General features: G+C 36.1%; 4 protein-coding genes and 1 non-coding gene across 10 annotated transcripts; 1 reads left to right on the plus strand and 4 right to left on the minus strand.

The window, feature by feature from the left end:
• Nucleotides 1–27,508: 27,508 nt before the first annotated feature.
• On the minus strand, nucleotides 27,509–29,609 carry LOC125229925 (esterase FE4-like). The gene is made up of 3 exons (XM_048134875.1): nucleotides 29,430–29,609; nucleotides 27,975–29,245; nucleotides 27,509–27,748 (listed from the first exon to the last, which is right to left on the minus strand). The coding sequence occupies exons 1-3, from the start codon at nucleotides 29,607–29,609 to the stop codon at nucleotides 27,577–27,579; spliced, it is 1,623 nt and encodes a 540-aa protein (XP_047990832.1). The 3' UTR covers nucleotides 27,509–27,576.
• An 8,099-nt stretch (nucleotides 29,610–37,708) lies between these two features.
• LOC125229924 (prominin-1-A) lies at nucleotides 37,709–97,353 on the minus strand. Of its 5 annotated transcripts, none has more exons than XM_048134870.1 (17): nucleotides 97,173–97,353; nucleotides 59,185–59,408; nucleotides 53,111–53,298; nucleotides 52,503–52,598; nucleotides 50,483–50,685; nucleotides 48,799–48,934; nucleotides 47,976–48,146; nucleotides 47,424–47,523; nucleotides 46,794–46,875; nucleotides 46,089–46,252; nucleotides 44,585–44,806; nucleotides 43,843–43,958; nucleotides 42,586–42,776; nucleotides 41,698–41,856; nucleotides 40,305–40,444; nucleotides 38,942–38,998; nucleotides 37,709–38,406 (listed from the first exon to the last, which is right to left on the minus strand). In XM_048134870.1, exons 1-17 carry the CDS (start codon nucleotides 97,224–97,226, stop codon nucleotides 38,379–38,381), a joined length of 2,331 nt encoding a protein of 776 aa, XP_047990827.1. In that variant the 5' UTR covers nucleotides 97,227–97,353; the 3' UTR covers nucleotides 37,709–38,378. The 5 variants fall into 5 exon arrangements, with proteins under 5 accessions (XP_047990827.1, XP_047990828.1, XP_047990829.1 ...); XM_048134871.1 differs by lacking the exon at nucleotides 97,173–97,353 and adding an exon at nucleotides 63,988–64,122; XM_048134872.1 differs by lacking the exon at nucleotides 52,503–52,598.
• A 3,592-nt stretch (nucleotides 97,354–100,945) lies between these two features.
• On the plus strand, nucleotides 100,946–127,687 carry LOC125229930 (circadian clock-controlled protein daywake-like). Of its 2 annotated transcripts, XM_048134881.1 has the most exons (6): nucleotides 100,946–101,109; nucleotides 103,618–103,837; nucleotides 106,452–106,582; nucleotides 107,432–107,587; nucleotides 108,857–109,053; nucleotides 127,672–127,687. In XM_048134881.1, the coding sequence occupies exons 1-5, from the start codon at nucleotides 101,040–101,042 to the stop codon at nucleotides 109,024–109,026; spliced, it is 747 nt and encodes a 248-aa protein (XP_047990838.1). In that variant the 5' UTR covers nucleotides 100,946–101,039; the 3' UTR covers nucleotides 109,027–109,053; nucleotides 127,672–127,687. The 2 variants fall into 2 exon arrangements, with proteins under 2 accessions (XP_047990838.1, XP_047990837.1); XM_048134880.1 differs by lacking the exon at nucleotides 127,672–127,687 and having other exon boundaries at nucleotides 108,857–109,512.
• Nucleotides 112,886–141,070, minus strand: LOC125229929 (circadian clock-controlled protein daywake-like). Its single transcript, XM_048134878.1, has 5 exons — nucleotides 140,773–141,070; nucleotides 124,067–124,286; nucleotides 116,954–117,084; nucleotides 115,567–115,722; nucleotides 112,886–113,509 (listed from the first exon to the last, which is right to left on the minus strand). The coding sequence occupies exons 1-5, from the start codon at nucleotides 140,846–140,848 to the stop codon at nucleotides 113,343–113,345; spliced, it is 750 nt and encodes a 249-aa protein (XP_047990835.1). The 5' UTR covers nucleotides 140,849–141,070; the 3' UTR covers nucleotides 112,886–113,342.
• Trnat-cgu lies at nucleotides 124,839–124,910 on the minus strand. Its single transcript has one exon. It is a non-coding gene; the product is annotated as a tRNA-Thr (tRNA).
• Nucleotides 141,071–144,179: the final 3,109 nt, after the last annotated feature.

The raw sequence follows: 144,179 nt of genomic DNA on the forward strand, positions 1-144,179 counted from the left end.
ATTTTTGCACAAAATATTTTGCATTCCAGTTGAATTTTCGAAGCTTGTTTTGACATGATATTCCGGAGTGAGCCAACACATCCGGCCCTATTTCTCTCTAGGTAACCTGAAAATGTTATACAATGACGGCGAAAGACATGCGAAATCTAAGCAGATATATATATCTATGCTTATTTTATAGTGAAATATTGATGTATATCAGTTTCAATATCGATGTCTGAGATGGCAGTAGTTGATGTTTGGTGGCCTTGCGTTCGAACTTCGAATGGTTCATTTTTCGTAGAACCAATTAGCAATTTGCCTCTGGTAGAGAAGTACCTACAGGTTCGCGAAAAGAAAAAATAAATAATAGAGTACAAATTAAACAATAAACTCTGGAATACGAATATATTGGATACACGCATAAACTCACGCCTATATTACCAAAGTGGTAGTCAGAGGACATGAAACTCCATCCTACAGACTCCTACCAGTCTTAGAATTTCAAGGAATAGTATCACAGTCGACTTCTAGGACACCTACCGTACGGGAGGAAAGGTGTTATCCCACTTTGTATATACTCGTATTACGAATGCATATGATTAATCGGCTTAATAATTTCCCGTTAGTCGGAAGTCGTAATAAACGAATATCGGTATAAGAAGCTTCAGAAACTGTATCAGAATTAAGGAAGTTCCGGAAAGCGGTTTTAAGTTTTAAGCTGTTTAATGGGTTCACACTTACATATTAGTTTGTAGTTTGTTGGTTCTCTCTCACGGTTAGGAGTAGGCAAATTACATTACAGTCAGCCGATGAGAAAATCGTTCACGCTCCTTAGAGTATAGTTATTTCTCTCTATCTAATAATAAGTAATTTTATAGATTTTATACGCAATATTAGGTATTTTTAGTGTTCCGTACCTCTAAGAGAAAAAACGGAACGCTTATAAGATCACTCGGTGTCTGTCTGTCCGTCTGTCACAGCCAATTTTCTCCGAAACTACTGGACCGATTTAATTGAAATTTGGTACACATATGTAAACCTGTGACCCAAAGACGGACATAAAATTTAATTAAATGATATAATCATAGAGGCCACTTTTTTAAACTATTGTACTTACTGTGCTATTGTGATATACCAAAATTTTTTAACAAAAAATAAAACCGCCTTCAAAAAAAAGCGCATTACAAAACACGTAGAAACTAAAAAGCAAAAAATAATAAACCTATGAATTCAGATTTCTTATCGTATTGCAATAATCTAAACATCCAAATTATAAACAAATCAATTATTTTTGTAGTCGGTGCCAGACCTGTTCGTCGCCTTGCTATATTGCCTGTTTGGCCCCACCCAACCATACTCAGGCTGGCCCCGACTCCAAAAATAATTGATTTGTTTATAATTTGGATGTTTAGATTATTGCAATACGATAAGAAATCTGAATTCATAGGTTTATTATTTTTTGCTTTTTAGTTTCTACGTGTTTTGTAATGCGCTTTTTTTTGAAGGCGGTTTTATTTTTTGTTAAAAAGTTTATTTATTTGTTGATTTTTAGTGGTTCCTATTGATATTATATGTATCAATCCGAACATATGTACAGTAGTGAAAGAATTATCCTTTAACTCCTAACCATTGAGGAGTTGACCTCCCATCATCAGCTCAGCCACATAAAATTATTACCATCAGGCGTAAATACTGGTGTACCTTTGAAAAATACGTTAAAAACATTACATGTGCCTATAACATCTGAAGAGTTCCCTCGATTTCTCCAAGATCCCATCATCAGACCCCGACTTGATGCCAATGGGACCATCTCGGGGTTATACCCGTTCGATCAAAAAAAAAAATTTTGAAAATCGGTCCACAATTCTCGGAGATATCGAGTAACATACATACAAAAAAAAAAAAAAAAAAAACATTCAGTCGAATTGAGAACCTCCTCCTTTTTTGAAGTCGGTTAAAAATACATATATGTAGTACCTACTTACCTAGTAGTTTTAGGCTCATATGGACGAAAATATTAAATAAAGTTAAGTAAATACTAGTATAATTTTGAAGTTAAAGTAGATACTTAATTATAATTATAGTCTGACACGGGCGTATCTGTCGACGCAAAATATAAATTTGTCTACCGTCTGCAAAAAAGCCCTTCAATCATAAGGCTCTTTTTATATAGGTACCTGACATGTTGTGTTATAATTAGGGATGTACCGACTAGTCGCCGACTAGTCGGGAAAGCCGACTATCCGGCCACATTTGTAGTCGGCGATTAGTCGGCGACTAGTCGGCAAAAAGGGCCGATTAGTCGGCACTTCATTAGTGATAGAAAAACAGTACAAAATTAAATTACCATCTGAAAATTATGGTTGTATTATGTAACTATTCGTAATTCCTGTTTTTTGTCAAAATAACAAATATCTGTATTTATCACAGAAATAAATATCCTACCTAGGATTATCAACTTCATAGGCAGGATCACTACCCACTAAGCCAAGCCGGTTGTCAAAAATGGAAAATGTATATAAATATTGTCATGAACCTTTGAACTTGTAAAAAAACAATGAAAAGCGCGTTCGAAGGACCAAAAATGACATTCAAAATGTGAATTTAGTCGAAAATTATTTTTTGGCCGACTAGCCGACTAGTCGGCCGACTAATCGGCCACCCAAGCGCCGACTAGTCGCCGGCGTCGGTAGTCGGGTCGGGGAACGAATGCACCCGTATGTGGTTAGTGTTCCATTTATCCGCACAAAGCGATTTGCCTCATCCTTTGTAATGCGGACTGCAAAGGAGTGGAATGCGCTCCCAGCATCGGTGTTCCCAGAGAAATACGACCTCGGTCTCTTTAAACGTAGAGTGAATAGGCTATTACTGAATCGGTGAGCTCCATCTTAGACTCTGTCTTCACTTCCCATCAGGTGTGACTAGGGTCAATCGCCAATCAGTCCATAATAAAAAAAAAAAAAAAGAAGTCGGCCTAGTCGGCCAAATCAATAGTCGGTACATCCCTAGTTATAATTTAAGTTCTTACTAAGTACGTTGTTGAGATTCACCATAATTGGCTGAAAATATAGACAGCGGGTAAACAAATGATACAAATCTATTAGTCATGTATTTTTTAGGTATAATAGGTATTATAGGTACGTCAAAAAAATCATACAGCTCATCTGGTGTTAAGCAGTCCCCGTACTTTTGAAATCCTGCAACTCCACAGGTGACATTCTTAGGCCGTTTACACATTATCCGATCCGATATCGGATGTCGGAAGGGTTTCAATAGAAAAAATCCAAGATGGCGCCTGTAATGTATGGGATATCTGTCCGACATCCGATATCGGATCGGATAATGTGAAAACGCACTTACGGTGCTACAACACGGGCAACACAATTGCCAGCAATTCGCACACCATTACCGCGTTTGCTCCATGGTTAGTTGGTTCGTTTTGAACAAACGCGGCAATTGTATGTGAATTGCTGACAATAGGCTAGTTTCCTACTAGTCAAATCAGCTTCTTTTTAAGAACTGTCAAAACGATTTGCTAATATGAAATTACTATAAAATACTGAGGAGTGACGTCACGGCCAATTCGTTTACCTTATATCTTTCTCTTTGACTTATTAAATATTAATTATGGAAACGGATTAAATCGCGTATAATGAATTTAAAATTCATCCCGACGTTTCGACGTTTAATCCGTTTCCATAGTTTTATTTCATGAGTAACTATCGCGGTAACCGAAGACAATATTAAATATAAATTATGTTTAAACATAACTACTGTCCCTTTTTTCTTCTAATTATGTGGTGCTTTATTTCGTCCACTACAAAAAATAATTTATTTTAAGTACCTATAGGAATCTAGCCTTAGGCTAGTCAAATCGGCTTCTTTTTAAGAACTGTCAAAACGATTTGCTAGTATGGAATTACTAAATATGAAGTACTGAGGAGTGACGTCACGGTCAATCCATTTACTGTTTATCTTTCTCTTTGACTTATGGAATATAAATTTTGTTTAAATACATATAACTACTCTCCATATATTTTTTCTAATTTTGTGGTGCTTTATTTCGTGCACTGCATAAAATATTTTATTTTAAGCATATATACTTAACTAGCCTATTGTGTTACCCGTGTAACAGCACTGTTATGCGTGTTGCCGATTCTAATAAGTAGGTACTCCATTCCATACCCTCGTTGAGTTCTAGCAACCTTACTCTCCGACAAGAACAAACCACTTGAAGTAGTGTTTGGATGAGGGTTTTTGTAACGGTGGAGGTACTTCCCCAGTACAGTGAGTATCAATTAATAGTAGCGGATGAAACGAGATCTTGTTTAGTATTTATATAATGATATTTACTTCTTAACGTCAACATTTGATCCGCTACTTCTGTTGATGACTGTACCTGTTAATGGTAGCTCATCTTGGACGTAAGAAATATATTAAATGTATATTTAAACTTTATTTGCCAACCGTACGCGTAGCATATGTTCCGTTTTCCCAGCTGACTAGTTTATTCACTCAGCAGCATACATATTATAAATGTTATAATGCTAGCAGTCGCAATTTTCTTAAGTAGGCAATCAACTCCTACCACATTTGATTATTTGCATTAGACCTTGAGAGAACTAGGACATACGAAAACGGTAATTGAAATAGTTCACAATTATAATAATAACTTAATATAATTTTTATAGTCTAATGATGTTTTGTGTATGTGGCATCCGTTGGCTCGTTGGGTGGACGACGTTCGAAAAACTGCGGGGCACCGCTGGATGAGACTAGCCCAGGACCGCCATAAGTGGGCCATTTTTAGGGTTCCGTAGTCAACTAGGAACCCTTATAGTTTCGCCATGTCTGTCTGTCCGTCCGTCCGTCCGTCCGTCCATCCGTCCGTCCGTCCGTCCGTCCGTCCGTCCGCGGATAATCTCAATAACCGTTAGCACTAGAAAGCTGAAATTTGGTACCAATATGTATATCAATCACGCCAACAAAGTGCAAAAATAAAAAATGGAAAAAAATGTTTTATTAGGGTACCCCCCCTACATGTAAAGTGGGGTCTGATATTTTTTTTCATTCCAACCCCAACGTGTGATATATTGTTGGATAGGTATTTAAAAATGAATAAGGGTTTATTAAGATCGTTTTTTGATAATATTTATATTTTCGGAAATAATCGCTCCTAAAGGAAAAAAAAACCGGCCAAGAGCGTGTCGGGCCACGCTCAGTGTAGGGTTCCGTAGTTTTCCGTATTTTTCTCAAAAACTACTGAACCTATCCCGTTCAAAACAATTTTCCTAGAAAGTATTCATAAAGTTCTACTTTTGTGATTTTTTTCATATTTTTTAAACATATGGTTCAAAAGTTAGAGGGGGGGGGACGCACTTTTTTTTCCTTTAGGAGCGATTATTTCCGAAACTATTAATATTATCAAAAAACGATATTAGTAAACCCTTATTCATTTTTTAATACCTATCCAACGATATATCACACGTTGGGGTTGGAATGAAAAAAAATATCAGCCCCCACTTTACATGTAGGGGGTGCCCTAACGAAACATTTTTTTCCACTTTTTATTTTTGCACTTTGTTGGCGTGATTGATATACATATTGGTACCAAATTTCAGCTTTCTAGTGCTAACGGTTACTGAGATTATCCGCGGACGGACGGACGGACGGACGGACGGACGGACGGACGGACGGACGGACGGACGGACGGACGGACAGACAGACATGGCGAAACTATAAGGGTTCCTAGTTGACTACGGAACCCTAAAAAAGTGCGTCCCCCTCCCTCTAACTTTTGAACCATAAGTTTAAAAAATATGAAAAAAATCACAAAAGTAGAACTTTATAAAGACTTTCTAGGAAAATTGTTTTGAACTTGATAGGTTCAGTAGTTTTTGAGAAAAATACGGAAAACTACGGAACCCTACACTGAGCGTGGCCCGACACGCTCTTGGCCGGTTTTTTTTTCAAAGTTGTCCACCCCACTTTTTTTCTAACATGGGTATTTTTTACGCGTTTCGTACTCAGAATCGCGAGGTCTTTCGATCCTGATAGGAGAAAAAAATGTCCCAAGATTTCCATAGGTACATTTTTCAGACCTTCCATTCCGTTACCGCCATACAAAATGTATGAAAAAATGGTAACGGAATGGGAAAAAGCCTTGGGACACTTTTTTTCTCCTATCAGGATTGTAAGAGCTCGCGATTCTGAGTGGAAACCACATAAAGATTTCCAAATCCAATAAAGTGGAGTGGACAACTTTGAAAAAAAAAATGGTCCAAGTAGCATACACGAAAGGAGGCTTATGCTCGGTAGTGGGCGATCAACGACAGAAATTATATTGATGATCTTTTTCAGCGGCTTAGTTTGACATTAGGAACTAGGTAGCTTACGGTCTACTCGAACTTATTTTTTGTGATTTTGTCAGCACTGCGTTTGAAAGCATAGAATTTGACCGTTTTGACAGCAGTTACTGCTGGGTATGCGTAGCCACACTCACAATCGCTTACGCTAATATCGTGGTCTTTTTTTAGGGTTCCGTAGTCAACTAGGAACCCTTATAGTTTCGCCATGTCTGTCTGTCCGTCCGTCCGTCCGTCCGTCCGTCCGTCCGTCCGTCCGTCCGTCCGTCCGTCCGTCCGTCCGCGGATAATCTCAGTAACCATTAGCACTAGAAAGCTGAAATTTGGTACCAATATGTATATCAATCACGCCAACAAAGTGCAAGAATAAAAAATGGAAAAAAATGTTTTATTAGGGTACCCCCCCCTACATGTAAAGTGGGGGCTGATATTTTTTTTTCATTCCAACCCCAACGTGTGATATATTGTTGGATAGGTATTTAAAAATTAATAAGGGTTTACTAAGATCGTTTTTTGATAATATTAATATTTTCGGAAATAATCGCTCCTAAAGGAAAAAAAAGTGCGTCCCTCCCCCTCTAACTTTTGAACCCTATGTTTAAAAATTATGAAAAAAATCACAAAAGTAGAACTTTATAAAGACTTTCCAGGAAAATTGTTTTGAACTTGATAGGTTCAGTAGTTTTTGAGAAAAATACGGAAAACTACGGAACCCTACACTGAGCGTGGCCCGACACGCTCTTGGCCGGTTTTTTATTATTAGAATAGAATAGAATAGAATATCTTTATTGCGAACCATGGTACACGTAGAGTTGTTACATTTCATTAAAATAGAGCGACATGGCGCCCTGAGAGGGCATTGCAAAGCAGTCTTATATCTAGTTATCGTAAAACAAAACAAATACTTAAAAGTAGTGTTTACATATTAGCGAATTATTTTGTCCTAGCCTATTTTTGTATTCAGTAAGTAGGAATACTTACTAATATTTAGGTATACTCAAGAGAGCACATAGGTTAGGAAAATAATAGTTATTAGTAGTATCTTAAGTATATCTAGTTATAAACATTTGTCCTCCATATACTCTTGGACGGAATAATATGCCTTTGATATTAAAAGTGTTTTTAATTTTGATGAGAATGAGTTAAGGTTTTTTATATTTCTAATATTATTTGGCAGTTTATTATAAATCTGTATCGCTCTGAAATATGGGCCGTTTTTATAGATATCTAAAATTGGTTCCGGGGGAGAGAGCTTATCATTACGACGTGCACTTTTACAAAATTCAAATAAATGTATGTTCTTTCTGACAAAGTTTGAAATTTCGAAGATGTAGAGAGATGGGAGAGTTAAAATTTTAAGGTTAGTGAAAAGTTTTTTGCAGCTGTCAGTTTGTTTTTTATTGGTTAGGATGCGGACACATTTTTTTTGGGCTACAAGGAGATCGTGGGCATCACTGCCATGGCCCCATAGAATGATACCATAACGTAACCAGGCTTGTGCGTAAGAATGGTATGCGGACAGAGCGCACTCTGTATGTGTGTTTGACTTTAGAATGCTCAAAGCGTATAAAAGGGTGGACAGCTTAGATTTTATTTTTGAAATGTGTTTTTTCCAGTCGATATGAGTGTCAATATTTATCCCTAATAAGGTGTTTTCAGTGTCTTCTTTTATATTTAAATCTTTTAATAACGGGGTTAAATCGGTAGGTTTTTTCTGATAGGGCCTGAATTGCATAAGTCTTGTCTTAGTAGTATTTATTATTAGGTTGTGATCTTGTAACCAGCCAGTGACATTTGAGAATGTTTCTTTAATATGGGTATAGTTGTTTGAGTTATTGTCATGTTTAAACAGAAGGGTGATATCGTCAGCAAATATGATACATTTATGTTCGGTTATTTTAGGGAGATCGTTGATATATATAAGGAACAGCAAGCATCCTAAAACGCTGCCTTGCGGGATAGAGTTGTTAATAGTGTGCCACTTAGATTGCAGTTTTATTAATTTGTTTGAATCTTTATGGTGATGGTCTATTTGTACGTACTGTTTTCTATTGTAAAGATATGATTTTAACCAGTTATAAGCATTCCCACGTATCCCAATTTCATATAATTTTTTGAGCAATATAGGATGAGAAACCCTATCGTAGGCCTTGGACATGTCTAAAAAGAGACCGATCGCATAGCTTTTACTTTTGAGGTGTTCCAGTATTCCTTGAATAAATGTATAAACGGCTAGTGTGGTTGATTTATTTTTACGAAAAGCGAATTGGTTTTCTTCTAATAGGTTAAACTTTTCTAAAAAGTTATATATTCTGTCAGCCATGCATCTTTCGAATAGTTTTGAAATTGTGGGTAGGAGAGCAATCGGTCTGTAGTCGGCCAGATTGCTTCGTTTTCCACCTTTTTTCAGAATTGGTTTTATAGCTGCTATTTTTAATTTATCTGGAAAATTACATTCATGGAAGGACTGGTTAATTAGTAATGTAAGCGGTGGTGTTAGCTCGTCTTTACATGCCTTTATTAGAACTGGAGGTATCTCATCAAAGCCGCAGGTGTATTTGTTTGGGAGGTTCTCTATGACTTTAAGTACTTCTTGTTGAGTCACAGGCTGAAGAAACATTGATTTGACATTTGGAGACGGGCAAGAGCGGCCGCGGGGCTGATTTGCATCAGTGTTATGCCCCACAGAGATAAAATAATCGTTAAATGTGTTAGCAATTGTTTGGGGATTTTCAATTATAGTGTTTTGGACATTTAGTTCTATATTTTTCTGTTGTTTACACGTATCTTTATGGACTGATCGGCGATTGACCCTAGTCACACCTGATGGGAAGTGAAGACAGAGTCTAAGATGGAGCTCACCGATTCAGTAATAGCCTATTCACTCTACGTTTAAAGAGACCGAGGTCGTATTTTTCTGGGAACACCGATGCTGGGAGCGCATTCCATTCCTTTGCAGTCCGCATTACAAAGGATGAGGCAAATCGTATCGTATCGCACGCGAGTCCATACATTCTTGAAGTCGCGCTAGATGCATACTTGCCGCGCTCGAGAACGCAGGCTGTGCTAGACCGCCAGGAAAATTTTAAGTAGAGATGGGCTGAATACGGACTTTGCCGAATACGAATATTCGGCCGAACATTCGGTTCAGCTGTTGCCGAACCGAACATTCAGCCGAATATTCGGTTAAGCCATATTTTAAATCCTGGCTTAGAGTTAAAAACGTTTCAATGATTAGTAATGGGTACACATTTATTTATCTTAATGTTCCTATAATTTAGTTCATACGAACATTTTGGTTTTTGTTTCTTAAGATACGTTACTTTTATACAAAATTATTGTATTTTATATGTTAACGCATTTTTAACTCTCTTTGGTAGTTCCTTAAAATGCAGAAATAGGATGTAATTATGTGATGAATTACGAAACAACTTATGCTATTTATTTACTTTGTTTATTTGGTAAATATTCGGCAATGTAACCCAACTATTCGGCCGAATACGAACATTGAAAATCTTGCCGAATTTGCCGAATACCGAATATTCGGCCCATCTCTAATTTTAAGTGGCCCTTATATTATACAACCAGTTTCAAAATTAATAACAGCAAGTAACACTCTAAAACACAGAGTAATAACAGTAACAGAGCATTGGCGCGGCGCCTAACCCGCGCAACGTGTCTGCCAATACGGCGTAATACAGATTACCATGTAATTGCACCCTCTGTCTCAGATGCGCTGGACGATGGCCAACAATCATTTTTGTACTGATATGATAGTTTTTTTATTTATATTACAAGCTTTTATTTACTTTAACCTGTCCCGTTTGTGTGTCTGTAATCAAATCTTGCAAGTTAAATCTGACCCACATCCCGAGCTGAAATTGTGCACACATGTAAATCACGTGACAATGCAATATTATCATATCATGGAGCTAATTATGATGGAGGAGAAAGGTCATAGGAACTCTGTAATGAAATGTATTTCCATCGAGTAAGGGGCTTAGAAACGTCTCGGAAAAGTCGGAAAGCAGTAGATGACTGTTGAAAGAAAAGTACAGTCAGCGATAAAAGCTTGCGCTAAAAATGAAATTTTTGCCAAAAAATAATATTTTAAATGCATTTGGGCATCGAATCGTAAAAATGCCATTGTTTATCGAACTCAATAGTAACGTCCATCAGATGATTTGATAGACCAATATATATACATGATAATTGAGAGATGAAGATATAGATGGATAGTTGAGATGAGATAGATAGTTGGACGTTCAGTCATATAATTATTACCTTCGAAGTAATTGTCTGAGTTCAAGAACATGACAGTTAAGCGGCCTTGTCGACTACAGTTCGTATTCAGGGCCGTTAAGTGCAAAAAGCGTATCTTATGTATATGTAGGTATCATAATACTCGTCCATTTTTAGTTCACTGTTGTTCGGTTCTTACAGAAATATTGTGTCGCTTAACTTCAAACTCGGCTTGATTATCTTTCAGATTTTTTTTTAATCAAGCTTAAAGTAGAATGGATTTATCTGGATGTGAAGTTAAGCGACACAATCATGGAAATACACTCAAACCAATCGTAATCCAGGTAGGCAAAAAACATGGATCTGCTTACTTTTCAGTGCCCCTCTTACAAGGGGATGGAAAAATAACGAAATTGTATTAATGCAGTGACAAGTTGCCAGCCCTTCACACACACTACAAATATGGTAACACATAGAAGCACGCGCAATAGTTTTTTAGATGTGGTTATAGGTACTTATGTGTGAGTATAGTTTGCGGTCACAATTTCTACGAGGCTTGACATCTTCTACTGCAACGTATATGGATATGCGCATTCATAGTTGATCTACAGAATCATCATACGGGGAAACAATGTAATCCATACTAATATTATAAATGGGAAAGTGTATGTGTCTGTTTGTTTGTCCGTTTTTACGGCAAAACGGTGCGACGAATTGACGTGATTTTTTAAGTGGAGATAGTTGAAGGGATGGAGAGTGACATACGCTAACATTTCGTCTAATCACAGAGAATTGTTAACACTGAGCTATGCTAACGGATTTTAATTCGTATATAATTATATAATGTAGATAACAGGAACCAGCATGCAGCAATTGTAATAATATGTAGATACATCTGATTATTACAGGATTGTGCTGATAAATGATTGGTTATTCTCGTACATTCAAACTTTACATCCATACTAATGAACACAAGTTAAATTATAATCTATTGAAAATATTTCACCAATATTAATATCAATATTTTTTTATATTTTTTTTTTATATTTTTATTGACTTGGTCACTTTTTCTTTCATATGTGTAATTTATTTCGATTTTAATTTACATCCATATTATAGAGGTACATATTTCTTTAATATTGCAAATGGGAAAGTGTGTATCTGTTTGTTTTGTCCGTCTTTCACGGCAAAATGGAGCAACGAATTGACGTGATTTTTTATGTGGACATAGTTGAAGGGATGGAGAGTGACATAGGCTACTTTTTGTCTCTTTTTAAACGTCCCACCTAAAATGGGGGGGTGGAATTTGTATGGAGTATACCGCAATGAACGCATTGTGATTTAACGCGAGCGGAGTCCCGGGCAAAAGCTAGTACAAATACCTAAGCCTTGGGCTGTTTTAGAAAATTAGAAAGATGTAAATACGTTAAACATCGCAGTATAACGACATATTGTTCAAAATTGCATAATTAGCAAGTTGGCTGTGAACAGGTGGTCTGCTTCCCATCGCAAAGGTCCTGCCATTTGTTTGGCCTTCGCATCTGGGTCAATGTGAGTTGTCGTCATCTTAAAAATTGGACTACAGATGGTTAAAACAGTATTGACACTTCAGACATGTTCTTGTCAACATAGTTGTAGGTTTCTGATTGGTCCAGTGGTTGAATGGCAAAGAGTCCGCCATTTGTAATTTGTAATGAATACTTTTTTGTATGAAACAATAAATATAAAAGTATATTTTTCCAAGACAGAGATTAAACCCCTTGCAATTACGTATTATGCTTTTAAAATTAAACAAAAACCGCATGAATAGGTTTATTTTTTTTTATTGAGGAGCTCTATTTGCATTATATCTTCGTAAATTCTCCTTGTGCTATGACATGGGGTTCTTCAAGAAGCAGGTTTTAGGGCTCTCAAAGGCGACTGCTGCCCATCAGGCGGTTCGTCTGCTCGTTTGCTGCATATGTCATAAAATACTTAAAAGACTGATTTTAAATAAAATTAGATATTTGAAAAGCTCTGTAACTGAAGCAATTAATTTATTATTTTTATTTTTTCATAATTGGGTGAATCACTTTTTTCTTGGTTGTTATTGCCATGGTTACGGTCCACTGGGTCACCCTGGTTTTATGCAAAATTATGCTAATTTAATTATGCAAACATGCATGTAGTCCATGTTTGTAGATGGCCCATTAAGAAAGGGGTGTATTAACAACAGAAAAATGCTTGTTTGCATAGTTTAAATAGCATAATTTTGCATAAAACCTGGGTGACCCAGGGGACCGTAACCATGGCAATAACAAGCAAGAAAAAGGTGATTCACCCAATTAACAATTTCCCAAAAGGGGTAGGCAGAGCATATGGCAGAGCTCGACTTCTAGTGGCAGTGGCAGTAATGTCAAGTTAATATACATGTTTGAATATTTTAACTGTGTAAAGATAAATTAATGTAACTCGTCAGCACTTTCATGAGTTCCGGTGATCAGTAAATTATTTTTATGGATCGCTTTAAACGAGTTCAATCGATGTTCGCAGATTTTAATACGGTGTTTATTTTTGATATACCAATTAAGTATGATGTAATAAATTAACATATTGGTATTGCTGACCGATTTTAAAAAATAATCACCAAATAAATGTGTTGATAGGAGATTGTCAGATAATAAACGAAATTACAGTTGGTAAAATTAACGGTGACTATTTCGATGTATGAAGATAACAGTTTTAGGGAATTTTAGGTATAAATGATGATGTTTCTCTCAACAGTACCTAAATATATTTTTACCATTGTAGGATTCTGGCTATTTGCAAAACTCAATGGTATGTTTGTATGGACACTTGGTTCTTGGTTTTAGTTCACAAATCGAAAATATTTATACCTACAATACTAGCTTTATTTAAAGTCACACACAGGTCGAACGCGATTAATTAACATTATTTTTACCTTTTTTCAAAAAGAAAAAAAAAAAAAATGTTAATTAATCGCGTTCGACCTGTGTGTGACTTTAAATATGTGTACAAAGCGCGAGAACTTAAAGTGTTATAATACTAGCTTTTGCCCGTGGCTTCGCCCGCGTACTAAAGTCTAACCTTGGATCCCTATTTCACCCCCTTAGGAGGTGAATTTTTAAAAATCCTATCTTAGTGCTCCTTATAAGAATTTTATAAGGAACCTAATTGCCAAAGGAATCTTTGACGACCGGTCTGGCTCAGTCGGTAGTGACCCTGCCTGCTAAGCCGCGGTCCTGGGTTCGAATCCCGGTAAGGGCATTTATTTGTGTGATGAGCACAGATATTTGTTCCTGAGTCATGGATGTTTTCTATGTATATAAAGTATGTATTTATCTATTTAAGTATGTATATTGTCGCTTAGCACCCATAGTACAAGCTTTGCTTAGTTTGGGGCTAAGTTGATCTGTGTAAGGTGTCCCCGATATTTATTTATTTATTGTTTATTTATCTCTAGAACCAGTGGTTTCGGCTATATGTTGATAAGTCAGTCAGTCATTTTATTATTTTATATAAATATTAGATAGAGTATGTTACAAGCAAGTGGGGTTTTTAATAAAGCGTAATTGGATATGGTTATGAGAGTGATTTAAATTAAATTATTTATGTAAATTATCCGTACTACATGAAAATTTGTTACTAATAAATGCTGTAATGTGTTTCACATGTGTAGTATACAATTGAATATGCTAAAGAGCATCTAGTATACAACTGAATGTCGATAGTACAATTTGACACAGTTGTAAACTATCAATGCCATGAAATATGTTTTAGAATGTAGCATTTATTTCGCGACAAATATTTCGTCATGGCTTTTGTCATTTTGGACCGTTTTGTTTATGGAGTCGTTTGCTTCGGTCTTCAACACATTTTTTTTTAAATAATAGATCGGTGTGACTTCCTCGTCAATTTAAATGGTGGTTACTTATAATATTCTACCTGCGGCGATGGCCTACCGCATACCACGTTTGACGGGTGGCCTCCTTGTCACACTCATATGAATTAGAGCGACAGAGACGTAACACTTGGAACGTAGTTCGCGATAGACCATGTTAATATGAACCAATTTATCGTATTTCACACGCCAGTTTGGCACACCCTCTTGGCCTAGATTAAGTCATAAATCGTTGAAATGATATGTATATAGTAGCTACTTACCTACTTCAAATACAGATGCAGTAGGTATCTAAGTTTTTTTTAAATAAAGCTATAACTTTGTAGCTGTAAACCTGTTTGTACAAAGCACTGGTCCAATAGCAAACCCCGGACCGCAATGGCGTATATCAAACTTTAACGATCGGTCTTTGTTTTGTCCACCATCACCGGCCATTGAAAATACAGGCAGTTACAATATTGTACATAGTAGCCAAAACGGATAATTACTACATTTATAGCTCTCTCGCGCTCAGAAGAAGCCTATGATTAGCAGTGGAAACTATAGAAGGTTGAATTCTTCTTCTACGTGTGAAAAAGTTCCGGGTCCGTATTTCTACATTATTTCCTCCACTTTATAAATTATGAGGGCCTCTTTTGGCTGAATTAATTTCGTAAAAGTAAACTAAATAAAATAGCCCCAATAAAATGGATTAATAAGCGCGTTACAAAACACGGAGAAACTAAAAAGCAAAAAATAATAAACCTTTGAATTCAGATTTCTTATCGTATTGCAATAATCTAAACATCCAAATTATAAACAAATCAATTATTTTTGCAGTCGGTACCAGACCTGTTCGTCGCCTTGCTATTGCCTGTTTGCCCCACCCAACTCATACGCAGGCTGGCACCGACTCCAAAAATAATTGATTTGTTTATAATTTGGATGTTTAGATTATTGCAATACGATAAGAAATCTGAATTCAAAGGTTTATTATTTTTTGCTTTTTAGTTTCTCCGTGTTTTGTAACGCGCTTATTTTTGAAGGCGGTTTTATTTTTTGTTAAAAAAGTTTATTTATTTGTTGATTTTTAGTGGTTCCTATTGATATTATATGTATCAGTCCGAATACATGTACACTAGTGAAAGAATTATCCTTTAACTCCTAACCATTGAGGAGTTGACCTTCCATCATCAGCTCAGCCACATAAAATTATTACCATCAGGCGTAAATACTGGTTTACCTTTGAAAAATACACTGAAAACATTACATGAACCTATAACATTTGAAGAGTTCCCTCGATTTCTCCAGGATCCCATCATCAGACCCTGACTTGGTGCCAATGGGACCATCTCGGGGTTATACCCGTTCGGTCAAAAAAAAAATTTTGAAAATCGGTCCACAATTCTCGGAGATATCGAGGAACATACATACCAAAAAATAAATAAAATAAAAAAAAAAATTCAGTCGAATTGAGAACCTCCTCCTTTTTTGAAGTCGGTTAAAAAGTAAGTATTCTTATAATATTTTAGCCCTAGCTCCCCTGTCATGAATGAGGTATATATGAATTCATCCGCATCATCCTCCTTGCTTTATCCCGGCATTTGCCCGGCATTTGCCACGAGCCTAGGGTCCGCTTTGACAACTAATCCCAAGATTTACGAAAGCGACTGCCATTTGACCTTCCAACCCGAAGGGTAAACTAGACCTATTGGAATTAGTCCGGTTTCCTCAGGATGTTTTCCTTTACCGAAAAGCGACTGGCAAATATCAAATGACATTTCGCACATAAATTCCGAAAAACTCATTGGTGCGAGCCAGGGTTCGAACCCGCGATTGACTGTAAATATATGAATTTGTGACATAAAAGAGTAAGGATAACGACATGGATTTATGAATACGAGCATACATGGCATACACACATGTATCACCTTGAACCAGTTTTAAAGTAAAAATTACACTGTCATTGTAGGCGTAAGTATAATAAATGGTGTATTGTTCTGTTGTCTCTGAATGACGGTCCGTCTGTTATGACCAATATCATAATTTTACATGGATACCATTTCTATCTACTCTACAACGAAAATATTTAAACTAGAAATCAAATCAAATTCAAATCAAGAGTGAACAGGCATCTTCTGGGCGAGCTCACTCCATCGTAGGTCACGTTTTTGCCTTTGGCTAGTCTGTGGTCAAGAGTAAACCCATTTACATAAAAATAAAGAGTGACATCAAAATATTTTAGTATGAATTCATAATAGTAATTATAGGCGGCATCGAATTTACTACGTGAAATAATGTTTGAAACTAAAAAAAATCAAAATCGCCAACTTTCCTATTATAATATAATAGGAAAGTTGGCGAAACATTTACATCTAAACCAGCAGTATTTAATTATTATTTTATAATTACAATTAGTAGCCATCATCTTCTTAGCATTTGTCTCGACTACTTTCCTCGGCTCGCTAAAGGAAGTTTTTAATTATCAATATCAAAATTTAATTCATAGAAATATCGCAATAACTCTGATTAATTAGTTATTTTAATACAAATCCGAAACGTCTCAAAAGTTCAATGGACGTATTCGCAGCTTCGTTAAAACTTTGGTAAAGGGGGGAATGAGAATTGTGAATTTTTCCGCTAGAATTGATGCTAAGAAATTAATCTGCCGTCAGAAACAGCCATGTTTTCACTGTTTCCTTTCATTCATGATGCTGTTGCTTGTTAAATTTAGTTATTTGCGACGCTTAGATCATTGTTCAATTTCTTTTTTAAATTATCCGCAATTTGTTTCCTTAAGGTACTTATTTATTTCAGAAGCAAATGAAACTGTTTTACCTAATCTGTTTACTGATTCTTCTATTCGTTAAAAATCTTAGTTGTAAGAGTTCGTACCTACTCGTACCACAGATTATTAATAACTTACTAGTTAACGTCTGTTACGTTCCTTGCCCGCAAAACGACAAATACCTACGATTTTTTTTACTAATACTAATAAGTTACTACGTAAACCTCAGAAGAATAGTAGGTACGTGCCACGCGGCTACACAGGCGGGCGCGTGGCGCCCTCAGTCACTTGTTCATTCGAATGAACGGCTAGCGTGTAGGTACCTACTTAACGCGCGACCGCGAGCGAGTGACGTAAGCCTGCCCGTACAGCTTTGCTTATATTTTTAGTACAGACTAAAATAAGTTCAAGTTTGGCTGAGGCCAGATGCTCATAATCGTTTTACTAAACGACGATCTTACTTTTTAGTTCGAAATATTTACTTTTATGCGACTAAAGGCCCATTAATATACATTCTGAGTGCTCTGGGGTATTTCGGGGCCTGTGTAAATAATAATTGGGTACCTAGCTAACCCTTTTTGCGAGTTAGTTTGTAGTTTCACCTTCATAATAGTCCCTTTTCGATCTTTTTAGAGGTTGGATGGCGAGCATAACGCGCATGTTAATGGTATGCGTTACGTTGATAGAATTATAAGTAGTTCAACTAAATAACGTAATAGTTGAGATTCCAATAATAATAAATGCGTTTACTGAACTTGATATATATTTTTACAGGGTTTTAAACATTTCTTAAATCGTGAACTTGTAGGCATTTTAATTGAAAAGTGTTTGGGCTAGGTGCGATATTACTGAGTGATTTGAGATCATGTTTCTGAATGTCAAAAATAACCTATTGAACTTATACTATAAAACGTGATTCTTTATCACTTGATGATTAGGTACCTACCTACATCAAAAGTACAGCGATGCATGGAAGTCACCAAAAAATTATGTGTGTATTTGTTTGTGTATTTATTTAATTATTTGTCTTTCTGGTACGTATACCTTGTTGTACATGTTGCTGCATTTGTCACCCTCATCTCTTGTTATCCTCTCATTCACTCAAAGGTTAACTGGAAGAAATCCCTCAAAGGGATAAGTTCGCCTTTGTACTGTTCTTTACTGTAATTACTGTGTTTTTAGGGTTCCGTAGTCAACTAGGAACCCTTATAGTTCCGCCATGTCTGTCTGTCCGTCCGTCCGTCCGTCCGTCCGTCCGTCCGTCCGTCCGTCCGTCCGTCCGTCCGTCCGTCCGTCCGTCCGTCCGCGGATAATCTCAGTAACCGTTAGCACTAGAAAGCTGAAATTTGGTACCAATATGCATATCAATCACGCCAACAAAGTGCAAAAATAAAAAATTGAAAAAAATGTTTTATTAGGGTACCCCCCCTACATGTAAAGTGGGGGCTGATATTTTTTTTCATACCGACCCCAACGTGTGATATATTGTTGGATAGGTATTTAAAAATGAATAAGGGTTTATTAAGATTGTTTTTTGATAATATTAATATTTTCGGAAATAATCGCTCCTAAAAGAAAAAAAAGTGCGTCCCCGCCCTCTAACTTTTGAACCATATGTTTAAAAAACATGAAAAAAATCACAAAAGTAGAACTTTATAAGGACTTTCTAGGAAAATTGTTTTGAACTTGATAGGTTCAGTAGTTTTTAAGAAAAATACGGAAAACTACGGAACCCTACACTGAGCGTAGCCCGACACGCTCTTGGCCGGTTTTTTTGTTATTAATTGTACAATAAAGAGTTTACTACTACTACTACTACTACATGGTGATATGAGGCCATTTAGTGTAGCCAAATGGGAAAGTGTGTGTGTCTGTTTGTTTGTCCCTCTTTCACGGCAAAACGGAGCTATGAATTGTCGTGATTTTTGAAGTGGAGATAGTTGAAGGGATGGAGAGTGACATGGGCTACTTTTTGTCTGTTTCTAAACCCCCCCACTTCTAGCATGGGGGGTGGAAGTTTGATTGGAGCATTTCGAAATTTTGGAATTAAACGCGAGCGAAGCCGCGGGTAAAAGCTAGTATTAGGTATTTAAATAAATTATTTTACAATCTAAACTGCAATAAAAATATTATTGTAGCTAGGTTGATTCCAAAGCAGACAAATACCATATCGACGTTTTCTTTATTATAATAAATTCTTCAGGAGTAAGGTTTAATTATTATACGTTTTTCAAATCAGTTCCATAGATAATAAAACATCCGAGTAAACCGATTTACTTTATTTAAATCCAAAGAATTTAAAAACATCGTCTACAGAATACATAAAACTTATTAACTTATTAAAGCTCTAATTAGTTGCACAGCTATAAAAGTAATTGTGAGGTTGTCCTTTGTGCTGCTCCTTGCTTCACTTACGTTATAATTCTTGCTAAATTTGCACAGTAATTAGCAAGAAGAATTACAGCAATTAACACCGTGACTCACCGAGCAAGGATTTTCTTGTGAAATTATTATTCGCGGTAAAAGCCACTGACTCAGAATGTTAGATTGTTTTCGGTATTAATTAACTTTATTCGCTTTTGCAAATTTAATGCTTTCCTACAAGTCTTTTCCTTGTCTGCCTCTAGCGTTTAGCGGAAAATTATTAAAGTATTTTTTGTGAAATAACTTAGATTAAAATGATGCTGAGAATTAAATAAAATTAAAAGTAAGTAAGCAGTCGTTTTCAAATCATTCTTATTATAATGATATCGGTCTCTCGGTGATATAAGTACCTATGTGACACGTCTGCTACAAAAAACGTAACTTTTGTCACTGATATCGCTGTGATATAAACAATGATTGAATGCAGCCAAAAACATTTTTTCTTAAGCACTTCCTTATATTTCAGCTTTCTAGTTTTGTCTATGTTATACGATTTTCTAGTCAACCCGCAACCGTTTCTCTAATATGTTATTACAATTCTCCACACGTTTCGGTTCTCAGGACTATGACAACCTAAAGAAGAATACTGTGGCCCTAGTGAAAAAGGGTTAAAGTCTTGCAGACTACACTAGTAAGATTAGTGTTATGTGGAACTTACACCCTTTTAAATCTGAGCTTCGCAACTTCGCAAGACGTACCCTTTTTACCAGGGCCACAAATTGTACTTTTGAAGTTGACCGTTTTTGGAAATTCTTTGACCGCCCTCAAATCATGTAGGTTTGTAGGTACACATTGGTCTTATTTATAGGAAAAACGTCTTGGCAAGGTCTAACTCACTCTTCGTCATCATCATCATCATCATGTCAGCCCTTTATCGCCCACTGCTGAGCATAGGCTTCTCTTCTAGTACGCCATGTATCCCGTATCGTCGTCGTACACTTCCTCCTTATTTTTAACCCCCGACGCAAAAACGACGGGGTGTTATAAGTTTGACGTGTCTGTCTGTGTCTGTGTCTGTCTGTCTGTGTGTGTGTCTGTCTGTGGCATCGTAGCTCTCGAACGGATGAACCGATTTAGATTTAGTTTTTTTTTGTCTGAAAGCTGAGTTAGTCGGGAGTGTTCTTAGCCACGTTTCATGAAAATCGGACCACTATCTCGCGGTCGGGGGTTTTTTCAAAATTTTAATTTTGTGGTTAGGTTATACTTCACTTTCTCATTTTAGCCTTTATCAAATCCAAGATCAAAGTGCAACATTGTACTATTCTAAAGACTCCATGTAAATCGATACACAGTCATAATTACGAACATGCGACCCACATATTAATAATTTCATAGAACCTATCGATCACAACATGACTACCTATTTATCCATGTTGCATTCGATATAGGTGCAACTTGCCTTTAAATCATTTGTGACTTTCCTCTACAAAAGTGTCTTCATGCTCGCATGATTGCAATAACTAACCTAACTACAAAATTAAAATTTTAAAAACCTTCGACCGCGACATACTTAGTGGACCTATTTTCATGAAACATGGCTAAGAACACACCCGACTAACTCAGCTTTAGGCCTGATTTAGACGGCGTGCGAACTCGCATACAATTTTAGTTACATTGCGGGCTGTTGAGGTTACATACAATTTTGCACAGCCATCATATACCGCAGTGTAATAAAACTCGTATGCGAGGACTCGTACCGACTAGTTAAATGGGCTTAGGGGGGTTACATAGGGACAGACAGCGGGATGAGACTTTGTTTAATGCTATGTAGTGATGAAGCATAAGGACTCTTTAGACAAAGAATGCCACATTTTATAAACTTTAGATCTAGGTCTGTAATATATGCATTTCGCAAGACCAGGTGGAGCTTAAGGATATGTGAAATTGAATGTGTTTAATTATAACGGTGTGGAATGGTGCGTATGGGCGAGCCTAATTCAGATGGACTGCAGGTTTGTTACTATTCTAGAATATAGCCAAATAGTGTGTTGGTAGTGACCCTGCCTGCTAAACCGATGGTCCTGGGTTCGAATCCCTGTATGGGCATTGTTTGTGTGATGAACTGATAAACACAATTTGTTCCTGTCATGGGTATTTTCTATGTACTTAGTATTTGTAGATTGTACCTATATATATCATTGTCCAATGAGGTAATAAGTACCTACACACAACACAACGCGCGTATAGAAATTGTAAATTTTGTACCTAAATAGTTAAAAGTATAAGTTACTTATTATAAAATATAATTATAAATTATTATTGTTTTAAGCCTATAAGGCCCATACAAAAAAAGATGTTTAACTTATTTTAATATTATAACTACGTACAGAATTAGAAACAGTTAAAATACATGTAATTGTAGCTATATGTGTCCTACAAGTAACTTATTTGCATACGGAGATACGGTCCATGTTCATTATGTCGGCCAAGTGGCCGGACCATAATATATTATATCGATTTAATTTGCAACATATTATTTTAGTAATCATGCACAAGCTTGTGTGCGACCTATGAATAAATAATAGGTAGAACCATAAGTACGGATAAGTTCGGATATGAAATTCGCAACTTAATCATGCATTAGGTACTTTAAGCTCACTTGAATAGGGTGCCGATTTTTGAATTTCGTCTTCGAGCGCTCGACATCGTCATTTAAGTGCATCGCATACCGCATTTAAGTGCTAAATTTTGAATTGAAATTTGTCTGGCAGAAAAGTGGTGGCTACAGTGATTAACAATTGAAACGCAACAAACTTATTTTCTCTGGTAACTTCTGCATTGGTTTAGTTTCACGTACGAAACCAGGGTCTAACAAACAATCTCGATCCTTTGGGAATCCGCATGCTTTACAGCTTAAATATGGCTTCTAGCGCGGGTGCCACAAACAAGCTGATGTAACAATGAAAATTATAAGCTTTACCTAACGAGAAAACAACATAAGCACGCTATAAGCTCCTAAACATTACGTATAACATATCCCGTCTACGAAAGCTGGTTGCATGCAGGTTTCGCAACGAGCCCAGCCCAGACGTGTGTATACGTCGCTCACCAACTCAATGTAGTATGTTCTCTATGTCAACCAGTATATCATCGTCTTCAGTTTTGACTGTTTTAGTTTCACTATAATATATTGACCGGGATATAGATCAAATAGATCGTGATTTCCTTTTTATTTTTTGTTGAGCTGCAGATATTTCGACGCAGTTGATGCATCATGGTCACGGATAACTGAAGACGTCGGGCGAATGTCAAGGTGACGTAGACAGCGCGTGGTCAGACATAATACATATATCTTCGTATATAATTCATTTAAATTATTCCATATAACCTAACCTTCTAAGAACAAATTAAATTATTTTCATGGAAAATCACACTATAGGTTTTTAAACTGAAATAAATGTCTTATAAGTACTTACAAAGAAAAAGTGACTAAAGCCTGCAAGTGACCCGAGGTGGATTAAAACCAGGCCGGTCCTCCATTTACTGGACGGATACCTAAACCAAACTGGCAATCCTCCTCCTAATTCAGCTAGACAACTTGGAAGACTTGGTCACTTTTTTTTTGTTTGTATGACATTTATTTCAGTCCAATATGACCTAAATTTAGGCTTTATTGAATTTATTACAGTCGCAATCAGACTATATTGGCTATATTTCGCCAGTACTCTGCAAGCGGCTAGAACGTTACAGCAGACTCATGCGTAAACCTATCTGACTAACGGATCTAGATCGGCTCTTTTGCGGCGAAAGGTCACTCGAACCGACGGTATTGTGTAAGCGGCTACTTTGTAAATGATCTATACTTGCAGAGATAACTTGGTGACGCATCGAGATGTTCTTTGCTTTTCGATTGTCACGGTATCATTGACACATTACAATCTGGGCTGTAAGATTTAAAAATTACTTTGAATTCATTACAAAAAGTAAACTAAAAATCCGTGAAATACAGACATATTAAATACATTGCATAAAAAGTATCAAAACAGGCCACTCAGGTATTTTACTTCAAAATTTCTAAACATATTTTGCTCCGTCCGTCTACCGGATTTCGGGATAACGCAAGGAAGAAGATGTATGATAACACTGAACACCTGTATCATAGAATACATCCCATAGTTCAGACGATTCGAGGGTATAAAAAATATATAAACCCACAGATGTTATATACTGATACCATAGATCAAGCAAACGTATCTACTTAGCGTGTCAAATGAACTCGGTAAAATCCACTGAGTTGTCCGTCTTTATTCGCAGCTTGCAGCTTTCGGGCGTCAATTTTTATAAGTTGGTCAACAAAAACATATTAAATTGCAACAACACAAAAATTATGAACACACAAGGGCCTGAGACATATTAAAAATCACAGGCAAGTAACAACTTCAGTACCAAATCTGACACGCTTGGCCCCTATACAATTAGATCTACTTGTTTCTTCTATGTAAATCTAGTTCTGTGTATAAACCCTTTGCAGTTATCTACATATATTTACGTTACTATTAAAACCTCTACCGTGAATAATATGACTGTTTGTAGGTAGGGTCAATACGGGTAAGTTTGTCATAAGGAGTAGTGTATCTGGCGTGTCTGACCTTCACATTTGGCCTGTTTAAACAATGATCAGTGCTAATATTGATAGTTTATGTTTACGACTTATCGAGAGTTGCAAGTATAAACTCGCAAAACCACCTGTGACAATGAGTGAAAACGCCAAATGTGAAGGCCAGACACACTTATCCTTAAGACACACTTATCCGTACCTACACCTAACCGTTTTGGGTACTGTGATTCCTCCATACAATTGATGACAGATACCGACACATTTAATAGTAGTAGGAAGAGTTTCAGTGCTCTTAGCTCAAAAGAGTTACCTCTATAAAAAAGTTCTTAGATAATAAAGATTTTTGAATATTTAGAATATAATTATGTAATTTTTAATTTATATTTTGACATGCATGCTCTCAAATTTGTAAACCGTACTGAACTGAAATGTAACAACTTATGTACATCTATGTTGGACAAATAAATGACTGTGTATTCTTTATACACCTAGCAATTCATAAACTCGAACGAATCATAATAAATAGTCGGAACTATAATTGTAAAGTTCAATGACCGCTGGATGATGCAACGAAGATGTTCCGGAGTAGGTCAGTCACTGACACGCGGGTCAAGGCTGCTCATCTTCCATACATTTACACTTTAATTCACTGCCAGTGTGACTTCAAACTGTGAGAGCGTATGTTAGCTGGCTTTTCAATCGGTGCCCAAGTGATATCGTTAAAACTAAGTATTAAAAAAATTACGCGTGAAAATGTAGATACATATTGAAACTATTTAAGACTTATCCTGAAACTTAAAAGTTAACTTAAATTGGAAAAAAGTACTCGAGGCATGTACGAGGTGTACATGCCTCGAATGAGGAATGCCTGTAACGAGGACGCTGGCGGCATTTTCTCGCTATATGACATTGTGCGGAGAAGTCGCCAGGTACGTCAACCAGAGATTTGTGTACAAAACTTGTGGGCGCTGGGACCACATGGACCTAGAGTTCCAACAAAAATGTTAATTATAAAGCAGAGGTCCACAGCTTTTCAGTAACAAAAATGAATAAACTTGAAAAAATCGACCTTTGTCACTGTGACCCATGTGGTTCAGGCACCTACCGCGATAGCAGTGGACGCCGGTTCGATTCCAGACGTGAGTAATTGGAGGCCTTGGTCATTTTTTTTTTAGTATATTGCGCCTATTGCAGTTTATAAATTTATAATCCTTAAACTGTCACTGAACCCTTGGTGCGTAAGTAAAATGAACTCTAAATTGACCGATTATATGTTCGAGTTATCTTGCTTGCTAAATTGAAAATTTCAATGTCAAACTAACTTATCTCGTCTACGCTTTGAAGTATTTTCATTAAATTCTCAGTTTACTCCCCGAGGCTAAAAAGGGTATCAATATTTTAAACTATATTGTTATAACTTTATATATTGATATGTAAATGTTTGAAACACCAAAATTGTCTTAAATTGTCTGCCAAAAATACCTTTAACTAGTTAAAAGATAAAAGTAGGTGTGATAATAACGTATTTACACAATGCCTCGTTTAAAGCTAATCTACATAAAGTACAAAATATATTGACATAATAACAATGTAAAGAGCTCGCCACTCGACTTTTTTGTTAATTATACCGTAAAAATTCTATGCCAAGGTGTTTTCCGTGCTACTTAATGCCATACTAACCTTTTAGATTACATCAAAACAGTGAAGTTCTAAAGGGTAACTGATTAACCTTTCTGATAATTCTTGGCGATTCATAATGTTGTCATAATATGAGCCTAAAGTATCAATTGCCCGTCAAATGTTTGGCTATTTGTAATTCGTACGTAGCGTAAAAATAGCCATGTCAAATAATCGTCAGTCCATACAATGTACAGATGTAGTTCGTAATCGTTTTTCATCGTATTTTTTCGGAAATGTTTTCATTTATCGTGCTATTTCAGACAATGTCAGTACGTTACGTTTTGTACTACACGCATAGCATGACACGTTCGTATATTTAACAAGAATATTCGGCTTTCGATCTACTTCCATCTACTTATCTTTACTTTTGAAATCTTTGGGCGTCTTGCGTTAGATTGGATCACTTTACACATTCGACTAAGATCCCCTCTAATGCCACATGTGCCAGAAACCCAAAACTCTTGGGACAGCCACATTGTACTCACCTACTAGTGTACTAAAAATACGAGCCAGCTTAAGAGATAAGAAGCTTTTGCGAGTCAACGGCCCTTTCAACCTTTTGAATACATTAATTGGAATACGTTTCGAGTGGGTGAGAGCCCTTGAATAAATTGTAGTGATTCAATTGAATTTTCTTAAAGAATTTTTGCTTTCTTCATGGGTGTTGATTTTGTGAAAATATTTGAAAGTGTTCTTTGAAAAGATATCTCACTCATTATGCATTCAGATTTGTGACGCGAAAGTCTTCAAATAGAAAATTTATGTTTAGTAGCAATGAAAGCAAATTGGAGCAAAGAGAATTCTAGAGTTTATATTCTCTAAGGAGAACACTAATTACTAACAACATCGGGCGTACAATTTTATAAATACAGTTATCGAATTCGTGTATCTCGGTAATCCGTCAATCATAACACAGCATCCTACAAATGATAGCGGACAGGGTTGATTGTCCCTATTTAGCGCACTGCGAGGGATTGCATTCCCCAATGAGTGTTGTGTTGTTTTAAATTTAAGATTGTATGCACTAACCCCTTAGTTTGTAAGTCCTACTAATAACATGTGTCCATGGTTACACCAAATAAAAATATTCATTCATTCATTCATAACAAAACCAGAATGTATAAATTGTAAATGGTTCTCGTTAGACAATTTAATACCATTGTTGAATGAAACGATATCTCTTATAATAAAACTGTAGTAGATTAAATAAAATTGGATACTGTTTTATTAAGTTTGGCGTCCGGTTATTTACCCCATTTCCCAATATTTACTCTATCACCTTCATGGCTTTCATTCAATAGCCTAATTCATTTTAGACTTCATCAACTCTCTCTATATTTACTTAGTCCTTGCACTTTGGCGGGTGCTGCCTCTACGTGCGTTCCATGACATGGGCAAAAGCAGCTTCCGCTCGATGCTGAAGCTGCGAAAGTGCACGGCGACTTTATCAATGCATTCATTCATAATTTCTCCATGCAATTTTGTAGCTCAGCCTATCCCTTACATTTTATTATACTGTCAAAGGGGACTCTACGTGTAGTCCAGAATACCCAATGGTTTTCGTAATGGAAAATAAATTGTATTCTGTATACGAGTATTTAATTATTTTTAATTATTTCATACTTATATTTATATCTAATCTTTCTGTATTTCATCATTATCTAGTCTTTCTATATTTCTGGTATATATTTTTCCATATTTTGTACGCTTCTGGACTAGGCATACTCGCCATCTCAAAATTTTTATCTATGTAAAGAAATCGCAGGTTTTCTTTGTTGCTCGGAAGCCAGCGTATAGGAAGCTCTCTTGTGGCAGTGGGTGTTGGGTCCCTGCAATGTAATTAATTATATTAGTATTATATTATAACATACCATATTCATTTAACCATTATGATGGTTGGTATCATTTAAATAAAATAACGCTTTTCCTTACTTTATTTACTAAAAACTGATAGAAACTCCGAACGACTATGTAATCCACCCGGTTCGTATCGTATTCGTCCTAATCATCTGCCAATCACTGTAAAATTTAAGTTTGCTATGTCAATCCACTTACCCGTATTTGGCGAAATTTGTCCACATTGTAGTCATTCTTCTGATCATAAGATTGTCTTCTTCATTTATTTTAAAAGGCCATAATAAAGAATCAAAGATATACAAAAGGTCATCTCCATGACATGCTCCATCTATTTCATTATATCCCAGAGCAAATTTTAAGTAATTTCTATTCCCGGAGTATTTGAAATAATAATTGTACAATGTAGCGTTGCTTGTTTCGACCAAAATTTGTGACTCAATAATACTCGGAATTTCAAAATGTAAGTGCTTATACAACTCCGACAAATTCATTGCAGTTTTCATGCTAATAGGTTCTTCAAGAAAATATAAATCTTGTATTTCTTTTGACACTTTTTCAGCTTCTTCATTAGTTTCAAATACTAGATCGCTAGCCATTAAGTACTTTCCATTTCTGAAATTAATCGTATCAATTGTATCGTACGAAATGAAAAACAAACCCTCTTGGTCAGTCGTTCCATGAATAACTGATATATTTGATGGATTTCTTTTTAGAAGATTGTAAGGATAGTCAGTTATAATAGCTTCAGTTCCAGGAAATGTCTTTTCAATACATGGTAAATGAATTAGTTGAGTATCCAGATATTGTTCTACAGGTTTGTCATAAGGTAGTGCAGCTAGTCGTTTATATGTCATGCTATTCAAAATACTGTATAATTCGTACGGGTCTTCTGTGTCATAACCTAATGGTTTCAGAACATAATTGGCGACCGATAAAGGTTTCCGGCTGATTGCCCAATGTGCAAGAGCGGACCCGCTTTGAATGATAGCTTTCTGGACCAGGCCATCGAGTTTGCCGCTTGCTATCAGTAGCGACACAGATGCTGCTCCAGCACTTACGCCAAAAACAGTTACGTTGTCATTATCACCTCCAAAAGCCTTTATATTCCTCTTCACCCATCGCAAGGCTGCTAATTGGTCTTTTAGCCCTGCATTACCTGGAGCTTCCTCGATACCCAGGCATAAAAACCCTAAAACCCCAATTCTGTAGTTGAATGTAACCAGTATAACATCTTGTTTGAGTAAAAACTTTGGTCCTTGAAAGATTTTTCCACCGTCACCGAGGAAGAATGCCCCTCCGTGAATAAATACCATGACTGGTAAAGGTTTCGTGGCAAAAGCTGGGACGTAAACGTTAATCTTGAGACAGTCCTCTACACCCCTGATAGCGATCAAGTTATTCTGGGGACATGCTGTGGAGTCATCTGTGGCTTTGAAAATTCCTTTCCATGTTGGTGGAGGGAGTGGAGCCTGGAAAAGTGACAATTGTGACAAAACAACAGCCGTAGCCAATTTAGTTGAGAACACAAATATGATTTCAAATCTCGAATAATGTTTTAAATAAAATAATAGAAATGATTACCTACTTATATTACGAGGATTAGGAGGTAGTAATCTCAATATGTCTTACTAAAAAAACTAACAGTAAATTTACCTTGAACCGTGCACTCTCATTAGTAGTCGCATAAGGTATCCCCAGGTACTCAAATATAAGTCCATCTTCGCTTATCCTCCCACTCAAAGTCCCTTGTTCGATAGTGACTTCCGGTGCCGGCTGTTCGATAAAGTTCATCGCGACTAGCGTAAACAAAACTACATGTTTCCCTGACCGCATTGCACAGACGGTTTAGCTAGACTAATCATTAATTAGGACGTACTTAAGTATAGTTACTTGATAAGTTATCTTTTATGAAAGAGTTTTTAAGGTCGTTTTTACACGGTCATTTTTTGGGTTAACATGCTTCAATTGCTTCATCCTAGACAGAATCGACACTTTCCATTAAATGAGATTGCGGTCAAACGATTTACTTACCTGTTTTATATTAAAAAAAATAAAGCTTTTGCGAGACGTCAAAGTATCTTCAGTAAACAGGACGTTCACGAGGAACTCGAAATATTAACGTGTAGTTGTTTTGGCCGTTTTAGAATACGTTACTTGATGGCATAAAAATCACGGAACATGACATTTATTGTACGGGGAAAGGGAATCATTCACTATACGTACATATTTTTAGGGTTCCGTAGTCAACTAGGAACCCTTATAGTTTCGCCATGTCTGTCTGTCCGTCCGTCCGTCCGTCCGTCCGTCCGTCCGCGGATAATCTCAGTAACCGTTAGCACTAGAAATCTGAAATTTGGTACCAATATGTTTATCAATCACGCCAACAAAGTGCAAAAATAAAAAATGGAAAAAAATGTTTTATTAGGGTACCCCCCCTACATGTAAAGTGGGGGCTGATATTTTTTTTCATTCCAACCCCAACGTGTGATATATTGTTGGATAGGTATTTACAAATGAATAAGGGTTTACTAAGATCGTTTTTTGATAATATTAATATTCTCGGAAATAATCGCTCCTAAAAGAAAATAAAGTGCGTCCCCCCCCCTCTAACTTTTAAACCATATGTTTAAAAAATATGAAAAAAATCACAAAAGTAGAACTTTATAAAGACTTTCTAGGAAAACTGTTTTGAACTTGATAGGTTCAGTACTTTTTGAGAAAAATACGGAAAACTACGGAACCCTACACTGAGCGTGGCCCGACACGCTCTTGGCCGGTTTTATTTATGACGTTTACGATGTCAAGTGCCGTACAGTGAACGATTTTATATATAAGTAGGTACATATACGATTCTGAATTTGTCTCTCCTTTGATATTTTGCTATCTTATTCCCATATCATATCATATCATATAAATCATTGAATTTGTTTACTAATTTGTAGGTCGCCTTATTAATAAATATAGATAAATAAACATTAAAGTACGATATGATAATACGAGTAATTGCCCTTTTGGGGTCACGAGGTCAGATAACATAATCAAAGCTATTCAGTATACGAGTATAACACGTTTAGAAAATTATTTATTTACATTTTTCTAGAATCTAGGGGCCAATTTTTGAATCTCGGCTATTCGATTTCGTGAAATTCGTTCAATAATATCTCCACTACTAGCGATTTAAATTCTATACTAACAGAATAGAAAACGAGTGGTCATTACCATCACTAGTTTTAAAATTACTAGCCGTCCTTTTTCTAAAATAGCATTACGTCGTTTTCCACAGACTTTCGAACGGCGAATTCGTGCGCTCGAAATTTAAAAATCGAAACAATCCCCTGGGTGCGTAGCCGAATGGCACAAACGCTCACGAAACGAAACGCTAGTAGATATCTATCTCTATGGCTATTGCGTATTGGCGCGAGTGGCGCGACAGAGCCAGACTTCCTTTCGCGGCGTTTCGTTTTCGTTTCGCGTCGGAACAATACCATTCGGCTACGGGGCCTGTTCGGAAAGAGAAGAGTCGTGGAATGTATTGGACTCTTCGCTTCCCGAACAGACTCTAGACAATTTAACAATACCAATACCATACCATGTTTGTGAGGTATAATTATAGAGATATAGCTTATCAACATACAAATATTTTATACTCACAGAATAAATGAAATCTTATTTATGTTGTTAATGGAATTATACTAATACCTCCATTGTCTTTTTTTCACATGAGAGGAAAATTTTCAAGAAATTAGCGTTAATTAAGGTCTTTATTGCAAATGAAACATATTATGAACTTTTCACTGTGGAAATCAACAAAGTCATAAACCTACAAATGCGCAATTAAACTACAAATATCTGGGCAACCGAGCTTCGCTCGTTTCTGTCGTATCCTTGACATGTGTCGCCATCTAGTTCAAAAATGAATAGTACCTACATCGAGCGAAAGAATTCTCAGCCTTAACAACACAACTACTCCACACGAGATGGCGCGCATTTCGCCACAAAAACTCAAATAGTGTATTTTCTATTCGTTTTAGCCTTGACCTGTGTCGCCATCTAGTGTTTGCAATAAATAGTACTTACATCGACCGAAAGAATTCTGTCTTAACAGTACAACTACTGCACACGAGATGGCGCGCGAAGAAAAACGCATGAAAACTCGAAAATTCGCGTTTTCCGGGACCTAAGGATAAGTTAGACCGATTTTTCACCCCCAAAAACCCCCACATAACAAATTTCTGCGAAATCGTTAGAGCGGTTTCCGATATCGTCAGTGTAAATAAATATATAATATCTGGGCAACCGAGCTTCGCTCGGTTCTGTTTCGTATCCTTGACATGTGTCGCCATCTAGTTCAAAAATGAATAGTACCTACATCGAGCGAAAGAATTCTCAGCCGTAACAACACAACTACTCCACACGAGATGGCGCGCATTTCGCCACAAAAACTCAAATAGTGTATTTTCTATTCGTTTTAGCCTTGACCTGTGTCGCCATCTAGTGTTTGCAATAAATAGTACTTACATCGACCGAAAGAATTCTGTCTTAACAGTACAACTACTGTACACGAGATGGCGCGCGAAGAAAAACGCATGAAAACTCGAAAATTCGCGTTTTCCGGGACCTAAGGATAAGTTAGACCGATTTTTCACCCCCAAAAACCCCCACATAACAAATTTCTGCGAAATCGTTAGAGCGGTTTCCGAGATCGTCAGTGTAAATAAATATATATATATAAATAAATAAATAAATAAATATACAAGAATTGCTCGTTTAAAAGTATAAGATTATATCTGCGTATTCTATGGAGTGTATATTAGAGGTAGAATATAATAGTATTTTATACAATCGTGATTTTATACAAAGCTTTTCAGTCGAGTAATTGTTTAGGCCACGAAGCTTGCTGAGTGGCCTAATAGTACGGTACGAGAGTGAAAAGCTTAATTATATCACTATTGTATACAATACTTTTTCTATTAGTCATCATTTTCATCATAAATGGGCGAAAAATATCATCATTCAAGTTAAAATTAATGTTAATAGCGTCGATCACCGTTGTATCAACATCGAATTACCTAGCAACCAATTGTTTATAATACCCGTCTCTGATTGGTCGATACGCGATAGATTAATAAAAATGTATTTCAGATGCAGAAAAAATTGCCAGGTATCGCAAATTAGTATAGAACTTGTATGAAGTTCTATTTTTGAATTTATTTCAGTTAACTAAAGTGAAGTGTAATGAAATATTATAGTTGACTAAGTGTCAAAGACTATCCAACACTGAAAAGTTAGCACTTATAGTTTAGTCTGTGGTGTCCTAATTGACAGATTAAAGTCGACAAGTAGAAAAAGGGTTTAATAGTGTTTATGTTTTGACGACCGGTCTGGCATAGCGCGTTGACCCTGCCTGCTACGCCGCGGTCCCGGGTTCGAATCCCGGTAAGGGCATTTATTTGTGTGATGGGCACAGATATTTGTTCCTGAGTCATGGATGTTTTCTATGTATATAAGTATTTGTATATTGTTTGAGTACCTGCAACACAAGCCTTCTTGAACTTTCCGTGGGACTCAGTCAATCTGTGTAAGATGTCCTATAATATTTATTTATTTATTATTTGTTTTAAATTTACATTATTAGAATTAACGGATATACACCCCAATTTTTTTCTTGTTAATTGGAAAATAAGCCTAAGTACAGGACCCAAATCACTTATTCCATTTTATAAAAATACAATGGACCACTTTCATCGCATCAGAAATGAAAAACACGTTGTTATCGCAATCAATCGCATCATTTGCATAGTACTTACAATAAGGCGATCTACATCGGATGGCGTAACATATTTTAGCATCTAAGGCCACACAAATGTTAACCGGTCGGTCACAGATGGATGGCTCATATTGAATGTGGCGTAACTTATGCTACCTTATTCATGAACATGTTTGACTCGGCTGGAGGCTGGTGGCTAATATAACTTTGCCGTGCAGTGTCAGTACTGCACGATTTTAAAACTAATACGAATTATTTGATCTCATAGAACTACCTTTTGGGTAACCTCATCATCATCATATCAGCCCTTTATCGCCGACTGCTGAGCATAGGCCTCTCTTTTAGTACGCCACTTTTCCCGGTCCTGGGCTTGTCTCATCCAGTTGTGACCCGTTGGGTAACCTACTAAGCGGCTATAAATTTTTATAAATTCGTTTTTCTCTAATTTTAAAAACGACATTCGAACACGGGCACTTAATGTTTTTTTTTTTTTATAAAACTCACTTATGCAATGTGTTACATGTCCAAGATAGTTAGATTATGTCCCATAACAAATGGCATCTCCATAAAAATAAACCATTTTTAACTCAACTCTGAAACTGAAAAGATTGACAGTATAATAACCTAAAGCTTCCTAGTTTATGACATTTTTGTCTTCAAATGTGTTCAGGAAGATACGCTGTTACCATTATTTAGTTTTACTCATGTTACAGCGTGTTTATTTCCAGGCAGTAAGATGCTGCTATGCAAAGTCCCTTCCCTTAATTCCATAATTACTGCAGATAATTATGTAGGTAGTTTGGCGTATACATATTTAAAAAAACATATCTATAGGTTGCAAGAAACTGGTAATGAGTTTCATGTCTGTCGGTAGGTAGAAGTAGCTTAAATAGTTTCCTAGTTGCCAAGATACGGTAATATACCTACTAGTAACCCACAAATAAAAATATCCATCCATTTGCGGTGCAGAAATCGAAAAATTAGCTTCACAGATTTTTTATCTTAAATAAAAAATGGTAACATTTGTTTGCATAAAATACAGAAAATAAAACTAATCCATGTTAGTTACTCAAATATTTAAAACTAAGCAATGTTTAAAGGTCTTTAATCATAAATACTCAAAATAATCATAAATACTAAAGTGAAGATGTAGGTCTAGTTATAAAGGTTTGCAGAGATGACACGCACGACGAGCATTACGAATAACATCTTGGGTAATTGTCACTATCTGCATACTACTATGACAAATCAACTGTCACTTGCATGTTTTTGGGCTGCTAAGTAGTCTGGGTTGTAAAGTTATTCTTACTTTAACCTAGTTTACATATTTAAACTACTTAGGGCCACTTGCACCAACAAAATTGGAGGGTTAACCCGAGAGTTAACCCACCATTTTATATGGAATTTGACAGATGACAGCCCACTAACCCTGAGTTAAGACATTGGTGCAAGTGGGCCTTAAGAAGTTTATCAATGTAGGTACCCGTTTAAAACAAGAAAATTGAGGTTTGATAACTAGCTATGTAGTCTGACCAAAAAGAGTAGAATTTAAAAAGCAGCAACATCGTAGTGTCATCCTTTTCAAATCAATATGCGTGAGAAAACGTGATACAGGGTTTAGGGATTTTATCAAATCCCTAAACAAATCTAGTGAAATGACAAAACGTGGCGTGTCTATTGGCCGATTTTGTGATTTCACTAAACAGAGTCAGGGATTTAGTCAAATGACTGAAATTTTCTAGAGAAATGATGAAATGGATTCGTAATTTTGACATCCTGCGTGATTTGATCATATCCCTTAGAGATTTGATCAAATCTCTGTTTTGGCCATTTCCCTGCGACATACTTATACATAATTAATTAATTAATTTTATTGACATTTAAATGTAAGGACTGCGACCGGGTAGAAAAGGCTACACTACCCTTATAATTCCGACAAGGGAAAGCAGGGAAGAGTGGCTGTCTCTAATGTTGCAGAGTGTAGGTAATCTTCTTTGGGTCACTTAGCCGACTTAATTATTTAATACCACTAGAATGAGAATGAGAAATACAATGTTTTTTGTATACTTGTCCAGGCACTTTTGGTGTCTACCAAGGTTTTTAAGTTAGCTTTTGTACTTATGTAAAATGCGTAGATAAACATGATTTTTAAAAGACGATTAGCGCGCGCGCGATACTCTGACGAGAGATGAGAATATAATAAATTAACGACAGTCAATGAACACAAAATAGTGCAAGTAAAAATGTTACCCACGCAGACGCTTCATGCGCGGATCCAGGACCTGAGAACCTGGAGCCTAGGTTGGCCATACAAATAGAACACGTAACCCCCCCCCCCTCTGGGGCCTGGGCCTTTACCACGTGACCCCCCAACCCCTGGGTACGAAGCTGGATCCGCGCTTGAGACGCTTGCGAATACGTAAATGTTTATAAATGAAACATCAGGATGACGGTTGAATTGCATTTAATTCTGTTGCAGAATATAAGGTACAATAATCATTATATAAAAATCAAATCTAAATCAATGTCAAAACAAGTAGGTACAGTCAGCATTAAAAGTAGCGAATCAAACAACGCTTTAGAAGTAACTACCTAGTACCTAGTATTCAGTAACGAACTAATAATTAAACTTATACTTCTGACCTATTTCAAACTATTTAATTCAGAAAAGTTATTCAGTATGCTCAAAGAGGATCGAGTATGTCTAGTTACTGTCAAAGTAAAATGTGTAATCACAGTACATAGACTGCCATCTCTCGACACAAGCTTAGAACTTTTGAACGTCAGTTTTGACAATTTGGCCCATATTCTTAGCTTGATATGTATTAAAATGTCAAATATTAATATTAGCGCCATCTAGCCGAGCGTTCCCCAAAGGTGTAACGCCATCTATGCCACCGTACCTTTTTCTCTATGGCTTTGAGGTACGTTTTTTTCTTAGACTTTATCCGTCTATACGGAGTTACATATAATATATGTCTGGTATGCTGAATTTACGTATTATATACTCGTATAATATTATCATATAAATAAGAAGCTGCACTGTAATAGTACATTACATCAGAGGCCGGGAAAATGAGGATTTCCGGCCGTGGGTATATACGGCCGAGCGAGCGTGCGAGCGAGGCCGGATAGGGATACGAGGCCGGGAATCCGTTTTCACGCCGAGGCATGTATAGTGCTTTTCTCAAACATACAATGAAATAAAAAAAAATGCTCTAAAGGACAATATTTTATAAAAAAAAGTTACTTTGCAGACCTAGGCCTAAAAAATAATATGAAATCCCTTTACAGTCCTCTCGAGTTGTTGCGCCCAAAAAGCGATACTTCCCAGCCCATTTTAAGGAACGTAAAGACAATATTTCATTGCATGTTTGAGAAAATGTACATTATAAACTAAAATTATACACATAAATATTATTTGGCACAACGCATTACTATACGAGTAATAATCATAAATTAATAACCAAAAAATAAAATAAATAACCAAATTAAACAAGTAAAATAAACAACTTCAGAATCATAACATTTTATATAATGTATGAATCAGTTAATTAAAAGTTCTATATTGTATCGTATAATGCTTAGCTCAAACTTTAAATAACAAATATGAAATCTTTTTTCAAATCACTCTCAACTTCAATTCAAAACACATTTGACACTGATAACTCGATGTCTGAAATCTTATTTCTAAAAATGCGAATCAGGCCGCAAATCAGTATCGCGGCCTATTTAAAAATTGGACTAAATATAATAACATAGAGTTCAATGTTGAATGAAATAAATGCAAGAGCAAGTAAAGAAAAAGTACCAGTGCTCGATACGTCAAAACCCATAGATTACACCGTTATTCTGTCACATACACCGTGTTTTTTTTGTTTTCCGTTAAATTCGACACGTAGCTAGGTTCATTATCAGGAACCACCCTGTATATCAGTTTTAGTTAAATTCGCAAAAAAATTTTTTTTCATTTTCATACATAATAAATGAATTTATTAGTCTGTCATTAAGTTAATGTCAAGTGATTGACGGCACATGTCAAAATAAATAACATTAGGAATTGGTAAAGACTGTCACACACGTGTTCAGTAATTAACTTTATATTTTTAATAACTCGATAACCGTAAGAGTTAAGCCGCTAGTTTCTTAGAGAAAATAATTGTATTTGATCTAAATAACCTTCCCTTAAAGTTAACGGAATTCAATAAAAATAGGGTGTATAATCGTAAAACTAGAATTGTTTGTGCAGCATGGTGGAATAACACTATAAAGGACTTTATAGTGTTTATACAAATATTTTCTAGGTAGATGATCAATGGAGATTTTTATTACTGTTGTTATTCCTAATTAACTATACAAACGGACATACAAATGTCCTTCAAGCACAGTGGGTCTTGTGAATAAGGGCGAGTTATGCCCTAATAAATTGACTCGGTAAAAAAGGGCAGAAGTCCCACCTCGGATTTATGACCTTATGCACCGATTATTTTGAGTTATGCCCTTATTCACAGGACATGCCCCTTTAGCACAACTTGCCTTGTCGCGCGCGAGTCCATACATCAAGCGCGACTTCAAGTCGCGCACGACATGGCAAGTTGTGCTAAGGGGGCTGCTATATAATACTGCACCTGTCTGACAATGACTTACGATTGAAAGTGGCATCTACTGGGTCACTATCAAGCACACTGGTACTTTTATTTAAACCTTCGATGTAATCTTTCAGAGGCTAGGTATCAGTTTGGCAGTTATTAGGGAACCTTTGGCTATAAGTGTCACCATTGGAATTGTGCATCTATATCTTACGTTCTGTTGGTATGACATGTTTTCACATCCCATCACCAGCTGTCATTTCTTGGGGGTGGTCTGAAAAAAAGTTAGTACCAGATATATTATACATAGACATATTTTTATTGCTTACTTTTGCAAATAGTATAGTGTTCTTTTTACTTATGAATTTTACCTGGCAAACAAGTTTTTGGACAAATAATTATGTTCTATTTAGAAATATTTAATAATACTTTTGTACCTCCAATAAATTCATTTAAAATTTGCTTCAAGTGGCGCTCGCGAAAACGGGTAAAGTAGTAGTCTAATGGTATAGCCTCGATGGGTGCTTCCGCTTACCCCGATTTAATCGATTTTACAAATAATCGAAAGTAGAAAATCGCTAAGCGCAAAGTAAGGAATCGCTAGAAGAGCGTGACTATAATAAGAAGCGTAATTTCACTCACACGTTGCAAGTCATTTGAAGTGTTAGAGGTAACTATGCCTTCGATCAATAACGGTTTGTTAGTTAAAACAAGGTAATAAGTGTGAAGCGCTGAATAACTAGCAGGCTGTTGTCGCCCGTTAAAATTATAGTCGGTGGTTTTTTTTAAGACAATATTTAGGTGTTTACCCTGGTGTATTCCAATTGCTGGCCTCGCACAGTGCCGTTGTTGGTGTCTCTTGTTGACTGAAACAATTACCAAACATATTTCGTGAACGCATGGATGCGCTGTGTCTATCGCGTCAAAAACGAAACTTTTTATAACATTCCATTAGAGCCGATTATTTACATATTTAATATGTCAATGCTTTACACAAAGTATATAATTGTAATTTATGAAATTGCAGCAAAATTATATTCAATATGTAAACAACGCTCAGTAAATAATATCAGTGTCCATTTTATGTTCTATCCCGAATAAATATAGTATTAAAGATTTATTTTATTGTACCTAATTATATGTGGCTTAGGTATTTAGATTTTATTTCACTTATTTTAGAGTAGCAATCATTTGAAAGTCAAACAAAGTACGAAAACATGAGTATACTCAACGAAACACTAACTGTGAAATTCTCGTTCGGGCAAATTTTAACGATGGTAAATTGAGCATTTATAAAAAATATATCTACATCAATTAAAATATTTTCATTTTTTAATGACGTTTTGTTTCTAAATTGTCTACAAGTTTATAACAACCTTACTCTATAACTATTTTGATCGCGATGCTTTTAAGATGCAAAGTATTTTTTTATTTATAGTTCAATTTATTTCTAGTGAAATATTGGGAAAAGTGCTTGGCGATCACTGCCATCAGCTTCTTTAGAGTTAATCAGATATAACTCGAAACATTGTTTTCTTAGCCTTTAAAAACGTACACCCAGATACAAAAGTGCATGGTCGCTTTGTGACTGAGTTCCATATTGACCCACTCCTGTCAATATAATTTTGAAAGGTTTATAGCTTGATGTACAACACCCTGTTCCTAAGCTGGTAAGATTAAGAGAGATTCTTACCGAGCGTTCAAAAAGGTACTCCCAGTTACGTCAGCTACCATTAATGAATTTATTCTATTTTTACATGTCGCTTTTTGTGGGGGCCCATCTTGTGGGGACGAATCACCGTCTGCCGGAAATAAAATTAGATACTGTTTTATTAGACAGGCGTCCGGTTTTTTATTCATAGCTCAGTATTTAGTCCATCACTTTCATCAAAATAGCCCAGTTCATTTTAGATTCCATTAACTCTCAAGTAGTCCTTACACCCTGGCGGGTGCTGCCTCTGCCGTGTGTCCCATGATACGGGCAAGGGCAACATACGCGCGGTGTACCCCTTACATTTCATTAAAGTGTCAAAAGGGCCTTTACGCGTTGGCTTCGGCCCCGCGCACGCCTCCCAAAAGCCCGGAACACCATTGTTCCGTGATGGGAAAGACATACAAATAAATAAACAAACACAAATGAACTTCCATGTAGTTAAAAATTTGTGTACATACCCTGAACCTAATGTAGAAAGGTGCAGAGCGTCTCGGGCCCTAATCTTTCGCCCATAGGCTCGCCACAGCTTCACGCTGAGTGGAGTCAGCATGGTGCACCAAGTCACACCTAGAAGGAAACCGCAGAACCACCAGCCGTGCTGTAAAAATGTAAGAACCTCAGCTTTTAAGACCAACCAGTAAGATTTCGTTTGTATAATTGCGTAATTATCGTCGGGTTCGAATCAGCTCGTGATTCTGAGAAGAATGAGCCCAAACACGTCCAGATCTGGGGAAATTCGATATTCGGGATTTATTTTGTAAAACGCCCAGGGGCCCGTTTCTCGAAAGGTACAAGCCTTGTATTACAAGTGCGCGAACTGTCAAATCGTATGGGTTGTCAAGGAAACACACTTGTAATACAAGGCTTGTACCTTTCGAGAAACGGGCCCCAGGTATTGTATTTTTTTAATTTTGAATGTAGGTTAAAACGATAAAATTCAACTAAATGTGGTCTTTAAACAAATAACCTACTTTCCGACATTTCATACCGTTCAGCGTTTGCTCAGTTGCAGTTTGCACCAAAGAGAAATAAGTTAGACAGATTAAGCTAAAATCCGCTAAGCAAGCTTTCCTACGAGTTTTAATGAGATCAGCTAAACGAACAGATTCTATGAAATTGTAATGCTATTGGATTGGGAAAACATTATTACAGGTTTAGATAGGAGAGGTGCCTATATTTTGAATCCTAACTATTTTACATAGGTATCGTGAGATTAAAACCCCCCCATTTAGTAGTCATATTTTTACACTTAACTGTATAAAGGTGTAGGTACTAGGGTACACACATACACATATATACATACACTCACGCTAATATTTCCAAAATGTCTGAAAGTCAAAATGACTTGAGAGAAAGCGAAATTGTAGCAGTGTTAGTGAAAGTTTACTAGCCCACGGCATACACCATAGATTAAATATAAGAAGAACATACCATCCCATACATTAAAATGCGGCCGCCTAAGAATGCGCATACACTAGGTACACCACACATAGATGGCGCCACAAAAAAAATGTCTTGTAGCTTTTGACATAGATTTAAAGCTCGAAAGTAACACTTAACGCCAATTTACAAGTAATCGATGGCAACAAGGCATTTTTTTGTGGCGCCATCTAGAGGTATGTGTGGTGTACCTAATGTATGCGCGTTCTTAGACGGTCGCATTATAATGTATGGGATGGTATGATCTTCTTGTATTTAATCTATACACACACTCCTATCCCATAGGCGACTTCTGCGACACCCACAGGAACAAAAGAGGGTGGTAAAATTCTTAGCCCGTCATCACATGGGCTTAGTATAAAAAGGCATAGCAAGTGGTAAGATATACAATCAAATATTTACAGCTCTTACCAAAGACCCGATGTATCTAGTGCAGAGCAGAGACCTGACAGCCTCGTAGACGGTGAAAAGTGGTCGGCACCGTGCCGCGTGCTTTCCCGCCGCTGTTAGGGCGTGGGTTCGCCAGCCAGCCACGTGGGATACCAACCGAGACACGTACATTGCTACTTTCTGGAAAATATAGCAGTTTTTTCAGCCACTCAGTTAGGTGGTTTAGGTGGTTAGGTTTCATTTTCGACAATATATTAAAATACATAGCATTAGGTATACGAAATTTTTAGACTGCCTTGTCAGAAAAATTATCAGTTTCTTCTTCTTCTTCCTAGATTTATCCTGATTTTTTTTGACGACTGGTCTGGCGCAGTCGGTAGTAACCTAGTGACCCTGCCTGCTGCGCCCCGGTCCCGGGTTCGAATCCCGGTAAGGGCATTTATTTGTGTGATGAGCACAGATATTTGTTCCCGGGTCATGGATGTTTTTCTATGTATATAAGTATTTATACATTATATATATCGTTGTCTGATAACCCACAACACAAGCCTTCTTGAGCTTACCGTGGGCCTCAGTAAATCTGTGTAAGAATGTCCTATAATATTTATTTATTTATTATTTATCCTGGCATTTAGTTACGACTCATGAGAGCTTGGAGTCTGCTTTGGCGACTAATTTCAGGATTTGGTGACAGTAGTTTTTACGACAGCGACTGTCATCTGACCTAGATCCAGAGGGTAAACTAGGCCCTGTTGGGGGTTAGTCCGGTGTGGTCCGGTTTCCTCACTATGTTTACCTTCACCGAAAAGCAACTGGCGAATATCCAATGACACCCCGTACATAAGTTCCGAAAAACTCATTGGTACATGCCGGGGTTTAAACCCCTACCCAATCCGCAACATTAACTACCTTATGAGCAATAGTTTCCCCCTGATTATCGATGTAGTACTGCGCAGTATAGATGTGGCTGAGCGAAATGTTCAGCTTTCTTCTGAACGGCAGCAGCTGAAGCTCCAGCTCTGTCAGTTTGTACACCACGTCGGCTCGGAGCTGTTCCAGTGGCTTTATATGCGTGGTGTGGAGTCTTTTGGTTCTTGTTGCTGTAATAAAGAAGTTACTTATATTAATTTTGACGACCGGTCTGGCGCAGTCGGTAGGTACTGACCCTGCCTGCTACGCGACGGTCCCGGGTCCTAATCCCGGTATGGACATTTATTTGTGTGATGATCACAGATATTTGTGCATGAGTCATGAATGTTTTCTATGTATATAAGTATTTATATATTATATATATCGGTGTCTGAGCTTACCGTGGTCAATCTGTGTAAGAATGTCGTATAATATTATTTATTTATTTATTAATAAACAACTAATTTTCTAAAAACTAAATTGCAAGGTGGGTCAATCCGTGGCAAGAGTAACATCAATCACGTATTTATGACACGTTCCATTTATTCACGATGCAAGTTCCAGTGATAATCTATCTCTAAATAAGTGTTACTTTCCCGATATGTGCATAGATCCTTTCATTTGCAGCTGTAGATCAAAGAAACACTCAATGAAATCGTGACTCACGTTACTTTTACGTGGATTCACCCATATGTCTATTTACAAAAAAAATATGGGGACCATGTTTGTAAATAGGATCGGTCGTCCCTTTCTCTCCTAAGATTTCGTCGTCCATCCAATGAGAGAGCATAAGCCAGATTAACCTGTCTAACAAACATATCACACGTTGGGCAACCAGTAGTTACTAACATAATAAACTGATTTTTGAATGAGGTATTTCATTGTTTTTTTATGAAACACAGTTCTCCCAATGATGGCGCCACTCGATGGGCGATAGCCTATTTAATTATTTATTAATTACAAGAAATTGACATGACCATGGCAAAGATTTACTTATCACAAAATGATCACAACTCGAGTAAGTACATATAAATTATTACGCATGTGTACTTTACGGATGAAAGTTTCACTAGAGGTGGCGCTCGGGACTGTCCACGTACTTGGGACCTCCACCGTTCCTGATAAACTTGTTAACATTAAGCAATATGCAGTTACCCAAATGGCTGACTGCTCTTAGTCTAGATATTTAAGTAAAATTTCACGTTCTATGTTTCTATTTTCTAACATGTATGCCATACGATTAAATAAATAAGTTACCCAAAGTTTCCAATCTGCCAGCTGTCGTCAAGTCCGATATCTGTGCTCCAATGTTCTCCAACTGGTCCACCAAAGAGGGCAAATCTTTGCCAACAACCGCCCCGTTGTATTCCATCCTAAAATTAAAACAAATTTAATTTGAAAACTCATTACTCAAAACAAAATTTTGTATCTCACGGCAGTCACGGCCTCTTGGGTAATCAATTCAAAGTTTTCTTTGGGTATTTGCATCTCAATATTTGAAGTGAAAGTTAAAGATTCTCTTACTGTTAAGCAAATTCGGTGAAAATGTATATCTTAAAAAGTAACAAAATATAAATAACATTAAATTGCGGGATAATTATTTCAACTTAGTTGAAATTACTTTTGAGTAAAAATCCCAGGACTTTGGTCAGGATGTAATAATTAATTCTCAGAAATGTTTCCATATTTGCTGTTTCTAGGTAGGTTTGAAGTTGAAAATATAGCTATTGATTTACCTACTACTCTGAAATGTTTTTTTTTTTAATAAATGTTTACATTAATGAGTATTTATGTTATTTGTCTTTGATGGCTCTCGACGCAGGTACGTGAAGATACAATATATAAAAGTTATAACTTTTTCACTTGAAAAATGAGTACAAAATTGAAATCCACATCAATTTTAAACTTTGATAGAGTATGACAGTCTCATATTGACGTCATCTTGATGTTTAATTGTGTCATTTCGATAGTATCGTTTCTGATAAGGGTTACACCTTACCTGTACTTTGATAAGTTCACGTCAGACACCTGCAAAATCCTATTCAGCAATTTGTTAAAATTGACGGAGATTGTTTTCAAAAATGTGACGTCAATAGATGACGTCAGACCTTCTAAGTCCATCTGGAGTTGGTTCCATTCGAAGTATGACGTCTCTTTATTGACGTCCAGAACTTTGTCCAATTGAAATACTATGTATGCCGGCCGGTCCTTTTCACAATCCCTATAATCAAACAAATATTATACCTATTTAGGGTAAACTCGCCTCATTCGGTGACACGCCTAATTCGGTGAAATAACCAAAAATCGTCTTTCGGAATGATAGTGCTTCAAAGCTTGTATTACCGAATTAGGCGTGTCACCGAATAAGGCGAGTTTACCACAATATAACTTTGCTGGTATATTTAATGCTAAAAGTAGTATTACTTCCATTCCATTTTTTTCTTTTGGCGCTAAGGTTCTGTCGATAAATTATTAACAGAACTGGATAATTTATCGACAGAACCTTAGCGCCAAAAGAAAAAAAAATGGAAGGCTTCTTTATTTATTATCTCCTTGCAAAAAACAAGTACCTAAGTAAGATTTTACAGCATATTCCTAAAATACCATTCACCCACAGAATATGCAGGTAGGTAGGCAAACCTTAGGTGCTTAAATATAATTTATTTCCAAGCTGACACAGGTTGACAATAACATGTACCTACGTCTAGAATATTAATACCTGTCTAGTAAATTTTACCTCTAGGGCTAAAGTTTGGCGGAATATATTGAATTCACAAGATACAACTAACAGCAGTGCCACTCACTGTCGTGTAGGTACTTAGTGTATTATCTGAGAGTGACGTTACTGTCACTGTCACGATTAAAGTGACGTTCGGACTTTTGTGGCATCATTGTCAATACTACTGCGTTGATGAAATAGTGCATGCAGTGATATGGCATTGGATTTAGCGAATGTCCCATCAAAGGTTCGTAGTGACAACATTGAGGTAGCTTCTGTTGACATCCGGATTTCACCTAAAGGATGACCCACGTAAAACTGTCTCTAGGCCGGAGGAGCTTTCCTCTTCCTATGGCACTGGTCCCACCGCGAGCTAGAAAGCTATGGCTATAAAAACGAATAAAAGATAAGCACTCCCGTGCAAATACAAGAGACACGGCGATATTGATCGCTCACCGCTGGGCGCGAGTAACTATAAACATCGCCGTGTCTCTTTTATTTACACGGGAGTGATTATCTTTTGTTCGTTTTTATAGCCGATAGCTCAAAGTTTACTAGCTCGCGGTGGGACCAGTGCCTAAGTTATTTATTACTACCTCTACGCTCACGACTTGTATAAAAGTAAACGCCAATCCTCCGGCAAAGACGGTCTATCAAAGTCCTTCCCAAACTTTGATTAAAGTTCACAAATACTGTTTGTTACTTAAATAATGAAATTAAGGACTTAACTTTTTTCTTAAGAGTACTACTTACTATCGAGTAAGATAACAATATCACTACATACCTAAGGACATCCTTGACAGACACATCAATAGTAATATTCTCGAGATCCGAGAATAACGCGTCGAAGATCCCCTTTTTATCAGTAAGTAAGGGCGAGGGACGGTCCAGGAGTGCTGATAAAGTTTGATACTGCGGGGTGTCCCAGAGACCGCGGCATACGAAAACCTGGAAATTGAACGTGTGTGCAGTTTCATGAAATCCATGAATAATCTAAACTTGGTATATGCTTAATCGCATACTATATGTAATAGGTAGGTACAGTTTTAGTACCTATATTGAAAATTGTCTTCGTCCAACAGAGCCCGTTTTAATTATGTAATTTACAATAATATTCCGATTAGTTTGACTGAGAAAAGTTTTTAACGGTTTGAAAAAAAAAATTTGGGCGAATAAGCTAAAGTGAGCAGTTTCCACATAATACAAAATGTGAAAGATTTCGTTATGGGTAGGTACTTTGGATTTCATAAATGCAAGGTTAGTTTTCTTTTTTTTGGTTATTTTGTTATATATTAGGAATTAAGCTCAACATACAATATGACATAAAGTTCACTTTACATGCGACATAAAATTGCAAAAAATAAATAAGAGAGCGTTTCCTTTGTAACTGTCTCATTTTTGACGTAAACAATTTTTATTCCTTAAACTTTGAACCCACAAAAAGAGACCCTAAAAGCAAGCATGCGCTTACGACGATGTCGGGTCTTACCTCAGCATGTCCCGCAATAACAAAGGTGGCGGATATCACGCCCCATAAAACAAGGGACACGGCGCACATCCAGACAGCCGATCTGAAACATTCATTACAACTGGGAAAGGGCAAGTTGTCGCGGTAATAAAAAACGTATTCGCAGGCAGATTTACATAATTATATTCTTTTCTTAACTTATTCGAAATAGTTTTTTTTTGTCAAAAAATAAATATTAAAAAGTGATGCGAATGGAGTAGATGGTAAATGTCACATTTATATTGGTAAAATTATTTCCACCCAGCCGGCGTATCATGCTTCCAATTGTATCACTTTTCTATGTGGATAAAGTATCCGTCACGCTTTGGCAAGTATCATGGAAGTGTGAGAGTGACAGATGTCGTGGATAAGTGTTAAAATTGGAAGCATACGAGTAATACGCCGGCTGGGCGTTAACAGAAATCAGTTTCAGTGTTGAGTGAGCGCCCTCGTCATATATATATATAGTTTGGCTCTATTTTGATACAATCTACTATTTTGTAGGAATTTTTAAATTTGTTTCTATTCCAGATAGGTTAGGTATTTTCGCAACGTCGATCAAGTTTAAAAAAATATTGAATGAAAAGTATTGTCAAAAGTCTCAAAACTTACACTTGTAAAGTTCGTCTAGCAAGCTCCTTACTGTTGCTGCAGCCGCACATCAGAGCCAGCAGCACAAGAATCATCACGAAGCCTACGGCTACCACGCACGCTAAAATGCAGAAAGTTATCATTGCTATTTTTTATTTTTAGGCGTCAGATCTTTTTTTAGTTAGCCTGTGATATGCCGTCACGTCACAGATACGTTTGAAAATTTTATGAGTTTTATTCATTTGGCTCGTTTTATTTGAAAAATATTTTAGGCTTAATATTGTATCATCTAAAGCTTGTGACAGCACACGTGAAAAATAAATGTTCTTTCATATACTGGCAATTTTCACTTGCTACGATCCTGACATACCAACACTTACTTTCATTCTTTTTGTCATACCTACACGCTTGCCGGTTTAAGATTCCTTTGAAAGTACCTACTGATGATGTATTTTATTTGACATGTTCCACTTCGTTATAAATATTAATTATTTTTTAAGACATGGCAGACAAGGCTTATTATTACAAAATTATTGCACTAAAGTATTTAAATTTTGAATCAAGTATGCTCACCCAACAAAATAGTCCATCTCCAGAACTCATACTTTTGTATCCTCGCGAGAGCGGAATCAAACAGCCTCACGGCGCTATGGAGACCCGCCGTTAGATGGCGCACCATGTCACTTAGAATCCGTACGGCGCTTTGCAATGTCTGCCTCTTTGCTTCTATGTCGCGAAGAATTGCTGGAATTCAGTTTATTAACTCAATCAAAATTAAAAGCTAACTAAGTCAGACCTGAGTAAAAACTTTCACGACGAACTATAGCAAACTTCATTAGTCCACCAGTCGGAGGTCAGTTTTAAAACTAAGTGAAACGCGATTAAGTTCTGTTCACAAGCCATTTTGAATTTTTACCAAGGGTCTATTATACTATTTTTTACCTTAGATGAGTTCGGTGACACTACTGAATTACGCACGCTGAAATTCTGAATTACATACATACAATCACGCCTGTATCCCATGAAGAGGTAGGCAGAGCACATGAAACTACTCAAGTTTCAGTGCCAATCTTGGGAAGGTTGACAGAGAACGAAACTGTGACATTGCAGTGACAGGTTGCCAGCCTCTCGCCTACGCCACAATTTAACCCATATCCCACAGACACCTACGGGAAGAAAGGGGGTGGTGAAATTCTTAACCCGTCACCACACGGGCAACTCTCAATTACGCACTTTTAATTTACGCAGTAGTATAAGATATATAGATGGATCGGATGAGACTAGCTCACGACTGGGACAAGTGGCGTACCAGAAGAGAGGCATATGCTCAGCAGTGGACGATAAAAGGCTGATACTTACGATGATGATGACGAGATAATATACTTGTTACACTAACCTTCCCTGACTAGAGTTGTTTGCGTCGATATGGCATGTGGCAGAGTTTTGAACTCCTGTCGAGCGTTAGATATGGCACGGGTCAGATTCTCCACTCCTAAAGTCCGCAGCTCGAGGAGCTGCTGCTCACGAAGTATCTAAAATACAGAGGAACAGCGTCTGAATATTATAAGCGCTTGGTCCAAACATTGCTCCCAAAATTATTTTTAAAATCGGGACTTAATCGCGTATAACTACATATTAAACTGACCTCCAACGTTTCAAGGACGGCGTTGTCCCCGTGGTCTCGGAGAAGACTGGCTTGAAATGACATCAACACCTTCTGACAGCCGCGCGAGTTTTCGAACTACCCGCACTTGGTTTTGATTATCAACTTGAACTGTATCGTCAGTGTTGTATGTCGACAGAGTAACATCCCTAGTGCGCAAACAGTTCAAGTTGATAATCAAAACCATGTGCGGGTAGTTCGAAAAACTTGCGCGGCTGTCAGAAGGTGTTGATGTCATTTCAAGCCAGTCTTCTCCGAGACCACGGGGACAACGCCGTCCTTGAAACGTTAGAGGTCATTTTAATATGTAGTTATACGCGATTAAGTCCCGATTTTAAAAATAATTATGTGTAATAATCGTGAAAGTTTAAATCAGTGTATTGCTCCCAAAATCGATTCGTCACTATAATACAATAACAAGTGAACTTTTAATACTACCCCACAGGAAAAATTTAATTAAATAAAACCATCCTGAAAACAGTGAAAACAATTTGCGCGCTAATACTTTACAATATTTTATAAACAAAATACCTGTGTATATTTTTCAGTAGATATTTTATGATCTTCATTAATTTTATACGGGATATAATGTTGCAATTTTTTTTCCGTGAAATTAAAATTTAAATAAACAGATACAAACCAAGTTGAATTTTAGTAACGAGTTTGAGTATAATACCTATAGTATGAAAGAGTGAACATAGTTAATGAATCTACGGTTGTACTCACAGCCCCTCTTCTAGGAGTTCACGCGGCGGCTGAACTCCGTGGCCGTGGTGGTGGTTTAGCCGCCGCGTGAACTTCTATGTGCCTGAAGAGGGGCCTCCGAATTGGCCCAAAACATGTCGCAGCAATAGCGATATAATAACGTGAGTACGACCGTAGATTCATTCATTATTTGAATATGTCTCACGAAACTTTAACATCAACATAACATATTTAGAAGTGCCGTGATTTTACATTCTTGTTATGATCCTGATTGAGACAAGATAATTATAATCTTGATATTTAGGTATTTTCCATTTTAAAAAATCTTTTTAAATCCATACTAATATTATAAATGGGAAAGTGTGTGTGTGCCTGTTTGTTTGTCCGTCTTTCACGGCAAAACGGAGCGACGAATTGACGTGATTTTTTTAAGTGGAGATAGTTGAAGGGATGGAGAGTGACATAGTAGGTAAGTAAGTAAGTAATTTATTTATAGGCTACCATTTGTCTCATTCTAACGCGAGCGAAGCCGCGGGCAAATGCTAGTAGGTAACAGTGGCGGGGCGTCGATACAACTCGATTCTCTACGGGTTCCCTAGAATTCTCCAGTATCTGTAGAAGTTCATAAAAATCAGATCCCGAAAACCCCTCCGGCTTTATCAACGAAACGCCACGCCACGCCACTGGTAGGTAATAATCAAAAGAAACTTACCAAGTCAAATTTCAATTGTATCTCTAAAGAATTCGTGTTTATAGTATCACAGAGCGGAGCGTCCTTAGTAGTACAATGCTTCTTCAGGTTGTCCAGCTGTTTGGTCAAGTCTCGTATTCGGTCTGATGCGGTCGATGCCAGCGCCCCTGCCCTGATGCTTACGTCACGGAGAGACGCAATTTTTGAAGCGATATCTTCACTTTCTGAAAATGTTGGTTTTGTATACTTATCAAGAGATGAATTAGATATGCATATGGACATGCATCTGATCTGTTGACGTTACTTTTGACACTAATCAGAAATCAGAATAGACCCATTCTAATCCTTTTACTAAAATTAGCAATTACAACTATTGGGTTGGTAAGAAAGTAATGAGCGAATCATTACCAATATTGTAATTTTTATTTAATTTATTATTTTAATCATTTATCAAAAATATAACGGCCTTCGTTATCTACTACTTGTCTCCATCGTTCTGGTAAAGAATGAATAGCATCGGCGAAGAAGTTCTTAGGTTTAGATTCAAAAAACTCAGCTATGTACTGTCGTAGATGGGCTTGATCATCGAACTTTTTTTCATTCAAGGCATTGCTTAGCGATCTGAACAATGCGTAATCCGTAGGTGCCAAGTCTGGAGAGTACGGTGGATGAGGTATCACTTTCCAACCTAGCTCCAATAGCTTTAGCCGAGTCACTTTTGCAATGTGTGGGCGAGCATTGTCGTGTAAGAAAAAACTTTAGCATGCTGTGGACGATTCTGAGAGATTTTTTGGTTTAAATTTTCAAGCTGATTACAGTATACTGATGCGGTAACAGTCATTCCACTTGGTAGGAGTTCCCAGTGAATAATACCATGAATATGCCACCAAACGGACAGCATAACTTTTTTCGGGTGAGGCTCTGTTTTTGGTGCCTCTATTCCTTTTTCGTTTGGAGCTAGCCACTGACGTTTGCGTGTGTGATTTATATATAAGACCCATTTTTCATCTCCAGTGATAAGATGGTCCAACCAGTTGAATGTGCGGTGAAAAGACAGAAGTTGTATGCAGATATCGGCACGGAGGTTTAGTTGATCTCTATCAAGTTCGTGCGGTATCCAAACACTGTATTTGTAGTTTTTTCCCAACTCGTGTAAATGTGTTTCTATGGTGACATGAGAGCAGCCTAACTCGGTAGCAAGAGTACAACTCGTTAGCCTCGGATCTCCTTCAATTAAGGTTTTTGATTTGGCTACATCAATCTTCACCGGTCGACCAGACTTAGGTTGATCTGATAATGAAAAGTCGCCACTACGAAACCGCTGGAACCATCGTTTCGCCGTGGCCTCAGACACAACTTCAGGAGCAACACGCTGACATATATTACGCACTGCTTCGGCGGCTGAATGGCCAGACTGAAATTCATATAGGAAGCAATGCCTTACATGCACTTTTAATTCGTCCATTTTCTTCCTTATATTAGCTCGGCGACAGCTAGTGAATGACTGACGAGCAACTGTGCGACTCGCCCTTTATATACTTTCGACCATAGAAGATTCTAGAACTCTCTCAAAAATTTTATGTGGAATTCAATCGATCGCTCATTACTTTCTTACCAACCCAATATTTAAGTAGGTATATGTTGTCTACAATTTTTGGTTTATAGAAAATTATACGCTTTTGTATTTATTTTTGGTTTATAGTTCACATTTCAATACGTTCAAGGATAAATCATTTAGAATACTTTTGGAGTTATGTCAATTCACGTCAGTTTAAAAAAATACTTTAAAAAACGACGGTTAATACGAATTTATAACTAGTTCCAAACACAATATGGGCGATTAGTAAGCACAGTAGGAACACAGTTACTAAAAACTAGCGGACAAAAGCAAAAAGTAAAAGTTTCAAATAAAATAATCAAATCAACTAACGCAAACCATATCGTAGCCACTCCAAATTCACAAATCAGCCGCCGAAAGCAAATCAGACTACATTTCTTTTCAACCCCTTTCAAAAGCACACTCTAGCGATCAAAGCCCAACCTGAGACGATATCGGCCAACGAGTCGAACACCAAGTCGATGCCGCTCTCAGAGGCGATGGCTTGTTGAACAGGCTCCCCCAAGAGAGGGCCCACATCTGAAATTAATGAATCCAGTTACGAAACTTGTTGATGTTTACGCTTCCATTCCCAATTTTTATTGACGCTGTCCGATTCCGGATTGGTTTGTAAATCGTTACAGGAATATTTAAAAGTGAGAGAGATTTGGATTATTACAGTTTTATGGATGTTGTGTTTAAATTTAAGTACTGAAATATTGCATCAAGAGATCTTTAAATGGGATGCGAGATTTATTTATAGGTCGACGAGTAGGTACTTCTACTTTAGTAAGTACTTACCACAATTCTCCCTTCAGATTTTTCTAGGCATGTATCTTAAAAGCTCACGCAGGTTTCAATGCATAGGAGCTATTTAATACTTACTTCTCAAATCCTAGACAGGCATGTACTACGATTTCCATTGGCGTCACCAAAGTATATGATGTAGCTCGCGCGCTGACGCAGCTAGCCAGGATTCTATGTCAGCACATTTAGATTACATTACGTTCTACATCATGTAGGTACATCCGGTTTCATCAGCATGAACTTACTTCTCAAGTCCTGTCTATAAGCATGTACTACTATTTCCATAGGCGGCACCAGTGTGTGGTGTAGCTCGCGCGCTGACGCGGCCAACCACGTCGCTATGTCTGCGCATGCACAGCTCACTATGTTCCTGCTGTCGGTCGCAGCGTCAGCAGCCTGCTCGTTACTTAGTGCCATGCCTGATATGAATACGCTGGAATTATAAGAGATCGTATGATCATGATGCATTTTGAAACAATATACCAATGAAGTAAAATTAATAATATAACAGCTTTTAAAACCTGCGTTTTGGACATCATCCACTACACACCTAATATATAATATTATTTGTATGTCTTTCCCATCACGGAACAATGGGAATTATTATTATTAAAGTGTGTAATGTTTGTACGTTGACTTGCCACGTCACGCTTAAGCCGCTGAACCGATTATGTTGAAGTGATTTAGAAGAGTTGAGACAATTAAGAAGGTTTGGTATGGATATAGCTTGAGGACCGTACGACAGCACTCTTTATTATATGTATATAAGTATTTATATATTATATATATATCGTTGTCTGAGTTCCCACAACACAAGCCTTCTTGAGCTTACCGTGGGACTCAGTCAATGTGTAAGAATGTCCTATAATATTTAATATCTGGGCAACCGAGCTTCGCTCGGTTCTGTTTCGTATCCTTGACATGTGTCGCCATCTAGTTCAAAAATGAATAGTACCTACATCGAGCGAAAGAATTCTCAGCCTTAACAACACAACTACTCCACACGAGATGGCGCGCATTTCGCCACAAAAACTCAAATAGTGTATTTTCTATTCGTTTTAGCCTTGACCTGTGTCGCCATCTAGTGTTTGCAATAAATAGTACTTACATCGACCGAAATAATTCTGTCTTAACAGTACAACTACTGCACACGAGATGGCGCGCGAAGAAAAACGCATGAAAACTCGAAAATTCGCGTTTTCCGGGACCTAAGGATAAGTTAGACCGATTTTTCACCCCCAAAAACCCCCACATAACAAATTTCTGCGAAATCGTTAGAGCGGTTTCCGAGATCGTCAGTGTAAATAAATAAATATATAAATAAATAAATAAATAAATAAATAAATATACAAGAATTGCTCGTTTAAAAGTATAAGATTTATTTTATTTATTATACTGTGGTACAGGGGCATACATATGGCAGTTTTCTTTCACTATCCTTAATCATCATCTATTACCTACATTCCCCGCAAACGACACCTGCAGGAAGAACTGATGAACCAAGTAAATATTTGACTTGAGTAAAATAAATAATAAATATAGGCATAATTGCTTACAACTAAATAGATCAACAAAAAAAACGATGACTCAGAACCAATTACAAAATTCCAATGGTTTTCAGGGTACGTAGCCGAATGGCACAAACGCTTACGAAACGAAACGCTCGTAGATATCTATTTCTATCACTCTTCCGTATTGGCGCGACAGAGCCAGGCTACCTTTCGCGGCGTTTCGTTTTCGTTTTGCGTCGCAGAAATGCCATTCGGCTACGGCACCTGTAGTTATTGCTCACAGTAAATCAAGTTAAAATATTGATAATGGGTTCCTTTTCATTTTACACTAGTAATATCCGCTAGTATTCACGAGCTATGAAAAAACACGATTCGCTACCGGTTCATTAATATTTATCCATGATATTTTTATCGATTTTTTATAGCCCCACGTTGGGCGCCAGTGCTACGGTTGACGGCGAGATAGAATAAAACAAACGAGTTTAAATAAAGAACTGGTTTATTCTCACCTTACTTACTCAAAATACTTCACTCCCCATTGCCCTGTAACTCGGAGCTATTCATTTATTTTCCACTTGAAAAAAGATCTATTAGACTACATTTATCGGATGCTTGTTTACATCTGATTTTTGTAACAGAATTAAAAATACAATAGTAAGATATCTTCATAATCTTCAAATGTAAACATTTTGAATGTGTTGAAACTGTATCTTGCCATGTGTTATTACATTATCTGCCACAACGTAGAACATAAAATTTAATAAAGTTTATTATCGTTAAGTTTTTTTTATACCACGTCGGTGGCAAACAGGTATACGGTCCGGCTGATGGGAAATGGTCACTGTAACCTATGGACGCCTGCAACTCAGGGGGGGAGTCAAATGCGAGTTGCGAACCAATAGAAACTTGTACACTCCTTTTCCATCCATCAGTTTCCATAAGGTGAGATTGTGGTCGAATGATTTACCTGTTTGTCATTAAAAAGAATATGATGAGAATATAATTTATTAAAATTAAATTTGAAAAATTGATATAAATAAATTTCCAAGATGCTACAGTCTCCAAAGGCACGGAAATCGTAAATAATAAATTGTGTGCTAGTTGTGAAGTTATGCGTAAGTAATTTTTGTTGTCCATTGTGTATCTGTAATTTTTTACATGCAGTTAGGTATGTCATTTATTTCTTGTTGTATTTGTTACGAATACCTAAACTTTTCCTATTTCGATTAAAATAGGTGGAAAATCTTAAATTGTCATCATTTTTATGATGTACTACTTTCCTCAAATGTTTACTTTGCAAAGAGTATTTTTTACAACGTTCCTGCTGAAATGGATTTTAATATTTCGGTACAACTTTTTCATTGCAGATTGGTGTTTGATGGGTCTTGCGAGTTTTTAAATTATAAAAGCGTGAAAGGCAATTCTCGATTTGAGCTGCGCACTTGCGCAGAGGGCGTTTATAATTTATTAAAACAGTCGGTTTAACTTTTAAACGGTGAGGTGTACTTGATAGAATTTACAAAGATTTCTCAGTGTTATGAGTTACAGTATCATCATCATTATCATCATCCTCCTTGCTTTATCCCGGCATTTGCCACGGCTCATGGGAGCTTGGGGTCCGCATTGACAACTAATCCGAAGATTTGGCGGAGGCAATAGTTTTTACGAAAGCGACTGCCATCTGACCTTACAACCCGAAGGGTAAACTAGACCTTATTGGAATTAGTCCGGTTTCACCGAAAAGCGACTGGCAAATATCAAATGACATTTCGCACATAAATTCCGAAAAACTCATTGGTGCGAGCCGGGGTTCGAACCCGCGACCTCCGGAACGAAAGTCGCACGTACTTACCGCTAGGCTACCAGCGCTTATGAGTTACAGTACTAGTAATAAAATTGTTGCAACAGGTTTTTTTTCACTTGACTAGCAATAGAGGACTTGTATTGCAATAAAAAAGTGGATAACGAGTGGAGAATAAGTGATCACATTAATATATCGCAATTGGCGACATGTTTAGAGTCATATATTATCGTGAGTATCCGTGTTTTTAACCGACTTCTTTACTAAAAATAAAGAAGAAAGAGGATATATATTTTATGTATGTTACCTGATTACTCCGAGAGTCGTGGTCCGATTTCATTTAAACTATCGTGAGACATATGCAAATATTTAGAATATGTCTCACGATAGTTTAACATCAGGCGGCTCGTCTGCTCGTTTGCTGCTTATTTAAAAAAAAACATCTAGACTATCTAGAGTTAGAAAGCTTTTCCGAAACCTAAAGTTTAAGATTTCATCCTCTGATTTATTTACATTTACAAACCTGCCCATTCGTTGGTGTAACGTTAGGCCCACCTGCACCAAACATTTAACTCGGTAACTTGAGGCTTAATCCACCATTTTATATGGAATTTGACAGATGACAGCCCCTTAACCCCGAGTTAAATGTTTGGTGCAATTGGGCCTTACATACATTGAAATCAGAATACCTACTTTTCGAGATAGGATCAGGCTTACCTACATAAATGTATTTTAGGTATGCTCCGTATTAGAACTTGCCACTTGCCATCAATAAGGTAAATTGATCATCAATTACATGTTTTCAACAAATAAAGAATTCTTTAAACCTACTTTGAATTAGGTGTAGGTATAGGTTGTGCGCTTTGTGCCAATACATTTATCTGGGCACGGAAAAGTACCAACTGAAATACGCAATGACTAAGAATCATTGTTTAGACAACGTCCTGATGACAGTGTACTTTAGAATTAGATCGGGAATATTTTCCGAATTTAACTGTTCATTTACAAACTTTCCATTAGGTATCTTCTTAGCTGCCAACTAAAACGATGACTTTGTTAATGAGGAAATCAAATTCTGGTGTCATCTCAAAGTGCCTAACTTTTAGCGGAGGTACATTCTGCTTATATTCAAATAAATTGATTTGACATTTCAATCAGTCCATCTCTTGTTCCAAAACACAAACCAGAGTGACTTACGGTAAGATTAATATCAAATTATTGTCAAATTTTAATAATATCTGAATGCCTCCCCTAGAGAAAATTGGTAACTGTGTCGGCACTTCATTTAAGTTTTCTCAACTTTACATTTTAGCCGTTTAAAAGTAAAAACTCGTATTTATATTATACCAGTTCTTTAAAAAGAGATTTTGTGATATGCGTCATAAAGTAGCTTTTAAAACGGGCTTTTTAGTTTGTTGCGTCATTGAGAAAATAAATGTTGGAGTAAAGTAACGCCAACGAGGCGAGTATTTCATTAAATTGTCGTGAATATGACGCGCTTTGAATGCGGATTGGGCAGAAATGGGTAAATAAATGTCATAATTTATAGTTTAATAAAATAACTTACTTAGCTCAAAACTATGGTTACATTAAATTACATTATTTCGTTTTAGTTATCTAAATACATGCTGTAAAATACTGTACATTCACTAAATGAGTAGCGCCCCTAAACGGTTATTAAATTTATTCACGTATCAGGGTGTACGAATGGCACAAACGCTCACGGAATGCTCACGAAACGAAACGCTAGTAGATATCTATCTCTATCGCTCTTGCGTATTGGCGCGAGGCGCAGAGCCAGACTACCTTTCGCGGCGTTTTGTTTTCGTTTCGCGTCGGAGAAATGCCATTCGGCTACGGGGCCAGGACAAACTGAGCTTCGAATGAGAATGTTTCGTCTTCGTATTTTCATGGAAATGCACGAACTATTTCAGTTAGTGATGCTATTTCAGCCAGACTCAGTTTAAGAAGTAGCTACGGCGTTGACCGAACTAGCATCTGTAAATGACCGAAACTAACTTAAAACATGCGTTTATCTTCACTGCAGTCCTCACCAAGATATTTCTTACTTACTAGAACCAAAAGTTACACTCATACTCCTCGACGTTCTCGCCATCGAGTAACGTATTAAAAATTTCATCATCATCATCATCATCATTTCAGCCATTATTCGCCCACTGCTGAGCATAGGCCTCCCTTCATGTACGCCACTTATCCCGGTCCTGGGCTAATCTCATCCAGAAGTGCCCCTCAGTTTTTCGAATGTCGTCGATCCAACGAGCCATCGGATGCCACGCGCTTCTTACATCCGATAGCGGCCACCATTCGGTCAACATTAAAAACTTATGGTAGCCATACTCGTTTCAATGCCGTTAGACAGGTATGTGACTTTACATTCCATCAACCCTTTCGCTGTGAACCACCGTCCACTCCCTTCCCTTAAAATAACTGAAAAAACCGGCCAAGAGCGTGTCGGGCCACGCTCAGTGTAGGGTTCCGTAGTTTTCCTTATTTTTCTCAAAAACTACTGAACCTATCAAGTTCAAAATAATTTTCCTAGAAAGTCTTTATAATGTTCTACTTTTGTGATTTTTTTCATATTTTTTAAATATATGGTTCAAAAGTTAGAGGGGGACCCCTTTTGCCTTTTGGAGCGATTATTTCCGAAAATATTAATATTATCAAAAAACTATCTTAGTAAACCCTTATTCATTTTTAAATGCCTATCGAACAATATATCACACGTTGGAGTTGGAATGAAAAAAAAGTCAGTCCCCTCTTTACATGTAGGGGGGGGGGACCCTAACAAAACATTTTTTTCCACTTTTTATTTTACCACTTTGTCGGCATGATTGATATACACATTGGTACCAAATTTCAGCTTTCTAGTGCTAACGGTTACTGAGATTATCCGCGGACGGACGGACAGACAGACATGTCGAAACTATAAGGGTTCCTAGTTGACTACGGAACCCTAAAAAGTAACATGTACTTTTCAATTACTTACCAACAAAATAATGCCAAAAATAAAATAACCACCACCAAGACGCGGCCATTGTAATCCGAGTCATCATCCTCAGGAAACAGGGCTCCAGTTTCTGTCTCGTCATCGCAGCCAGATTTGGAGAACAGTGATAGTATCGCTAGTATCAGCATGTATGCTGGTATGATGAAGGCTATGCAAGCGAATATCACAATTACTGCTAGGAATGTTGATTCCACTTTGATTGACTGGAAAGTATGGAAAAAAAAAAGAATGTTTAACAAAAAACTAACTCCCTTATTCATAAACGTACACTAAAGTTATCAAGCCGATAAAGTTCGTTTGTCCCTTTCGGATGTATTGGTGTTAAGAAAAGGACAAACGAACTTTATCGGCTTGATAACTTTAGGAACGTTCATGAATAAGGGGTAAGTGTCTAGCCTTTAAACAAAACAAGTTCGGTATTTTGTTCCTTAACTTAATACTTATTGCATTTTATTCCAATTTGTAAACTACTAACTCTGATTATATGAAATATTATGAGTATCCTTTAAATGTAGGTAATTATCTTTAAATAGTTGTGTCTTCAGACTCAGACGAAAACTTCTTGTGATAATATAAATAACAATAACAAAATACACATTCTATCTCTTTATAAACAGTAGAAAAATTAGTGCACCGCCGATACAATAGTTTTAAATACAGTTTAGTTCGTACTTATGTTCTAAGAAATACTGGCAGAAATAAATACATAGTATAAATCTCGCGCTAAAATAAGTTCATCTACAAAAAATATGTTTTTAAATAACAGATAATTATTTCTTAAAATCGCGACTAAATCATTCAGTATTTTGCCTTACCTAAATATTGAAATAAGAAAAGTGGCTTCAATGAGTACTAATGGGTAGTGACTAAGATATGATACAGTAATATACATCTAAGGTACTTAATACATATTTATTTTATTTATCGTATGGCGTAAATATACTCTATATGATATATACTTTAAAAAGTTTTAAAATATAGTTTTATGGTATGTACCTAATGAGCAATTAACTTCAGTAAAATAGGTAAGTGGTAATATTTATCATCGTCTAAAATTACTCCAAGAAAAGATACCCTCTTTAAAAATTACAGCATGACCAATATACGTCTTGCGTTAAGAAAAATGTGCTCTTCCGAAAATAAGTCAGGGGAATCTCGGCATAATCATGCTTTTACTGCGCCCGGAGGGTAAATTTCTTTCAGAATAAATATACATGAAATTACTTTTTTCCAAATTATATAATTTCGTGTAAGCACTCGGTCATTAAGCAGGAAATTACTTTTTTATGTACAATCCCTGCAGTAAAACTTCTCAGGGGAAGGAACCTATTCCGTTTGCAGGTAAAAAAAATATGAATTAAAATATCAATTATATAACTTGTTAATTCGTTTTGTATGTAATTTGTCTAATTTTACTTATGTACAATAATGTATTATTTAAACATGCATATATTCTTGTTATTCAACTGCTTGGCTAAGTTAAATTTGATACTTAGAATACGAAATCGGCCCAATTCAAAATTAATTTAAACTTCTATAAATTTGAATCGGGCCGAAAGGATTTAACAGATTATGGTAATATGATTCATTTGATTATATCTAACAAGTCCAAATAAGTTTTCAGTTTGTAGTCGTTAGAAATAAAAGTAAGTTAAATGAGATAAAGTTTCAGAAGGATTTTGAAATAGAAAAACGCGAGCAAATGACATCAGACAACGTCGACCGAATGTGTAAAATTCAACGTGCATTACGGACAGAGCAGAGCCATTAACACCAAAGGTTTGGGCACTATCATGTTGCCGGAAGCCATCCTTTTAAAGTGTCAGGGAACGGGAATCGTACGGTCAATGCAGACAACGGTCCCTGTTAATAGCAGATTGCTAGATTTACTAGACTAAACCCTTTATTTACTATGAATTTTTGATGTTTTAAAATATGTTAGTCGATAGTTTTTACGTCAGAAAAAACTTAGTAGCCACACCAACAGTAAACGTCTCGGAAAATGTACAGTAAACGGCCATAACGAATGCACATCGGTTTTTCGTCTTCGTAGAGCGTTGTCTCTTTCTTGCTTATGTGACGTTAAATAATTGACTCTTTCCAAAGGCCGATATGCATTTTTTTATGGCCGTTTACTGTAACTATTGGACCGAAGATAGTCCGTCGTTATTTCTTTTTCTTGTGTTTTTTTTTTTCATTTTTAATAAATCTTTATGTCTAACGAACATGGACACAGTCATAGTATAAGCTCATCCATACTTGGGCCATTTTTTTCAAAGTTGTCCACCCCACTTTTTTTTAGATTTGGAAATTTTTATGTGGTTTCTACTCAGAATCGCGAGCTCTTTCAATTCTTATAGGAGAAAAAATTGTCCCAAGGTTTTTTTCCCATTCCGTTACCATTTTTTCATACATTTTGTATGGTGGTAACGGAATAGAAGGTTCGAAAGAATGTATGGAAATATTGGGACATTTTTTTTCTTCTATCAGGATCGAAAGACCTCTCGATTCTGAGTACTAATCGCGTAAAAAATACCCATGTTACAAAAAAGTGGGGTGGACAACTTTGAAAAAAATGGCCGACTTACAAAAGTATTAAATGTTGAAAGTGGGCCATCTTAAGCGCCAGTACTTTATGTAATTTTCAGTGATAGTAAATAAATATTCACTTTCTCCATACAATGAAAGCAATTTTTCGTGAGTTTTACGCTACCGAGTAACGTATTCTAAAACTCATGGTAGCATAGATTTACTAGACTAGATAGAAGTTGATAGATGCGTCACAATCGTCGCTAATTACCTCTCTCAGATACTAATTACATAGATACTTATATAAACGTATTCTTTGATTTTAGTGAGTTTGCATCTGTTGTTGGAGGGCGATTTTTGAATCTCGCATACGGGATTTTGTCACTAAAATACCGGTTGAAAACGGTGACTTGCCTGTATTATTTTCAGTGACAATTTTCTGAATTCGAACGCGTGAGACTCAAAAATCGGCCCGCTGATCACGTAAATAATAATGACGTTAGAATGGATCCAATAAATTGCAATTATAATGTTAGATGAAATAATACAAATTAAAAATTATAAAGATAAAATAGTTAAAAAAAAAGTAAAAAAAAATGTATTGTAATCCCTTTTCTTTATACTTTTTTACGAACGATGAACGTCTAAAGAGTAAATACACCGTGTTTCCGGTAACACTCAAAACCTCAGACACCCCAACTGATTTTTATTTTTTTAAACTCATCTAGAGTATTCATCTTTTAATCTGATGGTTACTTTTTTTTTAATTGAATTTTTAATTTTTTGTACAGCTCTACTTGACTTTTAGCTCTACAATCAATAAAATAATTGCTAACTTCCACCATAAACCACAAAACTATTTATTTGTGTACGTTACTGCAACGACATAAGGTTTACCAATAGACAGCTAAGATGTCACTGTAAAACACTTTAAAGTTTTGTCACAGTAAACTTCAAATTGGACAGGTAATCAAATTTAAACCCAATGTTTAAAATGACAAGGTTGTAATTAGGTACGAGTTCAATTTGTTATGACTTATGATAAACATTAAGATTAAACTGACAAACAACGTCAAACTCGTAGCGAAAAAATAATCGTCCAAGTAACCAGCCAGTATTAATACCCCTAAATACTGAAAAAGGTAAACAACCTCTAGCAATGCGATATACACAATGTTGTCTTACGAGTACAATAGAATAGGCACGTAAAAAATAACTAATAATACAAATTTAAATAAAAATATTACCCCCATCAAGATATAGCTGAATCGATTCTACTCTCGATTCTGAACAAACTGTTTTCAGGTTTTTAGTGTTAAGTGAAACACGGTGTATAGCGTTAGACAAAACATAAAATACAATTACAGGAGAATTCTGGAGTGTCAAATAAATGAAACAGTCTTCGAAATTTTAATGAAATAAACCCGTTCCAAAATAGAAAATTACAATTTGTGATGACCATTTATTTTAGAAACAAATGCTAAATTTTTTTAGGATTTACATACATACATACATACAATCACGCCTGTATCCCATAAAGGGGTAGGCAGAACACATGAAATTACTGAAGCTTCAGTGCCGCTCTTGGCAAATAAGGGGTTTTAGGATTTACTTTTGGTATTTATATTACTTACTGTGAAGCTATGTGTTTGCGTGTGAAAATTTTAATGACAATTCGTTGAAATAAATAATAATGGGTATTTAATAAAATTCCTGATAAGAATAACTTAAAAAATTTACTTAGTCATTATGAAAGATATTGGCTACTTTATGATCACAAACTATGCTTTTTCTAGCGTCCTACGTTTTCTAGCAACACCATGTTAAGTTCTATCTACAGTTAATGGACCCACGTTTACCTGTAAAAATGAATAAGGAAATGCGAACTTTCCCCATACTATATCCTTGACAAGACCTAAATAAAATTTTAAATTTGCACATTATGTTTATTACAACCGGTTTGAATTTCCTGAATTAATTAGTTAATGTATCATTCTGCAAGTAACTCACATCATATTTTTATTTAACCTCTATAATATTGCACATATAAATCATAGAGTTAATAAATGTCTTAAAGCATTCTATCAGTCATATAGTACAAGTACGAGTTATATGTAGTTATGCTGGACTAAGTACCTACATTCTCGAAAAGACAAAATTCAAAAATAACAAAAAGGTTCTGTGAGGAGAACAATAAACGATTAATAAATATTTCGCAAAAATAAATAGATGCTTTAAAAAAATGTAACTCACCAACTGGAAATTCATACGGGTAAATGATAGCGAAGAACTGTGACATAAACCCGAAAGGATAGAACCCCTCTTCCGGAATTAGCGCCGGTATCAGATACGTCTCCGACTGCGGCTGCAACCCGAACCTTATCTTACTCCTGTCCTTCACCTCGAACCAGTCTTCCGTGTAACTCGCCCTAATGTTGTTCTCAGTCACCACAACATCCACTGATATGTTAAACGTTTCCGTGACTTCATTGAACAATTCCCGCGTTATTGGTATCATTTTCATAGTAGTCGACGATATTTCCTTACTAGTCACTTTCTCTATTTTCCTTATTAGCAACGAATCCGATTTACGAAATGGCACATTGGTAGGTCTAGTCCTCAAGCTGTTGTATTTTTCTATCCATGACTTTATTGCCAATGAGTTATTTGCATTATCGGCGTCTCTTTTGCTCAATGCTTCGCTCCATATACTTCCAATTTGCCTATTATTTTGGAACCGTGACTCGTTTTCGGCATCCTCCATATCCAAAAGGGGTTGAATCGATATTCTATGATTGTCTCTGAAATTTGTTTCCATACAACTATCCCAAATTAAAGCCAGAGGTTGAATGTTAACGTCGTCGGCATTAATTTCTCTTGCCGCGGCATTTCGATCAAAGGCTTGTAAATTGACGTTTCCTTCGTCTTCTTCGTTATATTTCTTCTCTGTTGCCTTTTTGTTTTGCTGTGGGTAAATTGTTGGAATTGCCTGGTAATTCTCCGACTGTAGCGGTGCGCCCGGTACGCTGGCGCCAACGACATTTAGATTGTTTCCGGCGGAGGCCGCGGGCGTCGCTTCCGATGTCGCCCGGATCTGTCGGATTTGCAAGGCAAAAATGGCGTCTGTGAAGCTTGGTAACGTGTTTACCTCGAGCGCTGGCTTCAACTCTGTTTCCGTTATTTGCGCGGTCTTAACTTGATTTAGGAAAAATATTGCGATGGAAGAAATTAGGGCAACTGTTGCCATCACGATGTTTTACAAATACATATTTTTATTTGTTTCGAGTTAGAGGAGCGTGCCGCGAGGCGGCGGGGCACTGGACTGAGGATTTGTAGCACTTAGCAGTCTGCCCTGCCGGCGACGTCGCACAATCGTATTGAGCCGCGCCACGGTGCCTTTACTGGATTATGTAAAGAGTACTTAGCGAACAGAGTCTCGCGTTGGAAGCTATGCCACTTTATTGTCAAGTGGTATGTGTGCATTCGTAGGAGTACGCTGGAAATTCAAATTAATTAAACATAGACCCAACGACAACACACTTCTTCTACGAAATGCCCATGTATAATAATACTCTATTATTTAAATTACTTTACTTGTTGTGAATTTAATATGTGCCTGAGTAATTTAAGTAAGGTTAATCAATAAATTAAATATAGTTGCAATGATAAACATAAGATTATTTATAAAAGTTAGATACGAAATTATTCATATTTATTCTCTTTAACTTTTTAATTATCCTACGCATACTTGTAATCTTTGTTACTTTAAGCGTACTCTATCCTTGTGACAATTAAATTTACTGATGAACAACCGTTGTAATGTATACGAGTGACGACTAAAACGTGAAAATCTTTCGCGTAACACCTTAAAAGAGAAAAGCGATTTTAACATTAAAAAAAAACAATCTTAGCAAATCCTTATTTATTTTTTAATACCTATCCAACAATATATCACACGTTGGGGTTGGAATGAAAAAAAAATCAGCCCCTACTTTACATGTAGGGGGGCTACCCTAATAAAACATATTTTTCCATTTTTTATTTTTGCACTTTGTCGGCGTGATTGATATACATATTGGCACCAAATTTCAGCTTTCTAGTGCTAACGGTTACTGAGATTATCCGCGGACGGACGGACGGACGGACGGACGGACGGACGGACGGACGGACGGACGGACGGACGGACGGACGGACGGACGGACGGACGGACGGACGGACGGACGGACGGACGGACGGATGGACGGACGGACGGACAGACAGACATGGCGAAACTATAAGGGTTCCTAGTTGACTACGGAACCCTTAAAAAACTAACCATTTTTAAATGATAAAGTTTGTCAACGAGAGTGGTTGTCGAATTGTGTTTTATTGTGAATATTTAGTACATACTAGAAAGAATAAAAGTAATTGACGCCAAGCTTCAAAAAAAAAAGAGAGAGGAACCAAATAAGTGAAAGCAGGATTAAAGAAAATAAGGATAACAAGATCGAAGAAAATGATGCTGAAATTGGTTCTCTTGACGTAACGGATATGGATTCAAATGATTATTTTATAAGATCTAAAATAAATGAAAAATATTCTGCTGTTGTAACAATGAAAAACGAACTGCTAATAATAGGAGGAAGAGGAGGCTGAGGAACTACATAATATATAAAGTAGTACATGACAGAATTTCATTATTCCATACGTTTTATCTTTTGTTATGTTTTGAAAATAATTTTTACTTTTTAGGGTTCCGTAGTCAACTAGGAACCCTTATAGTTTCGCCATGTCTGTCTGTCCGTCTGTCCGTCTGTCCGTCCGTCCGTCCGTCCGTCCGTCCGTCCGTCCGTCCGTCCGCGGATAATCTCAGTAACCGTAAGCACTAGAAAGCTGAAATTTGGTACCAATATGTATATCAATCACGCCAACAAAGTGCAAAAAAAAATGGAAAAAAATGTTTTATTAGGGTACCCCCCCTACATGTAAAGTGGGGGCTGATATTTTTTTTCATTCCAACCCCTACGTGTGATATATTGTTGGATAGTTATTTAAAAATGAATAAGGGTTTCTAAGATCGTTTTTTGATAATATTAATATTTTCGGAAATAATCGCTCCCAAAGGAAAAAAAAAGTGCGTCCCCCCCCCCTCTAACTTTTGAACCATATGTTTAAAAAATATGAAAAAAATCACAAAAGTAGAACTTTATAAAGACTTTCTAGGAAAATTGTTTTGAACTTGATAGGTTCAGTAGTTTTTGAGAAAAATACGAAAAACTACGGAACCCTACACTGAGCGTGGCCCGACACGCTCTTGGCCGGTTTTTTTTCATTTACTGTCTACAAATTAAAGTGCATCTATATCTGTAAAGGCAATCTATGTATGTACAACGGGTTGTTTTATGGTTCTCCTACTGACATTTATTATTGTACCTACTGTAGCTACAAATTCGTTCATAAATCCTCCGTAGGCCTGAAACATTTAGATTATTCTAAGCCAGGAACGTAATTTACAAAAAAGTCTTAGCTGTGTTTCTGTGGTCTTAAAGATACGGCAGATTTTCACTAGAGGTGTGGGGTGGAAGGTATGAAAAATGTTGTTGATATTAAATAAGTATCCTACATTTATTTATGGCAAGTACAAAATATGTAGCAGATGTTACATACCTACAATGTATTTGATATGCCTTAACAGTTATATGAGGAATCGTAACTCACTAAAAAAATAGTCATATTTCTTTTTTAGAATTGAAAGAGCTCATGATTGTTAGCAGAAGAAGTACTAAAATTCCTAGTTAAAAAAAAAAGAAAAACTAACAACAAAATAAAGATACCTCCTGGAAATTAATCACGAAAACGACGATTTAAAAACACACGAAGGACAATATAAAAACATAAAATTACAAAAGTGGCAAATAGATAACACTTGCACATAATTTACTTTTCGCGTTTATTGCAAATTCCTTGAGATTGAAAATAGCATCTACTGGGATACTTTCAGGCACCGATGCTTTTACTTTAATGTCTAATAGGAAAAATGAAGTAATATTTCCTGTACAGTTCCGTAAGGGTGATGTAAGAGCGTATGATTACAGTTATAAGGCTTCGTAACGAGACACGCCACGCTGCAACTACCGTTGTTAGCCTTCATTGGCTTACACACACCCTATATATGTACGAGTATCAACTCATTAAAAGCAGGCCAATCCATGTCCAAGGCTTTTTAGGGTTCCGTAGTCAACTAGGAACCCTTATAGTTTCGCCAGGTCTGTCCGTCCGTCCGTCCGTCCGTCCGTCCGCGGATAATCTCAGTAACCGTAAGCACTAGAAAGCTGAAATTTGGTACCAATATGTATATCAATCACGCCAACGTCCCCCCCCCCCTCTAACTTTTGAACCATATGTTTAAAAAATATGGAAAAAATCACAAAAGTAGAACTTTATAAAGACTTTCTAGGAAAATTATTTTGAACTTGATAGGTTCAGTAGTTTTTGAGAAAAATACGAAAAGCTACGGAACCCTACACTGAGCGTGGCCCGACACGCTCTTGGCCGGTTTTTTATTTTGTTAAATCAATTGAATAGGTGTCCTTAGTTTTACTTATTTAGGTACCTATTAGGTAGGAGTTGTAGATGTGGGTGTCAAGACCGCTAAGTTAAAGAGGGAACGGACTGGACATGTCTGCCGTATGCACCCGGAAAGGTGAGCCAAAATGGTGACAGACTGGGACCAGCGGAATACCATAGCCGATGCAGGCCGGGGTTCGGGCAGACCAAAAAGGAGATGACCTAGACGCATTCTACCCAAACTGGTGGGAAAACGCTGATAACAGGGTCGAGTGGAAAAAACGAGGGGAGGCCTTTGCCCAGCAGCAGTGGGACACTAAAAGAGGCTAATTAAAAAAACCGGCCAAGAGCGTGTCGGGCCACGCTCAGTGTAGGGTTCCGTAGTTTTTCGTATTTTTCTCAAAAACTACTGAACCTATCAAGTTCAAAACAATTTTCCTAGAAAGTCTTTATAAAGTTCTACTTTTGTGATTTTTTTCATATTTTTTAAACATATGGTTCAAAAGTTAGAGGGGGGGGGGGCGCACTTTTTTTTCCTTTAGGAGCAGTTATTTCCGAAAATACTAATATTATCAAAAAACAATCTTAGTAAACCCTTATTCATTTTTAAATACCTATCCAACAATATATCACACGTCGGGGTTGGAATGAAAAAAATATCAGCTCCCACTTTACATGTAGGGGGGGTACCCTAATAAAACATTTTTTTCCATTTTTTATTTTTGCACTTTGTTCGCGTGATTGATATACATATTTGTACCAAATTTCAGCTTTCTAGTGCTTACGGTTACTGAGATTATCCGCGGACGGACGGACGGACGGACGGACGGACGGACGGACGGACGGACGGACGGACGGACAGACAGACATGGCGAAACTATAAGGGTTCCTAGTTGACTACGGAACCCTAAAAAAGGTACCCACTAACGTCCCGCATGGGTTTATTCAATCACCAAAAATGGCGTCTCTCTGGTTTTACACCATAAATCGTATATAGGTAATAGAAATAGATTAGAGAATTTGGGCCCAATGGAAGATCAGCGCTGGATGCTAAGTTGGGTCCATTTCGTGATGAACACTTTTATGTTAGTTTGTTCTTCGTTGTTTTATGTCTGATGTTTGTACATGTTCGTACATGTTATGTGGTCGTCATGAATACATATTTTTATCTTAATTTTTTATTATATTTCAATACGATTCGGGCTGTTATTGGCCTTCTTTGCAAATCTAACATGCGTAACTTGTAGTATACCGACTTTTCTGGGTTTGTTAATTTTGTTTATACCTTTGGTATGATGCAGACTTACCTAGGATAAAATAATAAGTGGATAGTCATTTTGTTGTATCCAATATCGTTAAAATGAGCGCGTAAGCACTAGGCAGTCATTCAACTTTCAATCTAATAAGATTCAACTTTTCAATCTAATAAGATTATTTCGTAAATTTATTTATACCGTTATAATATTTATAAATAAGTACCTACATAATTCAAAAATAGCGTTAACCAAAATGTCCTTGCCAAGACATACATGATTGATAATTATATACATGAAATAAAACTATGGAAACGGATTAAATCGCGTATAATGAATTTACAATAATAGAGAAAATGGCTTTACTTTACCACCGGCTTGGGATCCAGTGTAGTACATCTGATAATGGAACAAGCACGACGAAGACTGTGAGACATTTGTGTTGTATGGTGTTGGACATTTGCAGTTTGTTTTTGTCAATTTTGTGTAGATTAATTGATAAATTGTTTTTTAACATAGTAATGGTAATTTTTTTTGAATATTGTATAATAAAGCTATTTATTTATAGTGTGTGAACCTGCCTTAGAAATCTATATTATTTATGGTCATGGTTCGTTAATATTTCTTGTATGTGGGTAGCTTTTGCACATTGTAATTTTTCCTCAGTCACCCGTTGACCACGAACGCAGTAAAGTGTTCGAAACGTCGAGATGAATTGTAAATTCATTATACGGGATTTAATCCATTTCCATAGTTTTATTTCATGCTAACTATCGCGGTAACCGAAAACAATATTAAGTATATACATATTAGGTAGTGGTACACGGTTAAACCGAGCAGACTCCACAGCACACAAAAGCACTGAAATCCGGTCCGTATCAATGCTAAATCAAAATCGCATGGCGCAAAGTACTACGGATTTCCCAATGCATCTTCAACCGTGTACTTCGACTGCGACCCGACTGCATAATTCATCCCTCTTGCTTACGGACACATCGTATTTGGAATGTCTGCATTATGTACGATGCAGTCAGCCGTGGTAAATCTGCGTAGCACAGAGTAATAAAATTTTTAACCCCCGACGCAAAAACGACGGGGTGTTATAAGTTTGACGTGTCTATCTGTCTGTTTGTGTGTCGGTCTGTGTGTGTGTGAATTTTATTGAAAGCTGAGTTAATCGGGAGTGTTCTTAGCCATGTTTAATGAAAATCACTCCACTATGTCGGGGGTTTTTTCAAAATTTTAATTTTGTGCTGTGGTTATCACAAGTCACAACACCAACTGGTAAAGGCTCTCTTAATTTAAAAAAAATGGATGAGAAGTTGCATTTTAGACGCAACGGTGCAAAGTTCATAATTGTGTCGCTTAACTTCAAATCCATTCTGATTTAAGGTTGAATATATAAAAAATATAATATGATCTTAAAGATAATCAACCTTATAGCAGAATGGATTTACCCAATTTTGAAGTTAAGCGACACAATTATAAGTTTTAACTTGACCTACGAGTACAATGATTAATTAAAACCATTAATAAAATTAATAGTTTAGTCATGGAGGTAAGTACAAACGATAAAACCTTAGAAAAATACTTAAACAGGGGATAAAAGACCGCAACTAGATTTCGGTCAAGGTAAAATTATTGAGGTAAAGCTACATCAAGAAAATGCAATCAAATATGAAATATGACGTGAGGGCTATGAAAGATTGAGCGCGCGGTGGCGCCTTGCACAATATTTTGAAAGTGCCCAACAACGATGGGGCGGATACGGATTTTTTTCCTGTTTTTCCTTTCTTTTTTGGTGACCTTGATACCTACATCTACAATGATTTTTGTAGAAGTTAACGTACTGTGTATTATAGTTGTATTACCTATGTCACCAAGAGTGATTTACAGTAGAATGTAGTACCATAGAGTTGAAATATGTATTATTCTTTTCTATTCTAATGATGCCGGGATGACGCAAAGATTAGAGGATGATGATGATGCCTGTGAGACGAACTTGTTGAAAATAATTGTGCCGACTTCATGACTGAATTACAAAATTAACAAAAAATCAATTACATTTCAAATCGGGTACTTAGTAAGTATATTTTTTGTGTCTTGTTTTCAGACTGTTATTCGGTAGACATTAAACAGTCACAAGTTTTTGTTTTGGGAATTTTGATTTTTATTTAACATTGTATCTACTGTATGGTGTCATATGTATATTAATCATTTTTCTGCATTGCAAAACCTTGGATGTGTCATTTCTTGTAAACATTTATTAAAACATGAAATGCTCCATTTTCATTTTCATCTCGATCTCATAAAGGTAAACATTTTATGCAACGAAAATCACCGAAAACATTAATTAACCTCTCGTATGCTTAGGAGCAGATCTGCTCCATATTGTTTCAACTTTAACATGTAGTTATTATGACTAATATATTAATGACAATTTTTTGACAGACGCATACGAAAGGTTAAGTTACAAAGAAAACAAAAGTCCTCGGTTGGGTACCTACTGAATTATTTTAATGTACCTTGTACCATAGACAAAATAGAGATAAAAGGTAATAAAAGTATTCATTCAAAAATAACGACTGTAATTACTGGCGGGAAGTAAGCGAGTGCCGCCATTTCAGCTGTGAGGTTATTAAGTCTCAACTAAACAACTTACCTCAAGATATGAAGGGAATATTTTAATTAAATCTCACCTCTGAATAGCATACTACCGCGTTATATAAACCTTATGTCCGGGCATGTGACAGCAATTTGAATACCGTAAACATCGCGCTTCAGGTCGCAACCATTCCTTTGCATTCCTCAAAATCCACGTATCAAAAAGCCTCAACCACCCTTCAAAAGCTCACAGCGATATCGACTTTGAAAGCAAAGGCGTCAAAAGGTTGAAGAAACATTTCCCCTGAACGTGGAAATGGGGGCGCGCTCCCGTTAAGGCATGTATGTGAGTTAAGTCAACATACTGCTTTTCTTTCGGGCGGATGTTTTACGAGATTTTTTTAAGGGTAAATTGACTGGTCGCAGGTGGCTAGGGAAACGGGTCAGCGGGCCTCGGCGTGTCATGTTCATGTGCCACCAGGGACGGAGTCGGGAAATAAATGATAGTAAATTCACCCTGATGGCACTTTGTGGCCAAAATACATTTATTGGGCTCACAGCGAACCTTTCAGACTTTAATTTACGCCCAAAAATACATAGTTATAATGGCGCGGAGCGGAGTCATTTGCGCTCGAAAATAGAATTCGTCGTAATGGAGCTTGCAATTTGATTTCGGTGTAAATTGAAAGGTAAGAGTTATGTATATTTAGAATTTGAGTGGTCTCTGCTTATAATATAAAAAATGAAATGTAGGCACCTAACTAGGTTACAAACGTATTATTGAAAGACAGAATCGAAATGGGTTAGTTTTTATTTGCCGATTGATGAACGTTTAGTGACAGGCTGTCACTAAAGTAACAACTGTTATGAGCCGCTTTCATTGTGTTTAGAAGTTGTGACATCCATAAATATAACTTAATTCAATGAAATAAATCCAATACCTACCTAATTGTCACAATATTGTTATCAGCAATGTTAACCTGCATTATTTAGGCTTCAGCTTATCGGTATCATAAACATTTATGTAAGGACAAGGCGGATGGTTGCGGTCTAACAAGGATCCTCTTTGTTGTAAGACAACGGTCCGGGTTTGGCCGCAAATCGCAGGATACAGAGGCTATTTGTGTTTGAATAAGAAAATTATGGAGCTGTGATAAATTTACCACTACATTCACTTTGACCAGTCAAAGAGAAAATAAGTGAAATATAATCTTAATTTTGTAAATAAAATAGTTAAAAAAAGCTATAATCACAGATGTTATATATACCATAGATCAAGCAAAAGTCAAATAAACTCCACATTTCAACAGGATTTCGCTCCTAAGTTCCTGTGTTTATATTTATGTGCCACGTTAAGTACACTTTTTTAGGGTTCCGTAGTCAACTAGGAACCCTTATAGTTTCGCCATGTCTGTCTGTCCGTCCGTCCGTCCGTCCGTCCGTCCGTCCGTCCGTCCGTCCGTCCGTCCGTCCGTCCGTCCGTCCGTCCGTCCGTCCGTCCGTCCGCGGATAATCTCAGTAACCGTTAGCACTAGAAAGCTGAAATTTGGTACCAATATGTATATCAATCACGCCAACAAAGTGCAAAAATAAAAAATGGAAAAAAATGTTTTATTAGGGTACCCCCCCTACATGTAAAGTGGGGGCTGATATTTTTTTTAATTCCAACCCCAACGTGTGATATATTGTTGGATAGGTATTTAAAAATGAATAAGGGTTTACTAAGACAGTTTTTTGATAATATTAATATTTTCGGAAATAATCGCTCCTAAAGGAAAAAAAGTGCGTCCCCCCCCTCTAACTTTTGAACCATATGTTTAAAAAATATGAAAAAAATCACAAAAGTAGAACTTTATAAAGACTTTCTAGGAAAATTGTTTTGAACTTGATGGGTTTAGTAGTTTTTGAGAAAAATACGAAAAACTACGGAACCCTACACTGAGCGTGGCCCGACACGCTCTTGGCCGGTTTTTTATTTATTATATAAACTTAGGTATACGAGTATAAACGTTTATTGTGCTATTGAACAAGGACGTATCATTGAAGATTAGTCACATTACAAAAATATGAAATTTTGAGACAGGAAAAATTAAAAACCTGGTCTTCTTAGGCGGTTTATGACGGTTTTTCACCTGTTTTAATAGGTTTCAGGCCTAGTATCTGCTAATTATGTTTCGTGGTATTCCACCCCATTGAATCCGGCCCTGGCTTTCCATATTTCTATTAATTACCGTGTCAACTGGGTCACGTCTTGCATCTTGCATCTTTCTGGACGATGGAGCCGCGTCGATACGATAACCGCTCGTTTAAATTAGTAAGCCCTAGCGTGAAGGACATTATAAATGTAGGTACGTACGTTTTTAGGGTTCCGTAGTCAACTAGGAACCCTTATAGTTTCGCCATGTCTGTCTGTCCGTCCGTCCGTCCGTCCGTCCGCGGATAATCTCAGTAACCGTTAGCACTAGAAAGCTGAAATTTGGTACCAATATGTATATCAATCACGCCAACAAAGTGCAAAAATAAAAAATGGAAAAATATCGGGAATTCCATTTATGAGCTTTTACTTCATATCTGATGGCGATGTATGTAGTTTTTATCGTAGTTACTTTATTTGACGTTTTTTTTTGTAATCAACTGTTTTTAGGGTTCCGTAGTCAACTAGGAACCCTTATAGTTTCGCCATGTCTGTCTGTCCGTCCGTCCGTCCGTCCGTCCGTCCGTCCGCGGATAATCTCAGTAACTGTTAGCACTAGAAAGCTGAAATTTGGTACCAATATGTATATCAATCACGCCAACAAAGTGCAAAAATAAAAAATGGAAAAAAATGTTTTATTAGGGTACCCCCCCTACATGTAAAGTGGGGGCTGATATTTTTTTTCGTTCCAACCCCAACGTGTGATATATTGTTGGATAGGTATTTAAAAATGAATAAGGGTTTACTAAGATCGTTTTTTGATAATATTAATGTTTTCGGAAATAATCGCTCCTAAATGAAAAAAAAATGCGTCCCCCCCCCTCTAACTTTTGAACCATAAGTTTAAAAAAATTGAAAAAAATCACAAAAGTAGAACTTTATAAGTACTTTCTAGGAAAATTTTTTTGAACTTGATAGGTTCAGTAGTTTTTGAGAAAAATACGGAAAACTACGGAACCCTACACTGAGCGTGGTCCGACACGCTCTTGGCCGGTTTTTATGTAGTAAAAACGAGGGGATGTAAGTTTGATATGTCTGTCTGTGTTTTTGTCTGTGTGTATGTCTGCCTGTGACATCGTAGGTCCCGAATGGAAGAACCGATTTTCAATTGTTTTGAAAGCTGAATAAAGTCGGGTGTTCTTAGCCATGTTTGATGGAAATCGGGAAGGTTATATTTAACAGTTATATATATAACAGTTTGACACAGTCTCGCTATAACAGACAGACAGAAAGACGGACAGAGTCGCACCTGTTTCTCCATATTTCAATTAATTGCCGTGTCAACTGGGTCACGTTTTGCATCTTCATCTATGACGGGGCTAGACGACGGAGCTGCGGCGATACGATAAACGCTTGTTCAACTTACTTATGAACTGCTTCAGCGCGATGGACATTACTTACGTAGACATAGTTACATATAATATAATATATATATATATATAAAGATTGCATAACGTTAATAGTAATATTGTACAACTTTATGATGAATACTGAAATGGAGTAAAGTGAATTACAATAAGAGACATGGTAAAAATCTATATATGAGGCTAATTATTTTCATCGCTAGCACCAAGGACTACCAGACTACCTAAAGTAGTGAGGTGGAAATAAATTACCTACATAAAAACATTAAAAACTCTAAAGAGTAGTTAAAATCATAAACTATAACCGATGTTATAAAATTGTTCAAAACATTTATCTCCGACGCTGAAGTGTGCAAGAAAATAAATTCAAAGTTCCACAACTTTTAAATGTTGTTTAAACTTTTATTTTACTAGCTTTGAAAGTAGTCTATGGCACTCTTCATCCCTTCAAGTATCTCCACTTAAAAAATCAAGTTAATTCATCGCTCTGTTTTACCGTGAAAGACGGATATACAAACAGACACACACACTTTCCCATTTATAATATTAAGTATGGATTACTGCAAATGATAAGTACCTAACTTCCTTTTTTTCTCACTCGCGCGCTCTTCATAGAGCTAGGTATCTTGAATACAATCCTTATCGACCTTGGTAAGTCATAAATTGTACATTTAATATCAATAATAGGGTATTAATAGTGATTGTGATTTAAGATTTGAAGTTGAACAGCTGGTTTATTAATCTTACCGTAACTTTGCCTAAGTTGCTTTGTTGCTATATACTATACTATGCTATAAGTATTAGATAAAGGAAGGAACTAGGAAGGAGATCGGACAAGCCCGGCGATTTGTATTGAATAATACGCCTATCACAAACTGAACCCACACACTCGTAGATGGACGCTCCCATTGCGCAATATACCAGTAGAGATGGGTAGTGAGTAAATACTCAAGAGTAAATATCGAGTAAATACTCAGTATTTACTCAAAATACCCGTATTTACTCGTTTTTACTCAAATTGGTGGGTATAAACTATTTAGCGTGCTGAAATGGAAATACAAATTAGAAATATTGGTGTATTTTAATATCGGCTACTAAGTTAAGTAATCAAATTTATATGAATTTTATTTTAAAGACGTGCTCTCCATACATGTAACTATTTTTCACAAAAATAAAATTCAGAAATTACCAGTGTCTTATACATCATCTGATAGGTCTTTAAAAATTAATTGAATGTTTCTAAAAAAGTTTTTTAATAATATGAACAGTTTTGGAATAAAACGATAATTAAGGCCGAAATAATGTTTATACCTTTATAACTTTCGAATTCGTTGATGGAAAAATATCCAGAAACCGTCAAATGATTGCCCATATAATACAAAACACAAAACTAGTACTTTAAATGTCATCAGCTGAACCATTTTTGAGTTTTCTTTAGAAAACTCTTAATAAAAGGTCGTAAGTGCCACATTAACAATCACTTCCGAACGTCATGCCGTTATCTAGAACATCAATTTAATTTAAGTCTCATACTTTTACTGTAAATACCTGCTTTTTTTAAACAAAACTGCTAACTAAACATTATCACTATTTTTTCTCACAATGACTACCTCTTTTTCGACAAACTAAGACTCCCATAAGCTTCTAATAATATAACTATCATTTAAACATGTCCACACAGTTAAAATAAACACGACTAAGTACTTAAATCTCATTTTTTAAATTATTTTTAGGTAACAGTTTCTACTCACCCAAATGAGTAAATACGAGTATTTACTCGGTGCTTTGAGTAAATTACGGGTAAATACTCAGTATTTACTCACCCCTACCCATCTCTATACCAGCATCATTTCTATGTCTGCGTGCGTAGCCGAATGCACAGATATCTATCTCTACCGCTCTTGCGTAATGGCGCGACAGACTACCTTTCGCGGCGTTTCGTTTTCGTTTCGCGTCGTAGAAATGCCATTCGGCTACGGCGCCAGGGACTACCATGACGTGCTAAAGCCGTTCAGTTTATGTTGAGAGAGAGGGACGGAGCTATGTAACTGCTATAGCTGTGTCCCTTTCTCTCAACCTAAACTGAACGTCTTTAGTACGTCATGGTAACCCCCCAGTTCTGTGTACATGCGAACGACTAGCGAGTCGTGTCATCAGTAATCACACAATGATGTCGCATTTGTTGGCTCATTGAGTCATCAATTCGGAATCGGGTACATTAAGTCTGCCGGCGGCATGTCCGCTCTTGTATGCATATTATTATTTATTTATTTATTTTTATTTATTTTAGTTTATGGAGATCCAACAGCTACTATTACAATATAACACTACTGAATAAAAGATAGAAAGCTAATTACAGGATCACACTTATAGAAACAATACATATTAATACATTTGAGTACATATTACTCAAACGAAAAGCATCAACGCACGGACACAAACACATTGACGTAAGAATTCAGACCAAACGTGGTGTTTCAATTGTGGATGGTAATGACAACATAATTAAATATAAATGACAAATCTCTTAGACTTGCTCACACGAAACATTTAAGAATCATATAGTGCTTAATAACAGGGATTTAACAATTAAATACATCTATATCTAGGTCGTTTGCAAGGTTGTTTGACGCCACAGATGTCATATATACCATAGATCAAGCAAACGTATCTACTTAGCGTGTCAAATGAACTCAGTGAAATCCACTGAGTTGTCCGTCTTTAATCGCAGCTTGCAGCTTTCGGGCGTCAATTTTTGTAAGTTGAAGTCAATCAAAACATAAAAAATGCCTCGTTACGTGATATTCAATTGCAACAACACAAAAATTATGAACAATCAAGAGCCTGAGACATATTTAAAATTACAGGCAAGAAACAACTTCAGTACAAAATTTGACACGCTCGGCCCCTATACAAATAGATGAACTTGTTTCTTCTATATAAATAAAGTTCTGTGTTTGACGCTCTACTCGCACGCGACAAGAAACTGTTCTGTCTGTATTTGGACGATGAAAACTTAACTGAAATAGGAGGATAGTACCTTTTACAACGTGTGGGGGTATTAAATGAGATGTCGGAGAGTTATTCAGGACTATCTACTAAACCAGTAGTGATACTGAGTAAATAACTAATGTCAGCTATTTCCCGACGCTTTTGAAGTGGTAATAAGTGATGTTTTTTACAAGTAGCTAGATAATTAGAGGAGCTATAGGGGGATTTTATTTTGAAGCATAGGAATTTAACGAATTTACGCTGAATACGTTCAAGCCTTTGGATGTAGGTAGCATAGCGTGGGTTCCATAGCTGAGAGGCATACTCCAGCTTGCTCCTGACTAACGAACAATAAAGCACTTTTAGAGTTTTAGCTTCTTTGAAATGAGTTGAATTACGCACCCACCCACCGTCACCCACCCTGACATATAATTATTCATAACTACAGCCTGTGATCTACGAGTATTATCAATGTAGGATGCGAACCATCTTAGTAGATCTCCACTAATTCCTACACCTTTAAGTTTTGAAATTAATATCCGGTGGTCAATTATGCGCATATTATGTGGTTTCTGTTATGTAGATGTAGCCACATTCGAACTTCAATATACGTTAAATATTAGATCTATACAGGGTGTTTGGCACATGGACCGACAAATTTTTTTGGGGGGTTTGTGGTGTCATTTCCTTCCTTTTCTTCCTTGGAACCTTGGTCCTAGGACCCACGGATCTGGAGATACGATTTTTTATTTATCAAATCATAATCTGTTTTGTATAAGATATGAACACAAATCGATAACATCGCGGTGATAATATTACACACAACTAAGAAACATGATTCCAAATTCCAATACGCCAATTAGGTTATTTAATCTAAGTTGTAACTGAACGTTAAATAGGTACATACTATCAAATTTTGAACTCTCCCGTAGTAAAAATGTAAAAGTAAAGAGATACCATTAAAATGAGCTAATTATTTACTGTGCACTGCTAGGTCCACGTCTCTCTTTGCTTACTTTTTATTCCTACCTGTTTTTACTCATAATTAATTTAACCTTATTTTTTTCACGCTAATGAGAAGTAAAACATGTCTGAATTTTTAGGAAATTGTATTAAAAATACAAATTACGGAATAATTAAATTACGTACGAATTTTTCAGCCAGCCGCAAAATTTTAGTCAAACTTTATGCTTCAAAAAGGTACAGGCCAAATTTGCATGAGTTGTATTGTTAACTTATTACAATGTAGCATAAATGATGTTCTTATTTAGCGTGGTTAGCAGAATTATTTAGCATAAGGTAGATTTAAACGGGGGTGACATAATCTCTGCGTGATAAAACCCCGTTCAAAATTAAGTAAAGATTTTAAAAAAAGTATAACTAGTCAAAATGCGTACTTACATAAAACTAATCACTTATATTAAATACTAGCTTTTGCCCGCGGCTTCGCTCGCGTTAAATTCAGAAATTGCGGAATGCTCCATAGAAATTTTCACCCCCCATTCTAAGGAAGTGGGGATTGAAAAAAGACAAAAAGTAGCCTATGTCCCCTCTTTAACTATCTCCACTTAAAAAATCACGTCAATACGTCGCTCCGTTTTGCCGTGAAAGATGGACAAACAAACAGACACACACTTTCCCATTTATAATATTAGTATGGATTTAACTATGCCGATTAAATTTACATAATGTAGGTATCCAGAACAAACACTATGCAAAATAAAATACATACTGTCCAAAGACTTACTATAAAATACAACGTAGGTATAGCATGAGCTTTTAGGACTCATTTAACCAAACACACAACTTTATTAGAAGTCTGGTAGAACGAAGCTTCAGCTGAACTAAGAAACCTTAAAGCACAACAGGCTACTGATTCCTATCGCAAACGGAATTATGGTGACTCGGAATATGAACTGTTTATACTTACTATACTAAGGGCTACTTGCACCACCCGCTTGCCTCAAGGTTAGTGGGCTGTCAACTGTCAAATTCCATATAAAATGGTTAACCCTCCATTATCGGCGCTGCAAGTGACCCTTGGCCCATTTGATTTTACGAAACTACAAGTTGTAAAAATTACTTATTACCTTCAAATATGACAAATCGAAAAGTGGCTCTCCGATAATAATTTGTAATTACTAATTACATTTTTCGATTGTATTTTGTAATTGTAATTACAAATTAAAAGTGCTTTAAGCACAGACCAATACTACAACAAGACGGCCCTTACAGGGCGACTCGCGGTCAGTGGCTTTAAGAAATGCAGTCCACTGCAGAGAAAAGTGAACACAGCCTTCCAACCTCCAACCTACACATTTGTACAAATATGCTAAGTGAAAATAATATTGCTGACATGTTGCTTCCATAATTGAGAGTGTGTAATTGATAAGATCAGAAACGACTACATAAGTGGAACATCTAAAGGTCACCTCTAACCTAAAAACCCAAAAAGCTAAAGGGGGTCTTCTGTGGTGGAATATGGGACATTTCATGTGAAAGCGCTATTTACCGCAAAAATAGAAACCACCGTGATGGACTAGGGTAATTTTTTTCAAAGTTATCCACCCCACTTTTTTTTGGATTTGGAAATTTTTGTGTGGTTTCCACTCAGAATCGCGAGCTCTTTCTATTTTAATAGGAGAAAAAAAGTGTCCCAAGGTTTTTTTCCGATTCCGTTACCATTTTTAGGGTTCCGTAGTCAACTAGGAACCCTTATAGTTTCGCCATGTCTGTCTGTCCGTCCGTCCGTCCGTCCGTCCGCGGATAATCTCACTAACCGTTAGCACTAGAAAGCTGAAATTTGGTACCAATATGTATATCAATCACGCCAACAAAGTGCAAAAATAAAAAATGGAAAAAAATGTTTTATTAGGGTACCCCCCCTACATGTAAAGTGGGGGCTGATATTTTTTTTCATTCCAACCCCAATGTGTGATATATTGTTGGATAGGTATTTAAAAATGAATAAGGATTTTCTAAGATCGTTTTTTGATAATATTAATATTTTCGGAAATAATCGGTCCTAAAGGAAAAAAAAGTGCGTCCCCCCCCCTCTAACTTTTGAACCATATGTTTAAAAACCGGCCAAGAGCGTGTCGGGCCACGCTCAGTGTAGGGTTCCGTAGTTTTCCGTATTTTTCTCAAAAAGTACTGAACCTATCAAGTTCAAAACAATTTTCCTAGAAAGTCTTTATAAAGTTCTACTTTTGTGATTTTTTTCATATTTTTTAAACATATGATTCAAAAGTTAGAGGGGGGGGGACGCACTTTTTTTTCCTTTAGGAGCGATTATTTCCGAAAATATTAATATTATCAAAAAATAATCTTAGTAAACCCTTATTCATTTTTAAATACCTATCCAACAATATATCACACGTTGGGGTTGGAATGAAAAAAAAAATCAGCCCCCACTTTACATGTAGGGGGAGTACCCTAATAAAACATTTTTTTCCATTTTTTATTTTTGCACTTTGTTGGCATGACTGATACCAAATACATATTGGTACCAAATTTCAGCTTTCTAGTGCTAACAGTTACTGAGATTATCCGCGGACGGACGGACGGACGGACGGACGGACGGACGGACGGACGGACAGACAGACATGGCGAAACTATAAGGGTTCCTAGTTGACTACGGAACCCTAAAAAATATGAAAAAAATCACAAAAGTAGAATTTTATAAAGACTTTCTGGGAAAATTGTTTTGAACTTGATAGGTTCAGTAGTTTTTGAAAAAAATACGGAAAACTACGGAACCCTACACTGAGCGTGGCCCGACACGCTCTTGGCCGGTTTTTTTTCTCCTATCAGGATCGAAAGAGCTCGCGATTCTGAGTAATAATCGCGTAAAAAATACCCATATTACAAAAAAAGTGGGGTGGATAATTTTGAAAAAAATGGCCCACTAGTATGACCAGCCTGTTAAAGAAAGAGAAACTCTGATCTGACACAAAAACTAGGAGAATCTTCTGACCCTTTTCTTGAAGTATATGCATATCATATACACCCTGTTTTTACTGAATTCCGTTAAGAGATGGTTCTTTAGACCAAATACAATAGGTGACTCCCCTGATGTTGCTTATGTCCATGGGCGGCGATGACTGCTTCCCATCAGGCGGCTCGTCTGCTCGTTTGCTGCCTATTTCATAAAAAAAATCCTCTAAGAAACTAGCGTCTTAACTCTTACGGTTATCGAGTTATTGAAAAAATAAAAATAATTACTGAACACGTGTGTGACAGCCTTTACCACTTCCCAATGTTATTTGTTTTGAAATGTGCCGTCAATCACTTGACACTAACTTGAATATTATTCTTAAGGGTCTCTCACACTAATATTAATTCATTTATTATATATGAAAACGATGAAAAAATTTATTTCGCGAATTTAAATAAAAGTAATATACAGGGTAGTTCCTGATAACGAACCTAACGACATGTCGAATTTAACGGAAAACAAAAAAACACGGTGTATAATTAAACTTCAATTGTGACTCAATAATTTTTGCCGCATAAAACTGATGGTAATATCCAGCTGCAAGAAAAAATTACACCTCCCTCCCAGATGCATTGCAATAATACTCACGCGTACAACTTTGTATGTGTATTGCTGATGTTTTCGAGAACTGTTCCCCCTTGCTCGTAGCCCTAGGAGAATTCAGCCGCCGACACACGGCGAGACTCGAAGAGCTCTAATTAATTCTGAGCCGCGGTCTCGCTTCTGTTTGACTTCTTAATTAGGTTTTCGTGGATGCTGTATGCGTTCTTTTGAAGGGGGGTATTGGTATCTTTTGGCTATTAAAGTATTAGGTTAGGTCGCAATGTACTATCAGCTGCAAAAGTACATGGCGAATTTATCAATGAATTCATTCATAATTTTTCTTTTGCAGCTGATAGTACACTTGTATAAATATTACTTGCATTGTATATTTTTCTCTCCCGTTCTGTATAGGCAAGTTTTAGGACTGTGAAATATTGATTCGATGATCATTGTAACGATAGTTAAATAAATAAATAATAAATTAATATTGGGGACAGGACCTTATACAAATCAACTTAGCCCCAAACTAAGCAAAGCTTGTACTATGGGTGCTAAGCGACGATATATATACTTAAATAGATAAATACATATTTATATACATAGAAAACATCCATGACTCAGGAACAAATATCTGTGCTCATCACACAAATAAATGCCCTTAACGGGATTCGAACCCAGGACCGCGGCTTAGCAGGCAGGGTCACTACCGACTGAGCCAGACCGGTCGTCAAATTTGTTTTAGCAAACGATCTTATAGCTAATAAATGATTTTGAATTTATGTACAGTCACCGGCAATAACATCGGACAAAAATAAGGCTGTATAAGTATCTAACAAGCTCTTGTGGCTCTAGAAATAAGATTGTGACAGATATTTATGCGGCCACCTTTTTGTGACTGTATTTTTGTATATAATAATAATAATAAAGCCATTTATTCCCACAAAAACATTATAAAACACACAAAAAAAAATTAGGAATTTACAATTTAAGATCGGCAAAATAGAAATTTCTGAAATTATACATTTTTAAGTTATTTAAAATAAACTATAGTTACGTACACGAAGGTTAAACAAACTTTGCCGCCGAGTGAAACACAAAATTTTTCATCACACCAAACACGAACAAAATACTGACTGTAAAACATCAAACTAAATCAAATCTATCAATTTATTCAATATTTATAATTCAAAATCATCATTTATAAGTAATTTCTACCAGCCAGCTCAAGATATCAAGTTAAAATTTGTATGAAATTACTTTGCACTCTTGTGGATAAAATGCAATTTTGCTATCTGTTTTCGAATAGCAAAGTAAGCCTTTATCAGTTGGTGTGGTGAAAAATTATTTATCAATATTCTCTTAACTTAAAATTTACGATTACAACTTTCTCATATCATGCAAAATTTGAAAGTTAAAAAAAGTTAAAAAAGTTAAAATTTAAGCATATTATTTTTCTTTAAGTAGAAGGGAGTTCAAAGATGGTTCATAGCAATTCATCTAATTTCAATTCCATTGCAACACTTGCAACATAAAACCACAAATTTACGGAAATATGTCGTAGCAACTCTCATTCGAACACTACCGTTATAATCAATTATTCAAAACCCAATCAAGTCAAGTGCTAATTATTCAAATGATTCTCGTTTGCCAATTTAACCTGCGGTAATCAGAAGCTATTGTCAGCAAGGAAATTCGATGTAAATTTTATCAAAATGAACTCCTGATTCAGTCACACTTTTGTAAAGTCTTGGCATACTCGGCAAGTAAAAAAATATTGGAACTAATGTATGCCTTAGTAAAGCTGTTGAAATATACATTACGTTACAAGTGCGAAAAAGAGGAAGTTCGAAACAAGCGGCGATAAATTAAAACACGACCGAAGGTAGTATTTTAAATCGACACGAGTTACGAATTTCCTTTTCGCACGTGTATCGTGCGACGTTTTTCAGTACAGGTGGCCCTCCGAAGTTTCGATCTGACATGAAATGAACCAATTCTCGCACTAGTGAAAAAAGTACCATCTGTACTGAAATAGTACATTTCGTTATAAGTGCGAGAATGACATTCTCGCACGTGTGACGAACGACGTTTTTTAATACAGTTGCGAAAAAACACTACTACTTACTTACAACGAAATAAAACAATCCGAACTATCAATTTTCCCATGGACATTGACGGATTATTTGACAATTCAAAGGCGTATTTTTGAAGCTTTTAAACTTGCGTGCATATTTTCGAGTTTGCTATTCATCTAACATAATTTATTTCATTGGATGCCATAAAAACATAAACATTTACGATTTGGGACGATTGTTTAATGTACAACTACATTTTAATTTTATCGATCCATTTATGCCCCGACGTATTGCAAATAACGTAAAATAATTATGACAAATCGCGTAACATATTGAGGTTTTTTGAACGTGCATTAAGTTAAAACATGGTAGACGCCTCTACTTTGACAGTAGAAAGTAGAAGACGCGTTTCGTTCCAATCATGTTCTGTTTACACGACTCATTATGACCGATTTTTCAAAGTATAAACCATTTTATAAATTATGTTTAGTATGACTGAAAGTAAACAATCACATATGAAATATTAACGTTTTAAATATTAATCACTTAATAGTATGTTTATAGTTTTATTCTGTCTTAGTAAACTAGACTAATATAAAAACAGCTCGGTAAGTAGTCGTAAAATGGAACGTATATACTTTTTACGCACTAGTTCGTAAAGTACAACTTCTCACACGCTAAACAGCCAAAAAACGGGCACTTTTTGAGCAACTGTATTAAAAAAAATTACGACGGCGCTGCCCTTCCTTCGCACTTGGATTAAATATTTATTTATTTTATTATAAAATAAATGATTTTAAATCTTAAACCAGTTCAACCAGTCTTGCTACGAAACTGAAAATTGAAAGCAAGTCATGGTCCACCCGTGTTGGCACTTTTTAATGCATTAGTACTATCACTTTTGGCTATTTAGGGATGGCTAGATTGCTAGATTGGCTTGGTCCGCGCCACGATCTCACTCATACCGCAGCTGTAACTGGCCCCAGGCGTGGCCAAACAGCAAATATCATGCATCAAAAAAAAAAAACCGGCCAAGAGCGTGTCGGGCCACGCTCAGTGTAGGGTTCCGTAGTTTTCCGTATTTTTCTCAAAAACTACTGAACCTATCAAGTTCAAAATAATTTTCCTAGAAAGTCTTTATAAAGTTCTACATTTGTGATTTTTTTCATATTTTTTAAACATATGGTTCAAAAGTTAGAGGGGGGGGGACGCACTTTTTTTTCCTTTAGGAGCGATTATTTCCGAAAATATTAATATTATCAAAAAACGATCTTAGTAAACCCTTATTAATTTTGAAATACCTATCCAACAATATATCACACGTTGGGGTTAGAATGAAAAAAAATATCAGCCCCCACTTTACATGTAGGGGGGGTACCCTAAAAAAACATGTTTTATTTTTGCACTTTGTTGGCGTGATTGATATACATATTGTTACCAAATTTCAGCTTTCTAGTGCTAACGGTTACTGAGATTATCCGCGGACGGACGGACGGACGGACAGACAGACATGGCGAAACTATAAGGGTTCCTAGTTGACTACGGAACCCTAAAAACGATTGGCTTGGTAGCGCACGCAATAGAACTTAAAGTTGTGCCAACCCTAATAATTGCTCGTAGCAATGCTGAGACGAACGAAGCCGAGTTCAACTGAAAGGCACATTGTGTACAGTGTCATATGATTGAATCTACTTATTTAGTTAAGCATTCGTCATTTTACATAATACATTCTTTGTATTAGAGATGGTCCGAATATTCGGTAAATATTCGGTATTCGGCATATTCAGCAAGTTTTTCAATGTTCGTATTCGGCCGAATAATTCGGTTGCATTGCCGAATATTTACCGAATAAACAAAGTAAATAACTAATGAAGATCTTACGTATTCCATTGGAAAAAAAGCTCCTATTTTAGTAGCTTTTTAAGGAACTGCTAAAAAGAGTGAATGCGTCAAAATATAAATACAATTGTTTTGTAAAAAAGTTATAAACCGCATTTTAAGAGTTGAGAAGAGTTCAGAGTTGTTTTAACTATGTTTTAGTTATCCACTAAATCAAAAAAACATGGTTGTAGTTACATATGTAACCATTATCAATCATTTAATAGTTTTAATGAACATCCTCTCTAAAAATATGGCGTAACCGAATATTCGGCCGAATGTTTGGTTCGGTAAGAGCTGAACCGAATGTTCGGCCGAATATTCGTATTCGGCAAAGTCCATATTCGGCCCATCTCTAATTTGTATATAGCACCATCAAGGAAACAAGCAAAAGCGGAACTAATGTAAACAATCGCACGCCGTTTTGAATATAATTAACCACATTAATTTCCGCGCAGGTAACGCGGATCCTAGAGATAAAGTTGTAAATGGATTGCCAACTCAACCAACCAAGCCCGATTCGAACTTAAATATAAGTCAAATATTATCTCTAAATACGATATGAATGGGACACGTCAGTGTCAAAAGTGACATGTTAGTTTGAAGATGTGTTGGTTTTTACTGACATAATATAATCCGTATCGTGTATATACCTAATATCTGAATTATCTTAAATTTCGAATTGAACCGGAACTGTCCGAAACCCCATTTCATTATTTCTCTCCGCGTTGACTATCTCCTTTTGTTTTTCATGAAATTAAATAAATGAAAGTCGGGAACTATCGTTGCCCGTAATATTGAGACTTGTAATTGATTTAATGTGAATTAAAAAAGCTTTTTTATGTTATAAAATAACTGAAAAAGAGAAATAAGTAAATTATTTATATTACAATACCTTTTTGATATAAGTAACGAAAGCATACCTTATTGAATACGCGAGCAAAGTTATTTTGTCACTCGCAACGACCATATTCATGCATTCAAAATGCGTTTGCTTCAAATGATTGAATTTTAAATTTCGTGGAGCTTAGCAATGCAAATATGTATGTATTTATTAAGAGTAAATTTAATATTCTCTTTTCTGTCACAAGATTTTTATTTTAAGAGGGTACTTAATTAAAGAAGCCTGATAAAGTTCGTGACCACCATGTTACAAAAAAGGGTAAAGTAACCATAATTGGAAATTTGACCGTCGCTCGTAACTCATAATAACTACCTCCCACTCAAAACTTTATTAGCCTGGACAAATTCGTTTAATACCCCATGTAAATCTTCCATCTAATCCGGGTATTATCTTAATCTGTTGCGGACCATATTACTCGAAGAGTAAAGGTTTATTTAGAAATTTTGAGATGTCGTATGAGAGATTCATTACATTGCGTTGTTTGGTCGGTCAGGTGAACTGATGTAACCTGAATGGTCCGCAATGGAACTCAAATCGTTTATGAACTCGCGCGCTGTCTAAAAGGGGATGATGAGGTAGGGATCACATTTGTAACGGTTGGTGATAAGGGAAAGGAGGGGCAAAAACTATATGTTTGCATATGAGGCTAATAATAGTTTATTACTACCGAGGTTGCTTATAAAATCATTGTTAAATATTGTTACTCATAGTAAATGTATTATATTCAATATCTGGGCGACCGAGCTTCGCTCGGCTCTATTTTAATATACCACGTCTTTAGATAAAAAAAAACTCTTATAAATACAAAAACAAAAAAGACAAAAAACAAAAACTTTATTTTTGGCCGGGGTTCGAAACCCTGACACCTACGATCTATCTGCGTACATTAGACCGACCTCGTACGACTGAGCTAAGCGGAATCGATGCGCGCGCGGCGAAATTAAGGACCATATTTTACGTTTACAAACGCGAAAGAAAAAGTCATGAAAACTCGAAAATTTGCATTTTCCGGGATCTAAGGCTACGCTTGATCGATTTTTCACCTCCGAAAACCCCCACATAACAAATTTCAGCGAAATCGTTAGAGCGGTTTCCGAGATCGTCGGTATATATTTATAAATAAATAAATAAATATACAAGAATTGCTCGTTTAATAGTATAAGATTAAGCTGTTGAATAGAATAGAATAGAATAGAATAAATTTTATTCGTAAACACACAAAAGAGAAAAATATTACAAATAGGAACACATAAAAACGAGAAGGTGCCACGAAATGGTTTAACCTCAGCATATTGCTGGCGACTTCCAGCGCTGATCTTCCGGTTAAACCATTCGGTGAAAAACAATCACGACAGGTAACATGAACAAAATTATTAAAACAACATATTACACACAAAAAAGAAAGATATTACATGCTTTTTTAAAAACTATAACTACTACTGAACGAATTATTTACAATGTTTGGTTATCTGGGTAAGTCAACAATATCGTACTGTTTTAAAGGGTCGGACACCGCTTGGCCGTGCATTAAGCTTGCCAACCAGCGCCATATTGCGGTCTGCGGTAGCTAAGTGTACTAAACTGACAGTGACAAACAATAAAATAATTTGATGAAATGAACATCGATTTTTATATCAGATTACATACCAAACTACATATTTGACTACGATGGCTCATAAAAAGGCAAAGATAATATTTTTATGTGCAATCTGCAAGGGAACGTGACCCAGGTGGTAAGTAAAAATATGAGATTAAGAACTACAGGCAGCTTGTGTCATGTATGCAGGTTTCCTGGTTAAGTTGGTGGCTGAATAGGTATTGTTTAATTTTTATTTTAAAACTATGAATACTTTGCTGTTGAAGGTGTGGAACGGCAAAATGGTATTATGGCATAGTCCATTTAAAAAACTGCCTAATACGCATCAAAAATACCTACCTAAATAAATAAATAAATACTGGGAACACCTTACATAGATCAACTTAGCCCCAAACTAAGCAAAGCTTGTTTTATGAGTGCTAAGCGACGATATACATACCTACCTAAATAGATAAATACATAATTATATACATAGAAAACATCCATGACATAGGAACAAACATCTGTACTCATCACACAAATAAATGCCCTTACCGGCATACGAACCCAGGTCAGTGGCTTAGCAGGCAAGGTCACTACCGAATGAGCCAGACCGGTCGTCAACGACGTCAACTAATACACAGACAGTGGGCTAGATTATTTTATTTTCATATTTTTGACCACTCTGTCATGCTACTCACACGTGTGAGTCAACCAATTGGAACCCTAGGCCACTCTACAACCATGTCAAAATGACAAGCAGTAAGAGCTTTCTTACAGTCTGATTTATAACGCCACTATGACATAGTTCTACAATTGCCTAGGGTTCCAATTGGTTGACTGTACAAAATAATTAATCTCTTATCAGTGAAGTATTTTCCAGCTTTTCCTATCCTGTGCCAGCTCTTTAAAATTTTACTCGTGTATTTTATCAAATAACTAAAAAATATCAATTTCTTTTGTTTGTCTATAAATATAGCTGTACCTAGGCCATTTCAATTCTGAACCCATGTTGAAAACAAGACAACAAAAGGCATCGACCAGGTGCCGTAGCCGAATGGCATTTCTCCGACGCGAAACGAAAACGAAACGCCGCGAAAGGTAGTCTGGCTCTGTCGCGCTATTACGCAAGAGATCTACGAGCGTTTCGTTTCGTGAGCGGTTCGTGAGCGTTTTTGTGCCATTTGGCTACGCACCCTGGCATAGGTACGGCATTGTTTTGAAAATGTGTTAAGAGGATACAGTAGCGAATATGCTAAAATGGAAAGGAGCCCCCCTTTCAACTTGGGAATTTTAGTTAAATATACAAGTGTTATTAACTAGATTTATCGAAAAAAAATTGTCCATTAAGAACAACTCAGTCAAAAGATATTTAAAAAAAATCTTTAAAATCGAGGTTCCGCTCTCGACTCTCTCCTCCTTCAAAACTTAATCAATCGGAACGAAATTTGAGAATCTGAATAACAATGAAATAATCTATGTCGGACCGTTTAGCTTTTTTTGTTAATTGTTACCAATCTTGAGTACCACATCTTTTTTTGCGCCACAATGAAAAAGGCCGTTTTTGGAAATTTTTGATTGACTCTAGAATCTTTAAAAAGCAGAATATCAAAAAAATCAAAACGGTCCGACACAGATAAAAATAATAACAATCTGTGTTGAAAAGATGATTGCTCTATCTTCAAAAACCAGGGAGGAAATATTCGAGAGCGTTTGTATGGAGAATTGACCCCTACCGTATCGTCTTAAGGTTATAAGAGTGTTGACTTTATTCTAACGCCTTTAATTGAATACCCAAACCTTCTAGAAACCAACCAACTGCATTGAAGTGTATTACAAATGACAATGCGTCCAAGTCGCCGACCAAGTTCGGACATGCCCGCAAGCTAACAACTTGTTGGAACAACTTAACTTGCCCCAGCTGAATTGACCAAACCTTTATTGTACTTTGGACGTTGTTGGTCGTATTAAGATCTAATGCAATAAAGCGAAAGCTAATTGAGAGACAGATAAACAGTTCCACAGTTAGTCTTTAAGATTTTTCATCATACTTTCAAAATACATATTGCCATTTTATATATGAAAATAAGAAAAATATTTTAGAAATATTGACGACATTAATAGTTTTAAAAGCAAGGTATTTAATTGATAAATCTTATTATAGTATTAGTGAATATTTGTTAGATAATAATTCGTGATAACTGTGCACAGCATGTAACACAGTACTTACTAAAAGTTGTACGCCTCACGGCACAACATAGTGAGACAAAAATGTATAATGAGACCTGTACTTATGTACCTAATACCTATGTTGGACAATTAAATGCTTTCTGCTTTTTGCTTTTGCTTTTGCTTTTGATTTTGCTTTTGCTTTTATACTTAGAATCTCTCTCAGAATGAATTTATTCAGATTCAATTCGTTTATCGAATATTCAGGCCTTAGGTATAGTTACAAAAAAAAGTTAATTTTGACACTTTTTTTATGTAACTATACCTTCTTTTAAAATATTCACGTTTTGGATTTTTCACTGGTAGAAACTTTTCCTTACTGGCATGAACGTGACGCACTGGAGAGTTTTTGTTTTATATACAAAATTTTGGGACACGTTTTAAAATGAGCCAATAAGTCAATACTCTGAAGATATGCGTATAATGAACACTTAAAAAAACTCTCCTTTAAGAACATAGTTAAACAATAGTAATTTTTGAATTCACGAGACTACCGATTTAGCGAGCTTTGATCGTCCGCGTTACCAAAATTCAAAATGACCTTAAACAATTTTCATTCCGTTTACTCGAGTGTCACTAGTATGTACATATATTAGTTATCAAAATGAATCATTTATCCATAAAACATTTTTTCTCGGTATTCCATAATGTTAATATCTACCACTATCGCGCCTGTGTGGTGACGGGTTAAGAATTTCACCACCCCCTTTCTTCCCGTGGGTGTTGTAGAAGGCGACTGTGCATGGGATATGGGTTAAATTGTGGCGTAGGCGAGTGGCTGGCATCCTGTCACTGCTATGTCACAGTTTCGTTTTCTTTCAACCCCTTATTTGCCAAGAGTGGCACTGTAACTTTAGCAATTTCATGTGCTCTGCCTACCCCTTTATGGGATACAGGCGTGATTGTATGTATGTATGTAATATCTACCAACGACGGCATGTTTTGCATAATATTACCTACGTTGTCCAAAGACATAATAAATAAGGATTTTCCTGTTCCAACGAGCTCTCAGATGGATATTAAAAAGTTGGAGAAAATAATGGTCCTCTCGATGAGGATACTCAGTAATTGATATAAATGAACGGTATTAGGAGAGGATTCGCCTGAAGAGTGGATTGCAGGAATGTTCGCTGCTATCGCTATCACGTTAAGAATTCATAAATAAATAAAAAAACAAAAAAAAAATATTATAGGACATTCTTACACAGATTGACTGAGGCCCACGGTAAGCTCAAGAAGGCTTGTGCTGTGGGTACTCAGACAACGATATATATAATATATAAATACTTATATACATAGAAAACATCCATGACTCAGGAACAAGTATCTGTGCTCATCACACTAATAAATGCCCTTACCGGGATTCGAACCCGGGACCGCGGCGCAGCAGGCAGGGTCACTACCGACTGCGCCAGGCCGTATAAACAAATAACTACGACAGTATACAAGGCTCGCAAGTAAGAGTTCAGTGTTTATTGAGTGTTCATACGTTTAGGTAAAACTAATCGTGAGTAGAAAATCACGAATTCGGAAAACCACGTACCTATTGACAATGACGAAAAAGGCCAGACGCACTTATCCCCGTATGGCACACTTATCCATATTTAAAGCATTTGAGCTTGAAAATTTTCATTCCTATGTCTTTGTTAAAAATAGATTACCTAAAACACGATTCTATGACTACCTTACCCACATAACACATCAAATGAAACTGACTTCAGGATAAAACGACTCTAAATTCGTTGAGAATCAAACTAGGCACCCTCTCACTTTGATGTATACGTCTCATCGTTCAAATGTCGTTGGGATAACAAGTCCATGTGAAGCTTGAGAGTAGTTTCGTGAGGTCGTTTCTGAAGTTTTGATTTCTTGAGGGCACAATTTCTTTCCGTGATACGGATATATCGTTGTATGTGTTTGTAATATGAGACTATATTTAAAATATTAGTTAATATTAATTGATTATGAAATCAACAGTGAAAATAGGTGTAGGTAGGTATAAATGAACTGTCTATTTACCTATACATAGGTTCTTACGTAGTATGCGATATTAATAGTTATTAAGACTAAAACAAGCATGTTAAATGCTTGTTTTAGTCTTATACTACAATATAGAATAACTAGCGTATTTTGTAGTCATATTGCATATAATTCCCTACCCGCCGCTGGTCACTGGTTTTGTTCTGTTTTGTTTTGAATTAGTTATTTATGTAATTGTACTTAATGGCTAAGTTAACTAAAATTGTTTTATACCTAGTAAAAAATGACGCAAAATTTATGAAAGCACATGTACCTACTTAAACGTTATTAGCTAGCTAAAAACGTAAAAAGTAAATAAAGCTGGCATTGCTTGTACACAATTGTAATTGTTGAATTACAAAAAGACGCGTTGTACTACAATATATTTAATTTAAGTTTTAGTTAAGTTATTTTTTTAAAGCGAGTGTGCACTCGTTATACTTACTACCTAACATTTTATTTATGTTTTAGTTATATTTCTCTAAAGTGAAATGTATAATTTCTTTGAGAAAATAAAGATCTATAAACCTAAATGCTACATTGGTGATGCAAAAATCGTTAGAGGAACTAAAAACTAGTCTAAACTTAGCCACTGTTGACTGCCAGAAACAAACAGAAACCTTGTTCAATTCATATTAGCTTGGCTTGGTCAAAAACAATTAGTACAATTACTTAATTAAACAAGTTTTCAAGGTTAAAAACATACAAAAATACAATTATTTGTGATAGGATTTTTATTACTAAACTGGATTGAAGATTTTAAATGAACAATTAATGAAACAGGTTCTAAAGTAATTTTTATTACGCAGAAACGTCTGCTAACGATTCTAAACATTTTTATATTAAAGGAAAAAATGGAAAAATTTACGCTTCCGGCGGGACTTGAACCCGCACCATTTACACACACACACACACCATTTGCACATTGTTACTGGTGAATTCTCAATATAACTTCAGACTCCAGTGCCGTTACAAGATGTAATAGTCTGTCGGTAGATGGCGCTAGACGTCACCCTAAGACGTGTAAAAAAGGAAAGGCATGGAAAGATTTGCGAAGTCCGGCGTGGCTTCCGTAGCTCAATTGGTAAGAGCATTGCACGGATTGCAAAAATGGTGCGGGTTCAAGTCCCGCCGGAAGCGTAAATTTTTCCATTTTTTCCTTTAATATAAAAATGAAACAGGTTCTATCAAAATAACATAACAAGTAAACAATGTATGGTAAGTAAGAAATAATTATTTTTACACATAAAGATCATTGCTGTATAGTTTTCCTTACATAATGAAAATATCTTGGGTCTTTCGCATACAAATATTATGTAAGTCTTAAACATATTTTTAAAACCCGTACAGACATTACGGTTGTGTAAAAAATATTGACAATTTCCGAGAAGCAGGTAAAAGTAAAATATGGTGCTCGTTAGAATCAGCGGCGACGCTACGTCGCAAGCAACTTCGCCTTTACTATTCGTTTTATTTATTTTATAATATTGTACTCGATATCGTTAAGTAGATAAATAAATCGTAAATAACATTTTCTGTCCTCCGGCTGGAAATTATCAAAATTTCAGGCCGCTGCGCCAAACGAAGTTATCGGGTTCCAGGCTCCAGAAAATAGTTGAAATTTTTTGGAGTTTACACACTTAAAACTTTGGCCAGTAAATAAAAAGGCCTCAAATCACATGTTTGTTGACTTCGGCTCCGCTTCAGCCGACTACATGTGATCTGAGATATTTCTTACTTTACTGGCCTAGGCTATGTACTCGGAAAAAAAAGGCTATGTACTCGTACCTGGTACTAATTATTGTATTGAGAAAGTGAGCAGGCCGAATGGCAGTTTTGCGATGCGAAACGCCACCGAAACGCCGCAAAAATGTAGTGTGGCTCTGTCGCGCCAATACATAATATATATATATAGCTACGAAAGAGATATTATTGTGAGCGTTTGTGAATTTGGCTACACAGGTATTATTATAGTTTTTTTAACTATTTTATTTACAAAACTCAGATTATATTTCACTTATTTTACTACTTACTAGAAGCGAAACTTGCATACATTTTTCGTGATGTTTACACTATCGAGTAAGGTATTTTAAAATGTTCATAACTCATGGTAGGAGAATCTTGCCTTCGATTTTGTGGGAATGACAGAAAAGCTGTTTTCCTCTTAAGTAATAGGGCGTTAGAGGCTATAATGAGTTCACCAATAGCTGACGCTGAGACAACAATTTTAGAAAAACCTATCGTATTTCAAATATTTCTGTATTTTATTTAGCTTGAAATGCATGCTGCTTATAACAGCTGAAGGAGATTTCTGCAAATAAAATATGTCTATTTCTAATCTTGTGCTAGATTTCGTACCTTGTTAACGATATAAATATCTTATATTGCTCAAACACTAAAGCCAGCTGTTGACAAACTAGCTAAGTAAGTAAACTCTTTATTTTACCACTAGAATAAAATATACAAAATATCAAATATAAGAAAAGAAGGAGGAAGTAAAAAGGCGAATTTATCCCTGATCTCTTCCAGTTAGAGTAATGAAATACCAAAATCTATAAAAAAATATATTTTCAGCAGGTTTTTCACTTTTAATTATGTGAATTTTGATTTGTTTTCATTTATTCTACATTTTAAAAATATCTTAATATTCTTCATTTTCTCATTTCGGCCTGGCCGGCTGCTGACTTTTAACAAATAATGAATATCATTTTTAGGCTTCCGTACCTCAAAATGGAAATGGTACCTATATCAAAAATAATATAAGTTCTGTACTAAGGAGTTAAATTAATAAAACACTAATAGATTGCTGCCTCAATCTGCCTCTTTCACGGTTTGTTGAATCAGTGAGTAGTAATAAAGTGGGCGTCGTTGGAACTTACAAGTGGGCTAACCCAATTACATGGTGCCCGCAGTTGTTAGGATAAAAGGGTGCAAATTAGAGGCGTTCGGAATAGACTGAATCATCATCCTCCTTGCTTTATCCCGGCATTCACCACGCCTCATGGGAGCCCGGGGTCCGCTGTGACAACTAATCCCAATATATGGCATAGGCATCTAGTTTTACGATTGCGACTCTCATCCTGACCTTCGAACCCAAACGGTATAACTAGGCCTTACTGGGTCCGGTTTCCTCACGATGTTATCCTTCACCAAAAAGTGACTGGCAAATATGTTGTGACATTTCGCACATGAGTTCCGAAAAACTCATCCGTCTCTGCCGTCTGTTTGTGTGTTAAGTATATTTTTTACTCTTAAACTGATTTACCTCTAGTTTCCATTTGGCACAAAGGTACTTTGAGTCCCGGCAGAAGGGTTTCATATTGTTGCACTTATGGTGTGACACTAGCGCGAAGCGCTCACTGACTGTCGGGCTTCACCAGACATGTATTTTGGTGACAGGGCGCCACAGGCGCCTGCATCTCAAGCGCGCCGTAGCGCGCTCTGAATGTCGGGCTTAGCCAGACTCTTTGGTGTGAGTATAGCGCGCGAAGCGCGCACTGAATGCGATGATAGCTTTGTATGGGTATAAATATAGAAAACACTTTCCTAACAGCATTATCTACTTTTCTTTTCTACAAATGCTTAAAGTATTTTTGGAAAAAATCAAGCACATAGATATTACATAATATACATAACCTGATGGGGATGTGGATAATAACTATAATAAGATTTTGATTCTAAGTTTAATATTTACGTCAAAAGTGTGATGTGTTTACGATGGAAATCGAATTCGTTTTCAACACTTAATTTACCTATCTAATTTAAATATCTAAATTAGTATCAGGCCGATAGACATAAAAACCGAATGGAATAATTTAGCAAAAAAAAGATAAGTAATCGCTTACTTGTGTGTAACACGTAACCTTCAACAACTCGTCTATTATTTTACTTGCGTAATATGTTTTTTGTTAATCCATAAATTAATAGCAAACTTTTGTGGTATTATAAATATACTTAAGGTGACCAAAATTAACTGGATAAAGGTCGCTATCGAAAACGTAAATAACTAAGATATTTATAGTAAATCCTTCCAAACATCTTGCTATTCTGGAAACATCAGCGATGCGCTCACTCGATTGTGTTAGAGTCACACGGAAAATTACAATTTCTCAAACATGGTATGACTTGATGACTGTTCGTTAAATTAGGCTTGGAAGTAACGTTGCAGGCGGCGCAACTCCAGAGAACTTCATACAATATGCAGGCTTAGGTCGGAAAGTATTTTGTTTTTAATTTCCAGTTACAGATACTTGTTACATATATCTATATGTTACACAACAGATTTTCGACAACCCTAAAATAGTCAGGGAGGCATGGGAAGGAACCCTGAACTTAGGAACTACTGTCAAACTTCGGTTTCATAGAAATTTTCCTTTTTTTACGTTAGTAATTGAGGATTTATTGTACCTAACTTATTTTAATTAAATATTATTTATTCATTTATTACGCTGAACTCTGTGCTTACAGTAAAGTATACTGCAGCCTACATGCTTGCCATTTGAAAAATTGCTTGGTTTTGACGTTTATTTTGCTGAGGAAAATTATAAGCGGTGACATCATGATATCAACATTAAAAACCGCAAATAATCACTATATCTAATCTTTAAAGCAAGAGTAAATAGGTATCTCATAGGTAAGCGTGATCCACCGTAGACCGCATCATCACTTACCATCAGGTGTGATCGTGGTCAAACGTCTGCCTATTCATACTAAAAAAAAAAAAAAAATTTCTATATGCAAATTAAGTAGTAGGTGTACAATGTTCGTCGGCGAAGATACCTTATTTATAGGTCAATTTTTCCTCATCATTTTCCCTGTCATTACAAAAATATTAAATTTCAAAGTGAACGCCAATATTTATATTAGTCAGTAGTCACGTTGTCAAAAGGCGAGATAGAAGCAACTTTAACCGTTTCCACAAAATTTGAGTTTTTCACCCTTCCCGTGTCATCCATACAAGGGATGTTATTACAATCGCATTTGAAGTGAACCAGTCAGTTAATATTTGTATGCGAATGCGATGCGACAATTATCTGATTGGAATCTCACGAATGCCAAATAACTAATCGTTGTCACTAACGTTACAGTCCATGGCGAACGAATAGAGATCAGCTGTTTCACCAACCACGGAAGAGTGATAGAGAAGGAAGAGATAAATGTATATACGCTACAAAGTTTGGATGTGCAACTTGTCTACGCACCTTGTGCAAGTTGTGCAGCGATTCCATTTTTGAAAGCGGTAACTATCCAGCCGGCGTAGCTGAATGGCAATCGTCGACGTCAGACGCCGACAGACATGCAGCCCTATGTTGTTGCACCAATACGCAAAAGCGATAGAGATAGATAGCTACGAAACACAGATTATCGTGAGCGTTTGTGCATTTGGCCACGTAGGTACCCTGATGTGCGAATGTCATGCCCCGCCAGGCAAAAAATGAATGATTTTAGAGCAGGCTACAACAACAAAACAACAGGAAACAAGGCAAGAGAGCTACTCATGAGCCTCATCATCAAATATATGGAGATATTGGAGATGGTCGAAAAGCTCCTGAATAGCTGAAGGACCTTAGCCTTCTAGGGGGTAAATTGCACGAAGGATGCCAATGGTCGAAGTGTATCCAAAAGTGTGGGGCAACAGATACAAGAGACTTATTTGAGCACACTACTAGGCAGTGGAATGACTACACTTGCTTCCTATCTGAAACTCGTCATTATCGAGCTGAAATACAGCGAAATATTGTCTTCATAACTTTAGCACACTCGTATCTAACTAAACTGTTGTATTGGAGAATATACCAACAGTGTTGGGGATAACGCAGACATTTTAAAAATGAAAGCGCAGACTAGAAGTTGCTTTTAGATGGAAACGTTATTAAAGGTGATATTTTAGAGAATATTTTGATGACGTCATATGCACGACTGGAAATAAAGTTCAGGTTTTAAGGAATGCTTTGAAATTGAAGAAAAAAAATGATAGAGGTAAGCATCTCTGTTATTTTTCTTCTAACATATGTTTTTAAAATCGTTATAAAACATTTATTGCAGAAAAGTAATTTTTCAGCGATAAGTGTTTACAATATTTTTCAAAAACGTACGTTTTGGATGCAAGATACAATTTTTCTTAAATATTATACAGAGTGGGGCCTGTAACAAAGGCGAAGAATTGAACTGTAGGCTATTCTCTTTATACTGATCAGCATTTGTTCAGTGACTTTTAAAAATTATGAAGTCTTTAAATTTTTAATTTTTCATACAAAATAAATATTAGCTTCAATGTACGCTATTATTGTTGTCATTGACGTTGTCTGTCACACTTTAGACTTAACAGAATTCGCAATACATTACCTCTTAGAAAAAACTTTCAAGGGTGATAAAAATCAAAATACAAGTTATTTTTAAAAGTCGCCGAACAAATGTTGATCAGTATAAGGAGAATAGCCTAGAGTTCAATTCTTCGCCTTTGTTACAGGCCCCACTCTGTATGTATTTATGTTGCCCCCGCGATAATGACTAATCTTATGAACTCATGATACTTAATAATAGTCTTTGATACCTAGGTACTCTTAATTTCACACCTATGATGCAAAATGAACGCATTCACATGTTCCAAAATACGTCATTCGAATAAGTAATAAGCAAACAGACAATAAAATTCTATATTTTCCTCTAAAACTGAAAGCTAGAATCATAGTTTTGATTAGACAATCAAAACTATGATTCTAGCTTTCAGTTTTAGAGGAAAATATAGAATTTTATTCGTTATTTGCGACTAAGAAATGTTTACAAGGAGCAAAGCTCAAGCTCTTGTGAAGCGGTTTTCGATTCACGTAGATAGGCCATATTCGCGTAAATTCGTTATAAATATTTATTTTTGTTATCCAACCATGTTGGCAGGTTTTTTTAGCCAAGTAGTTCTAAGACTCGTTCCTATATACCTATTAACATGTGTTGTTTCGATATTTTTGTATTGTCCTTTACTTACGGAACAAAGTCGCCAACCAGCCATTTTCTATAAAACAGGTCGCAGGATATACATTTTGTTAGTTCCTTGTTGTGTTTCTCGGTGGTACCTACCTACCAGATATATTATTTATTTAGTATTTTTAGAGTTATAACTAATATTGAAGTCGCAATGAACTGGCAATTCTCATTTTTATGCATAGCTGTACTCTTCATTGACTATGGATTTACCAGATTAACACGTAAGTAACTATGTATAAAAAGTTTCTGATGTGAATTATTTTTATTAGTAAGTATTAAGTGTTATTAGTTTTTTTTTGTAAATATATTTTCAGTACAGATGGTGTTTCTTTTACGCACTAGTTCGAGAAGTGGTTCATTATAATGTCAAGTCGAAACTTCGGAGGGCCATCTGTACTGAAAAACATCGTGCGATACACGTGCGAAAAGGATATTCGAAGCTCGTGTCGATTTAAAATTATTATTTGTTTTAATTTATCGCCACTCGTTTCGAACTTCCTTTTTTACGCACTTGTATCGTATAATGTACTAGGTATTTTATCGGTTTTACATCCAAAAATGTTCTCCCGGAAGGAAACTTTGTGTGGTCTTCTTGATTGGCATTTTTTATTTGCTATTGCAAATAACAATTTCCAATTTTTTCCTGTAAGAAAATTTGCGGTGACGTCCGACGAACATCCAATATTTTCCGCACTAGATACTTAATGACATGATGTAACGTTATGAACCGCATAATAAGAAGCACGACCTATATCAAGGGCAAAGTGTCTGATAAGTTTTTTAATATTAAAAATCTTGTGTTCGGCTTACTTTTAACTATGGACACGTACCGAAAATATTTACAGTATTGGGTTGCTCTATTTTTTAACCCCCGACGCAAAAACGACGTGGCGTTATAAGTTTGACGTGTCTGTCTGTCTGTTTGTATGTCTGTCTGTCTGTGTGTGTCTATCTGTGGCATCGTAGTATAAATGTCAAGTTTTTAAATTCGCCCCATTCTTATTTTTTCAATGTCTGTCATTGAATATTTTGTTGTTTGATATATTTCTTATTCACGCCGATAAGACGAATAACGAATGATATTCATCTCATTTTAAGTTCGTAAAGGACTGCGACTAAGGATAAACTCAGCCCGTCGTCACTCCATAGTATCATCAAGAAATGATTCCCAACATTGCGACACAAAAAAAATGCTATCAAATCAAAATGACATCTATTATTAATAGTACTAAAGTCCATTATATTTTGGTAGCAAAAATACATAGATAATAGAGTTTCATATTTCCTTAGTCTATGGCCTGACCTACGTGTTTTTTTTTCAAAACGTCAAGTCGTCAACGTTAAATCTGTCGTAACTTGTTTGAATTTTGTAAGTTAAGTAAATAATAAAATAACTAAAGTTATTATTGAAATTTCGGGCAAACCAATAAGAAAGTGTGAAATTTGTGATGGTGGCTTGTTTTTGCCTAGCTTTGCACTGGATATATGCAGGTCGGTAACTAGTATTTTATTATATTTTCGTTTCGAGTTGCTAACAATTACCTACTCATTTAATCAATTTAAAGTAGTACTTATCATGTACAGTCTACGATTTAAGCGAAAACATTCTGTAAATAAGTTTTTTCGTAAACAAACAAATAACCTAAAATACCAATAGAGTGTAACCAACTTATCGATAATCTCGTTATTTCAGATGACGATTGTGGGTAATTTTAACAGGTAACGAAGAATCGGCATATTTATCCATCTCCTCTATGAAGATAATGTTGGGCAAAGGTTTTCAAGGCTTTTTGCAGTAAATATTAACTTTCCCTGGTAAACATGCAAGAAACACGAAGATTGAAGCAACAAATACTGGCTTATAACAAAACTCTTAATTAGGAGGCAGTGCCAAATATGAACGTCAGGCACAGTAAATCATAGGAATTTTCTGCAAACGCCTCAAAATTAGTTCAACTGAGAAGTGCTGTAAAGTAGTTGAAAAATTACTTCATGTAAAAGAAAAGTGATAGTATATTTTTTGTTTTATTCATTTTATACAGGGGCGTATTAAAGTCGGCAGGCTCTTTTTAGAATAGCGAAGCAGCGTTTTTTCTTAAATTTCATACTTTATCGTCACTTAACGGGGCGGTAATCTTGACTGGCTCAGGATGCCAACGCCAAATCCTTGAAATACGCCTCTGACAGCCATCCCAGACATTTTTTTAAATATATGTATAAATACTATAAATTTACTGTTAAGTCGCCATACTGCAAAATATCGCAAATTTATCGATATCGATAAATATTAGGGACTGGGTTGGTCGAGCCCTAGCGATTTTTTCTTTGTGTTGGTAGCAGTGATATGACCTCACGACCGTCGAAAAAACGCCTGCATAAATCGGTTCGAGGGTTGTTCGAGAGTGCCGACTCTTAAAACGTAGTGATTCAATGCTCTTTGGATAAACTTAGGGGCTAGTTAGTGAACATGCCCAAGGAAAATTAAAACGACGATTTTTAATTATCCATACTAATATTATAAATGGGAAAGTGTGTGTCTGTCTGTTTGTCCGTCTTTCACGGCGAAAAGGAGCGACGAATTGACGTGATTTTTTAAGAGGAGATAGTTGAAGGGATAGAGAGTGACATAGGCTACTTTTTGTCTCTTTCTAACGCGAGCGAAGCCGCGAGCAAAAACTAGTCTCTTTATAAATTAATGTCGTCTTATGATTTTTTATGTTCTTTTTCAGCGGACTTCATTCACCCGTGTCCAGTGGATAATAGAGAGTGCTTAATACAATCAACAATTGATGCAATCCCCTTTTTCACGAAGGGTATTCCCGAGCTGGGAGTGCCATCTTTAGACCCATTCTACGTTGACAGACTGGCGATTCCGCTCGCTGGCCTTAAGGTGGCCTTCTTCAATGGAAAAGTTACTGGATTCAGGAAGGCTGTTATTGAAAATGTTGAGTAAGTAAAATACTTTTCAGTACAGATGGTGTTTTTTTTACGCACTAGTGCGAGAAGTGGTTCATTATATGCCAGGCCGAAACTTCGGAGGCTCATCTGTACTGAAAAACGTCGTACGATACACGTGCGAAAAGGAAATTCGTAACTCGTGTCGATTTAAAACACTCCCTTCGGTCGTGTTTTAATTTATCGCCACTCGTTTCGAACTTCCTTTTTTACGCACTTGTATCGTAATGTACTAATGTATATATAGTACGTACAAATGTAGTGCGAAAAGAGTCGCCTTCGTATTGTTACGGAAACGTACGAGCGTGTCATGCTATTTCAGTCAGTCTCAGTACAAGATGTACTGACATTGACTGAACTAGCATGACAAATACGAACGTTTCCGGAAAGATACGAAGGAAACCCTTTTCGTACTACATCTGTACGCACTTATTTTTTGGGTTTAATCGGTAATTGTATTAAAACTACTAAATATGTTACAAAATTAGTATTGATCTGTAATTTAAATGCATTTTATTACAGAAAAGAACATATCATGCCCTAAGCAGTAATAATAAAAATTAGTCATAATTAGCTAATGATTTCCGTGCTATATTATGTACCTATTTGAAGAATATTATACTTGTTTTTCGCTTCTATTTTTTTCCCACCGCAGAAATCACAAAAGTCTATCTTTTTATGAAAATTGTTTATTCTATGATTTTATTAATTTATAATAAACACTTTGACGTAAGATATCTATTTATAACTTGAACAAATAATTATAATTAGTCATGGAACCATTATAAATCTTATGATTCACGGAGACGCGTGCCTTGGTTCGTATTGCCATGGCATTAAAGGTTGTTTAAAACGAGAATATTTCATCTCCTAATTAATTCATTTTGGTTGTCTATTGTTTGCCCGACAGTCATTTAACATAATATTCATTTGCCCGAATCTAACTTGCCTGAATTTCATTTGCCCGAATGATTTGTTTACCATAAAAATCATATGACATACTCGTTGTTTATCCGAATATTACCTTCCATAATCATACAATGCCATACTATTTGTTAGCCATATTATTAAGTGCAATAATATGGTTTCATAGAATATTCAAACGCCATAAGCAATTATTGCCATATTAATTGTTGCCCATATTATTACCTAACCTAACCTACTTTCTGATAGCAGTTTCATTTTCCAGGGGTCACAGTTCTAAACTAACCTAACCTACTTTTCCAGCAGTTTCATTCTCCAGGGGGTCACAGTTCTAACCTAACCTACTTTCTGATAGCAGTTTCATTTTCCAGGGGGTCGCAGTTCTAACCTAACCTAACCTACTGTCTGATAGTATTTTCATTTTCCGGGGGGTCACAGTTCTAACCTAACCTAACCTACTTTTCAAGCAGTTTCCTTTTCCAGAGGTTCACAGTTCTAACCTAACCTAACCTACTTTCTGATAGCAGTTTCATTTTCCAGGGGGTCACAGTTCTAACCTAACCTAACCTACTTTCTGATAGCAGTTTCATTCTCTAGTCCTTCTAGTACCTATTATAGTAGTTTTCGATTCTGCCAAAGCACATTATGGAAATTGACTTTTCTGGACGCTAATTTGTATGACAAATGATGGTATGGAATGTGGTAATTACGGATTTCGATGATTCTGACAAATGACATTATGGAAACTGACTTTATGGGAAACAAAGTTTCTGGCACTAGATTAATATAGTAAAGAATGATTATGGCATAAGATGTTATGAGAAACAATATTATGATTGTTGAATAGGATGGCAAATAAAATTATGGCAAATGAAATTCTGGCAAATGGGGGTATCCCATTCATTTTTTATGGACCTTTCTTGACGTCAACAAACGAAATTGGTTAGTAAATATTGGAATTGTATCCGTTCAAGTTCAAGGTTAACTCCATTAGTAAAATCATTTATTTTTTCCGTCCAAAACAAATTGACATGTGCTATTTTTATGGTTTCCCGTTCCGTACTCATTTAGGATTTAATGTAGTTTCGGAATAGCAGTTTTTCTGTCTGTTCATTCGCGGTTACTTGTTTTACCATACACGTGTAGTACCGGTAAAATAATATGTTGATTCGTTATGTTTCCGGTACAATAAGTGCTTTTTAAGCAACATTTTTTAGTTTTTTTGCAGTTCCGATTGTTTTTACTAGGGATTTGTTTGATTGGTCAGATACAATTTATATACATTTCTAAACATCTATTTCTCTCAACATTTTTACATTCAAGTGACGGAGTAAATTATAATTGGACTGATTTGGACATGCCATTTGTCCGATGTTTTTTGTATGTTGTGTATAAAATATTATCGATTTGTAACTCCATTATTAGTATCTAACTAAAATAGTTCTTAGTATAAAGGTGTGCCATGAAGAAAATTATCCGACGAAAGTACTCATTTATACCGAAACCAAAGAGTAAAATTACAAAAAATAATGGCTTCGAAAGATTCCATAATACATTTTTAGTTACGACCTTTAACAAAATTTTTCGAATCGCCTCACAGCAAAATTTTTATGGGAGTAATGTTACGAAGTTACATCAAACATGGCAAATTATGCAAATCACAATAAGGTGTATTATTTTGCAGGTCTAATTTTGCAAAACGCAAATTCGTCGTAGAGTTCCGCAGCAATGTTACCCTGAAGGGAGGTTACGAGGCTTCTGGGAGAATACTCACCTTCCCCATCAATGGAGAAGGAGAGGCTAAAATTAAAATAAGTAAGAAAACCACTTCATGTCTCAACTATGGGAACAAATCAAATTATTTTAACAAATATTCTGATTTGTGTTTTTTATGTAGTCACACTACTATATATAAATTAAAAATCGAAATAAGATGTCATATATTAAAGAAAAAATGACGAGCACCACCAGTGGTGAAGGCCGGATTCGAACCGGCGTCTTTTAGCAATCCGGGCCAAACGCCATCACCCCTAGGCCACCTCGCCACAGCGGAAGCCGTCGAAATTTCTCTTCTATATGTCATCTTTGTAAGACTAGGCGTCTTTGACCAACTCTAAGGGCAAGCAGTAGGTGCTTGTACAAGGTTTCGTATAGGAGGTGCAAGCACCTACTGCTTGCCCTTAGAGTTGGTCAAAGACGCCTAGTCTTACAAAGATGACATATAGAAGAGAAATTTCGACGGCTTCCGCTGTGGCGAGGTGGCCTAGGGGTGATGGCGTTTGGCCCGGATTGCTAAAAGACGCCGGTTCGAATCCGGCCTTCACCACTGGTGGTGCTCGTCATTTTTTCTTTAATTATGACATCTTATTTCGATTTTTAATTCACTTCATGTCGCTTATAAAATACCTAGTGCCCAGTTACATATCGTCACTAGTTTTAAAAAAACTTGTATCTTCGTCTGTCAATGAAAAAAAAAATTGTAGTAAGTATGTATGGAATGCATATAGACTTACTGCGTTTTAACTTTGAGGAGCAGCGTGAGATACGAGATTATTTCAGAGTAGTGACGATATACAACTCATAAAGAAAGATCATTTCATTGCCGAGTTTGCCGTCATCGAAATCGATGTGTAGGATTTTATTTAATGCGTTTTTTTTTTTCAGCTAACCTCAAAATGAAAGTGAAAATGAATATAGATGTGAAGCCGGATGACAATGGTGTCAACCATTTATATGTCAAGAATTACAAATACGATTACGGTTTTGGTGATAAAGCACACTATAACTTGACTAATCTCGTTAAGGACAGTCCTGAGTTGAGTAAGTGAACGATGATTCATATGAACACTTTAAATAAATAAAAAAAATTTGTTCAATATTATAAAAAACTCGTTAATGCCGGGATAACGCAAGGATGATGATGATTGTAAATACTCGTAGAACTTGAGAAAATTTTGGTAATTTGGTCACCGCAATACAACTGGCTGACGATTTTGTTTTGTTCATAATAGCTTCTAAGCTATCAGCTGACAAAGTACCTATGAAACGGGATGTGATAACTGAATTTAATTTTTTTAACGTGTAACTGACATTACTCTACTCAACCCACCATCAAAGCTACAGCTGATATCCATGAGGGGTTATTATTCATAGCCATGCATTAAAATGCTGGGAGGTGTTAGTTACGGAAACCTGTTCATGGCTAGGGGTATTTTTTTACTCTAAAAACCATAGCTGGGCACCGTTAATCAAATAGTTAACTTCGTTAATCGCTAATCCGTTACTAAAAAAGTTAACTTCGTTAATCGTTAAAGCGATACATTTCGACAAATTTAACGTAAGTTAAAGTTAATCGTTAATCCGTTAAAACGTGAAAAACAATGAACTTTTCTTTAAATATTTAGTTGCATCAGTATCCACTATAACGTATTATATTTCTGTAAAAGGCCGAAGTACAGCTAGCCTGTGGAAGGCATGCAGTGATCGCCTCAGCTACTGCCAAGAGCTGTGTCAGGACTGTCAGGAGAGATGCTGGCGGTGACGGGACTGTTGTGGCACTTTGGGCGGTAGAGGCTAGGGAAGCGAATGTGGTCGTAAATAGGGCTCGAATTTGCTACCTTATCACTACAACAGTCGCCATGGTAAAGCTTAGGATTCACCGAATCAAATTTAGGAAAAGCAAATCCACGTGAAGAATACTTTTTTAGGTAATATTTCGGACTATTAGCAATCGACATCGGTAAAACCTAGGATTTACCGGCAAATCATAGGATTTGTCGTACTTCGGGCTTTTATAGTAGCGTTCAGAACGTGTTTTTCGCAGCGCAGATGGCGCCTGTGCCCTACTAGATTAACGATTAACGGACTCGGAGAAATTTAACGGAAGTTAACGAGTCCGTTAACATTTTTTCAAGTTAACTTAAAAGTTAATCCGTTAATCGAAATGTTAACTTCGTTAATTAACGATTAACGGATTAACGAGTTAATGCCCAGCTATGCTAAAAACATAATGATTGAATAGAATTTCCCCTGTATAAAATGAAAGAGAGTTAGCGTTAGCGGTAAATATAACATATTTTTTATTTCCAGGCCAAACTCTGCTGCAGTTCATGAACGAAAATTGGAAACTCATAGCCGAGGAGTTCGGGAAACCGCTAGTGGATTACGCCACGGAACTGGCTCTGAGGACAATCGAGAAGTTTTTCCTGGCCGTGCCTTATGAAGAGCTGATTGATGGACCTATACCCTCCTTTAAGTAAATACCTGTGATAACCTGATATTAATATATGCAAATATAATCGTATAAGTATTTAAAAAGGTTTTTTATTTTACCCATTATTTTTATTTCGTTAGTTTATTTATACTTTGGTTTGAGACTAAACAAACTTTACTCCTGTAATAATTTATGAATATAAATAACACGCTGTTCAATATTTAAAATCCGACGCGGCTTGAACAATTTACAATATTTTTTTTTAAACTGTTACCCCGTTTTTTTTAATACACTTGCCAAGTTTAAAATGACATGTTAATGATTTATAAATTCTAAATACCATATCAATTTATCTGAAAGGCCGTGCCAGGGTAGGTAAGCTAAGTGATACTGCCCCTAATTGTTTTGGAATTAAAAATTTTATGGGTGGTGTGGCTCTATATTACTAATTATTTTGCAAATTTTGAGTAGGTACTCTGAACTTTATAGTTTTTCTGTAAAAAAATAAAATCGAAATATAATGTTTCTTCGATATTTTTGTCTAGTTAACTTATTTTAACGTTCTTTACATATATATTATATCATATTGTACAATTATTACAGATGATCATAGGGCAATAATTACATATTAAATTTAATACAAAAAAAACATCGTATAGATTTTTTTTTACTATTATTAGTGAAGAAGTTGGAGCGGTCTCTAACCTGGATGTAGGTAAAGAAAAACATGTGAAAAGTTTAAACGGCATTTATTTTTTGTGTGAAGTAGTGAAAATGTAAAAATGGAAACTTCTATAATTTATTACATATATTTTATACTGCACAATATTCTTTGCTAAAAGATATGTGTGTCACTTAACTTCAAACTTGGGTAAATCCAAATCTGGCTATATCGTAGTCCTGTTAAATGATTCATATAGGACGTGCAAGCACACATTGCCCTTAGAGTTGGTCAAAGGCGCCTAGCCTTCAGAGATAACATACACTAGAGAAATTTCGACGGGTAGCTCGTCGGTCAGGGTGGTGGTAGTGGTTTGAGCACTTTAGCCGCGATAGCTGGAGACCCGGGTTCGATTCCCGGCTTCGCTACCAGTGGGCTTGATCGCTTTTTATTTAGTGTATGGTATCTATTTCAGTTTATAATTTATATATAGTAGTGTTACCTACTAGTAACAAAAAAATATATAATAAAATAATTTTATTTGTTCCTTACATTAAATCCATTCTGCTATGTATAAGGTTGATTCTTTCAGATCATAATACATTTTTGTATATAATCAACCTTCAATCAGAATGGATTTACCCAAGTTTGAAGTTAAGCTACACCTTTTTTTTTAATTATAAATGGGCTCACTCTTGGCCACAGACTAGCCAAAGGCAAAGACGACAAAGACATTTGAATTCCATGCAACGGCTTACCTTGGAAACGATTAATCTGCAAGCAATTTAGTCAAACGTACTAGGTAAAGTGCGCTTGATCAAGCGCAGCTATTCCACGAACTCTGAAGCGAAAATTATTTCGGTTGACCTCGATGAAGTTAAGCTTCCCCGAAACGATACTAGCGGCATGTCCAGCACAGAGGCGCAGTAAGCCTCTAGGGTATTTTACTGCATAATAGAAAAAAGTAGACAGCATTTACCTATTTTAGTTTTGAATTAAGTTTCTATTTTATAAATTGTACCGAACTCCTCCTTGCGTTATCCCAGCATTTTGCCACGGCTCACAGGAGCCTGGGGTCCGCTTTGACAATTAATCCCAAGATTTGACCTTCCAACCTGAAGGGTAACTAGGTCTTATTGGAATTAGTCCGGTTTCCTCACGATGTTTTCCTTCGCCGAAAAGCGACTGGCAAATATCAAATGACATTTCGCATATGAGTTCCAAAAACTCATTGGTACGAGAAAAAATTAAGACAATATAAAGTTGTTTCGTAATATTTTATTTGTCTGAACTTTGCGCTACTTGTACCTAACAGTAAATACATGTATTGGAGCAGGGTAAAATACAAAGAATTTTACAACTTAGTAAAACAATAATTTCATCTACGTGTTATAAGTAACACTATTATATATCTAGTTAAGACTTACTAGTTACAGTTTCATTCGTGATATCTTTTTAGCTGAAAATCTGTCTTTAGTTACAAAAAAAATGTGCTGTTCTATAGCAAAGCGGTTCTCACTTGTTACATAAGGATCTTTAAAGTATGGAAAACTACAAATGTTTAACATAAGCTTAAATACTAATACGTTTATATTTACCGGTTAGTCACAAAAGTCAAAAATACGGACAAACTTTGTCCGAAATGTCCTTGCTGTCACCGTTTTTGATTCGAATTATCTAGTGATACTCCACCAGTAACCAAAATTAAGAATTAAATTAATATAATATTTAAATTATTTTGTTTAGATCTGTTTATTTCCATTTATTCAGGTAATTTAAAAATTCCCATTGCTCATTGAGATCGTGGGCAAAAATCGAGAACTGAAATATTTTCGCAGAACTTTGACTGGGTTCATTTGGCTACATTTTCAATTCTATCATGAGACCAGCTCAATAATATACCAGCTTTAAATTGCAAAATTTTGCCAACGTTTTGATTCATGCAAGGCCAAATTCACCCGTAGATACTATAATGGCTGCCTGCTGACTCCTTTTATTTAAATATTGATTACGCCGTTCATAGAAAAATAAGTGCGTTTTACTAAAAAAAAATGTTTTATAGGGAAATACGCACAGTCGCACACATTTAATAACATAAAAACAAAGAAATTGCTTGCTTTGTAACAGTTAATTTTTTGCGTTCGGAAAATAATTTTAATTAGTTATGTATTACTTGGAGCACAATTAGTTGGAGCTTTGTTTGATTTGGTGTTTATTTTGTGTTCCGTTTTATACTTAGCATAAAAGGAAACTTAATTTATATATTATCTACTGTAAAAATCATGAAATATTTTTTGTTATAAAATTACATCTCATATAAGCGCATTTTGTAAATTCTTTGTGAGATACTAAATGTTAAAGGTATTAACAAAAAAAAAACACTTTATTCGGCCAATACCGATTGAACATTACAATACAAGTGCAGAGGAAGTTCGAACCGACATGAGTTACGAATTTCCTTTTTTTTATTACACATGGATGGCGCTTCAAAGTTTTGACATATGCACTAGTACCATAAGTAAGATTTAAAGTAGTACCAAATGTACCAAATGTACTGAAGAACAAATTATTTTCTCAAGCCAAGTAGACTACTAACTAAGTAAAACATTAATTTACAATAATTCTCCTTTGAGTACCTTTCACGCAGCAAAGCTATTTTGATCGAAAAAATAGGAATTAACTATAGACTCTTAAGAAAAACAAAATGTTTACCAATTACGACAACAACTGGCAAGAATTAAGAATAAAAAGTAATATGTATAATATAATACAGAACTAATCTATGACAACTTTATTGAAGGTTACATTCATGTTATTTATTTTTCAGTAACCTAATAGTATCTAACATAAAGTTTACTTTTATGAAACATTATTTAATAAAAAAAACCTATTCCTCAATAAAAGTTATAAATAATATAAAATATTAAATATAATCTCTTTTAATTAACTCCTGTTTAATGAAATATATTATTAGTTTTTACTATTAAACACTTATGAAACCTGGATTCAAGGCTCCATAAAGGTGGTTTTTTAATTCTCACATTCATCTTAAAATAATTAAATTGTTACTCGATCCGATATCAGAATATGAAGAATATATTTTTTTTAGTAAAGTGCTGAAACTGAGGCTGTACAACAACATTTAAAGGAAGATAATGTTATGTTCTCCTATTAGATACAGGTATGAAAAAAAAACTGTGTATCAGAATCAATTTAAATATGGATTACAGTAGATGTTACTAGGGTCTTCCATTAAGCCCATAACCTTATAACCACCATACAAAAATTTTGCTAGAGAATGTTGATTCTAGTTACATTTTAAATACAGTTGAGTTTTATTTGTTCCAAAAATTTTAGAGACAAACGAAATGCTACTTTATTTATTTACATGAAAATTAAAATACCATTGAACCAAAATGTACATCTCGTTGCACATTGGGCGGCAAGAGGTGGTCTCCGTGTATGCACGAGGTGCAGGAAGCTAATAAGGTGTCAGAGCACTGGGCTACCGATCCAGCAGTGACCGGCAGTTTCTTTCCCTAAAGCAGTATTTTTTCCACCTCTAAATTTATTCTCGTCTAAATATTAAGCTACAGATCAAAATGTTTACTTCTTCACTTGTTTTTTTACTTATTACCTATTCCCATCACGGATCGAACAAACAACAGAGTAGTATCGATTTATTCTTAAACCTATATTATTCAATATTTTGGAATGGGTACGTATAGCAACTCATCGTAGGGCACGGCGTTGAAGAACTTCGTTGCCGTGGAGACGACGACGTTCATAGCGTAATCTACGACTGGTTTGCCGAATTCTTCTGTGACTGTCCTCCAGTTTTCATTCAGGAATACGAGAACTGTGTTACCTGGAATATAATAACATTTGCTTTAGGACCCACGACCCAACTCACACTTCAGATGTCGGTGTTTTTAGAAAAGATTTATTTTGCAAATAATTATGGATAAAGGTAAAGAAGAAATGATACACGTACAAAATAACATTAAAAACAAAATTACGACTGTTTGTAACGGACACCCCCTTGACTACAGGTACCTAACGAGGTAATGTTCCACATACTTGGTGTAACCAATAAAACCTAAAACGTTTGCCCAGATGATATATTCAGGATGCCAGCTAGCGTATTCTGCCAGAACTATGAAATATCTTAATTCTGTAAGGTTATCCCGCAGTCTACTTCTGCCTGTCCCACCTTCTTCTTCAAAAATTTACAACTCCTCTTTTGTCTTCAAAGCTGTTCGACTTTGGAACTCTCTACCTCCGGGCATTAGACGGGCTCAATCTCTTTCTGTTTTTTTTTTTTAATCTTAAAGGACATTATCTACTCCCTTAGTGACCGTATTGCTATTTTAACTCTGTGGTTGGTATCATTCACAGATGTCATATAAACCATAGATCAAGCAAACGTATCTACTTAGCGTGTCAAATGAACTTAGTGAAATCCACTGAGTTGTCCGTCTTTAATCGCAGCTTGCAGCTTTCGGGCGTCAATTTTTGTAAGTTGAAGTCAACAAAAACATTAAAAATGCTTCGTTACATGATATTTAATTGCAACAACATAAAACTTATCAACACTCAAGGGCCTGAGACATATTTAAAATCAGAGGCAAGTAACAACTTCAGTACAAAATCTGACACGCTCGGCCGCCATACAAATAAATGAACTCGTTTCTTCTATCTAAATCTAATTCTGTGGTATCATTGCTGTATATTTTTGGTATGTTACTACATATATAATATATCTGGCTTGTTTTATATTACTATTTAAGTATGTTTATGTAAGTCTATTTATATTCTCTTATATGTGTATGTTTATTCAATTTGTGTGTTGGAAATTAGAATAATTATGATTTTTTATTTCGAAGCACCTACTCTTTTTGACTATGTTTTTTTTGTTTCCGCTATCCAAAGGTATAAAACCGCCTGTTGTCTGCTTCTATTTATAATCATTTGGTTTGTCTCCACTGTATCTTTTTTCTGTATCTTTTGCAGAGGTGTGCCAATAAAGGTTATTCTACCTATCTATCCCATATCTACAGCAGGTGTTCTTATGAAACAATGTAAATATTTACTACATACTTAGTTAGTACCCTTACTCCGTCTCTACCTTGACTGTTCCAGGGTATGGGATACGCAAACTTGACATTGACATTGAAGACACGAACTTAAACAATTGAAATGATGTAAATATTTACTTGTCCCTTCCTTAACCGTTTCAGGGTATGGAAAACGCAAACTCGGCCTTGTAATTTAAGATACGAACATAAACAAGATATAATTCACTCCCTCCCCTCGCTCTTACGATTTTAGAAAACCATGCAAGTTCCCTGTAACTAAAACTCGTACCTCATTTTATAATTTTTATATAGATTTAGTACTAAGCGCGGCCACATTCATAATTAAATTATAGCCAATGCGCTATCTCTCTCTCTCTCTCTCTTTCTTTATATATGAGTCTTGATACTCGATTTTGCTTCTCTCCCTGTTTTAGATCTGTATGTTCCTTGTCTGGTCTGTTTTGATCTTGTTATATGAAGTTTTAAATTTAGTTTTAGTTTTAAGTCTAGTTTTAGTTATGGGTGCCCTGAAAATCAGTACCGTGTTTCTTAGACACGGTCTACGCTGAGCGGCATCCTTTTTGGTACACCGGTTCACTCGTTTTGTATTGTGTTGTGCCTATGTTTCTTTGTACCAAATAAATATTTTTTCTTTCTTTCTATCATTTTTGTGTGTGAGCGGGGTAACGTTAAGAAGGATGATGCGCTCTTTGTGTAGAATTTAGTGAATTTAAGCTTTTCCCCGGTGGTTACTAATACGAAATCTTTACACTATTTGACGAAATATGTTTGACTCAAAATGTAAACTTAATTTTTTACTTAATTCAGAAACCAAAGTTTCACTCACTTAATTCAGGGTTTCCCTTGAAGAGATTGGTGATGTTGTAGAAAATTCTGTCACCGTAGTCGAAAGTGTATCTGTAGCTCTTGATGCCAAAGTGGTCGCGGCCGTCGCTGTCCTTGAAGTATTTGGTCTTGATGTCCATTTTGATAACGGAGTTTACTGAAAAGTTTTGAAAAGGGAATTAGAATAGCCGTTGGTAGTACATTCGATATTACGCTTTTAATTTTTTTTTGTAACAAATATTATTTGAGCAGTCGAAACACAATACTGCCATTTAAAAGCCATTTGTATCTGTAAAAAATATTGCTGCATTTGTGATGCATTTAAGACCTATGTTTGTGATTTTTCCTGGTTTTAAAACAACAGAATTAATCTCTGTAAAGGTACCGGAAAAATTACCTCAAGGTTTTTTCTTATTTTTTGCAACCGGATTAGGATCCAAATATGCTAATGCATGATGATCCAAACTTTATCTCAATTGTGCGCAAAGTATTACTTTATGTGCTTATGTCAAAACCTCAAAAGGCCATAGTTATGTAGGTAAGGTACAGCGGAGCCAATCTCGACTGAAGGGCAAATATGTGGTTCATTTTTTCCATGTTTTAGGTACAATATTTGCGTTATTAAATAGAGTTTCCATCGGTTATATAATATATGGTAGGCATATTCAGTGGATACATGTAGAACTCAACATCATAGAATAAATCAATACTTTTAAACGCAAAACCTATCCTTATAAATATGAGTACAAATAATTATTGTAAGTTTATCCCGAATAATTAATTTTCTTAAATACAAGATTATCAATATTGATAAAAAAAATTGCATTGAAATTATGAATAAATAAAATTCAGAAAAAGATTATTATGAACAATGACAGTAGTAGTAAAAATAGTAACGAAACAAAATTATGACAAATGATCATTCGAATTACAAATCGGTGATACTAAAAATTTTATGAGAAATTAATTTAAATGAGTCAATATGGACCCATTTAAAAGTGCTGCCTTCAGACTATAGGCCAAGAGTTCGTCTCTATTCTAAGCCTAGTGGCATCCATTTCAGACGTTTCTGCTTTTCAAAAAGTTAAAAATATTGTGTTAAGTAGGGTAAACTTGCCTCATTTGGTGACACGCCTAATTTGGTGAAACAAACAAAAATCGTCTTTCGTCTTTCTGCTTCAAAGCTTGTATCACCGAATTAGGTCTGATTTAGACGGCGTGCTAACTCGCGATTTTAGTTACATTGCGGGATGTTGAGGTTACATACAATGTTGCACCGCCATCAAACACCGCAATGTAATAAAACTCGTATGCGAGTACTCGTTCCGTCTAAATGGGCTCTTTTAGCGTGTCACCGAAAGATGCGAGTTTACCCTACAATAACATACCGATTTTGATCTTAGCGTCGCCCTCCCCGTTGATAGGGAAGAGCAGCAGCCTGCCGACCGCCGTGTATTTGCCCTTGATGGTGATGTTGCACCTCACCTGCAGCTGGAACACGTTCTTCTCCAAATAGGCCCTGGAAATAAAAGATACAGTGATTAAGGGCCAGTTCCATCAACCACATTTGACAGACACATCATCGTCACGCAGCAGACGTCTATGGAACTTCCCATACTATAAAATTTAACGAACGCTTTAACGGTGACAGACGGTTTGATGTAACCAGCCCTTAAACTTTCACGATTATTACACATAATTATTTTTAAAATCGGGACTTAATCGCGTATTCACGCGCGTCAGTTTAATATTTAGTCGTACGCGATTAAGTCCCGATTTTAAAAATAATTATGAATAAAAGATACATTTTTAATTTTGAGGCTTTAATGTTTTGTACGGAGTATACAGAATGATGAAGTAGGTACAGTCACCGGCATAAAATATGTATGTGATGATTTCTATACCTTGTCACAATTAACGTCTTGTTTGAAATGTCATACAAATTTGTCAAACGATTTAAAGCGACAAGGTATAGATATCATCACTTATTCATGCCGGTGACTGTATGATGAGATGAATTAATTAAATGAATGAATTTTGTAAGTACTTTCTAGCCAGAGTTTGCATAGTGACGTTTGAGGTTATAATGAACAACTTTTGTTATGGAACCAATGCTGTAGTAGCGATAAAAAATTTGGCTGTTTCATATTGTATTTCGGCTGACTTGTTGGTAATTTCTTCTCATGCTGTTTTGGGGAGACTTAATAAATGAATATGTTTTGAAAATTCTTACACTAATTCCCACGGGGAGCTCAAGAGGGTTTATGTTGTGATTATACAGACAACTATATGCAATAACAGATTACGAAATACTTTTTTTTTTGTTAGCCTATTTGAGTGTCCCACTGCTGGGCAAAGGCTTTACGGAATACTACAATGCAATAATAAAATGGAATTCATTGTATACAGAAAGTTAATGCCGTCCCCAAACGGTTACTTATTGGAAATAAATAAAATCATAATTATATATTAATCATATCCAGTAACGTATTCGAAAAGGTCATAAACTCATGAATAAAAAAGTAAAAGTAAATTGAAAAATAATTCTTCCTATATCAATATCAAAGAATGCAGTATTTTGCCAGCAATAGCTATTTACATAATTATTAAAAATATAAATTTGTTTAGTTTATCTATTTAATTTATTTATAAATATTAAGTAAAAGTACATAATTATAATGTATAAGTATCCTGCTAGACCATTTTCATGTAACCTTCAAAAATAGCTAATAAAGGAGAGTCAACACAGAATTTAAATTTAACATTTTCGACGGCGTAAAATGTAAAGATAATTTAATTTACTTCAATCACCGATTGTTAATTACTCTTGAATTTTTAATGAATGTATGCCTGCTTACAAAGTAAATATTAGCAAGTGTTTTTATATTTTTATAAGGGTTCTTCAAAAGAGACACCATATTATTTGATTTGAAACATGATTTGGTAATTAAAAACCGTGTACATATAAAATAACCTGGGTGGCTAGCCGAATGGCACAATCGCTCACGAAACGCTCACGAAACGAAGCGCTAGTAGATATCTATCTCTATCGCGCTTGCGTATTGGCGCGACAGAGCCAGCGGCGTATCGCTTTCGTTTGGCGTCGGAGAAATGCCATTCGGCTACGGGGCCTGGGTGGCTAGCCGAATGGCACAATCGCTCACGAAACGCTCACGAAACGAAGCGCTAGTAGATATCTATCTCTATCGCGCTTGCGTATTGGCGCGACAGAGCCAGCGGCGTATCGCTTTCGTTTGGCGTCGGAGAAATGCCATTCGGCTACGGGGCCTGATCTCCATACCAATATTATATGTGTGTTGTCTGTTTGTCCGTCTTTCACGGCAAAACGGAGCGACGAATTGTCTGAATTTTTAAGTGGAGATAGTTGAAGGAATGGAGAGTGACATAGGCTACCTTTTTTCTCCTTTTGACTCCCCACTTCCCTTATGGGAGGGGAGGGGGGGCTGAAAGTTTGTACGGAGCATTAAGCAATTTTCAAATTTAACGCGAGCGAAGCCGCGAGTAAACGCTAGTAAATTATAAACTGAAACATATAAAAAAATATTTTAATAAAATAATTTGATTTATTCTCTGGGATAAGATAACCTTAACCAATTCAAATGAATACTGTCCTACTTACAATAAGTAATTCATAGAAAAGATATAAAACACCGAAACTTCTAAATTAACAAAGTTTGTAAGCCGTATTGTTTTATGAGATATAATTGATATCGGAGACAAATGTATTGTTAAGAATGATAATGGTGTCTAGACAATTGCTAAGTCTAGAACCGTATAATAAACATAACTAGCAATATTTTATTTTCGTCTAGTATTTATTGCCGATATACAGAATACGAGTAAATAAATCTACGTCAGGGAAAAATATTAAGTATTATGATCTGAATTTTTATAGGCCTTCACCATTGTCAGCCTTCGTTACTTTTTCCTTGATATGTGGTTTCTAATTATGGTTACAGTTATTATACAATGCCACAATTCAAGGGACAAAAACATAAAAAACATATTTTTTTTGCAAGGTTACGTTCATTGAACCTTCAAGTTTAAGTTCTCACAGGCACTAAAGCAACAAAAGGTTCATTCAAAGTCGGTTTACGCAACTATGAGAATAATGCACTGCGCCGGTAATTGCTGTGAGGCAATCTGTGTGGGATGCCTACATGACTGACCACAGAACACTGATCTGAACAGAGTTTAGTTTTTGTCTCGGTGACAGCGATAGTTGCACATGGAATAAAACAATACAGAGTTTCGTTTTATTTTATTTTCTTGGAAAGTAAAGATAAATAAAGATCAGGAGCACTAACGACACTTTTTTTTTTCAATTAAATACCTACATTAAATCGCCATTCACATGCCTCTTGCATACTTATACCTACATAGTTGTTTGATTCTTTAGAATTTAAAATAGGATTTTTTTTCTGAAATCTGTTTTTTACTCCTAATTTTTCAGTAAGTAGTCAAAATAATGAAAAATATTTTTCGGTAAGCCGTTTGGCTTATTTTTTAATATATTTATATTTTCATATTTACAAACAGTGACTGCAATGTCTGTCGAAAACAGTTCAAATATTGTGTTGGTGATAAATCGAATAGGTTAAATTATTACCTGATTTGCCTTCGAGCAGTATTTTAAATTCGCTTGAAATTTAAATAAATTTGCCAGACAAAATATCATTGAATTATATAGTGGTGCAAACAATTCATGGTCATGCAATCACTTAATTTACATGATGATAGAAGTGAGAAGAAAGCCAAATCTATACGGCATTCAATCCACTATCAGTACTACTAAACATATTGTGCAATAAAGATAAATAATAACCTAACCACAAAATTAAAATTTAAACAAAAAAATCCTGACCGACCGCGACATATATGGTAGACCGATTTTCATGAAACATGGCCAAGAACACTCCCGACTAACTCAGCTTTCAGACAAAAAAAAATTAAATCTAAATCGGTTCATCCGTTCGGGAGCTACGATACCACAGACAGACACACACAGACAGACGGACGGACGGACGGACGGACGGACGGACGCACAGACGCACAGACACACAGACAGACAGACAGACAGACAGACAGACAGACAGACAGCCAACACTCCGTTGTTTTGCGTCAGGGGTTAAAAACCACATAATTATGTGCGAATAAATGATAAATTACATCGGCTAATGTTACTCTGTACTGTTTAGTGTTCCGAAACTAAACAACTCCGTTGTCACAGTATAATAAAGAGTACTATCGTACAGTATGGCCACTCCCGCTCCCCGCTGAAAGAGCCGTCTACCCCCCCTCGGTTACCTCACAGTTACCGCCTGTCAAAAACGCGAACTGTCGACCTGTCATATCTCACTCATACAAGCATGGTACGCGTTCACCTACACGAGCTTAGAATGTGTGCTAGGAACGCGCCTCTTTCATATATTTGATCGCCAGTGTCCGAGGTGTGCCGTTGTCCCGCCGTCGCCAGTACGTTGTAAATAGGAATCACTACGTTGAGTTCGTTGTAATTAATTTTAAGAGCTTTGTGTAATAAAAAGTATTATGTCGTAAATTTTTACTTATAAAATAATTATACAACTTACTTTAAATGATAGTGATAATTGTTATAAAAATACCTTTGGAATGAAAATAATTATAATCAATAAATTCTGTTAAATCTACGTAATAATAATGTCGCAAATTTTTACTTGTAAAATATACAACTTAATTTAAATGATAGATAATTGTTATAAAAATACCTTTGGAATGAAAATAATTATAATCAATAAATTCTGTTAAATCTACGTAATAATTAAATATACATCAAGCAACAACAATAACGTCTAATTATGTAGTATAGGGGTTGAAAGGTTAGTTATTATAATTACATATGTATGGCAATAATTATGTTGATTGCAGTTTCAATAAAATAATATGGAAATAACATCATCATCATCGCATAAGAAGCTTGGCATTTTGTTTTATTTCCATATTTTCAGTAAGAACCATCAGTAATAGGCGAGTTTCTTATACTTAAAATAAAATATTTTATGCAATGCACGAAATAAAGCACCACATAATTAGAAGAAAAATATAGACTAGTTATTTTTAAACATAATTTCTATTTAATAAGTCAAAGCGAAATATATAAAGTAAATGAATTGACCGTGACGTCACTCCTCAGTATTTCATAGTAATTCCATTTTGCAAATCGTTTTGACGTCACTTTTGACATTTCTTAAAAAGATGCTGATTTGACTAGTAGGAAACTAACCTAGTAGACCTACGTTTTTAGGGTTCCGTAGTCAACTAGGAACCCTTATAGTTTCGCCATGTCTGTCTGTCCGTCCGTCCGTCCGTCCGTCCGTCCGCGGATAATCTCAGTAACCGTTAGCACTAGAAAGCTGAAATTTGGTACCAATATGTACATCAATCACGCCAACAAAGTGCAAAAATAAAAAATGGAAAAAAATGTTTTATTAGGGTACCCCCCCTACATGTAAAGTGGGGGCTGATATTTTTTTAAATTCCAACCCCAACGTGTGATATATTGTTGGATAGGTATTGAAAAATGAATAAGGGTTTACTAAGATCGTTTTTTGATAATATTAATATTTTCGGAAATAATCGCTCCTAAAGGAAAAAAAAGTGCGTCCCCCCCTCTAACTTTTGAACCATATGTTTAAAAAATATGAAAAAAATCACAAAAGTAGAACTTTATAAAGACTTTCTAGGAAAATTGTTTTGAACTTGATGGGTTTAGTAGTTTTTGAGAAAAATACGAAAAACTACGGAACCCTACACTGAGCGTGGCCCGACACGCTCTTGGCCGGTTTTTAGTCTTAAAGAGCTATGTATATGATTCAACTTTAATAATCATAATGCATGCTTAAATGCATGACCTTGACAAAGATTTATTGAAATTTGAATTTTGACATGCCGTCAATAGAGTCAAAAATAGATGATGCATATATACATCACTATGCATTTAAGGGTTAATATTACGCCGTGTCTTGCGTGGGCGACGGTCGCGCGACCGTCGCGCGACCGTCGCCGTCGCGTCTCATCGCATCGTCTACTTCCATATCGATAAGGTTTGATTTCGTATGCGTCGCATCGCCGCCGCGCGACCATCGCGCGACCGTCGCCCACGCAAACCACGGCGTTAGAATCTATTGACCTTAGATAGCACAAAATATAGAATCTAGTGTCATATGTATTGCGATATCAGCTTAATGTTTATAAATGAAATGAGTCTGAAACAATAGTGCCAAGGTCGACAGTGATGACATGAACCGGTCCGTCGTCCGTTGTCCGAGAAAGTGTTTCCACATGTCTGGACTTGTTTGATTTATCAGAATAAAGGTTACATGATGTCCTTTGACTTGTGACAATTGAATGGAGAAAACATCGAGCGAGGACCTATTCGTATTGTAATCTTATATTTATTTTTACTTTGATGTGTCTTACCTACTTTTCTCTGATCTTTTCATAAACTACAAAGAGATCAGGGTGGCTAGCCGAATGGCACAATCGCTCACGAAACGCTCACGAAACGAAGCGCTAGTAGATATCTATCTCTATGGCGCTTGCGTATTGGCGCGACAGAGCCAGCGGCGTATCGCTTTCGTTTGGCGTCGGAGAAATGCCATTCGGCTACGGGGCCAGGGTGCGTAGCCGAATGGCACAAACGCTAACGAAACGCTCACGAAACGAAACGCTCGTAGGTATTTATCTCTATCGCTCGTGCGTATTGGCGCGACAGAGCCAAACTACCTTTTGCGGCGTTTCGATTTCGTTTCGCGTCGCAGAAATGCCATTCGGCTACGGCACCAGTAAAAAGTAAGACAAATCAGTTAATGTCTTGATGTATAAAATTCGATATGATATAGGTTTGATTTGGGGTTTTCTAAAAGCCTATGTCAAAATATTAGGTATTTCAGAAGATTAGTATTGTAAATTATAACCAAATTTTAATAAATAAGTTAAGTACCTATAAATATTCGTTTTAAAGTAGGATTTCCTTATGTAAGTACGTAAAGAAAATGAACGTATTTCATGACACTTTAAAATTTCCAAAAGTAGTTTGCCTTTTTTAAGTGGCCTTCGAGCTGGCCTTATTGAAATGGTTCAATGAACTCTTAAGGATAAGATCTTCAGATAAGGGAACCGTTAAATTCATAATCACAAAGTTAATACTGGAAACAATTGAGGGCCAAGATAATAAATAATTGCAGATATTAATTTATTTATTTCAATGAACGCCAAGCAAAAAGATGCGACGAAAAGTGGCGTATCTAATAAATACGACGATGACGGTTGCCTAAAGTCTGTTAAGCCAATTCCGCCATTATAAAGCCAATTTGTCAGTACAAGCAACTAGCAATGAATTTCTGAGTTGGGCCTACAAATTGTTCGCCTTTCCACTTAGGTTTCTAAGGTCCGAAAATGAGAAGCTTCAAATACATAAAAAAAACTAAAATTTAACTTACTCAACATTCAGCACTTGGCACTTCCTCAGTCCCGTCGCTTTTCCGTCAAGGAACGTGACCTTGACTCCAGGCAGCTGGATGGGCAGCTCATCAATGACGAAGGGGTCAAGGGCAGGCACTCCAATGTCCGGTAGACCTTTCGAGAAGGGCAGGATGGCATCTTGAGTAGCCTTTATGAGGCAGGCCGGCTCAGTGGTGTTGCAGGGGGTAATGAAGTCCGCTGTAAAATGAAAATAAAGCGTGTTATTTCTTTCATATTAGAGAAAAAAAACGTTATACAATAGACTTCATGGAAAAGACCACTTAATTTTTTTTTTCACAGCACGTTATTAATATCATTTAAATAGTTAACAGTGTTAAAAATAATCGCAAAATTGTACTAAATATATGATGAGCTGACGAACGTATACGAGTACGTTACTATTACATATTTACATATGTAGTAATAATACGTTGTAGTAATATGTAAAACATATTTGTTGTTTACAACTAGGGAACAAATCAAATTATTTTATTGAATATTTTTCGATTTGTTCTTTTTCAAGTAGTCGCACTACTATATATAAATTATAAATTTAAATAGATATCATACACGAAAGAAAAAACGACAGGGCCCACTGGTAATTATGTAATGTTGATTTAATGTAAATATTGTGATTTTTATTGTATATATTATTTGTATTGAGTTTGCATGTGTCAATATTATGAGCCAAGAAGCTTGAAATAAATGAATTTTATTTTATTTTTATTTTTATTTTTTTTTATTTACTGGTGGCCGAGCCGGGAATCGAACCCGGGTCTTCAGCTTACGCGGCTAACGTCCTCACCACTAGACCACCCGCCCGCCGTGGTACCCGACGAAATTTCTCTAGTGCATGTTATCTCTGATAAGGCTAGGCGCCTTTGACCAACTCTAAGGGCGAGCAATTAGTGCTTGCACCTCCTATACGAATCCTTTTTGCAGGATCATTCTTTTTTGCAGGGTCGTTTTTTCTTTCGTGTATGATATCTATTTAAATTTATAATATTTGTTGTTTGTTTCGAACAAATTCCTAAGGTTTCTCCTAATGCCAGAAAGTCAGAGTTAATATTTTCTTGTAAGGAATTTCACGATTTCCCGATCGGACACCGACGTAGGTATAAAAAAGTAGGAATAAGATGCGTCTATTTTTATTGTACCTGTATTTTTTTAAATAGATTTGACCTCATTCTGTATATATATTTTAGTGCTGCTGTAATTATACTTTAACGGCATAAAGGCCACAGTAATAAAATGTGTTACATCTTGTATTAAAACCAAACGTCCTTACAATTTTCCATTCTAATGTTAGACATGTTACATGGCTATTTAAACTACATTAGACTAAATCTGTCATGTTGCAATATTTCATGTTCAATACTCTGCGGCATGCACGCAAGGATTTAAGGAGCATATTATAATGTATAGTTACATTTAGAACATACATACGAAATTCACGCGAACATCGTTATAATAGACTGAGAGAAATTACAACCAGTTTTCATGTTCGTTCAACAAGTTTTTTGGTTAAAATAGCGCCTACGTGCTCTTTGGTTCAAACAACAAGCTACTTGTCATTTGAATCGGCAATATATTTGAATCAAGAAGTCGATTTTATAAAAACAACCTGACACATATTGTTTTAAACATACGTTTGGCTGATTCAAACGGAAAAACCGCAACAAGTCGAACTTGTTAAATTCACAATGCAAATTTCTCTCAGTGTAGTAGTACTATCTAACTTGCACACCTCTGATTTGCTTGCAGTAGCTGTGGCGACATAGCGAAGTATTGAAATGTTTGATTAATTAAATATGTCGGGGCCATTTAGAGCTCCTTTTATGAAAATCCAAATCCCGTGAGTAGATACGAACAGACGCTATAGACGAACAGTGCTTTAAAAATATATTCAGTGTTATGACACAGCTGTCCGTGTCGAAAGAGTAGTTTTTTAACTAAAACCATTACTTAGACCCTGAAAGCTCGGTACAGTATCGCTATGACGTATTTAAAACTATTTTACGACACGCGAATTTGCATACGATTTTAGTTCCAGTGCGGACTGTTACATGTACATTTCCGCACACTCATCAAACATCGAAATATGATGAAACACACACGCGAGTTCTCAAATCAATGATCGTAAAGAGATTCTAAAGCTTTGTTTGAACACGACCGCATAAATCTGATTAAAAAAAATCTTTTCCAAGTTTTATTATACTAGCTTTTGCCCGCGGCTTCGCTCGCGTTAGAAAGAGATAAAAAGTAGCCAATCTCACTTTCCAACCCTTCAACTATCTTCACTTAAAAAATCATGTCAATTTGTCGCTCCGTTTTGCCGTCAAGACGGACAAACAAACAGACACAAACACTTTCCCATTTACATATAATACTAGCTTTTGCCCGCGGCTTCGCTCGCGTTAGAAAGAGACAAAAAGTATCCTATGTCACTCTCCATACCTTCAACTATCTCCACATTGTCAATTTGTCGCTCCGCTTTGCCGTGAAAGACGGACAAACAAACAGACACAAACACCATATAATAATTAAGTATGAATTAGACCAGTGTGAAATCTGAATTTATCGCTATCAAACGACTCAATAGTCTCAATACACATATTCTCCTTAACATCAACTAGTCCTTCGATTATCGTGCAATCCGCGGAAATGTCAGTTGCAGGCACGCAGAAGCCTTATCGATGTTACATCCACAGTCGTAACCTGGTAGTTCCCATACATCACATCCATAGGAGGCATGTAAACAGAATGTTCAACCTATAATCCCAGTTCGTGTTTTTAGTCTTCTATATAATATTTCTTGACAATAACAAGAGAAATACCCGTCTATAACATTATACATACATACATACATACAATCACGCCTGTATCCCATATAGGGGTAGGCAGAACACGTGAAACTACTAAAGTTTCAGTGCCACTCTTGGCAAATAAGGGGTTGAAAGAAAACGAAACTGTGACATATAACATTATACTTTTAGGTATTCAAAAAATAAATTGTAAATCGGGTAGTTACAATATTTGTCGGTTAACCAACCAAATACAAAACCAAGCGTTTTTTTTTTAGTATGAATTTGACGTTTGACCACGATCTCACCTGATGATAAGTGATGATGCGGTCTACGGTGGAGCACTCTTACCTATATGAGATATCTATTTACTCTTGCTTTAAAGGTTCTGTTACTGAGCGGCCTGACCTTAACCTATTTATTTGGTAAACCAATGTGTAATGTTTTCATTTACCCTCAAGTAGGGGATACCGGGGCTAGTTGACTATAGGGGTAGGTTGACTAACTATTAAAAAACTGAGCCAAAAATCAAACTTGAGCCAACCAGTGAGGTACGAAAGTCTGTCACCTCCCCCTGCTCAGTCACCGGTGAGCCTCTCGTATCTCATATCGTATCACTGGTTGGCTCAAGTTTGATTTTTGGCTCAATTTTAATATTTAGTCAACCTACCCCTATAGTCAAGTAGTACAGCTTACGGAGCCTTATGAGGGTAGGTTTTGCTTAGACTTAGAGTAGAACCCGGTTAAAACGATCACGTTTAATACGATTTCCCGCATATCGATACCTCTGGGTTCAATTGGCGTAAAGGACATTTTGGCGAAAATGAGTTATATATACAGTTTTGTTCAGAATTTCAAGGGCTATCGATCTGTGTAGTTAAAATTTCGATATCTCTTAAAAATTTGCCTTTACGACCAAGATTTTCTACTATGGACTTGCAAAAATAGCTTTTCTGAAGGGGCGTAAATATCAAGTCATTAATTATAAATTATTATTTGAGTCGTAAAGGAAATCTACAAATAAAAATATAGTCGTAAGTCACCTTGATATATATTGTTGCCCTTTAAGCCCTTACTTTTTAAGGATCACTTTCTATAGTAGTGTGGTAAAGTTGAGCGTAAAGGACAAGTTTTTTTGTTCTTCGTCCTTTACGACCAGAACTAAAAATATTTTATCCGCAACTGTAATCGATATCTTTGGGTTCAATTGTCGTAAAGGACATATAATGCAGGTTTCCAAGAGAAAGATAAACCCACCTTTTTGTTTTTTTGACCTATATTTGTGACGTGTATAAGAAAAATATGCAGATTACGAGTATCTTTAATCTAGTGTAGCAACCGTAGTGATAAACTAAACGGTTTAGAAGATAGATGGTTGTAAAGGACACGTCAAAATGCTATTAACGTCCTTTACACCCATGATTTGATAGGGTCGTAAATGACGGTCTTAGATGATTTTTATACAAAACCGGGGCGTAATTGTAACCGAAATGGTACAAATGTTGTGCTAAGTTTACAATTAAAAACTGGAAAATTGTGTCAAAACGTACTTAATATGGCATAGAATAGCTACATTAATTTAATGCAGTGTATTATTTATCTAAGCTATCTTAGCAACAAAAAAGAACAAGATTATTTTATTTATATCCAGTTTTATAATAAAGAAACAATATTTGCTTAAAAACTATCAAAGTATTAACTTTGGCAACAAACTCCAAGTTATTTTTTTAGTATTCGCCGCTGTTGAATAGTCAGTAGGGTACGCATTCAGCCTTTAATTCCAGCAGGGAAACGCTTTCGTAGTACCTATATTATACTGCGACGAGATGTAGGTAATTAAAAAAAAAAACATTATGGTAATCAGGGTACGTACCCAAATGCACAAACGCTCACGATAATATTTATTTCGTAGCTATATATCTTTATCGCTCTTGCGTATTGCACCAGACTGCATTTTTGTCGGCGTCTGGCGTCGACGATTGCCATTCAGCTACGCCGCCAGTAAACTTTAACAGTAGACTATACTAACATTTAGTGCGACAATAACAGGTGCGTTTCGCTAGCGAATGAGCGTTAGCGTTTGGTGACTTGGCTATGTACCCAGGTACTTAAAGCATTGACTATAATATTTCTAGGATTGAACTCATAATTAAGATTATTCTTATTTAACAGGTTAAAGACTAAATAACAATCTTCTGCTTTAAAATTATCAAAAATATGAATCAACATAGTAGGTAGTCTTGACTACAGTTACTATTATTTATTAGTTGGTCACAGTTTGTATACGCGTCCTAACTTGCGTTTATAAATAGGTAATTAACTCTTAGTTATTCTTAGAACTTCTTTCTACTTTAGACTTAAAATTACTGTCGTATTAATATAGTCTACTGTTCACAGTTGCTGATTAAAGTTTACGTGATTACCATTAGTGTTTTTATATTTACTTAAACTACGAAAGCGTTTCCCTGCTAGAATTAAATACTGAATGCGTAACTTATTGAGACAGCGGCGAGTACTAAAATAATAACTTTCCAAAATACTACAGATAGTTTTTAAGCAAATGTTGTTTCTTTATTGCAAAACTGGATATAAAATAGTTTTGTTCTTTGTCTTTGCTAAATATTTAGATAAATATACACTGTAACACTATTGTGGCTATTCTATGCCATATTAACTACGTTTTGATATATTTTTCAAGTTTCTCAATTGTAAACTAAGCTAAAAACAGTTGCCATTTGTACCATTCCGGTTACATTTACGCCCCGAATTTGTATAAAAATCATCTAAGACCGTCATTTACGACCCTATCAACTCTAATTGTTCAAAAAAATCGTGGGTGTAAAGGACGTTCATAGCATTTTGACATGTCCTTTACAACCATCTAACTTCTAAACCGTTTAGTTTATCACTACAGGTGCTACACTAGGTTAAGGATACCAAAAATCTACACATTTTTCTATATACGTCACAAATATAGGTCAAAAAACAAAAAAGATATAAACATTTTTCTAACAAAAAAGTTGTTTTTTGCTTTTCCTGAAAACCTGCATTTTGTCCTTAACGCCAATTGAACCCAAAGGTATCGATATTACGCCGTTTTACGCCGGTCCCTACAATTTGAGACTTGTTTTCAGACATTTTTTCACGTTTAATACGACTAAAATCTCATCTAAAACCACCCACCTTGCATGACTTTACAACTTTATTTATGCGGGTGACAAAAATCGGAACTAATTCTACTGTACTAATTACGCGATTCTGGCGACACCGCCCGCCACCCGTAAAGATAAATTTGTAATTTGTCGTCCTAACTCAGAGTTCGTACCTACCTACATACACTTCGCTCATTATCACTGCTACGGTGTCGAGTTTCTGAATTCTTTGTCCCATCTTGGTTCAGTGATGTCAAAAATAAGAAGAAAAGCATTATCTCTCCAAGAAAAAATAATCATATTAAAAGTTTACGATTAAAAATCACAATTTTTTCACGTTTAATACGATTTCCTGTATAATACGCTTTTTTGGCTGGGTCCCCTCAGAATCGTTTTAAGCGGGTTCTACTGTATTTAAATACCTAAAGACACCGACTTGCAGTTGCCTACGAAATTAAGTGGCCATGACCTCGAGATTCATATCCATCGGAGAGCGTACTTCCATCCTACGCTTGAGTGTTTCACTTGCATAACTCGGAAACGGAATTATCAATTACTCGCAACCATCCCAAGTTCGTTGTTTTTAACTGTTACGAATAACCGACACACTGTTTTAGATTTTCTTGTAGATAATCAACACGAAAAAAGTTAAAAATCCGCGGATTATCATTTTGACTTTAGATATTATATAAACAGCTAAAACAATTTGATAAATGTGTCTGAGAACCATTGCTAGAAAAGTGTTTAAAATAAAAAGAAAACGCATCCAAATTGGTTTATTTGTTTAAGATTAAATTTTATGTCTGTAGATTGTAGCTAAAATAGTCATAATTGGTACAATGTTATCAGTAGCAGTCCTAACTTGCAATCTACTTGGCATGTTTAAACTCCATGCTAAGTAGCACTGCATAAAGGCTGCTATGGCGCGCGAACTCGCATCTAATTTTAGTTAAGCTGAGTTTAGACCAGCAAGTCATTGCTGCAAGTTTTGAGACGCAACTATAGGTAAGAGTGAGTGCCAAATATCTGCATCTCTTTCTTGCATATACTTCTGTCTCAAAACTTGCAGCAATAACTTGCACGTCTAAACTCAGCTACATTGTGGACTTTTGAGGTTATACCTATTATTTCAGTAGGTACACTAATCGTACACCACAATGTACTGAAATCGTAACACGTTTTCGCGCAGCCCTAATAGTTAGACGGTTCTCGATTAGTTTGCTATATTGCTAGAAATAATGTGTGATGAGATGACCCTTAGTTATAATGACCGTCTGATTTTAGGTTATGTTGGGAAGGCAGTGTGACAAGGCCCTTTTAATTATCTTTTGAGTTATTATTACGGCGATGTGTAGTGCAGTTGACCTTTTTGCATGAATACGACATCTGATGGCGAATTAATGATGTAACAGGTGTTTATAATTGTCAGTTAATTTACCTACTTTGTTTTTATAACTCTTGACTAGGTATATAGAGATTTAACAAAGGTGGCAATGTTAGATTTAATATGAGTACCATACGTAAAACGTGTATCAAAATATCTTAAAATGCCTAAATTAGTCAGTTATCATTGTTCTGATATTTAGTAGGCGTCATTTGCATATACAATAACAGCCGCTGGAAATTACAGGAAATATTTAATAACATCCACTGATAATCATGCGCAAATGCTTGAGTTAGAAGAAAAGAAACTGTAATTTAGGCCAATAAAAAATAATTAAGGTTATGAACAATGATGATGAAGGTAAGATGGGGTAAGACGAACACTGGTGCAAGGGCAAGCCTAACGTATTGGAATCCCTATACTCCTTGCCCTTGGCCTGAGTAAATTGAACTATGTACTAGTAATGTTCTGTGACTTTGTGTTCACTTCTTCTGCAGAGCTAAGTACTCATGTGCTCGCCTTTAAAACTGCGATAATTTTATTTAAAAAGTTAAAAGGGCTATGTTTCTTAAATAAGCTACGCGCATGTGGCACTATTTGATAGCCCCTCTCAAAACAGAAGTGACCTTCAATAAAGAAGATTAGCAACTGACACGGTCCAACTGAGAAGGCCGTCTAGCTTTTGACACATTGCAGATCAACGCGTTTGACCAGCGAACGGCCTTGACCGCTGTCGCAACCGAACCCAAACAAACCGCGTACAGAAGCGGTAGGTAATATGCTAGGTTCACACGGCGTTCATTTTTCCCGTATACCGTTCACACGCAATACAAGATTTTCCCGAACGCCATGCGAACGATTTTGAAAGTTGCCATGTAAAGATCGTTTTTATATGGCAACTTTCAAAATAGTACACATAAATCTAGTAGGCTAGTCAAAAAGCCAGTTCGGACAATGATTAGTTTAATAAGATCGATTACACTAAAGCGCGCTGGTTGTTTGATGCGATCAACGTAACCATGAAACACCATTTTTAAATTAAACTCCTAGAAGCTAGTAGGGCTACTGTAATTTTTTCCTAATATACCTATTGGAATTTCGTTGAGCCTGGACAAATTTAAACGAATTGCTTCTAACCTGTATTTGATCGACAAAGTGCAAAATATTTACTTGGTCCAAACCATATAAGGTAAATAAACAAGATTATTACCAGATACAAAAAATAAGCGCGTTACAAAACACGGAGAAACTAAAAAGCAAAAAATAATAAACCTTTGAATTCAGATTTCTTATCGTATTGCAATAATCTATACATCCAAATTATAAACAAATCAATTATTTTTGGAGTCGGTACCAGCCTGTGTATGGTTGGGTGGGGCAAACAGACAATAGCAAGGCGACGAACAGGACGGTCTGGTACCGACTACAAAAATAATTGATTTGTTTATAATTTGGATGTATAGATTATTGCAATACGATAAGAAATCTGAATTCAAAGGTTTATAATTTTTTGCTTTTTAGTTTCTCCGTGTTTTGTAACGCGCTTATTTTTGAAGGCGGTTTTATTTTTTGTTAAAAAGTTAATTTATTTGTTGATTTTTAGTGGTTCCTAGTGATATTATATGTATCAGTCCGAATATATGTACCTACAGTAGTGAAAGAATTATCCTTTAACTCCTAACCATTGAGGAGTTGACCTTCCATCATCAGCTCAGCCACATAAAATTACTGCCGTCAGGCGTAAATACTGGTGTACCTTTTAAAAATACACTAAAAACATTACATGTGCCTATAACATTTGAAGAGTTCCCTCGATTTCTCCAAGATCCCATCATCAGACCCTGACTTGGTGCCAATGGGACTATCTCGGGGTTATACCCGTTCGATCAAAAAAAAATTTTGAAAATCGGTCCACGGTTCTCGGAGATATCGAGTAACATACATACAAAAAAAAAATCATTCGAATTGAGAACCTCCTCCTTTTTTGAAGTCGGTTAAAAATAGATGACCTACAATTATCCCGTTTAAACTGCATTTACCAAAACAAAAGATACAATGACCTTACATTTATGAGACCTTGAATTTTCTTCTCACTGAGTAATGAGCATAGTCATCCGTAATTTTAAATAATCAGTTTATCTGTTACACAAGACCAATTTTCTAGCAACTTATGTATACGTGGCCTTCTTTCCATAATGTTAAGGAAGTCAATTACTAGTATTAGCATAGGAACTAAGATTTTTGAAAAATACATACTTATACGTAACATACGCATGTAGTCCCAAAAGTTTCAGTGCCAATTTTAAAATTTTTGGGACAGCAACAGAAAGTGGGTTGTAAAGAGGTTATAAAATTCTTAACCTGTTACCACACGGGGACGTTGGATGACGTGATCTATTTTATTTGTAATAATTTTGAGATCGAGATCCACCATTAAGAACTAACAGTATGATACGTTCAAGTTGGCCTACAAATTAATAGTTTATTTCATAAAATGTTTGCTGAATGAAAAGCTCGGCAGATTCACACAAAGCTGAAACTTAATATTATGTAGACGCAGAATATGTAAATTTTGTCAATTCATACTGTGCTTATGTGAGCGTAAACCAGAAGTAATTGAAGCTGACTTAACATGACTTTGAAAACATATTGTTTTCTTTAGCCATGAAAACCGTGACTGAACCTAAAAATGCGAAACTAAATAACTCATGGAAACACCAAGTCAAACTGACTACCGGGTACCTAATATATCTGTGTATCCAAATTTTATTCAGTGCTTCCTTTACCTACTGGATTTTTACAATAGGTACAAAAAGTATTGTACTTTTTGTGTGAGTTTCTCGTACAATGAAGGTACATAAAATCTAAATAGAGTAGGTAGACCCACAATAAAGAACCACACAATGACTTGTGAGGTATAACTTGATCTATATTTAGAATATTATGAATAAGGCAAGAATCCATTTTTCTTTCCTCCCTTACGCCGTGGCTTGCGTGGGCGACGGTCGAGCGATGGTCGCGCGACGGCGATGCGACGTATACGAAATCAAACCTTATCGATCGATATGGAAGTATGAGACGCGACCGTCGCGCGACCGTCGCCCACGCAAGACACGGCGTTAGTAATAGAATAACGTTTTTAGTAAAATTTTATTGTTTATTGAGTTTGCTAGGATGTCAAACACTTACTACTCTTATTGTGATATTTGGTGTTTAGATACTTCAACTGTTGTTATCAGTGTAACTTAAAGAATGGCTTGGGTACGTAGCCGAATGGCACAAACGCTCATGAAACAAAACGCTCGTAGCTAATCTATCTCTATCGCTCTTGCGTATTGGCGCGACAGAGCCAGACTACCTTTCGCGGCGTTTCGTTTTCGTTTCGCGTCGCAGTAATGCCATTCGGCTACGGGGCCTGTACTGCCAAAGACAATTGAATTAGGACTACAATGACCGGTAATTAACATTTTCCCTGGGGTCACTAGCCTGTTAGCAACAGTCAACTATTATCTCTTCTTTAGTAGAAATGTAAGTTAGTCGGTAGGTAATTAATTTTTCATCACACTCGCACTTTAAATGTGCTATTGCACGCAGGCGGAGCGTAAGTTATAGAAACATCGTTCTCCTAAGGAAAAATGAAAAAAGGAAATAATGAAAATGGGAATAATGAAATTTCTAGTACTGTACTTAACTTTTTTACATCTATTTACATATTTTTTACATTGCGAGTGTGATGAAAAACATTGTGTGTAACTCGGGGAGTATGAATATTACTAACTCGAGTCTTTTAATCTCGAGAATTTAACTTACTCTCGTTAGTAATATTCTACTTCCTCCCCTTGTTGCACAATGTACTATTTTTATGGCATTGAAACGATCTATAAAAAATCTAGCCTTATTATTAAGAATAAAGGCAGTGACTATGTACATTATCGTCACAAAGAGAATCGTTTCATACAAAACAAAAAGCATAGGTACCTGAATAAATGCCGGTAACTTCCTTCAACGACTTGCCAATGAACCTTCGTCTAGAAGAGACGAGACTTCGTCTAGACCATAAATCGAGGTTTATCCTATCATCAAACTTACAATTTCTAATTTAACGAATCTAAAACTGCAAAACTTTAGAAGTGCTCATTAAGGGGGTGTAAAAATGTCTCTAAGGCATAGAAAGACATAAAAGCGTTATAAATCGAGAAGAGCTATAAATAAGATAAGGTCCGTTCGCAATCAATCCTGAGCGTCGATAGTGTTGATGAGGGCTGGTACCTAGCCAACGTAACAATCGCTTATTCTCCGTAGCTAATCGTAGCTAGGTCTCCTTATCGCTTTTCTGTAGAGCCGCGACAGAGCCAGACTGCGTTTAGATCGCCGCGTAGTGTCCACGATTGTCGCTTTGGCTAGGCCGGCTGATATTTACTGTGACTTTGCTTTTCTGTCCTATCTTTAAAGGCTTTGGTCGATAACTGGACTTTTTCCAGTTTTGGTGCAGCTTTGGTGCTGCTAGGTGCTAGTTAAGGTACTTTTTGTGAATATTGCTGCCTGGCGCATTGACAGACCTGACCCTTTAGCATAACTTGCCCTGTCGCGCGCGAGTCCATACATCAAGCGCGACTTCAAGTACGGACTCGCGCGCGACAAGGCAAGTTGTACTGGAGGGGCTGCTAGTAAATATTTTACAGATGTGTCGTCATTTACCATGCGTGTGTTCAGAGAGAGGCAATTTTTAGATGTAACTTACCAAAAATAGGAGAATTTAATCCTTGAATTTTAGTGGAAAATTTACTCGAATATGATTTTAATTGAAAATAAGATTATTTATATGAATTGATTTCCCTGATTGATTGATTTGCCTGTGTGGTGACGGGTTAAGAATTTCACCACCCCCTTTCTTCCCGTGGGTGTCGTAGAGGGCGACTGTGGGATATGGGTTGGATTGTGGCGTAGGCGAGAGGCTAGCAACCTGTCACTGCAATGTCACGGTTTCGTTTTCATTCAACCCCTTATTTGCCAAGAGTGGCACTGAAACTTTAGTAGTTTCATGTGTTCTGCCTACCCCTATATGGGATACGGGCGTGATTGTATGTATGTATGTATGTTATATGAATTCGTTTGCTCAACTGATTTTGAAAACCTGGCACGTTTAGCATTTATGCTACTTAATTTCAATGTCAAAAATGACCAGTTTAAATCTATAAAACATGTACATACGACTCGTAATGGTCGAACCATTTCGGTTGGGATTTTGACAAACCATTTGGTTTGGAACAAAATGCAATTTGACAACCAAATGCGAAAACCCCAAATATGTATTTACTCATAGATATGTAAGTAGATATCCAATTACATTACTAAAGTTAAGAAGGAAGTAGTTACTTATTGTGGTTTATGACCTACGAATTCCAGTTCAGACAATAACCTTATACGTTAAGAAAAGAGGTCGGCAGGTTTCCCTGTCTTATGACAAGCTTCCTTATAGGTAAACCAACAAATTGTAATTTTGTAGAAATAACTACTAATAAAGTATTAATTTATAGGATTTCAAGCTAATCTATAGGTACAATTCTTATTTCTAACTATCGAGGCTGGCTTCATTTTTGAGGTCCTTTAGATACGAAACACCACTCCGTAGCGGGCAAGCACGTAGCGTGATATAGCTTATCGCGTCAGTGTGTCCTTTTTACACGTTCTCTAAGTGCGAAAGGGTCGCACCGAGGCGTTAACCTATATCATGCTACCGTGCATGCCCCCCCGGTTTAAGTAGGTAGCTGAAATAAGTACTCTTCTGGTACATCGCATGATAAGTTTGCATATACAATTGACATCTAATAATTATATTTAGCTTTAAGCGAATCTGAAAACGTTTTAATGTCTTTACAAGTAGTTGATAATGAGCCGAAGGGTACAAGTTCCTCTTCAGTTCATGAAAACTTGATGGATAAGAACATAAGAAACAACATCCTCATTAAATTTATCTAGTAGTAGTAGTATCGTACCTAATTTATCGTCCTCTTTCATTGCCATGCCCCAACGGACGTCGGCGACCATCTTTGCCATTTCTCTCCTGTTCATTTATAATGTTGGATAATTCGAAATAGTACATAAAAGTAACGTTTTACACAATGGACTGGCCATTAGAGGTATCTAAAATGATACTATTAATTTCAACTTTGAAATAATAAAAATATAACAACAGCCTTATTAATGGACCCAATCAGTTCACAGAAGCCTGTCAGTTATTGGTTGCTGTCACTTTTTACTTCTGTCAGGCTGATATCGTCCCGGAGACTGATAGTCCGTGGGTTTCTTTAAGTAGATTGCCCTTACTGACCCCATGCAACACCGATACCCCACAATCTTGCAACCTGTTACATTACAACCTGTTCTCTGACAACCGGTCTGTCTCAGTCGGTAGTGACCCTGCCTGCTGAGCCGCGGTCCTGGGTTCGAATCCCGGTAAGGGCATTTATTTGTGTGATGAACACAGATATTTGTTCCTGAGTCATGGATGTTTTCTATGTATATAAGTATGTATTTATCTATTTGAGTACGTATATCGTCGCTTAGCACCCATAGTACAAGCTTTGCTTAGTTTGGGGCTAAGTTGATCTGTGTAAGGTGTCCCCCAATATTTATTTTATTATATTTTATTTTATTTACATTATGTGTGTTTGTGATTATAGTAAAGTAGTTGAAGACAGGAATTGAAATATTTGTCGTTGCCGCACGCATGTCGTTATTGGGCAAGTGCGCGACCGAGTTTTATGCGATGCGTGAATCGCCAATACACAACACAGGTCATGTTACCTTTGTTTGCTTTTCATTACTGTGTTAAATTAATACTAAAACGAATAAACCACTGAAATACCATGTTAGATTATAGAGAGACCCATTAATAACAAGGATAATTAGGATTTACAATCTTCATCTTCATACTAAGAATTGTACCTCGATTTTTTAGCGCCACCTATTAAATACATACTATCATAACTACACTGATGATGCCTACAATTTTTTTTCAAAATGTGTATTAACGTGATATCATGATACATTAAAATAACGAAGCATGTTATTTGTTCTTATAAAAAATAAAAAACACGCCAAAATATTTGGGGAAAATACGATTCTGGCCACTTCCAGGCTCCGAAACAGCGCCATCCAGTTGTCTGTCCCGGTATTATTGCATCCTTGCTAATACATAGAGAAGCTCGCGCACGTCTTCCCAAAAGGAGTAGGGAGAGCACATGTATCTGCTTAAATATCAGTATAACGATTAAGGAGTTAAATTAAACAAAATTGTGATATTACAACCATGGGAGCAAAAAGGTATGAAATTTTTTAAACCGTCATTTAGAATTAGAAGTAAGTGACAGGGTGTTGTAGAAGAATGACAGGCCCTTGCCGTCTGGCAGACGGATCGTTGGCCCTTTTACAATCTTAGCCAATTAAACTTAAATCTCAAAAGCAAAATAGAAATAAATCTCAATGAATTTGCTGGAGGTAAACAACAATTTTCGCTAACGAGTATCTTATCCACTAACCTCGTGTGTAGGGAAGGATGTTAATTACATAAAACTCGTTGCATTTCATATTTCTTTGATTAATTGTAGTAAAATTAGCCATGTATTGAACTAGGGTTACTTTATTGTAGGAGAAATATTTTTTATGGTATAAGCAGCAAACGAGCAGACGAACCGCCTGATGGGAAGCAGTCATCGCCGCCAATTGACATATTATAAGCAACATCATACCTGCTTCTTGAAAAACCACATATCATAGCGCAAGGGAACACCTCAGTATGTAGCTAATTAGCTACAGATATGGAGCAAATGTATTCCAAAAGTAGTTTAAATTAAACGGAAATCTCCTAAAGGTAACATTCTGATCAGTATCGCTTTAGCAGTAGGTACATAACGTTGATGATGTAACAGGTTGCAAGGTTGTAGGGTATCGGTATCGGTGTTGCATGGGGTCAGTAAAGGCAATCTACTTAAAGGAACCCACTGACTATCAGTCTCCGGGACGATATCAGCCTGACAGATGTAAAAAGTGACGGCAACCAATAACTGACAGGCTTCTGTGAACTGATTGGGTCCATTAATAAAGCTGTTGTTGTTGTCGCATTGCGTTCAAGATAAGATAAGAGAAGAACCTGATCTTTCGGATACACTTCGCCCCATGAAGATCTTCTGCTTCTTCTAGTGCCATGTCCATCTAATGGGCGTCGGCGGTCAGCAGGGCATTAAGCTTTCTGGTCTTTGCCAACTTCTTGAGGGTGGCTGCGTCTTTCGTATGCGTCCAGTCTTTAATGTTATCTATCCATTTATATATAGGTCTACCTCTCCCTCTTCTTCCCTTGAAAATCATTTGTGAAATAACCCCCTACGATTCAACCCTTCAGTTATTCAGGATATTCTCGACCACCTCCATGTGTTTGATGATGAGGCTCATGTTTAGCTTTCAGAAATCAAAGTAGTTGTTAAACAATATTGTTTATTGCACCAATAAATTGCTCTAATATTTAGAATAAGATGACGATTTTACATTGTTGACAATTTTAAAGTGCTTATTGTAAGCTATTAGAACAAAGAATATTTTGATTGATTGATTGATTGAAATCCTTTGATTCCAGGGGACCTGCTCCAATGTACTTCATTCTTTGTTTGGTGAGGGCGTGACATTTAATCTTCTTCTAAATGTATTAGCATCTTGTAAATGCATCTTATGTCTTTCTTCATTCATATAATAGGTATCTCAAGGTACCTTTCTCCTCCTCTTTGCCAACATCTGAATATTCGATCACTTAATTTTAATAGCAACTCAGCTTTAGTAGAGATCTGAATATAACCTTTATAATGTGAGAAGATTTTTCTTACCTACATGTATAAAAAAGCTACAGAAAGTAGTTTCATAATTGATTCCAAGAACATTGCTGAATTGAATTGAAAATTCTGACCTGTTATTTTACTTAAATATGTGCTATATGTAGGTATTACTTGTGTTTTCGTTCACATTTACGAAATACATAATGTAAAAAAAATCAGAAGGATAATTTTACTAAGCCTTTAGATGGAATATAACGCATTAACTGCAAAATATATTTACGATATATCCAATAAAACCGGCTAACAAATACGCACCATCGATTCTGTTGCAATAAACATTTGTCATTCCTTATTTCACAATCAAACTCCGGATAGGCAGCTATACACAATTGCCAGCAAATAACGCGCCGTATTGCAATTATTCGCAATTAGGTTATCGAACATAAATTACACTAAGGATTTACCGGCTGGAATGAAAACGCATCCTTCCCTAAGGTTAAGTAATAAAAGAAAACTCACGTGCTATTTTTGCGGAGCAATCACTCACGAAGGTCGTCGCCGCGAGGAAAGTGAAAACCAAAACATACGCACACATTGCGAATACGCACGCACTGGCCGGCGCTAAAATCGGAAATAAAAAAAAAACAATGCGGCGTCCGATTCGAGGACCACAGACTGACTGAATGGTGACCCTGCTGGCTTCGCGCGCTTACTTCTTATGTAAATTGAAACGAGTTCTTTCTCATTTTCGGTTGCACAAATTCGGTTAGCTCTTTGCCAATGTGAAGCCTGCTTTTCACGCAACACTGCTCGCTAATCCGCCTTATAAATTATATTCGCGGTATATATGAAGATGGTCAGTTTTACGATAACGTGAAAATGAGATAAGTAATAGCCGCCCGGATTCGATTTACAGATAGTCGTAAAAATTTTATGAATTGTTCTTTAGAACTTGGCTAGTACTACGCCACTGCTAGCCTGATAACGACTTAAAATTACGATTTTATGGATATAAAATATAACTTAGGTTTAATATATTAGAATTGTGAGTGTGAATGACATTCAGCAGGAATTTTGAAATATAAAAATATTACGTAATAACCACTTGGAATGTTTATTCGCCTTTTTATGTGATATGCAAGTCGTAAATATAAATTATTACTTTATGTTGCATTTTCCTCAATTCGGAAAACGAATGGGGACCAGAAATGCAAGAATTTCCTATAATATTTATATATTTTTCCAAAATTGAGAGCGAATCGTAACTTTGTGGTAACTTAAACTACGATTAGGTATGTAAATTGTAGACCTTTGTAGGTTTAATTCACAAGATTCTTTAAGTTCACATTTTAACATAAAAATATTGTAAAACACTATGTCTCAAAAAGGTAAAGTAAATTGATCCATAAACGCTGTCATTAATGTTATTGAATACATATCTATTTACACATCTACGAGTATATACGTATATTTGGGGTTTTCGCATTGGTTATCTGATTGCACTTTGTCCTAAACCACATGGTTTGTCAAAATCCCAACCCAAATGGTTTGACCATTAGCATAAGTCGTATTGTGTGTGTTTTATAGAAATTTATGTATGACCTTTTGTTTCATATCCAAATAAACAAATATTTTTTGCGTCTCTTTTCAACTTGTTATATTAGACAGTGACTATCACTTTTAAATTGTAACTTGTAGCTTCGAGAAATGTGCCATTGCCTACCGTAAACTGTAAATACAAATAAACTGAGTACAGTCAACCAATTGGAACTCTAGGCCACTCTACAATCATGTCAAAATGACAAGCAGTAAGAGATTTCTTACAATCTGATTTATAACGTCACTACGACATAGTTTTACCAGTGACCTAGGGTTCCAATTGGTTGACTGTACCCACAATCTACATTTCAATTCCGAAGTCTAAAACCGTCTAGAGATATATATGATGTATATAGCATATCAAATGATTGTTTTATTCATGTAAATAATGTTTAAATCGGTCAAGCAAGTCCGTTCCCAATCACTGTTCCATGACCGATTCTTTGCGTGCACGCCTATGCAGTCATTGGTCGGACAATACATGCTAACTAGAGATGGGAAATGGGCATCGGGTATAATTTTAGGCATCTGGGTACGTAGCCGAATGGCAAACACGCTCACGATACATACGAAACGTTCGTAGATGTCTACTCGTGTCTCTATCGCTCGTGCGTATTGGCACGAGAGCCAGACTACCTTTCGCGGCGTTTCATTTTCGTTTCGCGTCGCAGAAATGCTATTCAGCTACGGCACCTGGGCCGCTACGTGCATGATTTCAAATTCCTGATGACGGGAGCAAAAATAATTTAAATTTTTAGAAATGTACCTATTGATCAAACGCATTACTTTACGTATCAGTTCAGTTTACACAGTAATTACATGAACGCGCTGTCTCGGCTTGTTGTTGTTGTATTTTTTAATAATAAAACTACCGTGAGACGCTGACATACTAAACATGTAAAATTGGGTAGCTCACTTAAAATTGTCGAAGATCGCTCGACATGTTTCGCTTCGTAACAAGGAGCTTTTTTAACCGACTTCAAAAAAGGAGGAGGTTCTCAATTCGACTGAATGTTTTTTTTTTTTTTTATTTTTTTTTTTATTTTTTTTTGTATGTATGTTACTCGATATCTCCGAGAATCGTGGACCGATTTTCAAAATTTTTTTTTTGATCGAACCGGTATAACCCCGAGATGGTCCCATTGGCACCAAGTCAGGGTCTGATGATGGGATCCTGGAGAAATCGAGGGAACTCTTCAAATGTTATAGGCACATGTAATGTTTTTAGACTATTTTTCAAAGGTACACCAGTATTTACGTCTGATGGTAATAATTTTATGTGGCTGAGCTGATGATGGAAGGTCAACTCCTCAATGGTTAGGAGTTAAAGGATAATTCTTTCACTACTGTACATGTATTCGGACTGATACATATAATATCACTAGGAACCACTAAAAATCAACTGAGCTGATGATGGAAGGTCAACTCCTCAATGGTTAGGAGTTAAAGGATAATTCTTTCACTACTGTACATGTATTCGGACTGATACATATAATATCACTAGGAACCACTAAAAATCAACAAATAAATAAACTTTTTAACAAAAAATAAAACCGCCTTCAAAAATAAGCGCGTTACAAAACACGGAGAAACTAAAAAGCCAAAAATAATAAACCTTTCAATTCAGATTTCTTATCGTATTGCAATAAGCTAAACATCCAAATTATAAACAAATCAATTATTTTTGGAGTCGGTACCAGCCTGTGTATGGTTGGGTGGGGCAAACAGGCAATAGCAAGGCGACGAACAGGTCTGGTACCGACTACAAAAATAATGATTTGTTTATAATTTGGATGTTTAGCTTATTGCAATACGATAAGAAATCTGAATTGAAAGGTTTATTATTTTTGGCTTTTTAGTTTCTCCGTGTTTTGTAACGCGCTTATTTTTGAAGGCGGTTTTATTTTTTGTTAAAAAGTTTTTATTGAGCACGCACGATGTCAATGAAAAAGTTCCCCGTTCAACCAAACATGTCGAGCGATCTTCGACAATTTTACGTGAGTTACCCGATTATATTTTCTCAGATGTTAACGAGATTAAAGGATCAATTGAGGAAACTCTGACAAATCTCGGGGTATATACCCACTACCCATCCCTAGTGCTGTCAGTCTGGCAGTATTACAATACTCATGATTGTAGCGTATACGAGTCAATCACTCACTTAACCAGAGTCAAGTGTACATTGATTACGTACAAATATCCTCAAAATACCTACTAGTAGTAGTTCTTACGAGTCAAATCCTGCAAGTTTTAACCCTAACGATTTCAAAAGAATCTGAAAATTTGTATTACGCATTATCGAATGTTATTTTGTCAACTCCAGAAAG

Source organism: Leguminivora glycinivorella, chromosome 9 (genome assembly GCF_023078275.1).
Source record: "Leguminivora glycinivorella isolate SPB_JAAS2020 chromosome 9, LegGlyc_1.1, whole genome shotgun sequence".
Classification (NCBI taxonomy): Eukaryota; Metazoa; Arthropoda; class Insecta; order Lepidoptera; family Tortricidae; genus Leguminivora; species Leguminivora glycinivorella.

Bases quoted from the DNA above. Each gene is read 5' to 3' on its own strand.
- LOC125229925 (XM_048134875.1), bottom strand. From the start codon at position 29,609: ATGCGGTCAGGGAAACATGTAGTTTTGTTTACGCTAGTCGCGATGAAC. The intron at 29,246-29,429 runs GTAAATTTACTG...TCACTTTTCCAG, and splicing joins ATGAGAGTGCACGGTTCAAG to GCTCCACTCCCTCCACCAAC. The intron at 27,749-27,974 runs GTAAGTGGATTG...ATTACATTGCAG, and splicing joins ACAAATTTCGCCAAATACGG to GGACCCAACACCCACTGCCA.
- LOC125229929 (XM_048134878.1), bottom strand. From the start codon at position 140,848: ATGTGTGCGTATGTTTTGGTTTTCACTTTCCTCGCGGCGACGACCTTC. The intron at 124,287-140,772 runs GTGAGTTTTCTT...TTCATTTTACAG, and splicing joins TTGCTCCGCAAAAATAGCAC to CGGACTTCATTACCCCCTGC. The intron at 117,085-124,066 runs GTAAGTTAAATT...TTTTATTTCCAG, and splicing joins TGCCAAGTGCTGAATGTTGA to GGCCTATTTGGAGAAGAACG.
- LOC125229924 (XM_048134870.1), bottom strand. From the start codon at position 97,226: ATGAAACCCTTCTGCCGGGACTCAAAGTACCTTTGTGCCAAATGGAAA. The intron at 50,686-52,502 runs GTTGGGCTTTGA...CAACATTTTCAG, and splicing joins GTTGGCCGATATCGTCTCAG to AAAGTGAAGATATCGCTTCA. The intron at 44,807-46,088 runs GTATGTAGTGAT...GTTTGATTATAG, and splicing joins TCTGTCAAGGATGTCCTTAG to GGATTGTGAAAAGGACCGGC.
- LOC125229930 (XM_048134881.1), top strand. From the start codon at position 101,040: ATGAACTGGCAATTCTCATTTTTATGCATAGCTGTACTCTTCATTGAC. The intron at 101,110-103,617 runs GTAAGTAACTAT...GTTCTTTTTCAG, and splicing joins TGGATTTACCAGATTAACAC to CGGACTTCATTCACCCGTGT. The intron at 107,588-108,856 runs GTAAGTGAACGA...TTTTATTTCCAG, and splicing joins TAAGGACAGTCCTGAGTTGA to GCCAAACTCTGCTGCAGTTC.